The sequence below is a fragment of the Aythya marila genome, assembly GCF_965140915.1.
Source record: "Aythya marila genome assembly, chromosome: Z".
NCBI classification, from domain to species: Eukaryota; Metazoa; Chordata; class Aves; order Anseriformes; family Anatidae; genus Aythya; species Aythya marila.
Genome location: NC_139080.1, coordinates 51,545,498 through 51,689,676, shown reverse-complemented (window position 1 = coordinate 51,689,676; position 144,179 = coordinate 51,545,498). Strand labels below are relative to the sequence as shown.

Below are 144,179 nucleotides of genomic sequence, written 5' to 3'. Positions count from 1 at the left end.
AATACTTTTAGTTTCTTTTGCAGAATTGAAATTCTGTTGGTTTAGCATTTCTTTTCTAAAACCCTCTAAGCTCTGAATATTTCACTTATAATGAAGAATGAAGGCTGTGCAAGTATATGCCTTGAAAGACTCATAGAATCATAAATCACAGAATGGCTTTGTTTGGAAGGGACATTAAAGCGCATCTAGTTCCAACCCCCCTGCCATGGGCAGGGACACCTCCCACCTGACCAGGTTGCCCAAAGCCCCATCCAGCCTGGCCTTGAACACCTCCAGGGATGGGGCACCCACAGCTTCTCTGGGCAACCTGTTCCAGTGCTTCACCACACTCTCAGTGAAGAATTTTGTCCTAGCATCCAATCTAAATCTCCACCGTTAAAAAAAAAAAAAAAAAAAAAAAAAAAAAAAAAACATAAAAAATAAAAATAAAAATAAAAAATTCCCTTGCCTTGTCATTATCTGCACGTGTAGAAGGTCATTCTCTATCTTTTTTACAAGACTCCTTTAAGTACTGAAAGGCAGCAATGAGGTCTCCCCGGAGTCTTGTCTTTTCCAGGCTGAACATCCCCAGCTCCCTCAGCCTGTCTTCACAGGAGAGCTGCTCTAGCCCCCTGATCATCCTCATGGCCCTCCTCTGGACTCACTATAATACATCCATGCCCTTCTTGTGCTTTGGGCCCCAGAGCAGAACACAATGCTCCAGGTGGGGTCTCACAAGGGAGAATCACCTCCCTCAACCTGCTGTCCATGACTCTGTTGATGCAGCCCAAGCTGTGAGAGCAAGATGAAAAAGTGCAACTCAAACAGGCTAAGAGATAGGAGGCAGTGGCTATGGTTGTTCCCTATCTGTCATAGTTGAAATGCCTCTTAGAAAGTCCAGGTGAGGGATACAAATATAGGTTAAACAAGTACAATCCAGGACTGTGTCCTGAATTTTAGTTTGAAATATTGTTTCTATGCTAAACCACCAACCCCATGACTTGCTAGAATAAACTTACCAAAAAAAAAAAAAAAAAGACTGATTTGGCAGATCTTATATGTCTGGAAGGAATAAGTACAAATTATAATGTTCTAAGCACGCACTTCATTGCACTCTACTATGTCTGAGGGATCCAGGTCCTGGGAGGTGTCCAAACTTCTTCAACTGGTGAGCAGAAGCAGTACTGACAGCACGCTGCAAACAGGACTAAACTTGTGCTTTCCTGTAAGGAGCAGGCTGCAGAGAGGAGCCATCCGAACCACCAAATGGAAGTACAAAACGGAATAAAGCTGCCTTAAGTAGACACAGCTGGAGTGACAGGGTTTTGCAAGGTAAACAAGAAAACCTTAAACATCAGCTATACCTGTGAATTCATGAGAATGATCTTTCCCCAGAGAGACTCAGTACTATACACCTTTCAGGGTAATGGATACAAATAGTCTTACTTAGCAATTGACCCATGCAATATAATAAAATAAAAAGACTTATGTGATAGGAGTATAACCTTGAAAGTTCATGTGCTATAATAAGATGAAAGACCAAGAAAGAGAAACACAAATTCAGTTACAGTTTCAAGATGAATTTGAGCATCCACAGATAAGTCTCAGCAAATATTATTAAGATGAACACAAACTTTTGTGAAACCTTTTCGTATTATGCCATCAATATAAAGTGTTCTGACTTATATAATTACGTATGATCACATTGTTTTATTTTGCTATAAATGAAGGGATACATATGCTTACCTTGGCAATTCTACTCTTTCTTTACAACCTACAATGAGGAAAAGGCTTTCCTTTTCTCACCTCTTCCCTCTCCTCCCCTCCAGCTTACATGGGCATTGGCACTAGGCTGAATGAACACAGTGCGAGGCATCTTCCAGTTGTCTCTGAAGCCCTCAAAAATCCCTACAAAGAGAGAATAAGCTGAGGGTCCCCTAGAGAGCAAGGAAAGTTTTTCTTGGCATGTATTTTTTCCTTTACTTCATTTGTAAAAGTCTGATATTACTTGACACCTGTCATGCCTGATATGGTTTTGGACACCTATCTGAGCAGAGGCATTGCTGTGTTAGAGGTAGTCTTGACCTATCTTTTGCTTCTCTCTACGCAGCTGTTTTGTTCTGTTGCACATCTCTTGGATTTCAGCTACTTTCCACACCACTGCTCAGGGACACAATATTAAAAGATGACAGAAACAGCCATTCAAGTCTGAAAAGACATAAAAATTACAGAAAATCTAAGGACCTGATCAGATCTTTCAAAGCAGTAAGAACCAGAGCCTTAAATCATTGACTTTCACATCTGCCTGTGGCTTCAGGGCAGTCCCTGGAAATAACCATCTTGGATCCCAAATGAATATTCTCCTTCCTACTTCTGCTGCCTTACAAGTTCTCTCCTTGCATTATTTTACCTGTGAGTAGTCTGCTAAAGGGAGGATAAATATTTTGAATTTCCTATAACCCCTTAGCCCAGACTGGATTTCAAAATACCATCCTTTTATCATGCCTTTTGTACTGTATATCACACACTAAAGAACTGTCAAATTTACAGGTTTGTCATAAAGAACAAGCTATGTGGCCTCACCAGAAACCTTATCTCTCCCCTGTTATAAAGTCATGGGATTCCATTTGAGTCTCTCAACTCACTTATTCCATCACAATCATCATAATAATCTGCTAAAAGACTTAGGTAAGTTCAGTCAAGTACCTACAGGAATGTGCTAAAAGCTGAAACAGAGCATTCCAAATATTCACATAATTTGATGCCTACAGCTGCTGAAAAGATTAAGTCAAAGGAAAACTGAGTATTGGCAGGGTGAAGTACACTGGGTGTTGTTTTCAGCTAGTGAAAAACATCAGTGGTGCCTGAATAGTGGTTACCTCAAAAGAAAGCTGACCTGCAGCTCTGTAAAACCTGGAGGCAAGGAGTTATTTGCCCTCGTGGTCTTCTTCTGGGATCAGCGATGGGATCTCACAGATTCTTCTAAAAGTTAAGATTAAGCAGAAACATGCAGTGGAAAAAAAGATCTGATGTTTCGCAATACAACTGAAATGGGATGCTGTGAGTTTCACTCATTTCTTTTGCACATTTTAAGAGTGAAAAACTGTCTTCCATTTAAAAGAGTTTTACTTCATGTAGTCTTCTGTGTAGAAAGCAAATTCTCTAACTTTTTGTGATTATCTTTTTCTTTTCTTGTAAAAGCATCGGTTGTAATCCACAGTTTTAAACAACCACCCAAATATGTGAAAATACATAACAAAATCAGAATAGTAGCTTTGTTCAGATTTATTTATCTACTTTTTTATTCCATTTTTTTCCAAGTAAAACATCTGGAAAAGTCCAAGGAATCTAGTAATTGTATTTAATGATAAAAAGAAAAAAAATAAAAATAAAAATAAAAATGGAAACTTGGCTATAGCTATCAAATAGATCTAAAACTTCCACAGAAAAAAAAAAAAAATCTTCCAAATGTGCTACCCTTTTGGAACAGGTGGGAGGCAAGGCATGAAGATAATTTAATCAATGACTCACTGTTAAGTGAGTGACCACTGCCTTTAATGGCTGTTTCCTCACCTGGTGCTCTTTCTAGACACCTCGTTTCAAAATTTGGCTGCAGTAGATAACCTTGTGGGCATAGTTGCTGCATAATTGCTCTCCCAGTTAGTAAATACAAAAGGCTGTTATTTATTAGTTTGGAAATACCCCAATATGGGGAGCAACAGTTCTAAGGCAGTGAAAACATCATTGGCACTAATTGTCTTTGCTTGTATTTATATGATGACTGGTATGTTTATACAAAGTCTCTGCTCTTCTGACAGGCATCCAAGATCAGCTCCAAAGAAAGGATGAAAACTCAGTGGTTTTACTCCACCTACAGGGAAGCTTTCAGGGATCAGTTCAGACCAATATCTGGGTAACTCTCAGACTACACAGGCAGGCTCCTATAGACAGACAGTCATGCACAAGGTGTTTGTCTAAAAGAAAAGGTCAAAGCTAAACTATTTGTATCTAGGCATAAAGTCTTGGTCACATGGGGAAGCAAATGTCTCAAGCAGGAGTTGGCCACAGCTGGGTAGTGGAAGGAGTGCCTGTTGCAATAGTCCTTGCAATGGTCTCTTCAGCTGTAGTGAACGAGACTCCATGAAATGCTGTTCTGCTCAGTCCTAATCATCCAGATGAGCCATGGTCATATGTTAACTCTTCAGACCATGCGTCATCCATCATTTCTCATGGTCATAAAGCATATTAATTTACCTTAACTTACCAATGCATGAAAGACCATGCATATGAAAGACATTGCATCTGCAGGACCGGTTTCTACTGACCATTTACAAGTATCTTACCTATGTTCAGACTCAGCAAGAACTACCTAGGACTGGCCACATTAGACTATGTGAAATAACAATTTTTAAATTGTTCTCAGCACAGCAGGATCCACCTGGGAGGAATTCTTCAAGACAGTCCAAATTCTCACTGAAAGACCTCCTGCTCCACTTAGCCAAATATTCTGCTGTGAGGGTGGCTAGGAGCTCAGCCAGTCACCTACTTTCAAGTTGGTCTGTTTTTATAAATCAGTTCATTATCTCATCTATGAAAATAACTAGAAGTGGAGTCTCTGGACCACCCAGCGAATTAATGACTGAAGTGAACCAGGTGTGTACACAGGCGTTGCCCTGATACCTAAGAATACCATAATTATAAGTAAATGATTACTCATACCTCAGTTGTAACTTAAATCCCATAACTCTTGCAAAACTTTGGTCTAAATAAAACCAGAGGCTTGGCTTCTGCTGTGAGAGGCAGGTCTTCAGTCCTAGACACCAGCAGTCATTCCACTCACTGCTCAACAGATAACAGAGCCAGCAAAACCTGACTCTGAGTTTGTAAAAATTGTTCAGGCAGAACAGACCAACTTTCCTTAGGAAAGTGACCTTCAGAGAAGTCACAGTGGCCTTCTGCAACAGGCAGAGGAAAACAGAGAAAGCAGGAACCCCGCAGAAAGCTCTTGTCATGGGTACTGTTGGGCTGGATGAAACTTTGCTCATTTCTCTGTCTACCTAAGTCCTGCCATAGGGCTCAGGCACCCAAAAGGATGTCCAGTGCACAATGACATCAAATCCAGAGAAGATGTTTACTTTCTACCATACACAGCATCTCAGTGGTAACCTAGAAGGAGGAAGATGTTACTATATAGCGTGCTTGAAAATGGTAGTTCATAGAAAAAGTAACAAAGAACCTCATTGGATTAAACATGAATGTCTCAGTGAGCACCAAATTGTTTTTCACATCTCTTTTCCAGCTCTGAACTCTTCAATTCTCTTCCTTACCTTTTTCAGTTCTAACCAGAATTTAGAAAAAAATTATAAGGGTATTTTCCAAAGGTTTGCTAATCTTTTCCAACACCTATCAAATCTAGCTAATCAACAATAACATTATTTATAGTGGCAATGTGGTTTTCTGATTAGTCTGGTTTTAAACCACTCTCAGCTGTTGCTGTTGAGCAAAAGGGTGGCAAATACCTTTATGTGTTTCCTACTTAAAAAGGCTCTGGCCCAAACACTTAAAACACTTCCTGATGTTTTCCTTGACACTACTATGTCTTATCAAAAACAGACAGCTGTGATACAGTCATGAGCCCTTTCAGCTCTGTTCTGCCTTCACAGAAAGTGTCACTTGAAAACAGAGACAGAAAAGATGTCACGAACACTTCATCTGAAATATCTGTCAACTGGCATGGTTTATGTTCCCTGCACCAGCTTGTTCCTAGCTATAAGGGAGCAGCTGCTTTCAAGGAAATAAATTACCAGCAAAACAGATTGCCCCAAGAAAGCACAAGCCTGCTTACCAAGCAAGGTCAGGCTGAGGCCACAATGCTGGATGTTGAGAAGCTTTATTAGTGTACCCTGAGCCTCACAGAAGCCTCAGCTGCTACAACCACTTTGTTCTTCCATCGATGTGAAGGAAATGATGAGGAGGTGTTGCTCAATGAGGCAATATGAGTAGTACAATGTCTATCTGTGCTGAGTGGCCTGCAGATGCCCCATTCAGATCTGTTCTCCCAATGGGTGCAAATAATTTTTTTGTTATGGATTTTTCCAAAGACTGCTATTTTAGCCTTTTCCAGATTTCACTGTTTCTATTATGGTTTGATAGATTTTTAAGTAACACCATATTTTTACAGGACAGTAATTCTTTTGAAATAAGTAGTATTTTTCCTAAAAGCTTACAGCATACATTTTGCTTTGTGAAAACTTTGTGAGAAGTAATTCAACAAAATGAGAAGCAGGTGAACAGTTATGTTTCTCAACTTAAGCAGGGTCCCTCCTGGCATCTTAGAAATGCAGAAAGAGGTGCTCTCACCAGAAAATTTTCATTGTTGCCTTTGCTGACTGATGGCTCAGTCCCGGCAGCTGTATTCTAAATGAATGAGACTTGTCCTTGCTGCAGAAAGTAGCAAAGTAGATGTCATTTGAGTTTTTCTGCTGCAGACAACAAAAAGAGTATAAACTGTTCTGCATCAAAAAATAGTATTTTCACACTAATCAATTACATGGATGATGTTTTACAGCCAAACTACATTGTTATATTAATAACTCTCTCTAACTCTCTCTCTCTTTAAGCTATGATGGAGGATGATATATATATATTTGTCGTGAATCTGAATATTATATATATTTCCAATTGTAAAAAGAAGCTGTAGGTGACACTGTTTGAAAATTGTTTGTGAAGCTGTACTTGTGCATTTTTTTTCTCTTTTCTGTCAAAGAAAACTTAAGTACACAAACATTTTTCTGCCAGCAGTGCTTGCATGTTATTCAGTGATCACTGCAAAACATTTCTAACAACGCATACTTTTGTGCAGCAGAAATTCTCATAATAGAGAGCCTGTATTAAAGCCTGCATCATAAAACCATTTTGACTTTATAAATGTAGAGGTATCCATACCCAACTTTTTTTCTCAGTTATAGCATTGTCTCCCTCCTCTGTTATACAGGTCTGGTGTTTTACCTCACATTACAATAGCAAAACTAGCAAGTACAAAACAGCGGGTTTCTTCTGAACAGGAGATGAGCAGCAGTTCTACTTGCACAGTCTACTCTTTGACTCCTCTTACTATTCCTTGCAGTCATCCTGATCAATCTAAAACAATGTATATATGATGACTAATATCTTACTGCCTTGTATTTGTCATATTACCAGACTGGATATACAGCAGCTTGATTTCATTTCTATAGGCAAAGGTCTTCTTTTCCAATCATTGCATAAAATATTTAGGTCTGGGGTGGCTTGGCATCTGCACAAGCTCCTCCAATCTTGGCCTCCAGGGACTTTCTAAAAATATTCATCAAAACATGCTTTTGTGGGTTGTTCTTTCTGCATCTGACTGCATAGACTAAGTGTCTGCACAAACAGCCTTAACTGTTCTGTACTGGCTGCTCTGCACAAGCTTTTATTCTGTTGAGTAAGGTGTATTTATTGGACCTCTGCTTGCTTCTAAGAGCTGCTAAGCCTCTGGCTCATTCAAATCTTATGTTTTGTCACATATGACAGCTGTTGTACCCAAACCGGCCAGAACATCTGGTACTCTCAAAATGGTTGTTCTGAGCTCTGCCTTCACTACTAGATAAGCTACTAAATTAACCAGGCTGTTTCTGATAACAGATGTTTATGTTTCCTTTTGCTGACATAATGACAAATCATGTTCCTCTAAATTCCATATGCAGAAGATGGATGTGCATCTTGAACAAATCTTTTATTTGTTAAATTCCACATGATTCAGAAGATGCAATTAACTTTTCTGGGAGTTCAGTCATGGCTGTTGCCTCCAGACAAGCAAAAATGATTTCAAATGGCTACAAACTGGACCTTACATGCAGGTAACCAGACTTTCATTCTGCACTTTTCTTTTGTCTTCCTTATTGTAGCATATAACTTGATATCACATTTACTTAGTAATTGGATCTATTGAAATTGTGCACATAGTGTCTGTTTTATTACAGAGAATGACCCTGAGCTCCCTCACAGATTAACTCCATAGCTTTGGAAACTACTCCTGCAGGAATACAATGATATAGAGGTGTGCATATGCAAAATCAACCTCACATCTATATTTTCTATATTTTTTTCCTCAGTTATTCAATGGTGTCATCTTGCTGCCACTCATTGCAAGATGCCTGCTTTCATAGTCTGATATGACTCTGTAACAGATATAGGGATTTTGCAGTTGTTTTGATTTGTCTCAGGAACAGTCCTTCTGATCTCTGCTATTGTGAAATTATTAATGATATTGTAACAGATATTTCAGGAGTAACTGGGTGTATACACACAGGACTCATAAAACACAAAATCTCCAAAATTTCCCCTCTCAGGAGACATCATGTATTTATGTGTTTGAGATTTATGTAGGCCTGCTAGTAATCACAAATAAAATTGAAAGCTTCTTCAGTGGGTTTATGATTGCCTCATGATGTTAATGTTCTGTGATAAGCTCTTAGACCTGGAGGAAAACTTTAAAAATATCATTTGCAGTAACCAGTGAAATACAGTTTTTCCTAAATTAGACGGGAACTTCTGTGGGGAAAAAAATAAAAATAAAAATAAAATCACAGTGTCTTCTACAACTCCATATAAATATTCTCACTAGAATTGTAAAGCAAAATAGCCTGATGTCATTGCAGCTTACACAACACTAAATTCAAAATTTTATCTTAAAATTAAAAAAAAAAAAAAGTAATTTTAGAAAATGATTAAAACTTATTTGAGTTCTAAGATAAATATCAAAAAAAAAATCAATGTGGCAGAATACAAAGCAGCTTTTAAATGTTTCTTAGCTTTTAATACACAACTTTACTTTGCACTTGTATTTCAGTGCACAATAAAAGTCTGTCACTTCTTAACAAACTGGTCAGTTACTCTTTCCTATCTGTGACACATCTACAGACATAAATGCAAATGTAAATATAGTGTGCAAGCAGAGGGGTGAAGATAGTGAGTTTTGTTTTAATCTCTGATCATTTAATACTACTTCTAATTAAAGTTTCTCAAAGTACAAAGAAACTTCGGTCAGATCTACTCAAGTGCTTGCACAGAAATATTAATTTTCAAATCAGAAATTTACTGATTTCTTGAATGCCAAGCTTTCTGTGGGATCTGGTGAGGACAAGTACAACCCTCAAGCTGTGAAAGCTTCTCTAATAAATTAACTTTTGTCCCCATCAGCCACTCCCTGCGGCTACCTAGCACAGGCAGCGTGCAATTTTGCCTACATAGCTGAGTTAAAGCACTTGTAGCCTGGATACAGACAGTGTGGAGCCCCCAATCCTCTTGCTGCACAGCTGAGGTATATGCAGTCTCTGATGCTGGGGCAAGGAACAGCTTGTAAACATGGACTTCAGAGAGGACAGTCAGATTTACTCTTGCCAGCAACTGGGAACACGTCTGGAACTCACTTCTCCTGTAGCTTCACCACATTTTCATGGTTTGTAGTCCCTTCACAATCAGAAATGCATTTTCTGCACATATGTCTATTTCTGCATGTAAGGATACGTGTGAGTATTTGTATATGTATGTATGTTTATGCCTATGCATATATTTGCAAGTTTGGGTAAAAATGTTTTCAATATTTGCTGTAGGTATGCAACAGATATTCCTGATTAATTCCAGCTTTTGGAATTCAGATCCACTTGATAAGTGGTGAACTTATCTAATGAGCGGCCATGTTTTTGTGTTTGAAAATTAGTATATGCCCGCTGCTGGCATTTACTCAAGCATTTACTCATGCCATTTACTGGCATGACTCAAGCAGAGATGCAGTAGTTAGTATTCCAGCCTAAATGATTTTAGATATGATTATTATTATTATTATTTTGCCTATTTGCATGGAAACTCATTCAATTCAACCTTATTCCACTTAGTAAAAAGCATCTATATCCATATTCAGTCATATGCTGCAAATCAATAGTTGCCAAGATAGAGAGGAAAATTTTCTCAGTTTTAGCTGTGGAAGAACAGCCATGTAATGCTAGATCCTCAAGACTTTTAAAAAAGGTAGGGAGAGTTGGAAGCTTTGTCAGCATGTAATAAAATTGTCAAGAACCCTACTGACTGCACAAAGGAGGAAAGATCCAGAGGTTGCTGCAGTTCTTATGCTAGGCCTACAAAATTAATGTAGTTTACTTCTCATGCTCTATGCCCATGAAATCATGGTGATTTGTGTTGCTTTTTTTTCCCCCTTTTTATGTTCATAACTTTCCATTAATTTAAACCTCAAAACTCAAGTGCCTAATGTCAGGGAATATGCAGGTTTATATATGTTCTGTCAGCCACCTTAGGCCTTAATTTAGCAAGGTACTTAGATGTATACCCTAACCCAAGAACTCTACTAATTCTGGTACATGCCGACAGCTATTCTTTTATTTTTAAAAAAAGAAAAAAAAAAAAAAAAAAAAAGACTTTTCAACCTGCAGCTTATGGAGGTCTATGTTTGATAGGATGTTCAGGAACAAGGAAGAGTGTTGCTTTTTCTTCCTCTCTGGTGCAGAAACAGAGTGTCACAGCTCTGAGATGCCATGTGAAAGGATGGTTCTACCTGGCCCTTCACAAACAGTTACAAAATCTGACCCTTTAGAAAAAGGGTTTGCCATTGTAAGAATGAAACAACGTTGAATACCTGTATTGTTAATTTCTTACACTTTCAAAAATATTTTACGGAATTTCTTACCTTAAAAGTGCATGTGGTCCATATGTATAAACCTTCAGCTCTAAAGTTAAGTGCTGTAATACTCCAAAGACTCAAGTTTCTACTTTGTCTAAATGTTTTACACGTGGCATGGTGAGGTGATAAGCATCATTATTAACCATAAATGCTCAACCTGACAGCAAGAGGAGAGGAGAAGAGAGAAGAGGACAGGACAGGACAGGACAGGAGAAGGAAAAGCGGAGGGGAAGGAAAAGTCCTCCTGCTGTCTTGACTTTTGTCTTAATTATCTGGGAATGATAGAACTCATCCATAACATAAGATGCTAAAATGATTCTTTCTGGACCTGCAATATCTGTTAGGTCAGCCTCATAAACCCCAGCTCAGGCCTTTGTCTTGCTGTCTGACATATTATTAGCTTTCAGAAGAAATATGAGATGGTTCCTCAGGCAAGGAAAATGAAGATTAATAATTTAGACTTGCAGTTTTTAAAGGTATTGTCTTTCTGTATTTCATGTTTTCCTTTATCCATAAGACAAAGGCAATAGGAACATGACAAAACTTGAATTCAATTTTCCCATTAAAGATGAAAAACAAAGACAGAACCTGTGCAGTTTTCCATTATTTTTTTCTGCAGTCTCTGTGAAATGGCTGGACATTTCCCAGAAGGAAACTCCTCTGACTGCAAAAATATTCAATCCTCCATTTCCATCCTGAAAAATGTTCCACACCAATAAAAGAAATCAAGAGTTTCTATAGTGATTTTTATATAAGTATACCAATATATACCAACATCTAGGAGTTGGTTTAATAAATCAAAGCCTTTGGGTTACTAATTCTGGGTCAATGAACTTGTAGTTCTCATGCTCCCCTTGCAGCAATAAAGCAATACAAGTCTTCCACTATTCTCTAGATATTTAAATGTGCTAGTATGCCAAGGAATTCACAATCAGTGCAAGTAATATTGACATGACATTTTTAGATTACCACCTACTCTTTTAAAGTATTTGTTTAACTCTCCTCACATGCAAACTAATGTTTTTAGTATCTGAATTAGTATCTGAGTAACATCAAGTCTGAATTTTAAGTGCATTTTTAGAGTTAAAATACATGTCAGACTCCTGTTATAATTTGGAATAAATTTCTTTTAGATAAAATCCCATCTAAATCATGCAAGTCATAATTATTTTCACTAGGTTAAATTGTGCGTGATATAACTACCATAACGTAAGATAAGGAATAAATATATCACAAATGTGAGCAAACTGTTCTAGAGGTAGAATAGTAATATCAAGAAAAACAGTAGTATCACATAATAGTATATTATGCATGTAGTAAGAGTACGAAGGAATAATAAAATCTTTTCAAAAGTTTTTTTTTTTGTTTTGTTTTGTTTTTTTTCTTGAATTTGTACTTTTGTAATTTGTATCTTGCAAAATTGAATTGGGTACTTGTTCTAACTGTGTGGGAAAGGTTATGTCTAGGAAGCAGTAGCAACTCAAATACATGTAGACCTAAACAGAGCTAAGAACACAGTAGCATTAGGTATTACACAGGTGAAAGCCATTTCATGTGCGTATACATTGCAATTGGTCAGCTTTGGGGACCTGTTCAAATAAAGGGCTCAGTAAAGAAAAATACATTAAAAAATCAGTGTAACTAAGATCTTAAGGCAAATTATAAAGAACCTTCGCTCTACTCTCTGTCTCAAAATGATTCATAACTCTAAACTGTTTGAAGCAGTTGGAGAGATTTCTCAAACCACAATTCCTCAGTAGTTTAATTTAATGAGAAAATTGCTCTCAGTTAATTGTGTCACCTTTGTTATGTAGGGGACCTATTGTGAATGTAAAACCTTAAACCTTATCTTCTTTTTCCACTGAAATTTGAATTTGGGGGTGGGAGGTGTGAGGGCAGTGGTAGGGGGAGACACACAGAGATTTGTTTTCCATAGAACTGTAGAAAAGGCAATATCTTGCTATGGAATATGTTTAAACACTAATAATGGCAATGAATTGCATGGTGGAGCAAAGAAAGGGAAAGAGGAAAGAGATGAGAATTGTCGAAGCTAACTTTGAATTTCTAGAATTTCACCACTTGGTGACACTGTAGCATTTCGTGTCTGTAATTACTTGCCCGTTTCTAGCTGCTTTTTTACTTTTTCCGTTAATGCTGTTTTTTGTTTGTTTGTTTGTTTGTTTGTTTGTTTGTTTTTGTTTTGCTTTTATACTGTAATAATTGCTGCTGTCCTTTAAAAAGAATGGAAGGCATTAATGAGACTGGTAGATGCTAATAGCCCTCAGATCTAATAATGAAATTTGTTGAGCATTCAATCAACAATATAATGCCTTGGGCACCACACTGATTTGCAATAATCAGCAATGGACAGAACTTGTACAACTTGAGGTGTGGAAATCACTCAAATCTGTTCATGTAGTTATTGATTAACTTGATCAAGTTCACTGTACTTTTCCCTTTACAGCTATACCCTTCTTAAAATAGATGTCTTCAGACAATGACACTTTTGTGTATGTCTTTCTCTTGGTAACATGGGAAGTATTTCACACAAACCATTTACCTGAAAACTATTTGGGCTGTAAATTCATTTCAGTGACTGTCTATGTAACATGCATGGTGTGTCCGATAGGGCTCCTGCATTTCCTAGTGATCCTAGGCATTCTATGCCTAAACTTTCTATGAATTGAAGAAAGAAATAAAAGAAAAAATGTCACTCTGAACTGAGAATATTCTAAAACTGAGGCTAGCAGATGAGGACATGTTGTACCAGTGATGGAGCAAATGTGTCCCTTGGTGTCCATAGTTAATGAGCTGCAACCTTTCTTTTTGAAAGCGTACAAATGCATGTACATTTTTGAGTGATTTTAATCATCAGATCTGCCTCTGCTGCTTTTTCTATTATCTTTCCATGCCTGTTCTGTCTAAGTGGCTTGATCTGTTTGTTGTACATGTATATTTTTGTACTTTACCATCATTTGTTTCAAAGTAAAATGTAAAAATTAACATTCTAGTTGAATACTAGAATGAATAGTGTCAGTCCAAATTGAAGTTGAATACAATATAGTGTCAGTCCAAAATGCTAACACATTATTTCTTTGTGTTCAGTTTAGGCTTCAAACCTTTGCAATGCACTGGCAGATTGGCAAGTACATTTCTAACATCAGCCAGTGCAAGGGTGTGTTGGGTCTGTCTGAGCTGGAGTCACCTTTTCCCTGCAGCAGCCCACACAGTGCTGTACTCTGCACTCGTAGCTGGAACAGCACTGATATCACTCCAGTGTTGTGTCTATTGCTGCATAGTGCTGGCACAGCATCAGGACTCCTTCCAAGCCCCCAAGAGCCAGCAGACTGGGGGTGGGCAAGTGATGGGGAGGGGACATTGCTGGGGCAGCTGACCTAAACCAACCAAAGGGATATTCCATAACACCTGATGTCACACTCAGCAATAAAAGGGGGGGCTCTCGTGGGGGAGGGGGCTGTTCCTCCTGAACAACCACTACGCGTTTGGGGCCCTGCTTGGGGGGAGGAAAAATTATTCTCTACTTCCCATCAAGTGTACTTCTAAGTGTACTACATTGTAGTGGGTTTACGTGGCAAGGTTTTGGTAGCAGGGAGCCATAGGGGTGGTTTCTGTGAGAAAGATCTAGAAGCTGCCCCATGTTTGGGAAGGGCCCCATTGTTTTCCAGATCCGAGCCAATAAGCGATGTTGTTTTGCGCCTCTGTGAGAGCATATTTAAGACAGGGAAAAAACGCTGCGCCACACAGCAGCCGGGAGAGTCAAGGGAGTGAGAGAACAGCCTTGCACCAAGGTCAGTGTAGAAGGAGGGGGAGAGGTGCTCCAGGCGCCGGAGCAGAAGTCCCCTGCGGCCTGTGGTGAGGACCATGGTGAAGCAGGATGTCCCCCTGCAGCCCATGGAGTACCACGGTGGAGCAGGGTTCCACGCTGCAGCCCGTGGAGGAGACCACGGTGGAGCAGGTGGCCCTGCACCGACGGAGGCTGCCGCCTGTGGAAGACCCCTGCCGGAGCAGATTCCGGGCCGGACCTGTAGCCCGTGGAGAGGAGCCCACGCAGGAGCAGGTGATCTGGCAGGAGCTGCTGCCCATAGGGGAGCCAGGTTGGAGCAGTTTTCTCCTGAGGGATGGACCCCGTGGTGCGGACCCATATCTGGAGCAGTTCACAGAATCACAGAATCACAGAATCACAGAATTTTCTAGGTTGGAAGAGACCTCAAGGTCATCGAGTCCAACCTCCAACCTAACGCTAACAGCCCTCCACTAAACCATATCCCTAAGCTCTACATCTAAACGTCTTTTGAAGACTTCCAAGGATGGTGACTCCACCACTTCCCTGGGCAGCCTGTTCCAATGCCTCACAACCCTTTCAGTAAAGAAGTTCTTCCTAACATCTAGCCTAAAACTCCCCTGGCTCAACTTAAACCCATTCCCCCTCGTCCTGTCACCAGGCACGTGGGAGAACAGGCCAACCCCCACCTCGCTACAGCCTCCCTTGAGGTACCTAAAAAGAGCGATAAGGTCGCCCCTGAGCCTCCTCTTCTCCAGGCTGAACAAGCCCAGCTCCCTCAGCCGCTCCTCGTAGGACTTGTTCTCCAGGCCCCTCACCAGCTTCGTCGCCCTTCTCTGCACCCGCTCAAGCACCTCGATGTCCTTCTTGTAGCGAGGGGCCCAAAACTGAACACAGTACTCGAGGTGCGGCCTCACCAGAGCTGAGTACAGGGGGACAATCACCTCCCTAGCCCTGCTGGTCACGCTGTTCCTAATACAAGTCAGGATGCCGTTGGCCTTCTTGGCCACCTGAGCACACTGCTGGCTCATATTCAGCCGACTGTCCACCATCACTCCCAGGTCCTTCTCTGCCTGGCAGCTTTCCAACCATTCCTCTCCCAGCCTGTAGCTCTGCTTGGGGTTATTGCGCCCCAGGTGCAGGACCCGGCACTTGGCCTTGTTAAACTTCATGCAGTTGACCTCAGCCCATCGGTCCAGCCTATCCAGATCCTCCTGCAGAGCTTTCCTACCCTCAAGCAGATCGACACACGCACCTAACTTGGTGTCATCTGCGAACTTACTGAGGGTGCACTCGATGCCCTCGTCCAGATCATCGATGAAGATATTAAAGAGGACCGGCCCCAGCACCGAGCCCTGGGGGACGCCACTAGTGACTGGCCTGCAACTGGACTTGGCTCCATTCACGACGACTCTTTGGGCCCGGCTATCCAGCCAGTTTCTAACCCAACGAAGCGTGCGCCAGTCCAAGCCAAGAGCAGCCAGTTTCTTGAGGAGAATGCTGTGGGAGACGGTGTCAAAAGCCTTGCTGAAGTCAAGGTAGACCACATCCACAGCCTTTCCCTCATCCACCCAGCGCGTCACTCTGTCATAGAAGGAGTTCTGGAAGAGCTGCTGCCTGTGGGAAGCCCACGCCGGATCAGTTCATCAAGGACTGCATCCCGTGGGTGGGATCCCACAGCACAGGGGACGAGAGTGACCGAGAAGGAGCGGCAGAGAAGAAGTGCTGTAGACTGACCATAACCCCCATTCCCCGTTCCCCTGCGCCGCTCGGGGGGAGGAGGTGGAAGAGGGTGGATGGGGGGGGAAGGTGCTTTTGGTTTTTTTTTCCTTTGTTTTCTCACTTCTCTCGCTTGTTAGTTGTAGGCAATAAATCTTACTATCTCCTTATGCCGAGTCTGTTTTGCCCGTTACAATAATTATTGCGTGATTTTCTCGTCCTTATCTCAATCCTTGAGCCCTTTTCACATATTTTCTCCCCATTCCTCTTTGAGGAGGGGGAGTGAGAGAGCGGCTGTGGTGGAGCTCGGCTGCCCACTCGAGCGGAACCACGACAAAGGGATGCTGAAGAGTGAAGGCAGGCCACCAGTTTAAAACCCAATATGATGACAGGAGTTTAATATAATCTATTTTCAAAATGAGAGGAATGAGTCAAAAGAGTATTGGCAAAAATACTGTATCCATGAAACTGATAAACTGGATCACAAACAGAAGCAATTTCTGCTGATAATTAACATAATTAATGCACGAGTGAAAGGTAACGTGGCTTACGAGTGTATTAGTTATATGCAAGTATTTACCTATTTTGACTATTTGGAGAGAATAGATAAAACAATAAAGGAAGCAAGCTATCTTCATCAGACCTTTATCTTCTTCCTCAAGCTCTTCTAAAATCCCTCTCTTTAAGGGAGAAAAATAAAAAGCCGACAAGTCAATCTTCCCTCCTTGCATTAATTTTACACACACCTTTTACCCATGTTATCTTACACTGCTGTGGGGTGGCAAAGACACTCTGGAGAATAAATTTGCTAGTTGTGTCCAGCACACACATCCAGCCTCAGCATGTTATCTCACATAAGGACATCCATGGCTAAAGGTACTATAAATGCTCTGGCCTTGGTCTTCAACTGAGATGACAATGTAATTATTATTTCTGTACCGGTTAAACTGTCATCACTAAACATAGCCCACACTGGTTATTGTGCTTTACACTTCCATAGTCCACCCACTCATTAGGAATTCTGAACTGTCTTTTACAAAGCCTTTTTAAGTGGGAAGGTTAAAGAGTTGTTCCTAACTCATGCTAGTTGTTTCTGTTTACTTCTGCTCCTTTCAACAGAATAGCTCGCAATGTTTTTTTGTGTGCTGTGATTCCTTGCTGATTTACATTAATATCTAATGGGTTTTATGTCGCCTTAAAGCAAGACAAAGAAAAGTAAACAGCATGTAAATCAAACTACTAAAACAAATATAACTATTTGTTAACATATTACTAAAACAAATAAAGTGTGAGTTATGATGAGCACCTGCAGTCCTGTCCTTTCATGAAAGACAAGGTGGAAGCTTTTGGAAGGGAGGATCTGAAGATCCCCCGAAGAGGACAGTTACTGGGGAAGAAGTGTAGAACGAAAGACAAGAGCAATGGATTAAATTAGGGTATGGCTAATAATGTGATTGTATCAGATGGCACACCTGCTTTTAAGAGTTTCCTAGCTTTCTATCATGAACAAATTTCATTCAAAAAAAGTGTTGAAAATATAAGCTCACTTTGCCTGTTCAAGTTAATTTAGAAATACCCATAGACTTGATGCTGAGTCAAGTGTTCTTGTAATTTCCCATAAGCAAAATGAAAACAAAACTATGGTTTTAATGGTTCTTCTGCCAATTAGACAGTAATTTAATTGTTCTTGCACAAATGACTGAAGTTAACCTACTATCCTAGGAGATCTAGTGCACAAGGTGGATAATAAATACAGAGTAACCACAAATTATTGTGATTAAATTGCATGAAGACTAGAGGAGCTGTCATTCCATGCTGCTAAGATACTCAGTGGCAGCTTACTTTTTTTCAAATGTTATTTTCAATAAGTTTTAGTGAAAATTTTCTGTCTCAACATCAAAATATTGAAAAATGCTTTAACAAGCAAATTAAAGTCTAAGAATAGATGTGTCCTGATTAATAATTATAATGGTCAACAACTGGTGACCAGATTTGCAATTTGTAGGAGCAATGCAATTTCTATACTAGGGTTAAGCAACAGAAAAATAATCCTTAGCCTTTTCTTGAAGTATTTTTAATTTGACTCATGAAATGATTTACAGAAAAGATTCTTGATCCCTGTTGATTTGTATGGGTACCTTTTCAATGACTGTGAAATCTCTTTTTTCATCTTGAATATTTTATGGCATCCTACCACATGCCCTGGTCAATCCCATTCCATGCTGCACTTTCTCCATGACCATTGTTTCATTATTAATATAGATCCCTTATGTCATGACCCTGTCCCTTATTTTAGCAAAAAGCTGGAAAGTTAGCGATGCCAAAGACAGCCCAGCTCCCAAACCAAGAAGAACACAGATTTTACAGGCTAACAGATTCCTTCAACTAAGATAAGTGAAAGCAGTGTACATTGTTCTCCAAGGTAGTTGATTTAGAACAGTTTAACTTTGATTGATGAAGATGTACTGATACTCCATTCTCTCCAGCAGGCCTAGTGCATTTGTCATCTAATCATTCTAAGTGTCATGGCTTATAATTTAGTCTCTTTTCTGGCACAAGAAATCAGTGTTTTAGGGGTTTGAGTTTTATTCTAAATTGCATACTGTCTACACTCAAACATAATTGTGCATGAAGAGAGTCATGGTTGCCTGCTGGTTGTAAAAAATGAGATCTGAGAAGACGAAATAAGGACAAGCTTTATGTGAGGGCTGGTAAGCTATCTCAGCACTCAAGTGCAAGGAGGGGGAAATAAAGGGCAGAACATGGTCTGTTAGCAAGTTGTGAGTGCGGGATGGTGATGCTTCTTTTATCTGTAATAACTCGGCTTGTTTAACAGCTTCAAAGTTTTCTGGAATGGAATGGTACTTCCACACAAATTTCTAGTTCTGTATTTGGTTTAGGCTGTCACATAATGGGCTAGTTCAGAGGACCTATCTAGTGGGACTGACATCTTCTCACAAACAATATACATGTTCTATAAACAATGGCAGTATGCCTTTATGTTTTCTGTTCTTACACTACAATTTCAGACACACTTGAAATAAAGGGACATGTTATTGTTGAGTCTTATCTCACTGCAACTTGTTTCATTCTCTTCTGAATGGACCTACGGTGTTCAAATGAAGAGCTTATCTTGCATTTGGAAAGTTCATCTCTTGTTTCTGAGGATGAGAGCTGGTATGCAAGCTACAGTCACAACACCTAACAGTAATTACTCTCATCCAAAATCGATTTTGCATATTTCAGTACTCGCAGAGTATATGGCTAAGTGACATTATTTCAGTGAATTCCTCTGAAAGCATTTTGTGACATTTCTTTGTATCAGACTAGGCAGAGCAGAGGCAAATACAAGTGGTAGGGCAACTCTGTTATATAAAGATAATTCATCATCCTTATGCTCATAAAAGGATCCCAGATACATTTCTAAACCTCATATAGGACAGAGAGAGGAATTGTGACAACTGGAACAGTGTTTCATCCCCCAGTTTGCTTCTGGAATTAGGTACTGAGAGTCAATCCAGAAGTACACATACAACAAGAATTCTATTCTCAAGACTTTATTTGTTCAGACCTCGGCATGAAAACCAAAATAAACAATACCCACATACAACACACTTGAAATAAACATGCTGGTAAGGTCCAAACATAACCTCTTGGTGTTTTCAGGAAAGTACCATTACTTTCTTTTTTTTACTATGGATGAGAAGTTCAAGTCAAAATAAGTTCTGAGTTGCAGAAGTATTCCTCAGTTTGCTGATGGTTAATATTTTCTTCTTCAAACAGGCAGGTTACAGGAAGAAGAGAGGAGTAATTCCTCCCTGCTGCTCTTCTCTTCTGTAGCTATTTCTGTTTCCTTTTTTAAGATGGTGAGTTTCTTGTAGCTGCTTTTCAAAGGGAGAAACGTGTGATGTATGAATCAGTTGGAAGTAGACCATGGGTGTTACAAAAATATATCTTTGCTTTCACTTGCTACAGTGTCACACAAATATACCTCCCACTCATTTAGAGGCAGAATACCAGACATAATTATCTGGCTCCATCAAGTGCTAGAACCACTTCTTCTGAAAACATCGGCATCAAAGGAAACCTGTTAGCCACAAAAAATCTTTGAGTTCATATGCTCTAGGATTTTTATCACACATTCCTGGATCCTTCCTAGAAATGCCAGCTGCTGTACAAAGCACCTTAGCTGGAAAGAGAGAAACTTTTGCTCCTGTCTTGTTATGTTGAGCAGATGATGATGATTTAACAGATGTCTAACTAGCCTTTATCATCCATTCAGTTGAATGGGGAAAGAAAAATATGATTCTAAAAATGAATTTTATCAGGTGTATCTATATGCATGCTGTCCTCTGCCACAGTCCTGCACAGAGTAGCCTTCTCAAAATCAGATGGTCCCTGAAGTAAAGGAAAGATAAGAGGCTGAGCAAATTGACTTTTTCCTCTGTAGGAGCTCATATGCATAAGCATCAGTAGCAATAGGGAAGAAAAATTACTTCCATATCTTACTCTTGTAATTAAATTGCTCAGCAGTTTGGAAAGCTTATGCCAGCGTCATTACTCTGGGCAGCTCTCTGCTGCACTGATCCAGCCACCATCAGACAGACCTCGTGCAGCCTGCTACGGAAAAGACTGTAATCTTAGTCTCCACTGATTTCCTCTGCTGCACCAACAAAACCCTGCAAGTATAGTCACTCTAGTAGCTGTATGAGAGGAAGCTGAGCCTGTATGATAGTGCTAAGGAGTGGGTGCTATTTGCTGATTTTTTCCCAAGCCCAAATAGCTAGCATCTGCTGCTTCATCCAAAGGAACAAATCCTACTCCACTGGTTCAGGCAGTACCAAGCTAAGAGGAGAGCAAAAATACTGCTGACACCTCCAGAAACTACATCTCCAATATTTGCAAAGCCTGTTACAGGTTTGAGCACCACCACCTCAATTCCTCCCACTGCAAGGTTGCTGCATGCCACAAACCCAGGTGCAGTGAAAGGTGGGAGTGGGACAGAGGCACCCATCTCTCTACACCAAGGAAGGTGCACCACCACATAAGTCTGCCTGCAATAAAGAGCCTGGTGCTTTCCAGGACAGGCTGAAAGACAAGGCTCTAGACCCCCAGGTCCCAGGAACAACCACAGACACCATCCATGTCATTCCTGCTCCAGGCATCCTGTGAAGAGGACCAAGGATTTAGCAGCTCTCCAATGGTAGTTGTTAGCTACTGGAGATACTGCATCTAGCAAAGCATGTGCAAGTCTCTTTCTCACTTTCCTCATCTATTTATTTATTTATTTATTTGTTCATTCATTCATTCATTCAGCTGATAAAATCAATCTCTGTGTCAGGAAGATATATTCCAGCCCACAAAACATTGCCTTTATTGAGGGTTATCCTCTCTTTCATTTACTCTGTAAACCACTCTGTTTTAATGTTTGGGATGTCCTTCTTTTATTCTTAAACTTGTATATTACTTAAGACCATAATGATATCTTTCGTGAAGTAATCTCTGGGAATTAAAATGTCAACAGGGAGATGCATCGTTATTTTAACAACATCAGACAAAGAAATAGATTAGGTTCATAAATCATGTAGGGGATTCCTGATTCCACGGGCTGGGGACACAGTCTCTGGGAGTAATGTGTGCTGTGTGTGCAGCTGTGACTTCTGAAAGCAATGTCTGAGCCCTGCAGTTACGGTGGTAGGGAGGGTTCTCTTTAGGGAATGGCAAACTGGTTAAGCTCTTTCATTGTTTCTAACCCTCAGCTGTAAGCAGCTCGGCTGTAGCACTGGAAATGATGGACTTAGTCTGGGGACCTCCCTCTTTGCTAACCCCTTCTCAAAGACAGATTTTTAAGGGTCACCAAAAAAAAAAAAGAAAATGCCTCACTGAAAATAATGTACAGATCTGGGGCTTTTCCTTAAGGCAGGTGGTGCCCATTTGTTTACCAGCTGTGCTGTGTGACAAGTGTGTGTTTGTTCACATGCATGTAACAGTCCATCTCCCACAGCAGACAGGAGGCTTATGTTTCTGTCTCTCTAAACAAAGATTTTCTATAGGAGTGCTGTCAGGTCATCCCAAAGATCTCCAAGTGCTTCTGAGGTGAGAAATATGGCTCCATATCCAAAAGAGAACATCTTCATCTGCAGAATATGCTCAGAAAGCTTTCTAGCCTTGCTGCGCTCTCTCCTAGTAAACTTTTATAATGCTATTTATTCCAGAACCACTTAGGTGGTAACATATTACAGCATGGTTGCTAGTGGTGTGAATGAAATGTAAATGCTCTGACCCCTCATTGTATTCCATTTTTTCCCCCTATTATGTTGATGGATTTGGCAAAAGGTGCTTCTCTGTTTGTGCACATGAATTTGCAGCTTGCTGCCTTGAGGATCATCTTTTTTGACGAGGATTATTAGTCCAGCTTTGGCACATGTACACAAAAGCCAACCCTGTGGCTAGATGTGAGGAGAAAAGAGGGGTCAAAATGTTGAGGTTGCTGGTGCACCCTTAACTCCTATCAAAAATTTGCCCAGAATATTAGACATAGAATACATTTTGGGTGCTGTGAAGAAGGTGCTTATAGTTCTTGGAGAACCTCCAAACATGTCAGGATGCTTCTGGAACTAAGCAGCCAGCTCCCGTGTTCATTATTGAGACAAAGAGAAAAGGGGGAGAGGTTTAGGATTTTTCTGGAGGATTGAGAGTTTTTTCTGGGAGGAAGGAGGTGGATCCTTTTTGTTTCTTTGTTGTTGTTGTTGTTGTTGTTCTGTGTTGCAATTCCAATCACCATTCTCATAGATTGTTCCATTACTGTAAAATAATGTTTATGCTAACTATTACACTTTGTTAATTGTTTACATTTGCAGATGGTGAGAGCAGTGTACTTCACATCTCCCTGTTAGAGGAGACAGCAGCTTAGGGAGTATTATCAGTGTCTTCTTGTGACTTACAAGATTGCACTTCACGACTTGGACAGTCTGAAATGATCATAATGGTGCAGCACCAGAAGCTCAAGACAGTACTTATTTTATTAGGACCAATCTCTACAAACCATAGCAAAAGCCTCCAAACTTTTCAAGTTCATTTATTTTTATATCACTACTGAAATGTGCTGGGGAAAAAAATAATAAAAAAATATATTAAAAAAAAAAGGCAAATTTCAATCTGTTTCTTTTTTCAGACCTATTTCGTCTATCTGTGCTACATCTGTACTGTCACCATATGACCTAATCTTGGTGAGCATTGTTACAAGGCCTGTTTAACTGATTAATAATTGTCATTTATTTGCAAATGCAAACATTAAGCCCATAAGGTTTTAACATGTTAAAATAATCACAATATTTATTCCTCTGTAACTTCTAGATAAAAAGTAGTGTGAGTGGTCTCACTTTTACTTTCTGTTTGCTAAAGCACGCATTTTTATCAGCTGGCAAATAACCTTTAGTAACAGCTTTATTAAAACCAAACACTTATTTGTGATAGTTCATTTGAAATACAAATACTGTGAGTGCCAGAATATCTTTTGGTTTCACAATATTTCTAATTAAACTATTTCCCATGCAGCTTTCCAGGCCACAGTCACAAAGGTCTTCAATGCAATGAATAATGATAGCAGAAATACTAAAATGAAAATATTGCACTGAAATAGAAAATCCGTTGAATGCTAATTTACTGAGTTCTCTGTGAGATACAGAATGAGGGTTTTTTTTCTGTGCTCTTAATCTCTTCTTGTGAAAAAGATGTCTCCACATCTCTTTCTTTAAATGCTTGTTTCAGCCTTACTAAGTTCAAGAGCCATGCTCTTTATGTGCATGCTTGTATGCTCATCTCTTTCAGTTTATGCATTTAGGATTCAGTTTATGCTAACTGAATCGTTTTAAGACCAATGCTCATCTTCACTAACAGGCATCAAAAATTCTTCTCTTACTGAATCTATATATGTTACTAAAATTTGTTTGCTTTTGAAGTGTTTTGATTCATTTTATCAAACAAGAAGTACTTAAGTGAGCAAATTCTGTTGAAAAAGAAAACATTGCTGTACAAAGCTCATCAGAATTTGGTTTTACTGCTCTGTTTCTCAACCACAGTGTAACACTCTGGTACACTGACACTTCTCTTGATTCTACGGTGAACCCCACAGTATTTTCCTAACATCACAGCTTCTGGGATTGTTAGCGCTTGATTTAAAAAAAAATAAAATAAAAATAAATAAATAAATAGTGAAACTTTTAAGCTCTCAGGGGTAATTTCATGAGTGAAAAAGGAAAAAAGTAGGTAAGGGCATACCAGATATGCACCAAACAACTCACAACTCATCCCTCAAGCCAATTTTCCAATTTCCTTTAAGCAGTATTTTAGGAGTTGACTTTTTACACAGGAATTCGTGGTGTTGAATTAAGAGTTGGATGATTGGTATTTATTATGAATTACATGAAAAGTTTTCAAGCTTCCTCATCTAAATTAAACCAAGATTAGAAACATCAGATCATCTTCTAGCTAGTATAAGCACAGACAAAATGCATTGTTACTATAACCCCTCCTTTCTAAGAAGCAACAGAATCTCTGAATAATGCCTTTTCCAAATGACTTTCTTGATAGAGTGGAATATATTCCGCTAGTGAACAGATTGTTTAGTCTTATCCCCACAAATCAAATTATTTTAAAAGATCCTGAAAGAGTAAAGTCTCTTTTCTGTCATGAATTCAACTCCTGGTGAAGTAGAAAAACCATGACAATCACAGTCACTTTAACGAAATGTATGTCTCAAATCACATTTTCTCTGTTTGACTTGTTTAGTAGGGCAAGAAAACGCAGCACGGGTTTCACGAACACATTAGCTAATTAGGCAACATTTTCTGAAATTTGCACACACTTCGCAGCCAGTAAAGGACAAACAATGGTCTGTGAGAAGGTATTACCATTCCTTTGGATGAGGAATCCTAAACAAATTCACTTTTCACTGCAAGAAGTACAGAAGGAGCCTTTGGAGCATGGGAGGAGTGCTTTCCCACGGTTTATTCAATTTGTTTTGTACACTGCTGCACATTTTTATATCAAAAAGTGTTGACTACAAATTTAGTAGGATGCTGACTTCCTGCGGTAAACCTTCTGTAATCAGGGATTTACTTTACTTTTAAGCCTTATCTAGAGCTACAGTTTTCCTATATCTAGGAAATACAACTTTATATTTCCTCAGCACTATTGAAACTGTGGACTTTATTATAAAGATTTACCTGTTTTACTTTCAAACAGCCATCTTATTAATAAAAGAAAAAAATTGCATAAAGTTGTCCTGATAAAGTACATAGGGTGAACATTGTTGTTAAATGACCTAATGTTCTTGATCAACAATTATGCTTCCATTTTAAGAAAGGGCTTGGACATTACAAATCTATTTATATGCTATGCCTTAGGCTTGTGGAAATATTAAATAATCCTCTTAATACACAACAACAGCAGCAGTGAACTCCAGTCAAATATGAGTGACTGAATACAAGCATAACAATTTTAGGCCTACAGTCCTCAAACTCAGTGCAGTGACTTTTTTTTTTTTTTGGTCTGATGGAAGAAAATGAACAAATACCTCAACTCACTTTAACAGTATCAAAAAAGGTAAGTGATACCATTTAATCATGTGGCTGCACCTTCTGTTTCACTGCAAAGAAGTGCTCAGACTTCTAGGCAAAGAGACAGACTCTTTCATAAAGGACTTCAAGGTCAAATTCCCTTTGACTTCAGTGGGCTGTTACCATGCATATATGAACAAGGCAAAATTCTTGCTCTTGACCAGATGGTATTTTCATTGTTGTGAATGCACTGTTGAAATTCCAACAGAATTTTGCAATTAACCTTGAGGATTTCCCTCTTCTGTGGAAAAGATAGATTCTAGTTAAACATCAGTTCTGAACCTGTTGTTGGAAGGATCTGACTGAATCTTTGGTGTGTACCTTTCAGTCCTTCAGCCACACCTTAGGTGAAGTTTACGTAAGTACTTAAAAACTTTCTAATGTTTTTCTCAGCAGTTTCTGGACACACAACTTTGTGGGAGAGGACTCCTAGCTATTCCAGCCCAGGAAGGTAAATTGTGGTTTACAGCCCTTCAGGGGAGTAGGAAAGAAGAGGTGAGGGCTGTAGAAGTCAAGACTGAATTGACAGATTTTATGAAGAAACATATACATATTTTTTACCTCTACATGTGATCTTTGTTTCCCTGGGACTAAAGAAAGGCCTGTCCAAGAGGCTGTGGGTATGTTGGCCAAAACGTTTACCAACAACTAAGTTACCACTCTTCCTGCCTAATTACCTAAGTTACCTTACCTTTAGTTATCCCTCTTCCAGCCTAACTAATTCCAGCCTAATTTAGCTAATTACTAGCTTGGCAGATGGCATGGACTCCACAAGGCTGGTAAGTAACCTAGCCAGTCCTGAATGAGTAAGAGGGTACAGAAGAGATTATTTTAGTCCTGGTTTCATTAGCACAGATCACCGCTCACTCACTTTCACTTACAAAATCTGTTCTTGATAATTTTCAGTTACTTGATAACACAGAAACTAGAAATGCAGAGCCGGGAGAGTTTTTTAGTGGTGTTTTTATGTTGGTATCTGTTTGTTAGGGGGAAGGATTGATGGTGGTTTGTTTTTTCTTTCCTGAATAGATTTTTCTCACCCTATAGAGGGAAAGTGAATCAGAGTGAGGTGGAGGAGATAATGTCTTGCTGATGTTCCCAGCACAGAAATATGTAATGGTGAAGAGAGGGTGCATTGAAGACACCAGCCCAGTGCTTTGACTACATGGGCAGTATATAAATCTGAACTCCTGGCAAGAGTCTTGTTTCCTGTTTGACTTAGTAACTTACATGTACTTCTGCTGTTTCCATTTTCCTCATATCAGATAATCACTATACCATGTGCTGAGCTGGAAAAGAGAAATCATCAGACAGAAAATGAACTTCACCTTAAAAAGCAAATGAAAAACCTAAAACAGAGATGATCAATCTGGTTCTAACAGATCAGTATGACCAGTTATGCAAATGTCAGTGCAGCAAATAGAGAATTAAGGAAACAAGTAGGATAACTCTTTACAGTACCAGCTTGAATTGAGGTTGGTTTAAATTATGTAAGCTTGACCCAATTTAAACTATTATGGTCATGCTTGAGGTGAGTTCTGAGTGCAGATTTTAGACTTTTCGGTAGGATTCAGTAGGTGATTATGCACGAGGTTCAGATTGGAATGGGATAGCTTTAGGCACAAGCCCTATGTTTCTGATCAATGCTGGGTAAAAATGCCCTTAGCATCATCCTCAGAGAATGTTTCCCTTTTGGTTTTGCTGGCTTTTTAGCAAGTTCTCAGGCATTTTACTGAGGAAAACATAATTTTTCAAGATGAAAAGTACAGTCTGAACAGGGAATGGGGTGCCAGATACACTGTTCAGAATGATTCAGAGGGATTGTGTTAGGTTTATCTGGCAAGGTTTTGGTAGTGGGGGGCTGCAGGAGTAGTCTCTGTGAGCAGAGCCCCATGTCAGAGCAGAGCCAGCTCCAGTTGAAATGAGAGCTATATCCCTGCAGCCCCCCCACTACTCACTCACCTGTGGCTCTTTTCAGTGATACCCAGCACCAGGACAGGAGACAAGGAGCACAATCTGAAACACAAGAGGTTCTGTCTGAAAACAAATCACTTCTTGACTGAGCATGTAATTGACATACTTTTCCCAGAGACGCTATGTTTATCTCCATTACTGGAGATTCAAAAGCAATGCCATACTCCTCTCCCAGCACATCTACCCCATGGACCATTGGAATCATCAGGCACACAAGGAAGCAGTAGGAAAGTAGAAGAAAGCAGTAGTGGTAGGAATAGTGACATCAGGACATTGACAGCAGTTCGGAGACTTTGTGTTGTTTTTTTTTTTTGCTTTTATTTTTTCAGTGTCTGACAATTAGATTCATACTACTATTGAGAGCCTCTAGGTACCCCTAGAGGGGCTGGTGTTTGCCCCAGCAGCTGGCCTGGCCCTGGTTTGCCTGTTCCTGGGGCACCACCCTAGTGTCACCGGTGCAATGCCCTCTAGGGGGCCAGAGAGTTGGGGGAGGCCAATGCCCTCCTTCTGGGGGCTTGTCGTCCCTCCCTTCGTGAGCGGTCTCTGCCCTGTTGACCAGCAGAAGGACCAGCCACAGCCTCTGCTGGCTCCTCCTCAGACACTTCATCCCCACAAATGGGAAAACAGACAGAAGAGGGGTGGCTGAGGCCCCCATGAGGAGCAGCAGTGAAGGAGCTAGGAAGTCCCTCTACGTTGGCTCTGGCAGGGCTGCCGGAGGAGAACAGAGCAGGAGTGGAAGACTCTCCCAAGGACACAGAGGGCCCAGGGGAAGTTTCAGGGCTGTCTTCCAGCCCCATGGCAGCATGAAAGTTATCTAGGCTCAGCAGACGATGTGCCTCCCAAAAACATTGACGTACAGTGAACTTAATGAGCTGGTGAACAAACATTACTGTGTGATTTTTCAGGTAGAACTGCAGCCACAGGACTAAAGCATCTTCTTGCAGCCCAAAGGTGCGCAGGCTGGACATAATGAGGTCTTCCACCACTTCTGCTTGGCAGTTTTCAGCACGAAGAAGATGATGAAGTTCACGGTCCAGCCAGGGCAATAGGGGCTGGAGCAAAGCTGGGTATTCTCGAAAAAGTGATGCCCACAGAAAGGGATGGATGCCACCCAGAGGAGCACTGGAAACCAGCCCCACAGACAATAGCTGGGATGTTACAGGGCGGTGGGGGCTGCGTAACGATGAGAGTTGAGTAGGTCTTCTTTCACGGCTGATAAAGAAAGAGGCCCCCACAGGTGGTCTGATAGTCACTTCTTCAAAGTTGTCGTCTGCCTGCAGCGAGTGCACAATGGAGGTCACTCTCCCCTTGCAAAGGGGGCACTCGGGCTTCCTCTCTGCCCAGCGCTGGATGCATTTAAAACAAAACCGGTGCAGGCACGGCAGTACATAGCCAGCATTACTCCATGTGTCTAGGCAGATTGGGCAGCGCTTATCCAGTGCTGAGGCCATGTTCTCCACGTGATCTGAAAGGCTGGGCAGAAGTGGGACGACAAGCTGCTCCCTCCCACTGGTGCTGCAGCAGCTGCTGTCACACTACAAAAGTAGGAGAGGACAAGGTCATCGGCTGAGCCGGGGAGTGGTGGAAGAATTGTCCAGCACCCTCGAGGAAGAAACCCTTACAGATGACCAGGGGGATGTGTCCCCACAGCGCTCACCTCTGCTCTTCCAAGATCACCTCCCGGGTGCCCTGGCTGCCTGAACCAGGCAGGACTGTGGGAGAAGCTCTGCTGGCTCCGGGGAAAGGCCCTGAGAGCTGCTGCAGCAACTCCCAAAGCACAGCACTAGTACCAAGGCAACCCTTGCTCCTCACTCCAGACTTAACATAAAAGCTCAGCTGGGACACAGGCACAAGCTGACTGCGTGACACCTTGCCCGGATAAACAGCGATGACCACACAATCACAATCCATCACTTGCAGACATCACTGTCCACCAGTCAGGGACATCACAATTGGCTCTCACCCCCAGCACTTGCCCTAGCAGTGTTCTAGCCTGCATCAATGCTTGCACCATTACACGTGTCTATGCCATCCTACAAAATGCCCTTGTCCACTCTATCCCCCACATCGTTTGGCTTCTGATGAACTTCCAAGTTTCATGACAGTTGACAAGGCCTTGGCTGGCCATGGCTTCCCAGGGCCCAGTCAAGTCACTCAGGCAATGGTACACATCTCTTGCAAGGATTAGTCAGAACATTAACTTCAACAGGTCTCACAAACCCAAACCACCCCACAACAACAGATTTCCAAAAGTGATATATCCCTCAACATATGAGAAAATTCATTTTTTATCCAACACAACAAAACATGCAATGAAACTAAAAGAAACCAAGAAATGAATGAAAGTCTTGCTCCTAGTTGACACTTAATGTTCACAATTGATGACTTAAATGGAGAGCCAGTGGAAGGAAAGCTTTGGCACCGTCAACAAAAGGGCACTCATAGCATCAGTGTGCTCTCTTCACAGTCCTCGTTGGATGCTTACCTGTAACATAATGCTAGAGAAGTCACCACAGTTCCCTCAATGTACTCACCAGAACTCATCCTGATTCTGATGCTCCAGGCATCAAACCCACTCACAATGAAGGAAATACTCACTGTCTTGGAATTAAGTTTTTGAACAAATGTTTGAGGAACTTTTTTTTTTGCTGCCTCAGCTGTCTTCTGCACTTTGAATGTAGAAATTACATGCCTGTACTGAACAGGCGGTACAAACATTTCTCATGTGTCAGTGGCATTTGGCCCAAACTCACTGACAGACAGAATGTCAGTACAGAAGTACAGCATTTTCTGATTACTTCAGAAACTGGACAAAGGGCACCAAGAACAGGCAAGAACGCTCTAAGTAGTAAATACTAGCTTTAAAGAAAAAAAAATACATAGGAAATGCAATAAATTAATGGTTGCAGAAAAGATAAAATGAAAAGTTCTAGAAAAGTGAAATTCACTTCAGTTAATTTGTTTACTATAGATGACTACCCCTGAATTGTCTATTTTTCCTCTACAGTTAATGGAGAGGTGGTGATAATCCCCCCAAGGGGAAGAAAAAGCATACAATACTGAAGAAGTGCAGGATCAATACAGCCAGTAGGGAAAGCAGTATTTCTCTGCTCTTCTCTCTCTTCAAGGTTCTGGGACACTCACTGCTATAAGAAACAGAATTATAAAGAAAAAAAAAAAAAAAGAAAAACATAATCCCAACAAATGTAAAAGCTGGGATAAAAGTGGCTGGAGAGCAGCTCAGCAGGAAGGGATGTGGGAGTGCTGGTGACAGCAGGCTCAGTATGAGCCTGCAGTGTGCCCTGACAGCCAAGAAGGCAAACTGCATTGTGTGGTGCATTAACCACAGCACAACTAGGCAGCCATGAAGAGATGATTCTCTTACTGTATTTAGCATCGGCATAGCCTCACCTTGAATACAGCATGCAGTTCTGGGCTCCACAATATAAGAAAGGTGTCAAGGTACTTGAAAGCATCCAGAGGAGGAAAACAAAGCTGTTAAAAGGGCTGGAAGGCACATCCTATGAGAAGTTGAGAACACTCAGGTTGTCCAGTCTGGAGAAGGAGGCCAAGAAGCAATCTCAGGGCTATCTGCAAATCCCTGAGGAGAGGTGGGACAGAGAGAGGTGCTGGCCTCTGCTCCCTGGAAACTAACAACAGGGCTTGGAACAGGAGAAAGCTGCACCAGGGGAAGTTCAGACTGGACATTAGGAGAATTTTCTTTACCATGAAGGCAGGAAAACACTGGAACAGGATTTCTAGAGAGGTTGTTGATGATCCATGCCTGTCAGCATTTAAGATGCATTTGGGTAATGCCCTCACTAATAAGCTTCAGCTTTTGGATAGCCCTGAAGTGCTCAGGCAGTTGGACAAGATCTTCAAAGGTCCTATCAAACTATCCTGTAAATTCCACTGATAGCAATACAGTCTCACCCTAGCCACTTTCCACAGTAAGAAGTGTTGTTCTCCTCCTTTGCTTGCACAAACACAGCTTTTCAAGGTAATGATGAGCTACTGTGCAGAAAAAAACGTAACAAAAATATATTAATCTTGCTGATCCTGGTGCTGTGCCTTATAATCCAAGCATAATTTGTTGACTGACAATAGTATATAGGAGTGAGAAGGGCAGGTATAACTAATTTCTTAGGATATCCCTGGGAAAATTTTAGAATCCTTCTTAGCATTGTCAAGATACCTCCAGCAGTGACACAGGATCAGTACCTCAATGACTGCAGACAGGATGAACCCAACGGCATTCATTCTGCAAAAAAATCACAATCCACTTAAACACCAAGGGTGAAACATAATTCATAGCCAAGTGTGACTTTCACTCAAAGCTAACAAAAATGTTATTTCTGACTTTCCTGAACCTCCATTGCTAAATGCCAACACCATTGGACATTCTCAAATTTACTTATGTATCCTGGAAGACAGCCTCAATTCAGTCCCCAAGATAGGAAGGAACCTGTTAAAAAATTATGGTTCAAGAGTTTCTAACAAATTGTATGGACAGTGCTGGAAGAAAACCAGTTTTACAGTCCACAGACACTGAGATTCCCAAGACTACACGAATGCCACTGAATGCCTGTTTATCTTGAGTTCATTGTGTCCAAAACTGTTTTGGTAAGAAATAACATCTTTGGAGCTGAAAAAGATCTTCCCCCAGTACACTTCTTTTCATTTCCCACAAGTAGCATTCTTTCCTGAAACACAGGGACTGCAATGAATTTGCATTTTCACAGAGTCAGAGAACAAGGAATGGCTGAGGGTGGAAGCCATCCCTGGAAACCATCTGGCCCAAACCCCTGCTCGAGCAGGCCACCTATAGCAGGTTGTCCAGGACCACATCCAAACAGCTTTTGAGGGAGGCTCCACCACCTCTCTGACCTCTCCAGCACTGAGAAGAGGGGAAGGATCACCTCCCTCCACCTGCTGGCAATACCTTGCCTAACACAGTTCAGGTTACCATTATCCTTCTTTGTGGAAAGGCACGCTGCTACGCTGCTGGCTCATATTCCACTTACTGTGCACCAGGCCCCCTACAGCCTTCTCTTCTATGCAGCCGGGTCAACCTCAGCATGTACTAGTGCCTGGTGTTGTTCCTCTGAAGGTGCAGAACTCTGCACTTCTTGTAGAACTTCAAGGAGATCTGTGAGATCATTTCTGCAGCCTGCCCATGTCCCTCTCGATAGCAGCATGTTCCTTTCATGTATCTGCCACTCCTCCCATTGCTGGGTTGCCAGCAGATCTGCTGAGGGTACACACTGGCATATCATCCACATCATCAGTGAGGGTATTTAATAAGAGCAGACCCCTATTGACCCCTGGAATAGACCACTAGTTACTGGCCCCCAAAACAGACTTTGCACCACTTACCACTGCTCTCTCATTCTGGCTGTTCAATCAGTTTTTGTTCCATCTCACTATCTGCTCACTAAGCATCTCTATAAGGATCTTGTGCCTCAGCATCAAAGGCCTTACTGAAGTAAGGAAAGACAATATACACTGCTCTCCCGAGACCTACCTGCCCAGTCATTTCATTGCAGAATTTTATCAAGTTGGTAAAGCATGACTTCCCCTTGGTGAAGTCACATTGACTACTCCTGATAGTTTTCTTCTCTATCATTTGCCTAGAAATGCTTTCCAGGAGTAGCTATTCCACCACCTTCCAGGCATTGACATAAGGCTGACCAGCCGGATTCCCTGGACAGTCCCCCATGCCCTTCTTGAAGATAGGAGCGTCATCTGCCTTCCTCTAGTCATAGGGCACTTCTCCCAGGCACCATGATCAACCAAAGATTATCAAGAGTATCCTCACAATGACACCTGCCAGCTCCCTCAGCACTCATGAGTGCATCCCATCAGGGCCCATGGACATAGCATTGCTCAGATTGCCTGAGCTGACCCTCTGTCTTCTACCACACATACCTTGTCTTTGCTCAAGCCTTTCACTCTGACCTCTGGGATTCACGAAGGCTGGTCTTGCCAGTTAAGACAGCCTTGTTAGCCTGAAGCAACCTGTCCTCTCCAGTCAGCAGAGGAGCAAAGAGAGCCTGCAAGAGCACCTCAGGGTGCAGGTGAAGTCTCTTCCTCCTACAGATCCTTGTGCTACTGCAAGCTCCATACTGATCAGCCTCCCCTCCCTTAAATGCCCCTCCCTCTGTTAAATGCCCCACCCTGCCCTCCTGGGTGGGCCACAATTAACCCATGTGGAATGGGTGCAGGGGGGCATGTGGTGATCTTTGTGGTGCAACAGGACCAAATCTGAAGAGTTTTGTGTCTGGGTTCTCCCCGTGACAGAATAATGCGACGAAAATTGGGGTGTTTTGTGTTTGGTCAGAGGGAGGGCAGGCTGGAAACTCTGTGTCTCTGGTGCCGCCTCAGTAATTACCCAGCATGATCTCCAAGGACATAGAGGGGGAAGATAACACAGTCCTGGGGGACGTGCCTGTGACCAGGTGGTGAAGTACTCATGTCTGTGGGTGTGCAGGTGACCTGACTTGGTGTCCATGCCTGAGCAGGGACAGCAAGGTAAGGGAGAGCGGGATGCGCTCAGCACACACGAGAACAAGCAGCAAACGTTGTGAGGAAGACCATTGACAACCACCAGAGACCCTCAGAAGACCACCAGTGCATTCAGGGACATTGGCATGTTTTTAACAAGTTATAGGAAATTGACTATATTGATAATCTCTCAGGAATGTAACAGATATGTATGTGTTGGCTGTTTAAACCTCCTGTAGCGTGGACAATTTGGCACGCACTCTAGGTGAAGCAATTCCCTGTGCGTCTGGCACCGCAATTAAAGAATGCCTGCCTTCTAAAACTCCAAACTGAGTTTCTTCAACCAACTTTTACAATATCAAGGCTAGAAAAGCTTGCTCAGAGTGCTGTCCATGTGAGTTTTGAATGTCTTCAAGAATAGGCATTCTACATCTCCGGGTCACTCGTCTCAGCATTTTAGGAGACTCTTCTGTAGTTTTCATTAGTTTTCATGCCTTTATTTTAGTTTTCATGCCTTTATTTTTTTTCATGCCTTTATCTGATCATTAGGTCTGTAATACTGAAGAAAGTGCCCCCTCCTCCCCCTCTATCTCCTTGGTGACTGCAGAGTGACCCAGCTGCTGGCATGGTCCTGCTATTGCCAGATCCCGGGGCACCCTCCTAGTGTAATCTAAGAGCTTGCTTATGAGGGCACCTGCCAACACTCCTCTACTGGGGGCACCAAAGCCCACCATGTGAATGATGCGTGCCCTGGGCAGGAGCTGTTGGGCCTTCTGCAGCCTCGCCACCCTCCTCCTGCAGCTGCTCTTCCTCCCCTGGGATGGGAACAGGGGTGGGGGGAAAGTAGCTGGAACCCCTATGCAGGGCAGCTGTGGAGCTGCTGGGAAGCTCTTCTGCATTGGATGCAGCGGGGATGTGATGGCAGGACAGGTCAGGGGCAGGAGTTGTCCCTGCAGAGGCAGTGCTGGAGGCCGGGAGGCCCAGCAGATGTCGGGCCTCCCTGCTGCAGTGGTGCATAATGATGTCAACAAGCTTCTGCACAAATATCACCGTGTGCCATCTCAGAGACAGCCACAGCAGCTGGATCAGGGCATTCTCATCCAAGCCAACGAGGCGCAGACTGGACATGATGACACCTTCCGCTGCGGCTGCTTCCCAGCTTTCATGCCCAAAGAACTGCCTCAGCTCTCTGCGCAGCCAGGGCAGCAGGGACTGAAGCAAATCTGGGTATTCTCGGAAGAGCGATGCCCAAGTGCTGGCCTGAAGGGCACCCACAGAACAGCTGGGCGCAAATCCTGCGGTCAATGACTGAGATGCTGCAGGGCGGTGGGAGCTGCGTATGGCTGAGCTCTCCATGAGCTCTCCTTCTACGGTGGATGACGACGAAGACCTCCACAGGTGGTCTGATAGTCACTTCTTCAAAGTTGTCGTCTGCCTGCAGCGAGTGCACAATGGAGGTCACTCTCCCCTTGCAAAGGGGGCACTCGGGCTTCCTCTCTGCCCAGCGCTGGATGCATTTAAAACAAAACCGGTGCAGGCACGGCAGTACATAGCCAGCATTACTCCATGTGTCTAGGCAGATTGGGCAGCGCTTATCCAGTGCTGAGGCCATGTTCTCCACGTGATCTGAAAGGCTGGGCAGAAGCGGGACGACAAGCTGCTCCCTCCCACTGGTGCTGCAGCAGCTGCTGTCACACTACAAAAGTAGGAGAGGACAAGGTCATCGGCTGAGCTGGGGAGTGGTGGAAGAATTGTCCAGCACCCTCGAGGAAGAAACCCTTACAGATGACCAGGGGGATGTGTCCCCACAGCGCTCACCTCTGCTCTTCCAAGATCACCTCCCGGGTGCCCTGGCTGCCTGAACCAGGCAGGGCCGTGGGAGAAGCTCTGCTGGTTTGAGGGTTGCTCCAGCAACTCCCAAAGCACAGCGCCAGTACCCAGGCAACCCTTGCTCCTCACTGCAGACCTCCAAACCACGCTTAGCTGGAGTGCAGGCGCAAGCTGGTACAGTGAGACTATGCACCCACATATCAGCAGTGATGACCACGTGGTCACAATCCATCACTTGCAGACATCACTGTCTGCCAGTCAGGGACAGAATCACAGAATCACAGAATTTCTAGGTTGGAAGAGACCTCAAGATCATCGAGTCCAACCTCTGACCTAACGCTAGCAGTCCCCACTAAACCATATCCCTAAGCTCTACATCTAAATGTCTTTTGAAGACTTCCAGGGATGGTGACTCCACCACTTCCCTGGGCAGCCTGTTCCAATGCCTCACAACCCTTTCAGTAAAGAAGTTCTTCCTAACATCCAACCTAAAACTCCCCTGGCGCAACTTAAGCCCATTCCCCCTCGTCCTGTCACCAGGCATGTGGGAGACCAGACCAACCCCCACCTCGCTACAGCCTCCCTTGAGGTACCTATAGAGAGCGATAAGGTCGCCCCTGAGCCTCCTCTTCTCCAGGCTGAACAAGCCCAGCTCCCTCAGCCGCTCCTCGTAGGACTTGTTCTCCAGGCCCCTCACCAGCTTCGTCGCCCTTCTCTGCACCCGCTCAAGCACCTCCATGCCCTTCTTGTAGCGAGGGGCCCAAAACTGAACACAGTACTCGAGGTGCGGCCTCACCAGAGCTGAGTACAGGGGGACAATCACCTCCCTAGCCCTGCTGGTCACGCCGTTCCTGATACAAGCCAGGATGCTGTTGGCCTTCTTGGCCACCTGAGCACACTGCTGGCTCATATTCAGCCAACTATCCACCATCACTCCCAGGTCCTTCTCTGCCTGGCAGCTCTCCAACCACTCCTCTCCCAGCCTGTAGCTCTGCTTGGGGTTATTGCACCCCAGGTGCAGGACCCAGCACTTGGCCTTGTTGAACTTCATGCAGTTGACCTCAGCCCATCGGTGCAGCCTATCCAGATCCTCCTGCAGAGCTTTCCTACCCTCAAGCAGATCGACACACACACCTAACTTGGTGTCATCTGCGAACTTACTGAGGGTGCACTCAATGCCCTCGTCCAGATCATCGATGAAGATATTAAAGAGGACCGGCCCCAGCACCGAGCCCTGGGGGACGCCACTAGTGACTGGCCTGCAACTGGACTTGGCTCCATTCACGACGACTCTTTGGGCCCGGCTATCCAGCCAGTTTCTAACCCAACGAAGTGTGCGCCAGTCCAAGCCAAGAGCAGACAGTTTCTTGAGGAGAATGCTGTGGGAGACATTGTCAAAAGACTTGCTGAATTCAAGGTAGACCACATCCACAGCCTTTCCCTCATCCACCCAGCGCGTCACTTTGTCATAGAAGGAGATCAGGTTCGTCAAGCAGGATCTGCCTTTCATAAACCCATGCTGACTGGGCCTGGTCGCCTGCTTGCCCTGCAAGTGCTGCGTGATGACTCTCAGGAGGATCTGCTCCATGAGCTTCCCTGGCACTGAGGTCAAAGTGACAGGCCTGTAGTTTCCCGGGTCAGTCCTCCGGCCCTTCTTGTAGATGGGTGTCACATTTGCTAGCCGCCAGTCAACTGGGACCTCCCCCGATATCCAGGACTGCTGATAAATGATGGAAAGTGGCTTGGCCAGCTCCTCTGCCAGTTCCCTCAGTACCCTTGGGTGGATCCCATCAGGCCCCATCGACTTGTGCACATCTAAGTGCCATAGCAGGTCACCAACCAGTTCTTCGTGGATAGTGAGGGCCACATCCTGCTCCCCATCCCCTTCCACCAGCTCAGGGTACTGAGTATCCAGAGAACATCCGGTATTGCCGCTAAAGACTGAGGCAAAGAAGGCATTGAGCACCTCCGCCTTTTCCTCATCTCTTGTAACTAAGTTTCCCCCCGCATCCAGTAAAGGATGGAGATTCTCCTCAGTCCTCGTTTTTGTGTTGACGTATTTATAGAAACGTTTCATCACAAACGGACATCACAATGGCCATCCTCATACGCAACAATTGCCGTAGCCTGCACCAGCACTTGCACCACTGCACACAACCATGCACGGAGAACTCCTGGAAGCCCACCTGCACACAGTCCCCCTCACCCTTCAGCATCCCAGCCTTTGGCTGTGGGATCATTGCCTAGTGTTCCTCTGTGTGGCCTCCAACCCCATATCTGGGCATCACTTTTCCAAGACTACCCAGCTTTGCTCCAGTCCCTGCTGCCCTGGCTGCACCACAAACTGCAGCTACTTCTTGGGGCTGAGAATCCCCAAGCAGATGTGGTGGAGGACCTAATGACGTCCAGCCTAAGCTGCAAGAAAATGTCTTGATCAGGCTGCTGGGGTTCCTTCTGAAAAGTATTACAGCAATGTTTGTTCACCAGCTTATTGACTTTAGGCACCAATGCATTCAAGAGGACTGCCATTTGCTGAGCCTACAGGACTTCTGTGCTGCCACGAGGCAGGAAGGCAGCCCTGTAGCTTCCCCTGGATCTGCTGTGTCCTTGGGAGAGTCTCCCACTTTTGCCCTGTTCCTCACCACCAGCTCACCACCAGATCCTCTACTGCTCTTCATGGTGGTCTGACCCACCCCTCTTCTGTCCCTTTTCCTGTTCTTGAGGATGAAGTGCCCTGGAAAGAGACAGAGGAGGCTGTGGCCAGTCCTGTGGCCAGTCCCTACACTGCCGTACAGGGCAGAGATCACTCATACATATTCTAAACTATTTTAAATAGCTGCTTTTAAAACATAAAAAAATGTTCTTCTTCCCACTCATACATATGAAAAGAAACAAAAAGCCAAACTAGAGCAGGCTGACTTTTCATCAAAATAGTGAAGAATAGCTGGCTTTGAAAGTGGTTAAGCACAGGACAGATAAAGTAAATCTTCCGTTATCCCTGTCATAGTGTGTGATCTCTGCTCAGATTTAGTTCTCAAATACATGCCAAGCCAAAGGTATCTTTGAACTGATACAGCTTTTTGACTGATTTTGTATTTGTAATCCCTTTTGAGCTGATGTAAATCCTCTGACATTCGCAGCATGCTCTGACAAAGATTGTGTCACTATATATAGATACTAGACTCAGTGAGGTGAGACATGATATTAATGAGTGTTTTAGTAATTGTAAAGCATTTGCTCACATCTATACTGTAATAGAGTGATTTTGTTTTTACTTCATAAATTTAGAGAGGAAACTGCCTGCTGGTGAGATAAAGAAATTTTCATAGATGGTTGAGAAGGTAATAACAACAGGAATGCTGCTAGAATGAGCTAATATATTTCACACTGCAACATTCTTTGGAATAGCCTAGAGCACCCTAGATTCATGTGACAAAGAAGATATGCACACAACTTTACATACAAAGCAGTGGGTACTGAGATGATCATTATAACAGCCAGTCTCATGAAAACAGTCACATGTGAATGGTTGTGAATATAAAGCCACGCGCATTAGAGAAACACTTTAGTGCCGAGTGCAATATTGTTATGCAAAGAGATGTATGGAATAGCCCTAATTTTTCCAGAAGTTTTTTCCTATGGTTAAAATCTTTTGGATATATATATATGTATATATTTTAGTTTTGAAAGTCCTACTTGCTTAGCACTTTGAAAAGACAACATAGTTCCACTAGTGTGGATTCATTTGCTGTCTCAGTCTGAATTAGCAATCCCAATAATATCACTGATATGAAACATTTCCTTCTCAGTGATTGATTGCTGTCTTAGAGAAGAACAGTTAAAAAAAATTGTCTTCTGTTAAACACATGCACTGAGCCAATATTTATTTCTTTTCATTCCTGCACACAGTGTATTTTGTAAAGGGCAAAGAACAATAAAGATTCAGCAGCTCATTGTTGTTTCATTGAATCACAACTGCACAACTCTCTACCAGTTGGGGAATATTGACAAGAACAACAAGATACACTGGAGTTTATAAGTTTTCAGATCAGAGACATCTGTACTCTCTCAAGCTCAGCTAAAATCAATGATAGAAAGGAAAGAGCATGAGTGTGAGATTCTTTTTGGTCTTTGTGATATACTTGGTCTTGACCACACTCTTAAAGATAATGTTTATCCCTATGTTAGACAAACTAAACAGTTCACATGTGTTCTGCAAATTTGCTGTTTTTAGAGAAAGAAAAACAAACGCATGCAAAATGCATGCAAGAACGTTCAACATTGGGGTTATCTTTGTTATAAATGAAGTCTCAACTCAATCTGAATTGAGTAATATTTATAAAGAAATATTTATAAAAGGTATAAAAGGCAAGTAAACAGCGCTGGGTTTGCAGGGAGTCTACACTCCACCAACACGCACACATGAACATCAAACATTCTAAATACACAGAACATTGCTTTACATACTAAACCCGAGTATGCCCGATTGTACATATGTACAATCACAAAAGGTAACAAACAATCCTTTAAGTCTATTACTATCAATGTCCATGACAGGGGGCGCATGGTTGGCCTGGTTGAAGTGCTCCCCTATCTCCCATGACTTATAACAGTCTCCATTTTCCATTCCTTTTCTTGATTACAAACAAGTCTCCGTTTTCCATTCCTTTTGAACACTATGTCTTGCTTTAAGTTGTCAAGCAACTCGGTCTTCAAGCCTTATGTATCCCGTTCATCCCGGATCGAAGAAAAGCATATCCATCTCCTTTTCAAGCAATAGGTCTGGGTCAAAAGGCACGTCCAGGTCACCAGGGGGCGTAGCAGCAAAGGCCTGCGACGGCAGTGGGGGGGGGGGGGGTGAGCGATGGCGTAGCAGTTGGATCAGTAAAGGAGCCCGCAGCTCCCTCACTGTCTGGCAAACCACACGTTTCTGACTGTGGTCCCATATGGCTCTTAAGGCCTCTGAAGCTGCTCGCCAGGTGCCGAGCAATCCCACCGCAACCTTGTCGTTTTTAGTAGCAGAGTCCCACACCTTGACCTCAGTTTGGTCCCATATTTCAGGCTCATAAACTGTCTGATTGTTAATAAGGAGAATAAGCTGTAAGGTTACCAGGACAGTCTTTGTTTCCAAGGACGTATGATTCCCCATAATGTGCAGCTGCTTACCAGCGAGGGGCAGCTGTGTGCACAGGTCCGCTTCTCTCAGCTTGAGCTTCTTCCCAGCTCCGGTGCGCCCATTTCCAGAGACTTTCTGTACGAGCTTCTCTGAGCGGTTTGCTGAGTCTGGCCGAACCTATCTCAGTGAGGCGATCAATGTGCCTGTTCCCGTCCTGGTCTCTGTTCTGCTAGCCTGTTCCTTTTCATTCCTTCTTTCTGCTTCTTTATTGATGACATAACTTCATTATATCGTGTTGCCTTTTTTATCTTGAGGACAGGCTCCCCTTTTGTACCCTTTGCCCCACAGCAGTCCTTTTCAAACAACTTTTCATTGGTCAAACAACTTTGCATATAACAGCAACAGCAAACACCCAGCAACTTCCATGCCTTAACGGCTGGAGAACAAGCAACCTGAGACGGCATGGCGTCTCCGGAATCACCCTTCTTTGTTCCCTCTAAACTCTTTTACATTGCTGATGGCCTCATCGTTAAGAGTCTGATGTTATCATCAACCACGGGGCTTGCCGACCCCCATGGCCACACTCCCACATCTCCCCCTTCTTTATTAATATCTCAACACGAATTACCACTCCATATACAACATCTTGGATCCCTTTGAAGGAGATTGTCACTGGAACCAGAAGAGTTCTGAGAACTAAAAAGCTCTGTAGCAAAGAGCTACTTCGTGCTGAAGAATAAGGGAACAAGTGAAAACATTTTGAAGTCTCTGTGGCTGGAATCCAATGCAAGTTTTGTTTGCTTGTTTGTCTTCCTGCAGGAAATACCACGTGGAGGTACTCTATATTCATTATAGAGTATTTTCATTGTATATATTGTATACATACATATCTATAATATGTATTATAGATATATAGATACCTATACTTATTATAGAGTACCTGGAGGTACTCTATATGCATTGACACAGACACACACACACATTAGAGTATATTCGTTGTACATATTACATACATATATATAATGTATTCTATAGATACATAGTTTTATAGAGTACCTGGAGGTTGACACACAGACACACACAGACACACACAGACACACATTTCCTCCCTCTCTCTCTCTCTCCCCCACACACACGCTGCTAGATTGTTCTTTTATTTGTTTCTTTTTATTGACTCTGAGCATTTTGGTGGAGCGGGCCATCCTCCTGCCCCGCTCCCGGCGCCGAGGAGCAGCCGGTGCCTCGGGGCAGCCCCGGGCTGTACATTTTATTCCCTTCCGTGCTGTAGCCGTGCCTGCTGGCACCCCCCACACAGCGGCGCCGCGCCGCCATACTCCTCCCACCACCACCCCTCGCCGCCCACAAGATGGCGGCGCCGCCCTCCCCGCCGCCATTCCCGCCGTGCTCAGCGCCCCGCGTCCCCGCCCCGCCGGCCGGGGGTATCGCGGCGCTGCGGGCTGGCGGCGGGCATGGCGCTGGAGGCGCGGCGGATGGAGGGCGACGTGGAGGACGGCGAGCTGTCCGACTCGGACTCCGACATGCCCGGGGCCGGCTCCCCGGGGGGACAGCAGCAGGTGAGGGCGCGGCGGGTGCGGCCTTCCCGGCCCCGCCGCCTCCCGGTGTGGGTGTGGGTGCGGGCCGCGGCCGGGCTGTTGGGGGTGGGAGGGGGGGGTTGGGGAGCCCCCCTCAGGCTCCGGTGGCCCTCGGGGGTTGGGGGCTGTGAGGGGGCAGCCCCGCGGCTCTGGTGGGGAACAAAAGGCACAAACAGCCCCGGGCACGCGTGGGGGCGGCGGGCGGCCTGCCCCGGCTGGAGGCCCTGCAGCGCCCACGGCGTGTGCGGTAACATAAAATACAGGTGTTTTGTAATGAGAAATAAGTATAAGGTCTCTCTCCCTGCTTATAGGAAGAGAAGAGATGTTACCGTAATTGTGGTGAGCGCAGTGAGGGATTTTAACCTCGGTGTAAAAGAAGTCACAATCTAACTATCGCAGCACAGGGCAGAGCTTTGTGATAAGAAAAATCCCGGCCGGGGGAAGCCTGGGATGAGCAATAAGGAAAGTGCTCGTTGTAGAATGGCATGGGCAGCATGGCCAGAACTTATCTCCAGGTGCGAATAGGGATTCTGGGTTATGTTGCCAGTGGTGTTTCCGTGGATTAGGCAGGTTTGAATTGATGTTTTAAATTTACCTATCAGATAGGTGAGTTATTACTCTCTTATGAATATTGCAGCAATTGGACTTGTTTGTAGAAAATTCTAAACAAAACCTTTTTGTTTGTTTGTTTGTTTGTTTGTTTAGTCTAAATTAGTAAGTAACTACGATGAGTCAGTAGCATGTTCTTGCTTTAAAAGAAGAAAAAAACGAAGCATGGGAGGTTCTTGCTGAATATGAGGGGGAACTTCTTTACTGTGAGGGTAACAGAGCTCTGGAACAGGCTGCCCAGAGAGGTTGTGGAGTCTGCTTCTCTGGAAATACTCAAAATTCTCTGGATGCCATCCTGTGCAATGTGCTCTAGGTGATCCTGCTCAGCAGGGGGTTGGACTAGGTGATCTTCCAAGGTCCTTTCCAACCTTGGCCATTCTGTGATTCTGTGAAAACAGAGTTCTTATCTAAGGTATTACTATCACTAATTGTTCATGTCCTGTCCTGTGTGAATCAGAATCAGCACACCCAGTTTACTTCTCAAAGTCTGAGCAGCATCCGAATATTGTGGGTTTGTAGTTCTCTTTCTTCTTTTCCTCCTCGCTAACGACCTGAGGAGCACTATGGTCATTACAGGTCACGCTAGTTCAGATCTCATTCTGGCAGGTCAGACTACAGAGAAAACATTATTTTCTCTACTGTTACAAAACCTTTCACTAAGTTATCTGGTGGTTTGCTTCCTTAAAACCTCTGTGCATGTCTGTCTTGTCTGAATTGGGATTTGTATTAAGTAGGTTTGCCAGTCACTTAATAATCTTACTTAATGTGATTCAATAAAAGTTATGTTAAGCAGATCGGTGACTCTTGATTTGTTTTTGTTTGTGTTGCTTGTTTTTTTTTCCTGTAGCAACCATGCTGTAGAAGCATTCAAAATAGAGGAGTTTCATAAGATGCTCGTGTCAACTGTAGTCCATAACATGTTTATAGAAGACTGCCCAAACACCCACAAATCAAGATTAATAACTGCTAACTAATGAAATTTTTGGCGTGACTTGATAGCTCTTTTTCTTTACAGAAGTAATTGGATTAACAGACATTTATTTCTTCATTCCAGAAATCTCATGATGGCAGTAATTCAGGCAGACCTTTCCAGAGCAGCATTTCATCCTGTGCACCAAGCGTTCCTTATCGAACAACCAAAAGCGTGGATTCAAGTGATGAAAGCTTTTCCGAATCTGATGATGACAGCTGTCTGTGGAAACGAAAACGACAGAAATGTTTCAACCTTCCTCCTGCAAAGTCTGAGCCTTTTCCACTTAGCCAGAGCCACCAAAAACAAACTGCTGTAGGTGGTAAGAAGGTCAACAATATTTGGGGTGTTGTGCTTCAGGAGCAGAATCAGGATGCAGTGGCTACTGAACTTGGGATTCTAGGAATGGATGGCAGTATTGACAGAAGCAGGCAGTCTGAGACTTACAATTATTTATTGGCTAAAAAGCTGATGAAGGAAGCTCAGCAAAAGGAGGCAGAGACGTTAGATAAAGAACTGGATGAATACATGCATGATGACAAGAAAACAACTCCAGCAGAAGAAGAAAATGGACAAGGCTTTCTCAAACGGAAGCGGCCTGTAAAAGATAGACTGGGTGAAAGGCAAGAAATGAAATATAAAGGAAGGTATGAAATAACAGAAGAAGATTCAGAGGAAAAAGTGGCGGATGAAATAGCTTATCGGTAAGTTGGGTAATGATGCATCTGCCTCAAATATGGGTAAGATGTTGATAGAAACAAAGGCAAAAAAAATTAAAAGCTTTCTAGTTGCTAAACCTGCAATACCAATTTACAAAAAGCATGAGTGCCTTGTGGCAATTTCCAAAGTCCTGAAATGAAAATACAGCATTATAATTGTTGTCTTTTAGAGGCATCCAGGAATGGTGTCCAAATTTTTGTTTCTTTTTTGAAAGAGGTAGGTAGAGGTTGACTGGAATGATGTGTTGTTTGACAGCAGTGGCAAGGACAAATACTGTTTCTCACTATTTAGATTTAACAGTGGCTTTTTTAGGAAATACCCTGTATTTGAAAATGTGAATTTAAAGTTAGACACCAATGTACACATGCTGTTTTCACCACGAAAATCTGTCTGAGTTACAAATCTTTGAAACTGTAGTTGACTTAGGTAGTGTAGGGCTTTGGAGAGCACGGCTTCTGAAACAAGTTTGCTTCACGTGCATGGAACATCCCTGTCTGCAGAGACATTTCACTGCTGCTGTAACTGAGGGCTGTGCCAGGGCTAGACACCAGCACTGAAATCAAGCGTCTTGTCTCTTTCTGTGTTGTAAAACTGTGCTGCTGTTCTATGCTAATCTATGCCAGCCATTGTTAGGGTTTTCAAGTTCCAGCCACGCACATTATCAAATTCTTTTCACAGTCCTGCTCTTTACTGACTGTACACTGAGCTGAGAATCTGAGAACTTACCTGTTCAAAATCCTATTGTTTGTTTGTTTGTGTTTTTTTTTCTTTTTTTAAGGGTTAGTTTTCAGGTAAGTTGGTTTCCCCTATCAGTTTGCTTCACAGGTTCCTTTAAGCTTGCACTGGCAGGGCTGACTGATGCAGGGGGATATGGGGGCACATGACAGAAGCGATTTAAGATTGATTTAAGCTGCTGTAGTCTTTTCAGCAGTGCAAAGGAACAAAATTGGTAACTAGGCAACAGGAGCTAAAAGACTTACTGATTTGTCTATTGACATCTCAGCTGGCTTTGTTGATTGTTGTTGATTTCTGTCATATGATACTGGTATTGCCAGATGCTGAAATACAGCAATTAGGCAGTGATTAATGCTGTTATCAGGTCTCACTATCTTTTCATTTGTGAATCTGAAAACCTAGAGCACGTCTCTTGTAATAAACTTTTCTTTATTCTGTTTAGCTTCATGACAATAAGGGCAGAAGACCCCCCCTTTTTTTTTTTTTTTTCTAATTGCTTATAGGAATAGCTGCACTGAACTATGTCAGTAGAACTGTGCTTATAGAGATGACAGCACCATTATTTAAGCTGTGCTGTGCCATCTGTGCGTGGATTCATAACCTTGTGTTGTGCTGGCCCACACAATGCATGGAAATGAAAGAAGTTTTCTGTCAGTCTTGTATCATTTTTGCCTCCTATCTTGCTCAGTCCCTGTTGCTCTGCACAGCATTAAAGTGCCCAAAAGAGGGTTGTACTGGGGTAGAATGAGCACTAGGTGGAGATCTGACTTTGTCAGGCTGCTGCTGCTACTAACAGAAACCTCTGCAAGGAGTCCTGGTTATCTTAAAGTTGTCTGCATCTTTGAGAAACCTTTTCCTCTCTTCCAGTAATTCACAATTTAGAACTCAGTCCTGTAAAAATACAAGCAAGCATTCACTTTCTGATGCCTTATCATTCTTTGAATTCAGATTAAGCACAGTATAAAATGTAGCTGGCTTGGTGAACATTTGCATGGTTAGGACAATTATCATTATGTGGGGAGATTCAACATGTAATGTATGTAGCTGTGTAGCAGTCATGTCACTGAAGAGTGCTGAGGGCTGGAGATGGTTTTCAAGAAATTTTTGTAATTGCTGTGATCTGTTGGTCCTCAAAGGTTAAACCTACTGCTTGGGACTGTGCATAATTAGCTTTGTCATTTAAAAAAAGAAAGTTCAGAGCGCGAACTCTTACTCTGGACAGGTGGTTTTGGTTTGTGGGCTTAGGCTTTTTTCCAGTAGGAGTTCACAGTTTGGCACCGTGACTTGACTTGATGCTGTGTAAAAACTTCTCTTTCATGCAGATTCACAATAGAAAACTTCTTTACTTAGGACATCGTTGTTGGGGAAAAAAAAAAAAAAAGGCAATTTAACTCAGTAGTAATGTGATTTTTTTTTTTCTGATGGCATTTGATAAATTAGGTAGATAGTTTGATAGGTTTGATCACAGGTTGGTCAACATCCTGTTTTGTATTATGTGGGTTTGTTTGAGTTGCACATGTTAGATGGTAACTTTTACATTTGCTGTTGTCTCCCGTTACTTGTTGATTTAACTTTCTAACTAGCCTAAATGTTACATTTACTGTAACGTCCATCTTCCTTGCTGACTTTGTACTCATAACTCTTTTAAAGTTACAGTTTGGTGTAACACTTTTATACTGTAATTTCAGATGTTTAAAAAGGGCTTTACAGTTTCTCATATGACTTAACTTCTTACAATTCAATAGAGGGAAAACAGTGCATTTCTATTGAAATAATTATTTAAAATGCATACTTTAGAAGTTACTGGTACTTAGAAACTCAATATTATAAAATTAGATTTTAGAAGCCACTGAAACACATCTAAATTTGTAGACACAGGTTTTAGCACAGTTTCACGTCCTGCAGAATATGTTGGTGATTATGGAAGTTTTTTGGATGATTTTACTTGAAATTCTGCTGACTGTACACTTGTTTGTTTGTTTTCTCTCTTTAAAGACTTTGTGAGCCAAAGAAAGACTTAATTGCCCGAGTAGTGAAAATAATTGGAAAGCGAAAAGCCATTGAACTGCTCATGGAAACAGCCGAAGTGGAACAAAATGGTGGACTGTTCATAGTGGTAAGGAGGATGTGATATTGTGGGTTTGGGGGTGGGGAGGATGCTTTTTACTTGCAGAAAGTAAATTTAAGTAATTTACATTTAAGTAATACAGGTACTATCGCATAGCATTCACATTTAACAGGTTCTCCCAGATGCCATGCGTTAACCTATGGCCTTCTTTCAGGAAGGAGATCTTTCATTTGAGCCATGAAAGTGACTTAGCAGTAAATACTAACATAACCATCAGCAGGGTTAGTGAAAACAGTGAGATGAATGAAACTGGAAATTGCCTGACTTTGTGTCCTCAGATCAGTATATGTTTTGCAGCATTAACATGTGTTACCTGCCTTCTCTTGTGTTGTTTCCCTCACAAACTTAAGAGTAAGGAATTCTAAATCCTGAATAAAAGCTTCTATTTTTAGGCTGTTTCACAGCACTAACCTACTTAGGTTAATCAGCGTGCAGTCACAGGTCAACGTACTGTGCTGAGCATATCTAATACCACATTCGAAAAGTAACTTGCAAAAGCGAATCTGTTAGCTTTATTATAGGACTTTTAGTTTGTGTACCAGGAGAGCAGAAACAATCACTGATTTATATTACAAGTTATAGTAAAGATCCTATATGTAATGAATAGGCTGTAAGTTTCTGCACATGTTTTTGTTAAATAACAATCTATAAGGCAAGTTAAAAACAAAAATTGAAGGAGGAGCAGGAAGAACCTTGTGTATAGTTTATATTTTTTACATTCAATCATTGCAGATCAGGGAGAAAGCTTTCTAACTAGTGAATTCTCTTAAAAGCAGTCTATTGTCATGAAGGATTAAAGTGTTTAATAAGTATTTACAAAGGAGATGAAAGGACACAACTCCTAGTGGTACAGGTTCTTTGGCTTGCAGATCTGAGTATACCATTCGAAAGGCAGATTTCGTATACTGTTTGTCTTGGTTGGGATTTTGTGCAACTAGGTTGATAAAAGTATGGTGTCTGCTGTTTCAAGAACAGATATAAAAATTGAGGCTCCTTGTTAAAACTTTTGGATTGTGTTTGTTATTTAGTAGAAAAGTGTCATTTACTACGGTATTAGTGCATTAGAGCAGCAGCACAACTTTATATGATGTGAATTGTAGTTGAAAAATATTCTGATAATTAGTATTTATAATTCATAAAGATTTCAAAGTTGGGTTTGTTCATGCTTTGGTATTAGGCATCACGCCACTGTTGTTCCGCTGAAAACTACTGCATTGTGGGGAGAAACTTGCGCCTTAGGCAAAAATGCAAAATTCTGCAGATAAATAAATGAGATTCTACATAATTTTATGAAATTAATTTTTGACTTTGTACTATGCTTTTATGTTAGGAATATTTTGAATATCTAACCTAATACATGCATTATTGCAGATAACTGTGAGAGTAGTTAGAATACATTAGCATTTTATGTCTTCACTACCAAAATCAGAAGCAGAGTGTAGCTGAACAGTTTGGTGTGATGTTCTAAAATGGATTTATTTTTTTTTTGAAGCCTCATGCACTACCTGTCAAAATATAGCAACCTAGTAGTTGACCTTCTTATGATTAGAACAGCCACAGGTAGAAAAGAACCATGGTGATGGTTACATAACACATAGCACAGCAGAACTTAACCTTTGTCTCAGTAGAAAGCATCATCTTTTGTGCTGTTTTTATATTAAAAAGTTCTTGTTAGGTTTGCTGTTATCACTAACTCACTTTTTCCCTATTAAGAATGGTACCAGGAGGAGAACACCAGGGGGTGTTTATTTAAACCTGCTGAAGAATACACCCAGTGTCAAAGAAGAACAAATCAAGGTAAAATTGTCAAGAGTACAAGTGGTTGTCCAAAGTAAACTGGAGGGGGGGAAGGGTAGTCTGCCAGAAATATTACAGTTGAATCCTTCTCATAACTTTTAGCAAGTTTAATTCTATTATTCCAAAGGAAGTATATTCCAAAGAAGCCAACTTTTCATATTAAAAATACAAGCAAAGAACAATTGATGAAGTACATTCACACAATGCAAAAGGAACACCTTGTATGTATTGCTAGTCACAAAAACTTGTCAGGGATAATGAGATTGTCGAGTCTGAAGAGTTAAATGCTGTATTTTCTTTATTTTGTATATGCTTTGCAGTAACGTTACCTACAGTTATTTTAGTTATTACAATATTTTTCCGTTTGGACTAATAGTGTTCTCTTGTAAAATACTTCTGTCCTGCACAGCTCCAGCTGTAGCACCAGGCGGTATGGACTGTCACACTGTGATCTGAACCTAGCTTTAACTGCTCTCAGGCCTTATTTGTGGTGATCACCACTTTAGTTTTGAGAGCTTGTAAATATTACTGCCTTTCATTTTACAGTATGAAATGGTCTGAGATGGTATTTTTCATGCTATTAAAACAACTTTCTTCTTGAACAGTATTTGCTATTTATTTAAGTGTGTTTAAAGAATGACTCACTTATTTGTTTGTAGGTGGCTAGCGGCTAGAGCTCACTCTATGTATCATCCCAGTATTTTGTACTGGGAAAGAGATGAATTAACATAAATGTGATTGTTGTATGTTTAAAAAAAAAAAACCTTCCACAGCTTACAATAGTCACAAGAAGATGCAACTTTAATCACTTCACCTCATTTCCAAATTAAAAAAAAAAGTCGTAACAGAAACTTTCTGTCAGGATTTCTCTACAGGTCACCTTTAAAAAAAAATTCTTTCAACTTGGCAAACATATTTTTCTTAGAGTGGTGTACATTGGAAGAGACCTCTGGAGGTAGGTCCTCTGGCCTTCACAAAGCAGGGCTCCACTACTAGAGATTGCCCAGGACCACATCCAGGCAGCTTCTGATTGTTTCAGAAATTCAGCCAACTGAAAATTATGCCAATATACAGTCATCCTTACAGTCAAAAAATATCTGCCAGCGTTCAGGAGGAACCTTCGGTGTTTCAGTTTGTGCCTGTTGCCTCTTGTCCTGGCACTGGGCACCACTGAAAAGAACCTGTCTGATTTCTTCACGGTCTTCCTTCAGGTACTTGTATATATTAATGAGATACGGGCCCCCTGGAGCCTACTTTTCTCCAGGCCATCTTAGTGGCCCGTCGCTGGACTCTTTCCAATATGTTTGTATGGCTCCTGCACTGGGTAGCCCAAACCTGGACACAGCACTCCAGGTGTGTCTTCTCCATCGCTGAGGAAAGAGGAAGGATCACCTCTCAGAAATTATATAATAGAATTATTTATGGGGCATTTTTCTTAATTGCTATCTCTACTCATACTTTTACTCTGAAAAATGTATATATTACTTATTGCTCAGCTAATCATAAAAAGGATTTTACTTCACATTCTCTTTAGGAAGCACTAGTAAAATGAATATACCAAACTTTTTTTTTTTCTTTCAAGGAAATATTCTATCTGGAAAACCAAAAGGAGTATGAAAACAAGAAAGCTGCAAAGAAGAGGAGAATACAAGTTCTAGGAAAGAAGATGAAAAAAGCCATCAAAGGGCTTAACCTGCAAGAATACGATGATGCATCTCGTGAGACTTTTGCTAGTGATACAAATGAAGCTCTGGCTTCTCTGGATGATTTACAGGATGGACACCATGAAGCAAAGATGGAACCTGAGGATGTTATAGAAATTGATAATGCTCATGATTTGGAGATCTTTTAGTTCACAGTGATAACAAAGTCTCCACAAAACACATAAAATGAGTGTTTCTTATTATCCCATGACTTCATGTTTTCGTAAGTTGCAGAAACATGGGAAATACTCGATGGTGAAGAAAGTGACATAATTCCTAGCTAAATTTAACAGCATGAAACATGTTAGTTGTCCTGTTACTTGTTTGCTAAGTCTTCAAAAACTGATAAGATTTTTCTAGATGACAACTGCATCATTGTGTTTGTCCCTTAGGAACTTTTTTCTAGCCATATATTAAATTTAGGCATTAAGTCTGTTTTAACCAAATACATCCTACTTAATCTGCTGAAGCTAACAAAGTTGCCATCAAATGGGGGATATTCCTAGTTACAGCTGGACAGAAACACTATTATAAAGTCAGTCTTGATGTGAAAGATCCTGTGGTCTTAATAGGACAGTGAGTTGACAAGAATAGCAATGTTTATAGGATGAAGACATGTAAAAGCAGATTGGCTTGTGAAATTAACCAAATTTTCATAGCTACTGACTTTTTGATAACAACCTTGTAAATAAGTACTGTTGAACAATGGATGTTGTAAATTTCTGCAGCAGTTCACTCCATTTTATAATAGTGGTTTGAGCTTCCAACTTGTTCTGTCTAAGCTTTTTCTGTGAACCCACAGACAACTTATACAGGATTTTTTTGTTCTAAAACATAAGTGAATTCTTCCTGAGCAGAGATTTGTGTTTCCTTTGAGGGTCTGTAAGCTCTATGTGCAGGTATGAATATTGCAATTCTTGTCTCCATGCTTTTTCTGATGTGAAGTAGAATGAAGCAATGTGCAGCTTGCAAAAATTCAGAAGTTTTTCTTTGCCTGAATCTCAAGAAAATAATAGTATGCAAAAGATAATTTTTATTTGATGCAGAAGACTTATGTAGTTCATAAGTTTGAAGGTAACTTTTACATTGAACATTGTGTTTAATATAATTGAAGAACATTTGCAACACTGATATGTATGATATCTTGGTCACTAATAAGTTGTGTTTTCTGTGAATATACGCTATTTTTCAGTATAAAATCTTTCCGCGTTTTTAATTCACTTTCAAACCCAACAACAAAGTTCTGGGCATGAATTTTGCTTACCTGAAAGTCTTTGGATTTCAGAAGCAAAGCATATCACTGAAGCACATAAAGAAATTACTGTCAAGAGTAACATTTAAAGCACTAAAATCTAATGCACTAAATGTCTTGAAAGAGACATCTTAAACATGCAACACATTCCGTTATGTGCTTTAACAAATTTCATTAGAGCTGTTCTGTGTTTTTCTGTTCATGCACCTGTTATTCATCAGACGTGAAGCACACCTTTGCTGGTAACATTTGCTGTCACTGAAGTAGCAGAAGGTTTTAATTTATTCGTTGGCTTTCCTAACACATCTGTGGTGATCAGAGTACTAAACTGGTAACTCATGTAAGATACAGAATTTTGCACCAGTTGATTAGCTTGGAGCTGTAGCAGTTGATCCTATTTTTGGGAATATCTTCAAAATACTGTAGATGGAACAGCAAATTTTTAGTAGGTTAAGGTTTTGGGGTTTTTTGGTTTTTTTCCATTGTTAGGTGATTTGCTGCTAATTACTGTGTATTTTTTTTTAATGTTACTGGTTTTAGTGTTTATTTCCCAGGTAAGGACTACTGAAACAGTGTATAAAGTTGTCTCTTTAATGAAAGGAAGATCATGCCAACTATGTCTACTGTCTAACTGGCATTTACTTGTTTTCTGTGTGTGTTTTTTTTTTCTGTCTTGCCTATTGTCTATGGCTTTTACCGTGGTCCTTTCAAAAGGAAGTACATCTCCTGTGGGCTGCATCTGTTTGCACAGCATGGCGATGGCCACGTCCTAAGTCTGTGGGTGATGGAGTTTGGGGCTGGTAGAGGCAGGACTTGAGCTGAGCGTGGAGCTCAGTTCTGCAGCTGAGGAGCCCAGAGATTTGGAAGAGTGGGATGCTCAGTCCAACTTGGTTTTCACGTTGGCCTGATGCAAATGTGTAAGGGTGAGAGAGAACAGGTCATGATCTTCCTGTGTATTGCTAGAGGTCTGGCTTTTTTCTCTGTATTTAACTGAGTTTGCTGGAAAGTGTGAGGAACATTTTGGTGATTATTGGCAGCTTCCTCATCAATCAGTTTTGCATTCCTCCATGCTTTGTCTTTTCCCAAAACTGCAGAGCAAGAAGCACAGGCTAAGGCTTCAGTGTTTTTTTCAACTGACAGGTGTACTGGATTTATTTAGTCTGTGCTGCACTGGTATTTGCAGAGGTAGTGGCTCTACAGTGTTTGTCATAAGTTTTGACCGAACTGAATGGCGTTTTGTCTGGAAGTTGATGTTCCTGGCTGTTGGGGATTCTAGTAGATGGTGCTATACGGACAAAAATGTAAACATAAAGGTTGAGGGTTTTGTTCTTGAGAAGTTTCTCTGCTGGGCACATGCAACTGACACACTAGGTCTACTTGAGCTTTTACTGCCAGGACAGACATCCTCCATCCACCAGGAATATACAAAAACATCTCTATTGTGTCCGAGGCAGACAGTGGCAAATAAGGGAAGTACAGTCTTATTTGAAAACACAAAGTTTGTTTGTGGGCACTTTTCTCCCATATGTTACAAACCCAGATAACTACATTTTTCTGTATCACTGGAAAAATGGATTTATTAATGATCCAGGTTCATAGCAGATAATGAAAGCATCGCTTCATATATAAATATGATATTACAGATCCCTCTTCCCCTTCCAAGTACATCTGAGTCTCATGTGTCCTTGTTATCTTTTCAGACGTAGTGAGGTAACTTGAAATCTTTTTTTTTCTTCCAGGATTATTGCCTGTCATTTAGCAAAACACTCAAGCATGGAATGACTCAGTGCATATTGTGATGCCTTCAACAGAAGACACGAAAAATAAGTTCAATTTAAAGGTAGTGATAGTGAGATTTGAAAGCATTTTTCTGCTGCATGTAGCTAAACAGTTGCCCCACATTCTTTTAAAAAAAGTGCTCCTAGCATCATTTACTAATTGATAAGCAGTAATTTCTGGCAGAGGAGGGAAAGCTAAATTTGCTGTCTTTCTGCACTGCTACAGTAAATTCCTCCAGGTCTTATCAGACTGTCTCCTTTGTAATAGTCTGAGAAACAGCTAGATACAGAAATGTCTCTGAGAAAGAGACAGATATTCTGTCACATGCAGGGATTCTCATCATATGGATAGGTTTGCTAAAGACTGGGTGGTGTCTGAAAGACCTATTAGGAGCCAAAGAGGGAGAGGAGGGGGAAAACAGGAACAAAGAGGTATTATTGGTGTTGGAAAAGGTGAAGAAAAAGGAGAAGACTGCATTAATTATGACAATCACTGTTTTGGAGAAGAATTTCTCATACTGTTTCAGAACAAAACAAGATATGAAGATATTGACTGGGTGATTAGGAAACTAATGAGTTTTTCAGAAGTTTGTTTAAATCTGTTAGAAAGCTTGGCTATGACAGCCCTCCTTACTTATCTCCTTAATTTATGCCATACTGTGCTCCTGCTGTTTTGACACAGAGAAGTATGCCAGAGGCACTTCTTTAGAACTCAGATAATTTCAATGTATAGAGGAGAATTGTAGCCCAGAAAATAAGAGCTTACTTGTTGCCTCACTGCTATTTGTAGTTCCTAAGTCAGCAGTAGTTCAGAGATACAAATTTATTTCTACATTACTGTGGTATTTCACTGTTTGGGGGAATACTGAGCCTTAAATTTAATGCATCGGAGTTCTCAGCCGGCAGATGTATAATCCACTGGCAACCTCTGTGGAGACTATGGCCTCTTGGTATTTTGCATCCGCTGCATCCTGTTTCACATGTGGCTCACCAGGCCTTAGAAAACGTTTTCAGAACAAAGCTTCCCAATATTTAAAAAGGATATTTTGAAGCTTTCTCACTTCCTTATCTGCAATACTGGTGGATTACACTTTTTCAGAGCTGTACAAGGAGGAGGGAAGACTCAACTGTGATAGACTTAATATTGCCAAGCCAAAACCATTTCTAGAATCACACCTAGACGTAAATGCTGATAACCAATGAAAATGAGAAATACATACCTGAAGTCATAACACAAAAGCTAGGTATTCAAGATGCTACCTTTAACATCAAAATTTGTGTCTTAAATGGAAGATTATTCTTGTTTTGTTTTGCTTTAAAAAATACCAGTAAATGAACAGTAAAATACCTTGAAACATTTTCTCTTTAGATATATTCCTAATTTTGATGTTTTGTTTTTTTTTGTGATTCAGCATACCAGCATTCTTCTTTAAAACAGCTCTTCTTTAGCTTTGAAAGGCATTCTTAGTTTTTCAAGAAACTGAACTTTTTAATTTGCCTCCTAAGTTTTTCATTTGTTCTACAAGTTTGGTGGTTGTTTTTCTGTTGTTGTTGTTTGGTTTTGTCTTCTAAATAATAACATAGCTATTCACAGCTCCTGTTTTACAGATGTTATTAAGTTACCATTGACTGAGTTTTCCACTGACAACTTTTATCCACTTGAATTTCTATTCAGCATGCAGAAATTGGTGGAGTATACAAAGAGGCTCTGGAAGGTCTGTCTGGAGGGAGCACCAGGAAACACTTGGGCATGAAGAAAGAAAAAGCCTCCAAGGAAAAAAATAATGATCAGGAAATATTAGCAAGTATTAACTGCTGGTACCTCCATGTAGTCTCATTTCTCCAGATACTGGACAACTGTTACTTCTCTTGCATGCAGGAGAAAACCCTTTCTTCTTCCATTTATCTATGGAATAGTATAGCCTGTAAGGTTTAAATTATGTACAAAATTAATCAAATTGCTGCATGGGTTATACAGAGAAAAGTCAAAAATGTGCCTTAAAGTTGACTTGCTGTCCTTAGTAAAGGAGAAACCAAAGCATTTTGGACTCAAGATTTTGGTGGAAAATCAAATGTCCATGTAGATGGACAGGAGATAGATAGGTGGCAGCCTACTCCTGTGCTGTGTGCTGTTTCCTTCTTTTAAAGTCCTTGTGGCTTTCTCCTATTCCTCCCGCATCATCTGAAAGTGAGCCTATTCTTTTTTTTTTTCTTGTCCTCAAGATATTTTTCAGACCTGTCTTAAATTCTTTCTTGTTTTGGCAGTATTCTTATTTCTCTGCCTAACTCAAATATAGATAAAAATACTTTTTGGAAGATACACAGAAAAATACGGTTCTGCAGCATCACAGAATGGTTGAGATTGGAAGGGAGCTCTGGAGATCATGTAGACCAACCCTTCTGCTCAAGTAGGGTCACCTACAGCAGGTGTCACATCAGCCTCTGGAAATTGTCCAACTCGTATTGCTTTAGTTGCTGGGTTTGTTTCTAACTCATCAAGTGGGTTGACACATGTAGTGGGTACGAAATGCTCTCAAGCATAGTACAGTAGAATAAGATTGTCTGAAGGAAGAATTTCTGATCTACAGTCACTGGCAGCCTGCAAACAAATAGGAGATGAAAGTATCTCAAGAGCCACCAGGGAAGATAAGTGCTGCAGATCTAAGTGAAGAATAAGACAAAGTAAATGAAGGCATAAAATAAATGAACTCCACACATGATGGTAATAGGCTGCAGCCATCCAAATGCATTCCCTATGATACTATCAGTCCAAACAAGATACGTTTAAGAAGAAATACCATTTAATTTTGTATTTTGATTCACCAATTCCTCATGGTGGAAATGTACACCTTAAAAAGGCTTTTTAATGCTGTAGCATAGTAAGTGGGAAATCGTAAGAAAAAACATAATTCTGTGAGGTGTTGAGTATTTTTTAAATTTTCCAGAAAGTATTTTTAATATCTGGGATATGTTTAGCATTTGCTTTATGTGGTACAATTAAGTTTGTTTACTGTGATGGTTGTTTACATACTTAATTGTTGTCATTTAAAATATTATAAACTGAAACTTCATCTTCGCTTACTCACCACAAAAATATACATTATTCTAATTAAGTCTCTCTTCATATTCTGTTTTGTAACAGACTTCATTAAATCCAATGGACAGAAGCTGCCTTGAAGGCTGTTGGTACTTAGTAATAGAAATACAAAATTGCCATGGAAATGAACAGAAGGGCTTTGAAGATTTTCTACACTTACTGTCAATGTAGTTTTGTGTGCATTGAAATGGTAATCACAAAATAGTGTTTTTTGGTTTTTTGTTTTTTTCCTTAAATGGTCTCAAATCTAAAAAAGTTGCATTTGTATTTCTTTAGGAACATATATAGTGTATATTTTGTACTTTGTTATTTCTCCCTACAGTATTTGTTACAGTGGATAAAAATCTGTGATTGATACAAGCTTCTTTTCCACAGAATGTAATAAAAATGAGCTAATTTATCATCGCTGTTGATTGTAGGTGAGTCTGTTTCTCTGCTCTCAAAAAAAATGTAACATTCTCTTGTTCTCTTCTTACTTGATTTTACTTTTCAGTGCTATTCCTCTGAGCTTTCTATTTTTCTGAAAACTGATTCATTTCTTACATTATCCAGATTTTACCCAAAGAAAGGTATTAAAGATTAGTTTCTGTGTAAGAATATCTACAGTACCTTTCACAAGACTGATGCTTCAATAATTTATTGTTTTTAACATAAACCATGTGGGCAAATTGAACCTTCTACCTGATCAGTTTGTTCATTTTTGTTTGTTTTTGTAGTGGTGGTGTTTTGTTTGATTTTGTTTTTTAATGAATTATTGATTATCCAGTGCTCTGTTTTGGTGTTTTCAGAAATCAGAATGTGTGCACATGTTTTGGTGTTTTCAGAAATCAGAATGTGTGCACATGGAAGGAGAGTAGCAGTGTCATACTCCTTTTTCATTTTTTTTAAAGGATTAATTATTATAGCCCCTTGTCAAAACACATGTAACTGGGAATAAGAGAATACCAAGCGTGCTTATGAAATTTCCACAGGAATTGTTTGATAGTAACTATTACTCCAGTTTAATATCTCAGTCTCTTTCCTCTGTGGGTTACAAATTGAGGACATACTCAGCATCCTTCAATTTACACAGGGTTGTATTTTCCTGGTTTAGCCCAAATTGCACAGAGCAGATGAATACCTGAGCACCACCATGGCTGTAAAACTGTAATCTTCTTGGTGCTTTTCAGAATACGTGGAAAGAAGCAGGTGCCAAGCAAGCTAGAAGAGAAGGGCCTTAGGTTTCCCTACCCTTGATAGTGAAGTAGCTGAACAGAGGAATTTTTCTTGCACTGCTCTCCCTGCCATGGCAGTCTGCCCCAGCTCTAAATGATTTTCTGTGCTCAGCAGCTGTTTGGCAGTGTTAACACCCCAGTGGGTTTCCTGTAGATAGGTATAAAAGCATGTACTGGATAGGTGATACACCAGTTTGCCTGGCCTCTGCAAAATATTTTCCTTCCTCCCTGCCTCCCTCCCTCCCTCCCTGCTATGGTTTTGTCTATTTTTTTTTTTCCCACCAGTCTGCAAGCAAATCAATCTTCAGCAGAGTATTTCACAGGTTGGAGGGAGGCATGTCCCCACTGCAGTTTACTGTGGAAGGCAATCCCATAGAGAACAGAGGACCATGTATATGAAACAAGCTTTGGAGTAATGCTAAGTGTGAGTTCACGTTAGCAATTATGTGAGGAGTTACACAGATGAGATCATAGCAGATATGAAAGAGGATGTTCATGTAAGTGGTGTATGACACTGCTGATTTCTACAAGATCATTGTCCAAGATATTTCTGAGTGACATCAACAGGCTCCTCAAACTAGCCTTTGAAAAAGGGGGGAAAGAAAAATACTGCTTCCTTTCTGGAGTTTCCAAATCTCTCTGGGGAAACTTGAACCTCCTGGCTGTGAACTGAGTCTAGTAATACTGCCAAATGGTCTCTGCAGAATTACTTGAGGAATAAAAAGATTTTAAATAATTTATTTTTACAAGGAAATTAGTTTAAAGGGGCAATAGCAGAAGATTCTTCCCTAAAGACATAATTACATGCAATTTCAATGCTGCCAGGTACTCAGAAATGATAGCAGCTGCTTCAGAAACACTTAAAATAACTAAAAGTAGATTTGTGTGTCTTGACCTTTCAGTTCAAGAGAATGTGGTTGTATGTTGACAGTTCAACATGCAATATTATTAACCTTTTGAGAACAACATGCAGGCTGATATAATGAACCCCTTTCAAAAGCCTTTAACCTATCCAGAGTCTGCAAACCACAGTTTACAAGGGAGCAGGTACAGCGGGCCTGAGAAAAGATGTTCAGTGCTGTGTACATACCAGGGGTGAGAGGGATGTTCAAGAGCAACATGTAAGAAAATTTCACTTGTTTGTTACTGTTCCAGTTGCCCAGCTGTTCCTGCATTGCTTCACATTTATGTCTGTCTCCACAAGCGTGCTATTCATGCAGCTCTGCAACTGTCCATCATCCCTCTTTCCAACACAGGCCCAACTACATGTTCGCTCCAGTTGTCTCCCAAGGTGATCAGACTTCAGCTACAGAAAACAGACCCTGGGACATCTTTAAATGTGTCAAAGCAGTCATTTCTACACTGTTTACTGTAGAATGTTTCAAAAGAAGAGGTGGACCTTGACAGAGGTGATACTCAGCCTCACTGGGGAATGAGTTTACTCATGCTTAATGGTCAAAAAGAAAAATGTTAAGGGTCACAGGACGAGGAGCTGAGCTGCAGTGCTTGAAGGCTGAGAGAGGTCATTCAGGAAGCCTGGAAGAAACTTTTTTTTTTTTTTTTCCTATTTGATTTTTTTAAGTGGAAATACATACAGGAAGGAGTTTGTTTCAGCAACTCTGGAGCTTTCAGGCTGAAGAACTGGACGAGAGACCAAAGTGAGCAGTTGCTTCATGGAAGGAAATTCTCCCCAGGTGCCGGAAAACATACTGAATCAAGACTGTGAAGCATCTAGGAGGAAATCTGCATCTGGTCTGTGGCTAAGCTTCCCCAGAGGAAGAGAAATTGAGGAAACAACATTCTATTGTCTAAAACCTTCTAAGGAGGTGTTTACAGCAGGACCCAGAGCCAAACTCAGTAAGTCCTGTTTTAAAGTTGCACTGGGGGCTCACTGAAGACCAAACAAGAGCACTCACCATGCCTTGGACTCAGCACCAAGTGGAAAATGAAAAAAAAAAAAAAAAGCCAAATATATATATAAAAAAAAAAAAATTAACAAAATGTGTGTGATCTCTTTCCTCCTCTAAGTGTCGCACTTGCCCCAACATTTCCTAGCAAAGCCAAAGGCACGAAGAGCGTTTTCTCAAAAAGTGCTGGCCACGGGGATAAGTTCATGTGGGTTGTATGCATATGTCAGAGACCAACAGTAATTCTATTTATTTAAAAAATAATAATTAAAAAAAAAAATAACGTATCCATGTTAATTTGTTCTTCCAAGACAGTTCTTTAAAAGACGTTTTATCATCTTGTGGTTTCATACCGCTGGCCAGCTAACCACGACTCAAAGGAAGGGGGGAGGGAAATACAATAGAAAGGGCTCAAGGTTTGAGATAAGGGCAGGGAGATCACCAACAATTACCATCAAGGGAAAAACAGGCTCAACGAGGGGAGATTAATATTGTCTGCTACTAACAGGACAAAGTAGTCACAACAAAAACTAAAAACACCTCCCTATCCACCCTCTTCCACCTCCTCCTGAGTGGTGTGGGGGAATGGGGCTGCAGTCAGTCCCTAATGCTCCATCTCCCACAGGATGCCGTCCTGCCCGAGCTGAGCCTGTGGGGGCTGCCCACAGGCAGCAACTCTTCAAGCACTGCTCCCACACGGCTCCGTCCCACGGGGTCCATCCATCCATCCCCCAGGAGCAAACTGCTCCAGCACGGGTCCCCCACGGGTGGGCGGCAGCTCCCCCCAGACCCCCTGCTCCTGCGGGGGCTTCTCTCCACGGGCTGGGGCCTGCTCCTGCGGGGGCTCTCCATGGGCCGCAGCCTCCTCCAGGCCACATCCACCTGCTCCACCGGGGGCTCCTCCACCCATGGGGGGGCTGCAGCGTGGAGATCTGCTCCATGTGGGACCCATGGGCTGCAGGGGGACAGCCTGCTCCACCAGGGGCCTCTCCCTGCACAGCCCGCAGGGGGACTGCTGCTGCCTGCCTGCAGCACCTCCTGCCCTCCTGCGGCACTCACCTGGGGGCTGCAGGGCTGCTTCTCTCACACTTTCACAATCCTCTCTCCCAGCTGCTATTGCACAGCAGTTTTTTTTCCCCTTCCTTCAATCTGCTCCCCCAGAGGCCCACCCAGAGTCACTCCCTGCTCTGGCCAGCAGCAGGTCCCTTTTGGAGCAGCTGGAGCTGGCTCTGCTCTGATGTGGGGCAGCTGCTGGGCTCTGCTCACAGAGACCACCCCTGCAGCTCCCCAGCTACCAAACCCTTGCCAGGTAAACCCAATACACATGTATGGCTGTAGGGCTCTGTTTTGACAATGTAAGTTAAAAAAAATGTCTACGTACATGTATGTCTATGTATGTCTAGCATTTGATTGTTCTTGCTACACGCAGAAGTATTTTAGTTTCTTCCTTTCTAATTTAATTCTAAAACAATGATATTCACTAAAATTGTATCCTCTTCTATGTAATGAGGGCTTTTATTAGTGTTATTCAACCAAACCATGTGCTTCACAGTATGATAATGGAAAGGATTTAGGACCAACACTTTATTCGTATACATGTATACGAGCAGAAAAGGACACACAGGGGATATATTCGGACACTAGTTGGAATATCACTAGACAGAAAGTAAAGGCACTTATCTAGACCATGTTTTCCTTCTCTGACTCCTCTTCTTTACCTTGGCATTACAAACAACTACTTGTGTACGCTCTTTGTTACCTTTAATTACCCTGTTATTTACTAATAATCAGTCCAAGTTACTATACTATGTGATGCTGCATTAAAAAAAAAAGAACATGTAATGTAGAGAAGGAAGGCGTGTGCTGCTTTGGATTGACATGATCTAGCACTTTTTTCTTTCTTTTTTTTATTCGCTCCAGCATGTAACTCTGCAACAAAATTTTGTGTCTTAGAAAGCAGGCATAGTTTCTTAAACTGTGTGGTATACTATGGTGGCTTAAAAGTCAGAGAGTTTTGAAGACAGAAGAACAGTACAAAACATCACAACGCCGGATGGAATTCTTCTGACTAAAGATTAAAATGACAGTCTGTGTTCATTGCTTTTAAAGGTACAGTTGGATCGCAGGTCATGTTCCTACCTAATAATGGCTCAGGATTTTTCCTTTTTCTTTTTGTAAAGGACCTCAGTTAAGTCTATGTACCATGCTTATGAATGCTTCCTTTACATTGACAACCCCCCCCCCTTTTTTTTTTTACAGTAAATTTTTGATGGTTTGTGAATTTTTTCAACAATTGTGCTTAGCCAGTTAGTTACACAAGAGTTACCAGGGGAGGTGGAAGAATACCAAGTTTTCTGTCATAAGGAATGAAGGAGGTGCTTTCAAGACAAAAAATTAAAAGTAAATAAGTATTTTTTTTAAAGAGCTAAGAATTGATTCTATTTTTAAGTTATCTTGTATTTAGGGTATTCTGAGGCTTGACAGTTGATTCAAAGTGAAACATGAATTTTGTTCTACACCCAAAATTAAAAATAATTTTTAAAAAAGACTTCTTTATTTCCTCCTGGTTGTTTCTATGCACTATATTTCTCTTCCATAATATTATTAGATGTTATCATACAGAAGAAGAGGTCATGTTTTGCAACAGCATATTTAGTAGAAATGAAAGTCACAAAAAGAAAGCTAGATTCTGAAAAGAAGAACAGGGTAGAAAGCAATGTATTTTGTTTTTAGGACTCTAGCCCAGATCTGTGGAGAGGTTATCTTGTGGGTTAACCATTTTCTAGTTCTATGCATATTTTCAGAACTAGATAATCTCTTCAAGATGTTGAAGCAATTATTGGCTCAATGCCTGAAAGAATTACTCAGATGTCTTTGAACTTTTTGAACCAGATGAGCAACTATTTGAACCTTCAAGAAAGTTGGAAGAGAAAGGGGTTCTCAGAGTTTGCAAATGTAGTTCCAGAAATGCACCAGAGTTTTATTTTGCAGGAAGCATATCAGTATCTTAGCAACTACCTTACTGGCATTATACTACTTTATAAGAACCAATTGGAAGCAAAGTGTTTTTTGTTTGTTTGTTTTGTGTTTTTTTGTTTTGTTTTGTTTTGTTTTTTGTTTTTTTTTGTCATTGTTATAAAAAGCTGTTTACTTTCCCATTCACAGGCTATTACAACACATCACAACTTTTATTCATTCAAGATTTCTTTCTAACTCTAAAATATTTTTTATCAGTAAGAGAATCTTAACTCAATACTTATGAAGTATTTTGTAGTATTATTTGAAGTATTATGAAGTATTACTCTTCAGCTCTTTGCAATGTTTAATTCTCTTTTCTGTTTCAATAATGCTTCAAGAGAAGTATGCAGTGTTTACTTCTGCAAATGAGTGCAGAATCAGGTAAGAACCTTTTATCGAATCTTGTCCTCTGCTGAGCAGAGCAGATTCCATTAAAGTCGGTGTGGATGAGCAGCCATTTATCTCTGGATGGAATTTGGCCCTTTGGCCATTTGGAATTAATACAAAAATCTCTTAAACCGTGAGGAGCTAAGCTTTAGGATTCCAAAAATTCTTCATGTGCCAGGCAGCAGATGAATGTAAAAAAAATTTACACTGATTCAAATAAAACTATTGCCCAAGAAAATGAAGAGTACCTGAAACTTAGGATGCCATGACTTAAAAACACTTCTTACTTGTCTAACCTGCTTGGAGAAATTTCTAAATGTAATGTAATTCTAAATGCAATTTCTAATGGGTAAGCAGGGAGCTTTGTAGTGTTAGGTGAACAGCTTTTGAATATGACTCAGAGACGCCTGTACATGCAAAAATGAAACTAATTTGGGGAAATTAGTTCAAACGGTGCCTACACATTTGGGATCACTAAGACTGAAACTCTCCATGTACGTCTCACACATAGATCATGATATTCGTAAGTTCAGTCTCTCATTTGATAAGAAGTAAAGTAAAGGAACACGAATGTATAAGCATACTTTTTTTTTTTTTTTTTTTTTTTTGAAATAGCATTCCTTGAAAGCAGTTGGTAGTTATAAAATGAAAAAATAAATCCTATAAAGAACAAAAAGTGCTATACTTGGTCAGTCCTTTGTTAATTCAGCAACTAATGGGAGTGGTAGATGGCTTCTTCTGGGAACAAAATGGAGGCCCATAACCTTGGAAATCCCACTCAAAGCACGATGATCTTCAGGAGAAACCAGAACTTTCAAGAGGCAGCAGCTCTTCCTGGGACACGCTGGGTACTGGGAGGCCGTCCTAGCACACCTGGAAGCAGCACTGCATGGTGATGCATTCCCATCCCATCCCATCCCAGGTATTACCACCCCTGAGATGGTGATGTCAGGTTGATCCAGAAGAGGTAGAGAGTGATTGACAATCATGCTCATCTACTCCTCTTTATTGCTAACAACTCCTGGCCTACAGCCCTTAGGCACAGCTGCATAAACCTCAGTGCTTGCAGCTTTGGATCTGACCTTTGGCTTCAGCCAGCACAGCTGTGAGTTAGCGAGCTGCTGGGGCTGTCTGAGAGCTCGGCAGTGTGGTAGGATGTAGTCCCCAAGAGAGGGGCATATGTGCACATAGACAGGTCAGATTTGTGTTGTTAATTTGTGGTTTGCTTCATCTTAATTAGTCTTACCCCTCATTCATGCTGGGTTAATGAGCTAACTTTAATAGAACTTGCTTCCTGCACACTAGAGGCAAAAGCAATACATTATTTCAGTCACTGAAGCCAAATACTTAATTTTCTGCAGTTTACTTCAGACATTCTTGCATCATTTAGTGTAAATGTCAATGAACTGGTGGTCGGCCTCTTCTCACAGGTAACTAGTGACAGGACTGGAGGGAATGGCCTCGAGTTGCGCCAGGGGAAGTTCAGGTTGGAAATGAGGAAACATTTCAGAAGAGCAGTCAGGCGCTGGGACGGGTTGCCCAGGGAGGTGGTGGCATCACCATCCCTGGGGGTGTTTAAGGACAGGTTGGACGTGGTGCTTGGGGATATGGTTTAGTGGTTGACACTGGTGGTTGGACCAGATGATCTTGGAGGTCTTTTCCAGCCTTAATGATTCTGTGATTCTATGAAGGGAAAACATCAATAACTGTTATTTTATTTTATGAATGTCATTCATCTGTTGTTCCATGGAAGTCAGTTATTAATAAAAATGACAGGGTCAAGTCACTTTTCTTGAAGTACAGAGGATATGCACAATAAAACTCTGCATCCTAGTATGGGTCCTTCTTAATGAATAGTTTGCCCTGTACATATCAGTACAAAGAAAAAAGTGTTTGGTTTTCTAGGAAGTCTCATCAGGAAGAAAGGGCTGGTAAGAGACTCCTTGTACCTTCTTACTTTCTTCTAGCACACACAAAAAAAGAATGTCTGTAATGACATTGCTGAGAATTTAAAAGGTAAGAACATGCTTTTAATTTCTGCACCTAATTAAAAATATACTTTTACATCCTTCTAGTGCATGAAATATTAGTTAATTTCATAGTGAATTCTTGACCAGAAAGCTGTATCACCTATGTACACCTCAATATCAACTTTCTCATCCAATAAACATTGATATGCCCTCATATGTAACAGCGGCTATTTATTGCAAGACATTTTTTACAGTATGACTCTTTGTGTGCATGTAGTGGTGAACGTACACAGGGGAGCAATGACTGCTGAAATCTCTACCAAGAATGCACTGGGTCATGGTAATGATTTCAGAGTGGCAGGGCCTAAGTGGGCTCTGCTCCCATGCTTCTGGGAAGATTGCGTCTTACCTCTGCTTCCATACAGATAATAAAATCCACTGCGAATGGCTTAGTGCTCCAGTGAGGTACACAACTAACATGCCATGTAGAAACCACAGCTCTGTGAGAATTAAGGGGTTTTCTGAACTGCTGAGTTTGGCATTGGTGTTTCGGTAACAGAATTTCTGCATTCCGAGTCCTCTGCTCACGTACACACGTTGTCTTCACCATTCAAATTTCTACATGCAGCAAGATAAAGTCTTCTGCATCGCTCTTTCTGCTGGCCTTTATCCACAGGGTTAGAATCTGCATGCAGTTTGAGGTTTTTATCAGAATATAGCTCTACCTATTAATTACAACTATGAGTAGTGTGAAATTAAACAGTACTTCAAGTACCAACCGGTAGAACCTGCTTAGTAGAATCAGCATTTGACTTCTAAAGAATAATGAAAAATAAAATAGTAAAATATAGGAATGTTTGTGTCTGCATTGCTTTCAGGAAGTAGGAAGAAGAATGCCAGAATGAAATATGGCAACAGTGAAAGAAAATGTAGAGGTCATACACCATTGTGCCTTAAAGCATCTTTTCTATTTAATTTGGAGAGCTGAAAACATTCTATACTCACTTGTAATTACAGCATGCTATTCACAGAGCTCCAGAAATGAAAACTTAGTAGACAAAAACATGTTGCAACTTCCTACTGGTGTTTTGGTGAATCTTTTCTTTTGCTCTCTGTTGTGGTTTAGTCCAGCAGGCAGCTGGGAACTAAACAGTTGTTAGTTTACTCTCCAGCAGTGGGATAAGGGAGACAACTGAATTTAAATTTTTATTTTTATTTTTTAAAAAGAAGTGCAAGAACTTGCATCAAAAAAATGATGCACAATACCATGGTGCCACAGGGTATGGAATATTCCTCTGGTCACAGCTTGGGCCAGCTGTCCTGCTGGTGTCGCCTCTTGGCTCCTTGTGTACTCCCAGCCTCCTTGCTGGCGGGGCAGTGTGAGATGCTGAAAAATCCTTGGCTCTGAGTAAGTACTGCTCCGAAATAACTAAAACATCAGTGTGTCATCAACATTATTTTCATCCTAAATCCACTGTTTTCCTCATCCAAGAAAGTGGAAATGATTCCACAGACACAGGTAAAGCAACACTTAAAAATGGAACAGGTTATTATTATCAACTTGAGGAGTCTGGAGCAAGCCTCCCTTTTCTGAATTTTCTTTTCAGAAGCAAAAAGTCATAAAAAACATAGGAAGCATTTCCATCAGAGAGATTGTTCTATCAAAGAGTATTATACAGCTAAGAAATGAGGGTTACTCTGGATTCTGCCAACTGCAATTGTACCAGTGCAGGAAGTCATAATGGACAGAAGCGTACTGTTGCTGTTGTTGGATATTAGTTTATGTGTCTCAGTGTGCTGTATTTACCTCCCTCAATATGAGATCTGGAACATGTAGCACTTCCCTGTACTTCCATGTAGGCTAGAAATACAGGACTTAAGATGAAGTATTGAAAATTATGTTTTCTTGAGGATTTTAAACGTGATTATCCAAGTATCATACAGCTTTAGTATTATGATGTGCTGTCCTATAATTTAATTTTATTGGATTTACGATTAATGCAATGTCTTAATGGTTGTTCAAAACCACTGACTCATCAAACCTACATTCTTCAAGCCTTGTAAGACAAAAAAACACAGATGGTGATTTTTTCCATATTTTAACTATAACACTATTGTGGTCCAGCTAGGAGTAATTAAAGAGTAATTAAATTGAGATTGTATCAACACACTAACCATACAGACACTAATAAAGAAAATACTAAAAAAAATGGGGATAATGTTGTGATGTACCAGTGTGACCCCTTTGTTATCCCTTTGGCTGGCTGGATCCTGCTGCTATTGAATGTACTGACTTCAGCTGGAGCAGATTTGAGTCCTGGGGAAGAAGGAATTTACTGTTTGGTTTTACTTTGAGGGAATATCAGGGTGTTATGGGGTTGTTACTTGTTTGTTATTTTTTTCCCCTTTTTGAAAAATGCAAAATGCATAGGAAGCAGACTAATCTTAATTTGCTATGAAATTGTTCTACCATTTACAGTATCTTCCTTGTGCTAGTGCTACATATCAGAATCCCTTGACATCTGGAGGTAGAGTTCCTAACTCTGAAATATAGTACAGTTCCTGTAAGACTTCTTTATGAATAACATTATTAAAGAAGAACTCTACAACCTAGACAACTTTAAAATGATAAATATTGTCTTGTACTTTATTTTTAAAATGCATAATGCTTTCACATGCTTCTAAATCTTCAAATGTATAAAGTGAAAACTGGTATTTCCAATGCCTTTATGGAGGCTGCAACACCCTTAGAACAAACACTGACACTCCTTATCTTCCCAGCCACATAAAAGAAGCTGTTGGTATAAAACTAAATATAAAGACATGTCAGCACCTGAAATTTGCTGCAGGTTTATTATATGTTGTGCATTGTCACGCACAGCAACTACTTTAGGAGCAGTCCATATTGTGGGATTTCAGCATTTTCACTGAAGCTCTCTAAAAGCACTCTAACCCAGTAACTATCCTAACTACTGTTGTGGAGCCTGGAGCTGTTTCTGATGGAAGCAAAGAAATCTTAATGCTGTGCATCAGTCTGAGCTGCCCTTCTTGTTCCATCCCATCATCAATGTGCATGAGTTACGGTGTTTGGGTTTTATTGTGGTTTTTCCGTGACCTAGCACTGGTGGGTTTTTTTGTTTGTTTGTTTGTTTTGTTTTTTTTTTTTTTTTTTGATGCTCTGTCAGTACAGAGAGGAGCCAGTCTGGTGAGCACTGTGATTCATGGTATTAAATAGAGTTGGATATTTCTCCCATGGCTTTTCCAGGTGTTTATTCTCTTGAATAAATGAGCTCTGACTGGTGAGAGAGCAGCATATGTGAGTGAGCAACAGGCTACTAGAATACATGTACAGTTTTCTGAAATTCAGTACTAAACTTGCTTGGAGATGTGGAACAGATAAACCACATGAGAGCCCACATTAATGCACAGAAACCAGGAAGCTCACTATGCCTACTGTCACCTCTCAGGTACTAATTTAAAGTCAAAGCAAGTGTTTAATTTTGTTTAATTAAGATGTTTAATTTTGCACTAACTCACACTTTTTTTTTCTTGACCACTAAAAAGACAACAATATTTTAACTGAAACTTTGAGTTGTGATTATTCAGTGGAATTCATAATTAGTCTTTGAAACAAAAATAAATAGCTTTATAAAACTGATGACAAAGTCACAGAAGTTGGCAACAATTAATGTGTTCTCTTAGCCATTGTCCTTACTTAGTGAATTGGAGTTGTTCTGTCACCAGCTACAGCAAAGTGCTCTCATGTATCAGAATGGTTAATACCTCTGTAATTTTTCAGCAAAAAGTTCTTCCTGAAGACCATTAATTCAGTATAAGCGTAAGTCTCCTGTACTAACTGGCATATTATTAAGCAAGGAGATTCTCTGTAATCTGTTTTATAGCTGTTTGCCTGTGTGGAAATAGGATGTTTCTAGTTTTGCACAGAACTTTTTAAATTGTCCCTAATAAGCTCTCAGCTCATAGCTCACGTGGAGCTACATATCTTCAGTTCCTGCTTCTCTTTTACCACCTGTAGTTTCTTTCTCTCTGCTTTGGGGTTTTGCAATCACTGTGGGAAGTGACTTCAGCACAGACTAACAGTAATATCACTACATCTCTCCTACGGAGACTTCTATGCAGAGGGGGGCGGCAGGTATAGAATATTCCCTGGACATGATCTAAGTCAAAATCAATCACCACCGTGCATCCCTTCCTCTAAACATGCATCACAGGGTGATTTTCTCTGCCTCGAAAACTCTAGGATCTGCTTGAGTAAAGAAAAATGAACAGTGGTGGTGTCAGTAATGGATACTGAGGAGCGCTACAACTCTTGCAACATTCTTTCTGCTTCGGTCTTTCCTGCGCTGCTGCTTCAGGCTACATTCCCTTCTCCTCCCCTGCCTTCATCAATCTTAGTGTGCCACAAGCTTGCAGATGCAGCAAGGCCGCATCCCAAATACCTCTATTCATGCTATTTCAACTTCTCCTGGAGGATATATATCCCACAGAACACAAAATAGTCTTCAAAAAACTTTCAATGTGATGGCTTCAGCAGAAATGAAAAAATACATATTTTTACCTTAAACAGTAACTGAAAGATTCCCAGAATCTTTATTTTATTTTATTTTATTTTATTTTATTTTATTTTATTTTATTTTATTTTATTTTATTTTATTTTATTTTATTTTATTTTATTTTATTTTATTTTATTTATTTTTTGCGTTTTGTGTATATGCAGGAAATATTGATAGCTCTGTTTGATCTGTTTGAATCCTTATGAGGTACAATTTAAAATTAATAATTTAAAAGTACTTCTTAGGCTTTGAGTTATACATGAGGAAACTTATTAAAAGTAATGTAGTCATACATGAGTTATTACAATACAAAGTAGTAATTAGAAACACACGGACCATGTAGACCTTACAGTTATCTGACTGGCATCACTTTTGCATTATCAAAGCCAAAAAAAAACAGGGAAGAGTATTACTATTATCCTATCTGCTGATGTGACTAGTCTCCAGATTTTGCTGTCTTTCTAAACATCTGTAGACATACCTATTCCCTGCTTGTCACTTCCTCTTCCCTCCCACCCCCCCAACGCTGCAAAGTGAAAATAAAGCAAGATTCTGTTTCAGAGTGTCTGTGTCCCCAGTAGTGGTCTTTAGTCAGCACTATATAACCAAAGGAATTGACGTTTTCATTGACTTGCCAGAATTAAATACAGTAATATTTATGATGCATAAATGATAACACGGGGAAAAAAAAAAAAAAAAAAAGGAATCTGCTGAAAGACAGTCTTTTTAGCTCTTTACTGTAAAGTTAATTGCTCTTGGGATCAGGTCCTGATATGCTGTGCATACAAGCACATGTTTATTTTGTGTTCCAAGGTTGTGAAAATGCTTAGCAAAGTTTCACTTACTTGATACTGACTGTAGCTGACAGGAACAGCCCTTCTAGATCCCTGCTACATCTAGCAGGACTGTAACTATTTTTTCTGTAACTTGTTGTTGGTTTTTGTTGGTTTTGCTGGCTTCTTCAAAGCACAGACTGCAGCATTTACTCAGATGGACTCTTCTGTAGCAGACATTCCCTGAGTGGTATGGGAATAGAAACGTTGTTTTTGCAGAGTTATATTGTTTAGGGGAAAGGAATGTGGTATTGAGATATGCTTGCAGTGATAAGAAAGCTTAGCAGGCGACCTTGTAAAATACAGACAAACAGACTCCTTAGAGCAGTTAGGCGAAAATCACGGTGTTAAGTCAAGTCAGACAAGTGAAGAAACATTACCACTTCAAGCAGTAAAAACGTCAAAAGAAATCTGAAATTTAACAGGCTGGCAACTGAAGGCCATGCATTGTTTGTGAAGCATCAGATAGATTGTGAACCTGGATTACCCACTCGGTGGGGAAACAGGGGAGGGTCCTGTCATCAAAAGGTATATAAACTGTGTTTTGGAACTAGTAGGGGCACTCTCCTGCTTGTGGAGTGCCTGCCATTACAATCGTGAATAATTTACTACTTCACTGAGACCCTCGTCTGAGTCTAAGTTACTGGCTATGGCGTGTTTCTCACAATTTGGGGGCTCGTCCAAGATCCAGTCACCTGCTGGGGAGCCCCACCACTGCAGCAGCAGGAAGGCATGCCCCGCTGATTTCAGTGGTCCTGTGCATCGACGGTGGTGGTTCTGCGGAGAGCTGACACAGGGCCCGAGACTGATGACAGAGACAGGATCCGTGAAGTAGTGGGGAAAAGGAAGAAGGTAGGCACTCCGGGTTTTAAGAATTGATCCGGTCACTCTGTGCACAGACCAAAGTAAGAAATATTAAGTATTGCCTTGGGGGTCGGGTGAGACTGTGCAATGTGTGATTGAGACGTACTTTTGTGAGTGTGGAGTTTTACTGATCCGTGGTTCCGTAGCTCTGCAAGGGGCACGGCTGGAGACGGACGAAGCATGAGATAAGGGAAGAGTCTCAGGAAATTTGGTGTACAGTAAGCCCTTGCACGGTGAAGTGCTTGGCAGTACACCAGCAAGTCTGGTAAACTCATAGGTGAGTTACCCTTAAAAAGGGTTACTGAAGGTGTTAAAGGTGTGGTATGTAGTGTCTGACAGAGCTGTTCCAAGTTGAATGAGCAGGGAAAGAGGATGTAGGCATTATGTAAGTAACAGTCTAGAAGTTTTGGTATATTTGCTGTAGTGTTTGGTCAGTTGCCCAAGTATCGAGAAAGGCGGGGGTGGGGGGAGACAGCCTGCTCCACCAGGGGCCTCTCCACAGGCTGCAGGGGGGCTTCGGCTCTGGCACCTGGAGTGCCTCCTCCCCCTCCTGCACTGACCTTGGTGTCTGCGGGAAGGTTTCTCATTCCTCGCTCTCCCAGCTGCTGTTGAGCAGCAGGTTTATGTTTGTTTGGTTGTTTTCATGGATGTGCTCTCACAGAGGCACGGACTGTGTTGCTCATGGCTTGGCTCTGGGCAGGGGTGGGCCCCTTTGGGGCCAGATGAGATTGTCTCTTATCTGCCATGGGGAGGCTTCTGGATTTTTCTTGTGGGGGCTGCCACTGCAGCTTCTCTCTCTTCCCCCCCAAAAAACCTTGCCATCAAACCCAACACACTGGGGCAGCTAGGTCATTACTGGCCTGTAAAGTATCAGGGATTAAATTAACCAATGAAACCCTCAAAAGTGATGGGGGTAGAAGGGGCTGGGATAACAGTGCCACTTTTGGGGGATACCAAGCTGAGACTAGGGGATAAAACGATCACTGGGCTATTATTATATGTACCCAAGGCAGGGACTAACTTGTTGGGAAGGGATTTGATGATGAAATTGGGCATTCAAACAGTAAATTGTTAGACTGGAATAACAGTGTTATTAATGGAGTGCTCTCAGGCCCTGAGAGCAAACATATATTCACCTCTGACTGGAAAGACCCTGAAATGGGGGTGGAAGCAACAATACAGGTGGATAGTTTTACCTTGGGTTTACAGGTACACCAATTTATTTGGGCAAGTTCTAGAACAGATTTTGGAGCAATTGAAACCTCCCAAGGAGGTGTTACTGTTACAAATATGTGGATGATTTTTTATTGTCAGGACAGGAGAAAAGAGTTGTGAAGGAAGCTACCAACACGCTATTCAACTTTCTGGGAGAGCAGAGCTTGGGAGTATTGAAAAATAAACTACAATATGTAGAAAACGAAGTCAAGTATTTAAGGCATTTAATGTCTGAGGAAAACCAAAGAATAAATCCAGAGAGGATTCAGGGAATTGTTGAAAACTAAGAAAGAACCAAAAAGTTTTAAGAGAAAGATTTTTTTTTTTTTTAAGGAATCAGGAGCCACGAAGTCTGAAGGAAAATGGATACTCCCTGATGGGAGAGAAATGCTGAATAAAGCACCAGTGAGGCAAATATTAATTGTTTTACATCAAGAGTCATTGGGAGGTGCAAGCAATGTGTGACGTTGTGCTAAGAAAGTGTGTCTGTGTAGGAATATACACTTTAGTAAAGCAAATATGCAGGGGATGTACCATATGTCAAAAGGTAAATAAAAAGGTCATCCGTAACCCACCTAGAGGGGGACAGGAGCCAGGGATCCTACTTTTTCAAAGTATACAGGTAGACTTTACTGAATTACTTGTTTGTCCTAAGTGACCACGTGACTGTCTGGGTGTAAGCTTTACTGCAAGGGTTAAAGCAGGCCTTAGAGACTGAGTGGGATTTTCACACCCCCTGGCACCCCTCCTCTTTTGGGAAGATGGAGTGAATGAACCAGACATTAAAGAAGCAATTAACTAAATTAGTGTTAGGAACCCAACTTCCTTGGGTAAAATGCTTACTCCTACAGGTTCAAACAGCACTGAGAAAGGATATAGGAATTTCATCATATGAGATGCTGTTCAGATTGCCCTATCTGGGCAGAAGGGATGAGATACCACAATTCAAAACAAGAGAGTTTTCTTAAGGGTAAGAGGGGCTGTCCTCTTCTTTGTCATCTCTCAGCACCCATGGGCTGTTGGCTCAAACCCCACCTTTGGAATTCCCCATTCACCACCATCACCCAGGAAATTGGGTCCTGATTCAGACCTGGAAAGAATCAACTCCAGCCTGAATGGGAAGGACAATTACTGACCACTGAAACAGCCGTAAGAACTGCAGAAAAAGGTTGGACTCACTATACTCGAGTGAAGGCATCCATTGACCCTAGTACCTGGGAAGCTGTTCCTACAGAAGACTTGTTGGAAGTTGAAATCAAAGAGAAAAATCTCATAGTGGACTCTGAGCAGGATAAAAGCTTACAATTGTAAACTAACCTTTTATTTTCACAGATAACTAATGAGTGTGGCTTGCGAGTGAGAGAAAGGACTAGCCTATAGCAAATCAAAGTGCTCCCAAGGGGTTTTTGTTCTAGTAGTACATATATCTTATTATTTGTATTGATAATTATTTGGAAACCTAAAGTTTAAAAATAATGACAGGGAAAACTCAACCGTTACTTTTGTTTCTAGTAATTGTAGGCCTTGGAGAAGGCCTCGGTCGATTAGCAATTTGAAAAAGGCATGACCAGATAATAGTAATAAGGGATACCCCATCAAAATATGGGTCACCGTGACAGAGGGTTATGTACACAATCTGTCACAGAATCACAGAATTTCTAGGTTGGAAGAGACCTCAAGATCATCGAGTCCAACCTCTACCTAACGCTAGCAGTCCCCACTAAACCATATCCCTAAGCTCTACATCTAAACGTCTTTTGAAGACTTCCAGGGATGGTGACTCCACCACTTCCCTGGGCAGCCTGTTCCAATGCCTCACAACCCTTTCAGTAAAGAAGTTCTTCCTAACATCCAACCTAAAACTCCCCTGGCGCAACTTAAGCCCATTCCCCCTCGTCCTGTCACCAGGCATGTGGGAGAACAGACCAACCCCCACCTCGCTACAGCCTCCTTTAAGGTACCTGTAGAGAGCGATAAGGTCACCCCTGAGCCTCCTTTTCTCCAGGCTCCTTTTCTCCAAGATCTTACGGTCCACCCTACCATCTAACTGGGGAGGCACTTGTGCACTTGTTCAATTAGCTATACACTTCACCCTGGCATTTGAGAAACATCACAAATAGTTTAAGTAAATTACTTTTAATAGTTTTTTTTTTTTTTTTAAAATAGTTTAATAGCTTACGTAAATTACTTTTATGTAAAAAGTTTAGAAATTAAAACTTTGCTGTTAAATGGTGCGTGTTGGAAAGCTGAGACTTTTAAAATGAAAGGAACAAATGCTATATTATCTCAATGAAATATTTTCCTTGTTTAAGGGAGGGAAGTCTCAATGCTGTGTAGTCTGCTGTGTCTGTAAGATATACAGATGACTGATATATACGATTTATGCTGGCTGTAAATGTATCAGATTGTGACAGTGGTGGTATTTCAAAGCTGTGTCAAAGTTCTTGTTCAGAGATCAGTTCTAAGAGCTGCAAAGCATATCAGAGTTTTAATAAGCTGAAATCGTTTTGAGTCAAGTTGTAAGCCACAAGGGTAAACAACACGTTCCTTTGTTTTGCTTTGCTTTGAGGTAGAGAAGACACTCCCGATTCCCTTGGGCAGCAGTCTGTAGGGATGGCAGCGTCAATGCTCAGTCCTCTGTGGCTGTCTTGTGCCTCTGAGCAGTGACCCCTCTGGCTGATTTAACAATGGCACTTACCGGCTTCTCCACACAAAGGAAGCGTACCACATATGTGGTTTCTATCAGGCCCAAGCTGCCAAGAGCAAAGGAGCAAGAACAATATCGATATTCAGTTTCACAAGCAAAGTGTCTGACATCAGCCGAGGCATGATTTACACGCTTTTCTGTTTGTATTTTCTGTCTCAGCCTAGTGGAACAAGATGAATTCAATCACATAAATACCAGGAAGAAATCTCAGGTGTAAGCAAACGACAGGGAGCTTTAAATGTTTAAATATGTCTTTTTAATCTGGGAGATAAAATGAAAAACTTCCCATAACTCCTTTGGTAAAAGCAATATGCTTCACTTCAAGCACAATAACTGCAAATCAAATATGGGGAGAGTTGTAATATACATCTCTAAAACAGAATGAAAGCTCAGTGATTTAACACCCAGCGCTGTGTTAAATCTGTGAAGCAGACATAACCAAAACCAACGCTAAACACCTGCAGAGGGCTCAGCTTGTACACCAGTAAAGTATCCCAAATTTTACATGTCTCGTGTACTGCCTGTGAATACAGATCCTTTCACTCTAGTGCCAGCTGCAGTGTAAAACTACCTTGGGTTGTAATCCTACTTTACTGACAATTTTATGTTGCAGCAGGTGCTATAGAGACGAAATTCCTCTTTTTTTTTTTTTTTTTTTTTTTTTTTTTTTTTTTTCTTTTACCAGCTGTTTTCACTCTTCCTAACTGGCTTTGCTGTTTTCCAAAGGGCTGGGAAAGAAAAGGTTGCATTAAAAGGCAGAAGCAAAAAGGAAGAGAGAACAATCTGTGTCAACAACAAAGGCACCATGTAGGAAAAAACAGGGACTCCCTGCTGTGGCTAAATTACCTGTACTCATATAAGCCCCTCTGACTGGCATATATATATATATATATATTTATATATGTATATATTTTTTTTTCCTTGAGGGGATGCCTCTTAATAGCTGAAATTTGCAAAAATGATTTTGCTAAGGCAAACTGAGCTGGGAATGAATGTCTGTGAATGGACATGCAGTCCCCAGCTTCAGATGGGGTCAACCTCACGTCCTGTGGAAAACTACCAGGTTTTTAGCCTCTGCCTGTGCCTCCTTATAGGAAGAACCGTCATAAATGAGGTGAGGAGAAAATCTTAGTGTTTTCCTGCTGACAAACCCTTCCTACAGGAGTTTGTGTGAGAAGAGCCACTGGGTTTCGAAGCGCCCCTTTGAAGCATTCGCCGAGTGGCCCTGGTGTGGACTGATTTACGGAGGCACAGCCTAGTGAGCCGTGCTCGTGGAGGGATGCTGCTGCTTTGAGGCCATAAAGCGGACTTTCAGCAGTCCCCGCCGCCTGCACCCTGTGGCACCGAGGGAACGAGCCGGCAGCCGGGGACACGACGCGCGCCCGGGGGAGCCGGGCTGGCACCAGATCAGGCGCATCCACACGCCGCCACCGAAACCTGGCTGGAGCCGGCTGCGCATAATTACATTTTATTACATTGCGGCTGCCGCAACGCTTGGAGGAACCGGGGGGGAGGCAACAAAGGGCGGCGGGGCCGGGCCGGTCCCCTCAGGAGGGGTGGGGAGGGAGGGGGCGGGGCGGTGCCTGACAGTTGCAGCCGGCGGCGGGTTTTGAATCGCGGCGGGCGCGCGGCCCGCCTCGGCGCGCCATTGGCTGCGGGCCGGCCACGTGGGCGCCGGCGGAGGGTCGGGGGCGCGGGGCTGGGCGGGCGCCGGCCATTTTGGATCGCGGCGCCGAGCCCGGCGCTGCTCCTGGGGCGGGGGTGTGCTGCCGGGGGTGCCGCCGCCACCGCAGCCTGCGCCATGTCGTCCTCCGTGCCGCTGAGCCGCCGCTCGCGGGGCACCGCGGCCGCCGCGCCGCTGAGCCCCACGCGCATCTCGCGGCTGCAGGAGAAGGAGGAGCTGCGGCAGCTGAACGACCGGCTGGCCGCCTACATCGACAAGGTGCGCGGCCTGGAGACGGAGAACAGCACCCTGCAGCTGCAGGCCTCCGAGCGCGAGGAGGTGCGCGGCCGCGAGGTCACCGGCCTGAAGGCGCTGTACGAGACCGAGCTGGCTGACACCCGGCAGGTGCTGGACGACACGGCGAGGGAGCGGGCCAGGCTGCAGATCGAGCTCGGCAAGGTCCGCGCCGAGCACGAGCAGCTGCTGAGCAGGTGAGCGGGGCTGGGGGGGGACTTCCCATCCCTTCCCATCCCTTCCCATCCCTTCCCATCCCTTCCCATCCCTTCCCATCCCTTCCCATCCCTTCCCATCCCTTCCCATCCCTTCCCATCCCTTCCCATCCCGTTGCAGGGCTCCCCCTGGCGCCGTGCCGTGCCGTGCCGGGCAGGGAATGAATGAGCGTGCGGCAGGAGGAGGCAGCGCCGCCCCGGTCCGCCCCGGCGGGAAGCGGCGGCCCGGCCCCGAGGCGGGGCGAGGCATCGTAGCTACACATCCATCCCTCCCCCCCCTCTTCCCCCCGATCCCCATCCCTCCAAAAAACATCTCATGCCATCCCCCTGCCACGGGCAGGGTCTCCTGCCAGCCGGCCGGGTTGCCCGCAGCCCCGTGCAGCCTGCTGCTGGTTTTCCCGTGCCTCGAGGCGCAGTTCTGCGCCTGCTGCAGCTCCCCGTTAACAAAAGGGAATTTGCTGCTCGTTGTTTTTTTTTTTTTTCCCCCCCGCCGTTTGGGCGAGCAGGGCGCACCAGATGTCGCCCTGGGTATGCCGTACTTTACCCGTGGGTTAATCTTGAAAGAAAAGCAAAGAGCCGTGCTTTTAACCCTGCTCTGCTCTCGTATAATCTGTTAATTTTTATTTTCAGCTGAATGCAGTCTCTGTTCTAATTTTAATAATGAAAAAAGATACCGCGTGTGTACAGTACTTCCCTGACGTTTTCATCTGTCTGCAGACATCTCTTGCATCGTCTGGGCTCCTAATGTGCCTCGCTTTGCATGCTTTATTGTGTGCTGCTAACCAGCAGGTCGTTGTGGTTGCTCTTTGTCAACCCGTGAAAGACTTCTATCACAAACAATATTGGCAGTGGCAGGGAAAGCAAAGTGCAGCTGCAGATGGGCATCAAAATGACTTGAAAGGCTAACCAGGAATTTCCATCTCTTTGTGACTTGATGGGGAAAGATATAATCTTCTCAGAAGCTGACAGATGAATAGGTGGAGGCTTGGGATGAAGACACAATCTATAGGAAAAGGCATTACTGCCGCTTCCCTTTCTGTGGCTGTAATTGAGACATTTTAATGATGTGAGCAGGAGGCTCTTCATTTTCTCATTTGCATTTTTCTGTGCACTGATAACCAGTGTAAAAAGATGACTAAAAATTGTTCTTGTGCTGCTGTGGCCTCTTATGAAGATGAGTGTAATATTCCTTGATATGAGTACCTGTCTGAGATCATCTTATTGCACTACAAAGCACAACGAGATTTTAGTTCCAGGCTTGAACTACTCGGTAGTTTTGTGAGATGAACACTCGCTGCTGCATAACACTGCCAGATTCTGTGTGTGTCTGTGGTTATTTGTAGTTTGGCAGATCTTACTATGGCATGTAGTTTCTTAGGCCATCTTTGGGTATTTTTAAGATGCTTATCTGTAACTCTGTTTCCAAAGTCTTCCAAAGAAAAGGTGATTTTTTTTTTCCCATATGGAAAATTCCTGTATTTGGACAATACCCCCTGATGGCTTCTTCTTTACAGCTTTTAAAATGTCTAAAAACTGGCAAAAACACTCTGAAAATACTTTGCACAAATGTGCATGGGGGTACTTTAGGACTACAGATTTCCATTTGCAAAGTGTAGTGAGAATTCACATTCTCTTAACACAAATTCTTTGTTCTTTCAGAAAGCTAAGTGGAAGCATGGTGTACATGCTGGCTGTGGCTTAAATACTGGGTAATCAACTGTACTAGTTCTTGCAGAGTATCTAGACCTTTGCAAAATACTCATCCTGGTCATTGGAGTGGGATTTGTCTCACCCACTTTTGGTTGTGTAAGGTCGTAGATGGACACAAATGAGGTCATTGTGCTGTGTGTTGCTGTGGAAGGAAACAGTGCCTTATCTTCCTACCACCTTCCTATGATTCTGTCCTTTGTCTTGGTTATTCAGTTATTAATCTAGATCATTAAGAATGCAGAAAGTTACTCACTTCTGACATAGAAAAGTACCAGGGCTGGCATATAGGGTGTTACTGAGGGCGAGGGAGAAGGGCAGGCCATGTGGGACTGTCTCTGCTGCCAGGCTGCAAACCATTCTCTTGGCTTGGGTGTCCTGGCAGCCACGTCCTGAGAGTCAGACTGGGTAGTGGCTGGTGGTTTGGTTTCCTTCAGAGTCACTGGAGATGAATGGTAGAATGAATTCCTCTATTGAGTCATCTTGGGACTGCAGAAAGAGCACAGATGACTGGCTACTTAGTTGGCTGACTTTGGGCAAAATGATTTCATGGCCATCATGCTCCGTTTGAGTATTTCTGTAGGTGGTTACTGTTTCTCCAGATGGACGCACAGCTCTGCTTTCTTTAGTTAGTACAAAAGGCTTCTGCTGCACTTTTTATTATTCCAGTGCTCTTTCAGCCCCTTGACTTTCTGCCTAATGAGGGCATCAAACTGAATCTTCTGGTTACTTCCAAAGTTCTGCAGCACTTCTACATTTCAAGGCTCATTCACCTATTTGTTTTATTTCTTGTTAGTTGACTTCAGTCTCAGATATATGGTGTGATTTCATGAACTCCGTTCTGTTCTCATTTTTAATCCATCAAGAAAAGCTGCATTTTTTCTAAAGTTGATGCAGCTATATATACTGGACTCTTTGCATGCTCTGCTTGCAGAGCTCCTGCCATGCAGTGGGTACTGCTGTAACTAAATGAATATGAAGGCTTCTCTTAACAGTTGAAATATTGAAGAAACGGGGGAAAAATGAGGTGAAGAAAATCAACTTACTCTGTTCTGAGGAAACAATGGGGAAGATAAGTTGTTTTCTGAAAGCAAAGACAGACATAACAAGAAGGGAAATAAGCTGAAATAAATCTCCCATCTCAAGACTGTATTGTGGAAAAATCCACGTACTTTTGAGCTTAGATGTACAAAACTCTGGGATAGCTCTCATGAGGTGGAAAAAAGGGAAATCTGTTCCTCACTTGTGAAAGAATTGGGAGAAGTTAGTGATTTAACAGTATTTCCATTTTTTTTTCCTGATTAGGCAAGACTTTACTGTATGCTTTCCTGTGGTGATAGCTGTTGTAGAGAAATTCCTGCATTTCCTTCCTTCCTTTAAGTAGAATGCTCAACTGTGATTTTTACATCTCTGCATTCAAGGACTGTAGGAAATGTGATCTGTAGTTCAGCAACCTAAGTTCACTGGTAATTAAAACCAGGGTTTTGGGAACTGTGGGATCCTTGTTCTTGCTTCAGTAGCCACCCACTTTTTTGTTTCACCCCTGTTAAAACAAATATTAGGTTGGCTACACAGTAAACTGAATTGGGAAACTCAAAAATCAGCACCAAGCTTTAAGCTCAGAATGACCCTCCCACCACTGGGCAGCCTTGGCTGGGATTTTGGGTTACCACAGGTTTGGGGTGGGTGGAAAGACCTGAGCAGATGAGGCAGGCCAAGCAGGGAAAGAAGAGTTGATGTGAAATATCTAAAGATCATGCAAGTGACAGATAAATGTTGGGCTCCGTCATTCCAGCACCCTTCTGACTGGATGAAGTTTCTGCCTTTGGGTGGAAGCGTGTCAGGCTTTCATAGCTTGCAACAGCTGCAAACCAGGGAGTACTGCAGAGCAAAACTTGAGGAAGAAAAGTCCTCGTGTAACTTGAGCAATTAACCTGACAGCAGTTCGTGTTGTGAAGTTTGACACAGCTGTGTTACCTGATAATGTTAACAAAATACACGAGGACAGTTCAGTCCTGGGACTCGGTTTTGCTGTATCAAAGATACTGGTAAAGGGTACAATGGATTGTCAACTGTTATAGAGTGCAATAATCTGTAGTGAAGTAGTTGTGGCAAGGAACTAATTTTAAGCATTTTTAATATTAAAAGATGGTTACCTTTATCTCTTTTGAGCTGTGTCTCAAGACAGAGAGTATACCCTCTCCATCCTTATTCAGAAGTGAATATTCAAGATGGGATTAGGCTGTAATAGCCTAATAAATATGGGCAATAACTATATATCATCCTAACTGTTACTGCCATAACTGCTGTGCCAGCAGGCAGCACTGTGCAGCTGGTACCCCGAGCAACTGCTCGGAAGAACCATGTTAAGGCAGGCAAAGTTGTAACAGCTGTTCGAGGGTCTCCCATGGTGCGCATGTGGTATGCTGCCACAAGCTAGAGGTGTAGTTTGGGGCAGCTGATTTAACACTTCTCAGTTTTTGTTGTGGTGGGTGGTATTGGGAAGTCGGGTGAAGATGGGTGTCATGGCTTGGGAGCTGCTGAGCTTTAATCGGAACCCTGTCACTGTTGTGGTGTCTCCCATAGAGACAGCATCCTGGAGAGGTAAGGAGGGGAGTAATTAACTTGTTGCACAAGAACTTAAAGCCAAATGTAAGCATTTTTCTTGAATGATCCAAGTGTGTCTTCCTTGCAGAGTCGGATGTAACAACATCCTGTGACTTGCTGTGGGGTAGGACCTGAGAGCTGAAGGCTTGTTCTCAGATACCCAGACAGGTAATGATAAGTCAGAGAGGTAGATTTGGAAAGTAAGCTCTAGTGACAAATTTCAGCCATGTACAGAAATTGAGATCTACTGCTGTCTAAGACAGTGAAATTATGACAGAACGTTGTTTTATCAAATTCCTGCTGTATGTTGCTACCCTGCTTTAGAATTGTTTAGACAACTGTCTGCAGCTTGTTCTTCAGCTCTTCTGAAAAGTTTTGGTGCTTTTTTATTTTTTACCTTCTAGAGGGTTTTATTACAAACTCTTGACTAAGCATGTTCTGCAGAAATTTTATGGGTACTACTGTCAGTGAAGAAATAGATTACTTGTAGAGTGGGGGTTTTATTGAAAATTCAGGGTGTGGTTGCACCTTAGAGCTGTAATCTAATCAGCATTTTGAAGTACTTTGAATTGTTTACTCATGTTTTAAGATGTACTTGGATAGGATTATGATCGATTTTATATATATATATATATATATTTATATATAAAAATCTGGCAAAGGGTTCTGCACAACTGTGGGACCTCAGTTTAATTTTGCTGTAGATAATGAGTTCTGTGTTTTAAATCAGAGGCGATTATTTTCGTTCCCACCTTAATCAGTTTTCAAAGGTTAGTGCACCAGTTAGAAGGTGCAGGCTCTCACAGCAGAGCTATTGTTGATTTCTTCCTGCCTTTCTCACCTCAATTATTGAAAAAAGAAAAAATATATGGGAATTTCATATTAATCACATGTTTCACGTGTTCTTTTTAATAAACATGAAGTGCTATAGAAAAAAAACTGGATACTCTGCTCATCTGGAATGGTTAATCATTGGTAAAATGGCTTCATACCACCCTCGTGGATTCACAGAATTGTAGGGGTTGGAAGGGACCTCAAGAGATCATCGGGTCCAACCCCCCTGCCAAAGCAGGTTCCTTAGAGCAGGCTGCCCAGGTAGGCGTCCAGATGGGCCTTGAATATGTCCAGAGAAGGAGACTCCACAACCTCCCTGGGCAGCCTGTCCCAGTGCTCTGTCACCCTCACTGTGAAGAAGTTCTTTCTCATGTTGGTGCGGAACTTCCTGTGCTCCATCCTGTGGCCATTACCCCTTGTCCTGTCCCTGCAAACCACTGAAAAGAGGCTGTCAAAATCCCTCTGTCTCCCACACCTCAGGTATTTATAAACATTGGTAGGATCCCCTCCCAGTCTTCTCCAGGCTGAAGAAGCCCAGGTCTGTTCAGTGAACTGGTCATCGGTTGTTGAATTCTGAGTTACCTTATGATTGGGCATATACAGAAAGAAGCTCATCGGATTTTATGAAACAATGTGTGCATATGCTTCTACACTTCTTTTTCAGATCCTGTAAAAATAATGAATTTTGAGCAGTGGCTTGATGCATGCAATACTTGCGTGAAGGCTCTGCCAAGACTGGTGGTTAGAGTAGTTGGATTCACGTGGTCAGCTGAGCTCTTCAAGAAGAGACATGGTTAAGCAGTAAGTGACTGGGGATATGCATTCAGCAGCAGTCTTAAACACTGACAATTTCCAGTCAAATAAACTCGATAAAATGAGAAAGCTGAAGCCAAGTGACATATATTAGCTTACAGAAGTGGTAAGTGTGTCCTATCACTCTTATTGGCATGTTGATATGTTTACAAAATCATTAATGCTTTCAGACAGGTATCTCTTACGTTTTTGTAAATTGTATCCTTGCAAAACACAACTTTGTTTCCTCTCCTTTAGGGGAGAAGGAAAAAAAACACCACTACACACACACAAAAAACAAATTAAAAAACATGGAAAACAAATGCTTCATATTTTATTTACCTAGCCGTCAATGACTAGATTTGTGCTTTAGTTTTTCAAGGTTTTCCATAATTGGTGGAAAATGAATACAACATGCAATACCATCTAATTTTATAGAGAAGTAAGTATGGTCTGCGTTATCATTAGTTACAACACCTGTATAGCTGTTTCTTGAATTAGCTGAAAACCAAATTTTTTTTGAGGTTACTGCTGGTAATGCTTTCCTTTGTGATCTAGCTGTCTAAATACAGGCAGAAATGAGTTCAGGGTTGCTGGGAGACTGGAAGGGATCTTCCCTAGGGTGCTTGGTGTCTTGCACTTGGTCAGCTTCAAAGGAACTTCAAATCACACCCAGGTTCAGCTTAAGATCTAGCTGCTGACTGAAAGGAGCAGTCTTTCTGCTTCTCTTGTCATTGTGTGGTTTTATCTGACCCTAGGGGTCTATTCATCTTACTAAACTGGTATAAAATTATTTTTATCTGTTTGCAGGGTGGCTTTTCTGCTAGCTTAGTAAGAAATTCAAGGAGATTGCAAAAAGTTCTAGGGTGTTTCATGAACTTCAGAGATGAGGAAAGAGGAAGGGTTACTGCAAGAGCATGAAAAGGGAGCCTTCCTCTTTCATGGAGCTATTCAGTGTCTTGGCCATTCCACTGGTTTGCAAACCGAGTGATCTCGTTAACTCACCAGAGCGGCAGCATCACCATATAATGGCATTCATATTTCTGAGAGCTTTGAATTAGTCTTAAATGAGATGCCACAGGTAACCAGATACAGCTTAACCACAGTACCTTAGAGTTGTATGAGCTCATCTACATGTATTCTGTCTTACTGGCTACTTTGTGGGAACAGTGGGCAAATCAAACCATCTAGGACTCTGTGCATTGACTAGGCTGCATCTGGTGTGAGAAACTATCTTGTGTAAAGGTGTTGTGGGCAGATGAACCCCAGCATCAGAGTTGCTTGCACTCTAGAGAGTGGCACTGTGGCATGCTTGCTACTGTCAACTTGCTTGGGAGGTTGGAGTGTGCTGGGGAAAACACATCGAGTTCTCTTGTAGTATGTGCAGAGCCTTTTCTAAAGCATTCGCAGCTGCAGCTCTACTAGTGAGCAGTGCTGGCAGTATCAGCTGAGAGGCATGCTGCAGAGTCTCTGTGAATTGAGTGATACAGGTTACATTTTTGAAGTGCAAGTTCTCCCTGAAGTACAGAGAAAATAAAGGGGATCTGGCTTGTTTTTGGTCAGATATTAGTTCTGCATTATTTTGATATAAATCACATGATTCCTTGGATAAAAAGATCCGACTGCTACAAAGAGAGAAAAGCAGATTTCTTCTTTGAAAAAGAGGCAAGCCAACAATTAATTCTTCTCTTTTGTTTCTTTCAAGAGCAGAAGTACTTGAAGGAGCACAGTTCTGAACACTGCAACAAGAAGGTGTTTGGTTTTCTTTTTGTTTTCCATTTTCGTTTGTTTTGTTTTAAAATGCAGCTTCAGCATATCAACAACTAGCTTTTCTTCCTCTACAGAAAGCTCAAGTTCTTCCTGTTGAAATTACGAAGTGTAAGGGTGAAGTATGTATTGGATACATTTGATCTTTGTTTTGATGATTCATAGTTTTTTTTTTTTCTGATCTTTTTGCCCTTCTTTCCTGTATTTCTTTAGGACTGGGATGACACTGCTGAGTTGCTGAGATTTCATCTGACTTTCAACAAATGAAGTGTTGAGCTTGTTTTCTTCTTGAGAATGTGCTCAGATGAGTTGTCTCATAGTTAGACAACTCATAACACTAATAACTAAACTTTAATTCTTTTTTTTCTTAATATGACTTCAGTCATTAAATTATAGGATAGCTTCACAGCCAGTCTTGTTACAAACAAGCAAAGGGAGTACTTGATGTAACTGGCAGTGCTTAACTTATTAGTACAGGTAGAGTGTTAGGTTGTAATAATTGTTGTTGCTAGTCCACAGTACATACCTTCCTCTGTCTCAGTTGCAAGAACAGAATCACAGAATGCTAGGGATCCTAGGGATCGGAAGGGACCTTGAAGGATCATCTAGTCCAATCCCCTTGCTGGAGCAGGATGCTGTTCTCAGCTGCCTACCAGTTTGTAAGTGATAGAGGTATTTGCACTGGGGGAGAAAAATACTTTTTCTTAAAAAGTTATTTAAGGAGTATAGAGAACCTTCCCATTTTGAAGTCCAGAATAATTCAGAGAGTGCCACACTACTGCTCTCAAGGCTGTTCATGTAGCACTTCTAGTCTCAGGATCCATCTTGACAGGCTTGACTTCAGCATGAAGCCTAGTGAGATAGGCTGAGTGAGGGTTCCTACATTTTTTTGAATAAATGTTATCCATCCATGATCAAACAATGAGGACCTGGTGTGGGCCCTCATCCATCCCAATAGATGATGGAGGGATTTTTACTGTAGGTGTGGTGTACACCATAGTAAGACATCTTTTCCTGTTTTTCTCCTCTGCCACACAGCACCCTTGAATGCTGAAGTTCTTAGCAGGACTGGGGGAGAGGAATGACAGGGTAGCATTACTCCAATGAGTAATGGAGTTACAAGTAAGAGCCCACATGGCCAAAACCTAAATTCTGTGCTCTGGTCTGACCTATGGACTTAACTGTTAAGAACTGGTGGGTCTAATAAGTGATAGGTAAAGTGCCATTGAGGAACTAGATAGCATTGTTGTACTGGATGGTGCTGAGCAGCAGAAGTGACAATAAGTGCTTGAAAATATGTTGGAGTTTAGAATAGCCTGTGTATCTCAGGCTTTTGCTGTGTATGACCTCATTGAGCATTGTGTTACCCAACAGAGAAGGGATTAGTTGTACTAAGTCTGTTACATAAAGCCTGCCATCTTGTGGCTGTAATGCCTAAATCATCCCCAAATTACTTTCATTTGTAAAGATTTTTTTTGCAAGCCTTTGTGCACACTTTTCTCTTGAGCATGATATTAATTGCATGTACTTATATGTTATTTTGGAAAAGCCTCTTCTAAATTTAGAAGTCTCTCAGTTTTAAAATTGTAGGTTGACTTGACTGGTCTCATTTTGATGATAAGCTTTGCTTTTGTTTCTTGTGTGTTCTGTATCTTGATTTGAAAACTAGTAGATCTATTAGTACTTTAACCCTCTGAATCTAGTTCTTAAGAATCTTTACCTATTTTTAGTCTCCGCAGTTTAGTGTTGTGAATACTAGTGTGTTTTGTTTTTTTTTTTTTTCATAGAAGTGTGAAAACTGGACAGAAACCTGCTAGCTGTTGTCCTGATCTGTTCATTCTTGTAAAATGTTCATAGTTTGATTATAAGGATTTATATATGCTACTTCCTTCGCTAGAAAAATCTGGATGTTGCAGAGAGAAAGGAACAAACATTTTAGAATTATTTTACTACTTGGTTGCTTTATTTGCATACATCCTTCTACGGAGTAATTCCCTGAGACACTGTTTGACCAATTGCGTTGACCTGAAAACTAATTTGAATAGTAATTTGGAAACCCTGAGTGCTTGTTTTAAAGGAAAAGACATCTGTACCTCATCACCAGTGCAGTTTCACTGATGGCATGGACTATTGTATAGATGGGTCATGGGTATCTTTCCTCTGATCTGTGAACTTCGCCATTACGTGTTGCAAAACAGCTCACTATGCTGCAACTTCTGCTTACAGCTTTTACATAGTGAACATCAATTTTAATTGAGAAGTTGGTCTGTTGCTTGGAAGAGGGCTATTTGCAGCCCAAACAGTGGATTTTCACAAGTTCCTACATGGATAAAAGACAACAAAGATTATTTGTTTCCACCCTATGGAAAGGGCCACTTGATGTGGGAACTTATTTCTGGTAGGAACTTATTAAAACTGGTAAGGACAGGGCATTTTTGCAGAGGCTTCCTAAAGAGAAAGTGAAAGACCTTTAATAGACACAGTTTCTTCCCCTTTCCATATATACCTTACTTTTAAGATCCCTTGACATGCTGTGTTTCCCCTATAATTAATAATTTTCTACAGCTCAAGCAAAGTATTTAGCTTATGCTATGTAGAATCATAGAATCATTAAGGTTGGAAAAGACCTGCAAGATCATCTGGTCCAACTGCATCCCTACCACCAATATCGCCTACTGAACAACGTCCCTAAGTACCACATCCAGCCTTTCCTTAAACATCGCCAGGGATGGGATGACAAATCTAAGATCTAAGGAGTTTGTTTAAACTGAAGTAATGTAAGCCAAGACAGTGTTTGTATTAAATGTCTGAAGTTTGATATTCAGATTAGACCTTGTTTTATTAGTCACCAGCCTACTTTGGGGCATTTCTACATTTTCTTACAGCTTTCTCTCCTTTATTCCAGCTATGCAAAAAAGGAGTCTGATTTTAATGGAGTCCAAGTCAAACTTAGAGAGTTGGAAGCAGCACTCCATTCTAAAGAAGCTGCACTTGCTACAGCTCTTGGTGATAAGAGAAGTTTGGAAGGAGAACTTGACGATTTAAGAGATCAATTGGCACAGGTGAGCAGACATATTTAACTATTAAGCTTCTGTCAGTAGATGAGGTGATTTGTGTATAATATACATCTATAGGATAAGCAGCATGTCATCGTGGACATGCAACTCTGTAGCCAAAATATGAATAGAAAATTGTCATATGGTCAAAACTAGAAGGAAGTTATATATCAGAATTGGAGAGAGTATTGGATTAGGCGTCTGTGTCCAGTACAGTTTGGTTTATGAACAGCATGAATGGTGAAATAGTGCTTTTAAAACTGCAGACTCTGTGAAATAGCAAGGGATAACAGTTATATTGACAAACAGATCAAGAGCTCAAAACAGACTTGACAAACAGGAGAACACGTTGTGGGGAGAGACTGACTTCACAAAGGTAGGCAATGAATAACTAGTTCAGTACCAGTTTTCCAGAAGGAATCTGGAAGTTGCAATAGACAACAAACTCGTCATAGACAGCATGGTTGTAGTCTTAATCTTCAAGACTACTGCAGTCAGTCGTCTGTGTAAGTCAAAAGCAGACCAAAAAATGTCAGTTTTAAATTGCAGCAAAATTTCTAATAAAGATTAAGAACAGTAGTTTTTCAGTAGGAAAGTTGGTGAGGCAGTGAGAGAGTGCTGGAGAAAAGACACTTTAGTTGTTTCTCATAATGGGGAAAGACCAAGAACATGGAGTTGATTTTCCACGGAAGCAGAAGTATCAGTATGGTTTATACTTCATGGTGCCTCCTACCTTTGAGTTTGTGATTCTCTGTGCACTCCATGTGGTTCTGCGTGTGGCTGTCTAGGTCCTGGACATCTGATAAAACAAAGAAAAAAGTCTTCTGCTAGTTTCGTTGACCCTTTGAAGCATCTGATTTGCAATTCTAAGCAACACTACCTCACAAGAATGAGTTTAGCAGACATCTGAAACCAGGAAACTGGTATTTGCCAAGCAGAAAAAATGAAGAATTTTAAGGACATTTGATAACTAGCCTTAAAATACAATTTATCAATGTGCAATATCTGGAATTCACTTGTGCAAGCAATCACAAAGGGGGGGAAAATGCATGAGTGCTTTCAGATACTGGATTTGATTGTCATGTTCAGCCTTAAAATGTAGTTAATTAACTGTACATGTAGGTAGCTGAGGTTATTGTGTTGTGTGAGTTTTGCTCTGTATTTGTAGTGCTAAACATTTTTTCTTTCTTAAAGCTTGAAGCTTCTTTAGCTGCTGTCAAGAAACAGCTAGCAGATGAAACTTTACTGAAGGTGGATCTTGAAAATCGTTGTCAAAGTCTCATTGAGGATTTGGAATTCCGTAAAAATATGTACGAGGAGGTAAATTACCTTAGTGTGAAGTATTTGTATTTATAAAGGAAAGAAGAAATGGGGGGGGGGAGGGGTAATTCTGGAGTAGTAGAATAATTTGGGTTGTGATGAACCTCATCTGGTTTAAACTCCCACTCAGAGCAGGATTTATTTCTACTCTAGCTGGAAGATTTCCATCTTTTCAGTATAGAAAAATAATGTGAACTCATTGTGATTATAAATGATAAAATAGCTTCACGTGTTATGTTGTTCTGTGTTTAAATTCTGCCAACAGTATTGCAATGTGCAATCTTTTCATAGTGTAAGAAAGTAAATTAATAATTTCTCACGTTGTGCTTCTTTGAGAAATAAAGTGGTGAGTGACACTCAAACACATGCTATGAACTTTTTTTTTTAAATTTCAGAGCTTTCTGATAGGATATGTTTGAAGAGCATAAATAGTTGCTGGGTATTTCTTTTAGAACTCTTCTTGCCACACTTCCTTCCAGTTGTTAGCGCATCAAGGTTTTCAGGAGAAAAACTGAAGTAGTAACAAAAATAACCTAACCCTACTGTATTTCATTCTATGTGCACATTTCCTGCTAGTTCTGTTTTCAGCTTAGTTAGGGTTTAGAATCTTTTTTTTAGCCATCAAAATCAAGCATACAAATAAATGGGGAAAATGTTGATAGTAAAAGTGACTGTTTAAATTCATAGTACTTTGATTTTGAGCAAGCATGAAAGATAAATAAGAATTAGGGGTTAATTCTAAAGTCTGATCATATTGAGGTATATTTGTTGAAAATGTAGGCAGCTCAGAAGGAAATATGACTTCGCATGTTCACATCCTAAGTGTTTTCAATTGCAAAATAAGTTGCTTTGCTGGTCAGACATGGAAAGGTGTCCCTGTGAGAAACCTGCAGTAGAAACAGTGTTAAAGTACTCTAAGGAAGACCCACAAGAATAGCTTAAAAAATGTATTACTATCTACTCAGTGAATAGTCTTCTATAGTTTGTTTGGCCTCATTTATTGAATGGCTATTTTATTTTTCTGGTTTTAGGAAATCAATGAGACAAAACGGAAACATGAAACTCGCCTAGTTGAGGTTGATTCTGGTCGCCAAATTGAATATGAACATAAACTGAGCCAAGCACTTCAGGAAATAAGAGAGCAACATGATGCACAAGTGAAGCTGTACAAAGAAGAGCTTGAACAGACTTACCGTACCAAAGTGAGTCTGATGTTCTTTATTTTCGCTTTGATAAATGGAAGAATCCTAACATTATTACTTGCATTTCAAAGGGTTTAATTCTGAAGCTTGGTTTAAAATCAGTGTTTTTGAAGGTAAATTTCTTAGGTCTTATTTTAGAAGCAGAGTTAAAACTCAAGCAGCACAACAATGTAAGTGTAGAGCACACAGTGTGACTGAATTGTGTGGAAAAAGACTTGTACTGGGATTGCTATGAATTCAAGGAAATTAATGTGTTTATTATAACTATATTGTAACAATCCTGATCAGTAAGGTGTCCTGTGTTTTGTACAGAGCTTATTTTGTAAAACAGCTTTCAGAGAAGACAGCATCCTGAGTCCTCAGACCCTATATAAAAATTCTTGTGTGAAAACTTTACCACACCCAATGGTTTCCACTTCTATAGAAGAGTGAAAGCATACTCAAACTGAAATCAGTTATACTTCATAATTTCCTTCCTCTAAATGATTCAGAATTTCTGTAAGGATGGATCCTGATGTCTCAACTGAACCCGGTTTCTGTGGCTGCTTGTTGCAGTTAGTGTTTTTAAAAACAAGGTGGGGTGACAGCATGCCGTTGCCTATCCTCACAGCTTCAATCTGACTTGAAAAAAAAATAGAGAAAAGGTAATTTAAAATAAGATCTAGCAAAAAAATCTTTTCCTGTTTTCTAATCTGAAAAACCTTTTCATAATTGATTTTTTTAATTCCTTTTTCTCAGGTGTACTGCTTCTGTGCTTTTAGATTTATCTTAATTAGAAATTATACCATTTGATCTATAAGTTCAATGCAACTTAAGTCTGTGGTGCTGCTTAGGTAGATAAGGTGGTGATCAGCAGAATGTTGTAGCTAGCTTAAATACATAAAAATATTTGTGTGAAGTAGTGATCAAAATGAAGAAGTAGTGGCACTGTGCACTGAAATCTGAAGGCATGTTCCCAATGTGCTTAACATGGCTAATAATTAGCATCAGTTTGCTTGTTTTTTTTTTTTTTTTTTTTTGGTAGAGAACAAGCAATTTTAGTTTAGCTTCTATTTAAGCATACTTTCTTAAGTATTTAAATAGATAAATACTGATCAGCATGAAAACTGAACTTAGCAGTCCAACTTTCAAACTTTCATTGAAGATGTTACTAATGGGTATTTATTAATGGGTATTTATTTATCCTATTATAAACATTCAGAGGATTCTGATTTCAGATAGAGCAATATGAAATGGTAATTGAATTGCCACATTTAACCCTTAAAGAGAAATGTTTCATTGTGTTAAAGCTGCAGAGAGGAACTTTGCAGCTTAATGTAGCATGTGTTTTTGTTTGGTGAATAATTTTTCTTGTCTTAACTTGATCTTCTGCAGCTTGACAATGCTAAACTGTCCTCTGAGATGAGCAATTGTACAGCCAAGTCCGTAAGAGAAGAGCTGGATGAAAGTCGTGTGCGAATTGAAACGCTCTCTTCCCTCCTGAGCAGTCTTCAGAAAGAGGTAAAAAGCTATTTGTGATTCTTCAGTCCCGCTAATTAGTCTTGATTTTAATGCAAAAAGACTTATTTCCCTTAATTGTGTTCAACTTCACGACTTGGATTTGTCTGTAAGGGTACAAGCACTACCAATTTTCCTATTATGTAGGCAAGTTTGTTTCTGGAAAAGATCAGGTGATGTAATCAGTGTGTGTGAAGTTGCACAAGAAGTGGATTGAGACTTCTCTCTACTTAGCTCTTACTCCTGCCTTTACATACCATTGTGTTTCTTCTGGTGGCTCAGTCAATGTGTTTCTGAGGGGATTTTTTTTTTCCTTCTTTCTTAGTTAAATACCAATGTTCTGTTGCCTACATTAAGTGGCAGCTAGGTTCAGAAAAATTCCTTCTGAATTTACAGGGTTATTTCCTGTGAATTTCAAGACTATCAAAATTGCCCTCTGCAAGTTTGACTATAACTGTCCACCTAAAAAAGATTTTGTTGCTGTGCTTGTTCTAGTGCCAGCGGTGTCAACAACTACAAGTTTCTCTTCAGTTTGCTAGCACTGATTTCAGCTAGCTTTCTTCTCTTGGAAGAAAACTCTTACCACTGATTGTAGTTTGGATTACCAGCATTGAACACTGTAGCTGTTTCCACTAGGGTCTTCTGTGTGTCGCTGGACTCCTTTTCATAAACTCAATATCAAGTCTTAAGATGGGTAACTAATTACAATGGTACTCTGCATCAGCCTTGCAGGCTGCCTGTTTTCATTGTCTCTGGACTATGATGACTTCCTGAGCAGCATGCCTGCATAGCAGACGTGGTTACTTAACACCAGGCATGGCAATTCTGGGGTATTGGTTTTTGTCTGTCCTTCAATTAAAAGATTTTCAGAGACTAGTAAACAGAGAAAACATGCTTGGGGAAAGTAAATCTTAAAGATGTCATTATTTAGTTATTCTTTGGTAAGCATTCCATTCTGTGTGTACAATATTAAATTTTATTTGCTTGATGTGATTTTTTTTAAGTATGTAACAAATTTTCTTTCCTTGTGGACCAATAACCACTAATTTCAGCAAGTAGGCAGACAGGTTTTCTCATTCACTGAGAACAAACCCTATTACTTTAGAGAAACTTTCTCGTAGAATTTTGAATTGGCAGCAGTAGGCTGAAGCACAGAACGGACATCTGAAACAACACTTACTTATCACAGGATCTGAAGTTCACTGAACTGCATTTTCATTCTGTGTTGTCTTGCCCGGCATGTCTTAAACTGATCTAAAGAGTCAGACTGAGTAAGTTCAGCTGTGGCAACATTTTCAGATTTCAGAGAAATTAAGTAGGTAGCTCTCTTCTAGAGTAGGTTGCAAACTTCACTGGGATTTAAGGTGTTACCTTTTTAGAAGGAAATGTGGAGAACAGGAGGAAGAATATGGGTGAGTTTGAATTCTGCAAGGGGGCAAAAATGCTTAACCTATTTTTTTTGAGTTTGAGGCTACCTGTAAAGTAGAATGCTTGGAGACTTGGTCTTTAGACCACTGATGTTTTGATGTTTTTTCACTGCTTTCTAGTCTAGAGTATGGCAAGATAAAGTACAAGAGCTTGAGGACACCTTGGTCAGGGAACGGGAAAACTGCCGCAAAATGCTATCTGAGAGAGAGGGGGAAATGGCAGAGATAAGAAGTCAGATGCAGCAGCAGTTGAATGACTACGAACAGCTTCTGGATGTTAAACTGGCACTTGATATGGAAATCAATGCGTACCGGAAACTGCTGGAAGGTGAAGAGGAGAGGTATGAAAGAACATGACAACAGATGTTGGTGTCTCTATATGCTTCACTTGCCTAATTCTATTAAAAGGCACATCTGGGAATGCATTCATGAAGTGTCTAATATACACTTAAGTCTTTGTGAGAGCAACCTGCTTGAGTATCAGACCAACAGTTCTCCCAGGGAACAGATATCATTCCACCATCAAGAGTCATCCCTGAGGAAATAGTGAATTGTCATTTGTCGGTCTATTTCGCACCACTGCTAATACTGTTTTTCAGGGGTAATTACAGCATTATTTAATTGTGAGCCACTTGTGAGATATTGCTAAAATAGTTTTAGTACAGTAGTAGCTATTATGACTACTCAGCTTATCAAACAGATATGCTTTTCACATGTGATCCCAGGCTTCAGCAACACTGAGCAATATTTTTCTTGGCAAGCTACAGCTGTCATTTGAAATTTTTTGATATTTCAGTGTTTTTGACTGACATATTACTCATATGGGCTGATACCTCTCAAATGTAGGGATAAAATACAAAATACAAAGAGTTGTGCCATTGGCTTTTTGCATAAATTTCATACAAAAGAATAAGCCCCTGTAAGACTGTTTTTGTTTTTTTGTGGTGGTGGTAGTTCCTTTGTTTTCTTTTTTGACTTGTTCCAGATACCTAGGAATACAGCCACTAGCAAAGGCATACAGATACTTAGTAATGTTAACATAATCCTTCAGTATTCTGTGTTCCCACAGCGTTAATCACCCACTTGAACAACATTTTATTTTATTTAATTTGTTAAAGTACCTATAGCTTCAATTTTTGCTGTAATGTTGTTTGTTTATAGTATTCCTGTACCTTTATCTATATAAATCTTTGGGAAGAGGAGGGGATAGGAAAAAATTATATAATTCAAGGTTTAAAAAAAAAAATGTAAAAAGTGTGGTTTGTGTGTGTCTCGTGTCCTTTGATTTAGGCTCAAACTTACTCCAAGTCCGTCCTCGCGAGTGACAGTTTCACGAGCTTCATCAAGCCGTAGTGTACGTACAACCAAAAGAAAGAGGAGGAGGATTGATGTGGAGGAATCTGAAGCCAGTAGTAGTGTCAGCATCTCCCACTCAGCTTCTGCCACTGGAAATGTCTCCATTGAGGAAATAGATGTTGATGGAAAATTTATCCGCTTGAAGAACACCTCTGAACAGGTTAGAAAATGCACATGATGTGACTTTACAGTGGGCTGACAACTAGCGGTGGAAGGCATCCTCCGCAATGGTCAGATCCCAGGCTTCATGTTAATTCTGGAGCTAAATTGGGCTGTGTAAGAGTTGTCATGAAGAAATCAGTGTATCACAAAATGAGCTTTCATACAGTATTCTGGATTGATAATGGTTGGTTTTAATGATTTAGTTTTCTTGCTAACTATACCCTAGGTATCCCACCCCCCTGAGTGTTGTATTACACTTCAGAGTTTACCTTGCCAAGTGTGATCTGGCTTTACAGTTAACATTGTCACTGATAGCCTAATGTCTGCTTACACCATTTCCTGTCTTAAAAATCTCTTCTGAAGTTTGTCTCTGCTTTAAAACGCCCCAGAAGAAGTACATACTGATGGAAAATTAAGGTCTAAATGTAGTTGTCAGTGTCCCTTCTATTTCCATATAGCTTCTTTAAATCATAATTTTCCTTCCTCCTTGGTTGCATCCACAGTTTCTAGAAGTAGGAGCCCTCATTGCCTGTGCCAAAGCTTCCAGATTATTTTTCTCTGAGTAGTTTGAAGTTTGTATCAGTTGGAGAAGCAAGACTATATCTATTTATCAAAGGGTATTTCATTTAAGGAAGTGTGTTGTTACTCATGTTTAGATCCAAAGGATGTTAACTGTTACATTCAATAATTTGCTCCCTCCCAAGACACATAAAAACTCTACAAATGATCATTTGTAGATATGATAGGGCTGGACAATGGAGTACAGGGAAGAAAACCTTTGGTATCCTTTTGGGCAGAGGGAGGTTCTTTCCCTCCCTTAGTTTGGGAGAAGAAAAAATGAACATTGCTTCAGTAGGGTGCTGGAATTAAGAGACCTGATTTCTTGTAACCTCAGTTTCAGAGAAGTCTAATTCTTGTTTTCTTGTGTGCTGTCTGCACCTAAACTGTGTTCAGAATTGCTAACTGTTCTTTGTTTTCAGTGTTGCACAGGCTTTGTCTAATGTAGTCAGATCTTTTAGCTTTACCAAAAAGGGAGCTTATCTTGATGTTTTAAATGGCAAAGATTAATCTGGTTGCCAGCATCTAAGTTTTCCCTCTAATTAATGAAGATACTCCCCCTGGTGTTATAAATGAAGTCTCAACTCAATCTGAATTTAGTAATATTTATAAAAGGCAAGTAAACAGTGCTGGGTGCATGGGGAGTCTGTGCTCTACCAACACACACACACATGAACATCAGACTTTCTAAATATACAGAACATTGCTTTTACATACTAAACCCGAGTACGCCTATACATATGTACAATCAGAAAAGGTAACAAACAATCCTTTAAGTCTATCACTATTAATGTGCGTTACTGGGGGAGCATAGTTGGAGTTGGTAATCCTGGTTGAAGTGCTCCCCTATCTTCCATGACTTCAGTCTCCATTTTCCATTCCTTTTCTTGATTACAAACACCGGAGAATTCCAGGGCAGGAACAATATGTCTTGCTTTAAGTTGTCAAGCAACTCGGCCTTCAGGCCTTATGTATCCTATTCTTCCTGGATCAAAAAAAACACATATCCATCTCCTTTTCAAGGCCAATAGGGCCTAGGTCAAAAGGCATGTCCAGGTATCTAGGGGGTGTAACAGCAAAGGCCTTTGATGGCTGTAGCAACAGAGGGGCCCATGGTGTAGCAGTCAGGTCAGTAAACGAGCCCACAACTCCCTCACTGTCTGGCAAACCACACGTTTCTGACTGTGGTCCCACACGGCTATTTAAGGCCTCAGAGACTGCTAGCTAGGTGCTGAGCAATCCCACCGCAACCTTGTCATTTTTAGTTGCAGAGTCCCACACCTTGACCTCAATTTGGTTCCATGTTTCAGGATCATAAACTGTCCAATTGTTAAGAAGGAGAATGAGCTGTAAGGTTACCAGGACAGTCTTTGTTTCCAAGGACGTATGATTCCCCATAATGTGCAGCTGCTTACCAGCAAGGGGCAGCTGTGTGCGTGGCTCCGCTTCTCTCAGCTTGAGCTTCTTCCCAGCTCCGGTGCGCCCATTTCCAGAGACTTTCTGTATGAGCTTCTTTGAGTGGTTTGCTGAGTTTGGCTGAACCTTCATGAGGTGATCAATGTGCCTGTTCCCATCCTGGTCCCTGTTCTACTAGCCTGTCCCCATTCATTCCTTTTTTCTGCTTCTTTATTGATGACATAACTTCATTATATCGTATTGCCTTTTTTTCATCTTGAGGACAGGCTCCCCTTTTGTACCCTTCACCCCACAGCAGTCCTTTTCAAACAACTTTTCATTGGTCAAACAACTTTGCATATAACAGCAACAGCAAACACCCAGCAACTTCCATGCCTTAATGGCTGGAGAACAAGCAACCCTAGATGGCATGGCATCTCCTGAATCACCCTTCTTTGTTCCCTCCAAACTCTTTACATTCCTTATGGCCTCATTGTTAAGAGTCTGATGTTGTCATCAACTATGGGGCTTGTGGACCCCCATGGCCCCACTCCCACATTGCCCCCTTCTTTATTAACAATGACTATCTTCTTGACACGAGTTATTACTCCATATATCACAATTCTTTCTCTTCTTTTGAATGTCATTAATTTGTGTTTTGGTTTTGAATTTGGCCAAGGCCAATTGAACCATAAGAGTGACTCTGTCTTCTTGAGGACTTTCCGCTGGGTTTGTGGTAAACTGCATTCCTTGGATTATTATTTTCCATACAAGGAGTGTAGTACAGGGAATTAAGAATGGGAATGTTAATAGTCCTCCACAGACAAAACAGTTCATTACATTTAATGCCTTCGCAATATTCTCTGATACTATCTTATCTCTACTGGAAGTGGCACTCCCCCTGTGGGGTTTTGAGGTCCCCAAATACAAGTTTTAATATACATACGGTTAACATCCAAAGGGTAGCTATGCCCCGATATACTTCAAGTTCTTTTAAGCTTTACTTTCAAATCTCCAGGAGTAGAATCAACCTCCCAAGTTCCTGTTATGGGTCACTTTTCTCCTGACCCATCCTGGAACCTTCAAATAAGTTCCGAATCCCCGGAACCCTCCAAGAGGCTCCGAATCCCCGGCTGTGTCTGTGTCTGGAGGTGTCTTGCAAGTGGTTAACCCACCCACGAATTCCTAGACCAATTGCTTCGGTCCTTCACCAGCCAAGTCCCTCACGGGATATTGGAACCGCAGTTAGAAGACCTCTGCACTCGCTTCGGAATGAAGTTCCGTCTCAGCCACACCCTCACACACAGTCACACAGCCGAATCCCACCCAACCGAATGGTACACTCACAAATCCTCTTCATTCGGGTCTTTGCACGCAGAATTACGGGTCACAGAGTTGAGAGCTTTTGGTTCTTTACTTGCCTCTTGCCTCACAGTGTCAATACATGAATTAATCTTAATTACCTGTCTGGGATAAGACTTACAGGCTGGGTGTGCTCAAAGGACAAAGCCTTAACATTTAGCTGTCTAGACCAAGATAGTTGTCTAGATGTCTTTAATTTACCAGAATTTAGCTTGCTTCTAATGAATCAGGACCAGTTGTTTTTTACCTTTCTGAGTTGTTCTAGTAATCCCCCGTGTCTGTGTGTAATGCAGATTTCCCTCCTATTGTGGGTCACAGCTAACCACACATTCATTGCTCCATGAGTGGGCCATTGGTTCAGTTATACATATAAGTAGCCACAGATATGATTCATGGTTATTGTACTTTGGCAGCAGTATAGCAATAGTCTGTAGCGCAGTGTTATAAGCTGTACTTAGAGATGCTCAGAAGTGTTGGACAGAGCAATGTGCGTATCTAAGTAGATAGAAAATATACTATACTCATTTAAAGAGGATTTTATATATTTGTATTGCAATGACCAACTGAATGTCAGAAACCATTAAGGTAAATCAGATTATTTATTTTTAAATAGTGGAATCTGGAAAGTTAATCATTTAATGTTTGGAAGGTGTCTGTTGGTTGGGAGAGGGGAGAATTTAAGATATCTACACCCATTTTGAAATTGTCATTCTGCAGTGATGACCTGTATATGTTTTCCTATTTGATTTGCCAATGCTTATTATTCCTTTCTATTATTTTTTTATCCAACAAAAAGAAGTACTTAGTGAGAGGTGTGTGTATTTAGACACATCTTTTTAAGAAGACTAAAAGGAATTGTTTTTCAGAAAATAATTTTCTTATTATTGTTGTGTCTTAAATTGTAGTATTTATTTAGACCAAGCTGTAAAAAAAAAAAAAAAAAGTAAACAATAAACATTAATTTGAAAAAATGTAACATGAGAATTAAAAAGCAGGCTGTATTGAGCTTTCTCTTGAAATAAGATGTAATATCAATTTGACTAAAACTAACTATTTACATGCTGAAGGTAAATTGATAGTAAATGTTTTCACTGAAAATTCTATGTATGCATTTGTGGCATAATGACCACATGGACACCAGGGCTCTTTTAGGGTCAGTAACTGCTAACATAACTTCATCTCTCTCTCTCTCTCTCTCTCTCTCTCTCTCTCTCTCTCTCTCTCTCTTATTGAGGGAATAACTTCATCTACCTTATTGAGGACAGGTTCCCTTCTTACACCATCTGCCCCACAGCAGTACTTTCCCATTAACTATTCATTGTTCAACCACTTTGCCTGGGAACCAGCCACCACCCAGCAACTTCAGTGCCTTAGCAGCTGGAGAACAAGCTGGAGAACAAGCAACCTGAGATGGCATGGTGTCTCCTGAATCACCCTTCTTTGTTCCCTCTAAACTCTTTACATTCCTGATGGCCTCACCCTTAAGAGTACGATGTTACCACCAGCCATGGGGCTTGTCAACCCCTATGGCCACACTCCCACATCTCCCTCTTCTTTATTAACATAAAAAGCGTGATTAACACAAATTAGAACACGGAAAAACTACCAGAAAAACTACTTTTTTTCCGGTATCAAGCCCACTCGAGGCAGCTGCCAGGGCCTAGCAGCCCTCATGAGGGAGGTTGACAAGGTATAGGCAGAGCCAGCAACAACCCCTCCCTGGCCGTTCAGAAGCTGCCCTTAGGGAGCGCGGTGACCAGGACGGGCAAACAGGGCTGAGGGAATAGTGTCTGGACCAAGGATTTGGGTATTCCGATCTTGGGCAGCCCTTTGAGAAGCTGGCTGTGTGGGCTGCTGACCGACTTCAACTCAGCATCACCAGCTGGATAGATGAGGGGGGAGCAGTGGATGTCATCTACCTTGACTTTAGCAAGGCTTTTGGTACTGTCTTCCTTGACATCCTGATAGCAAAGCTGAGAAAGTGTTAGATAGAGGAGTGGACAGTAAGGTGGGTTGAGAACTCACTGACTGGCCGAGCTCAGAGGGTGGTGATCGGAGGAGCAGAGTCTGGCTGGAGGCCTGTGACTAGTGCTGTTCCCCAGGGATTGGTGCTGGGTCCGGTCTTGTTCAACATATTCATCGACAACCTTCATAAGGGAATAGTGTCTGCCCTCAGCAAGTACGCTGATGAGACAAAGCTGGGAGGAGTGGCTGACATGCCAGAAGGCTGTGCTGCCATTCAGCGAGACCTGGACAGGCTGGAGAGATGGGTGGGAAGTAACCAAATGAGGTTTAAGAAGAGCAAGTGTAGAGTCCTGCACCTGGGAAGGAACAACCACATGTATCAGTACAGGCTGGGGGATGACCTGCTGGAGAGGAGCTCTGAGGAGAAGGACCTGGGGGTCCTGGTGAACGACAGGCTGACCATGAGCCAGCGTTGTGCCCTCATGGCCAAGAGGGCCAATGGGATCCTGGTGTGCATAAAAAGGAGCGTGGCCAGCAGCTCAAGGGAGGTGATCCTCCCCCTCTACTCTGCCCTGGTCAGGCCTCATCTGGAGTACTGTGCCCAGTTCTGGGCTCCCTGGTACAAAAAAGACAGGGATCTCCTGGAAGGAGTCGAGCAGAGGGCCACAAAGATGATACGGGGCCTGGAGCATCTTCCCTATGAGGAAAGGCTGAGACACCTGGGTCTGTTCAGCCTGGAGAAGAGAAGACTGAGAGGGGATCTCATCAATGTGAATAAATACCTGAGGTGTGGGAGACAGAGGGATTTGGCCAGCCTCTTTTCAGTGGTTTGCAGGGACAGGACAAGGGGTAATGGCCACAAAATGGAGCACAGGAAGTTCCGCACCAACATGAGAAAGAACTTCTTCACAGTGAGGGTGACAGAGCACTGGGACAGGCTGCCCAGGGAGGTTGTGGAGTCTCCTTCTCTGGAGATACTCAAGGAGACTCTGGATGCCTACCTGGGCAGCCTGCTCTAAGGAACCTACTTTGGCAGGGGGGATGGACCCGATGATCTTTCGAGGTCCCTTCCAACCCCTTCAATTCTATGATTCAATTCTATTTCCAGCGACTTTCAGTATGAGCTTCTTTTAGCGGTTTGCTCAAAACTCATCTTAAGAGTCTGATGTTATCAGCAGCCATGGGGCTTATCGACCCCCATGGCCACACTCCCACATCTCCCCCTTCTTTATTAACATAAAAAAGGGTGATGAACACAAATTAAGAAAGCAGAATTAACACAAATTAAAACAGAGGGGAAAAGTACCAGGCATACTAATTCTATCTTTAATAAACTTGGTAACCACATCTTTTGGAGAGGCAGGCACTGACTGCTGCCCAGCTGGAGGGCGCTGGCTGCACCTCCAGCTCCTGGAGTCCTTGTCTGTGTGTCCTGCATATGCCAGCGGGACCCTCCCTACATTGTTTTTTGTTTGAGCTGGAATCCAAACCATGGAGGAGAGCGCTGTGATCACGTTAAGGCAGATGATGAGACGTCCGGAGGGACCCATCATGCTGACACCCATCTAGGACGGGTTCCTGTTGAAGCACAAGCACAACCTCGGCCCCAGGTTATTAGCGAGTAGGGCCCTTCCCAATGATTGGTGCTTTACTTTTTACCATGACTTGTGCCACATTCATTGTGTCTTTATATGTAGAATACCCAACGTGTAATAGAATGACTGCTGATGGAAACATTTTTTCTTCTTTTTGTTAGGATCAACCTATGGGAGGTTGGGAGATGATCAGAAAAATTGGAGACACATCTGCTCGTTACAGATATACCTCAAGATATGTACTGAAGGCAGGACAAACTGTTACAGTAAGTTGTTGAGCTTCAGCTGTTCGTCTGAAACAGGCTTGAGGCCAATTTGTGTATATCGGTCGGTATATATATCAGTATATCAGTATGGAGGTTTTAATTTTGCTCGTACCATACACATGTTCAGAAAACAATCATTTCCATTTATATTTGGCATTCTTTGTATCAATTGCTGGGAAAAATAACTCCTTGGTGAAGAGAACTGTATTTTTCAGAAACATGTGTTCTTTATGGAACAATAATTCTGACCATAAATAAAGGCATTTATGTATTCAGAAGTCTGTATTAAAAATAAAAGAATACTTTACATTAAAAAACAAAACAAAACAAAACAAAAAACACAAAACAACAACTTGGAAGTGGCTAGGCAGAGACTTGTATTTTTTTAACTGGAGGATATTCATTGGCGTCACCTAAATGGAATTCATTAACTCAGTAATATGGAAATGTAGTACATAAGACTAGCAAGTAATATTGTAATGTTCATTTATGACCTTTAACAGATTTGGGCTGCAAATGCTGGAGTAACTGCTAGCCCACCTACTCACCTCATCTGGAGGAACCAGAATTCTTGGGGCACTGGTGAAGATGTGAAAGTTGTATTGAAAAATTCTCAGGGAGAGGTAAAGTACCTCAGATATGTTTAAGCTTTTTTGACTGTTTAGCCATCCCAGTATTTACCCCTATAAAGATGAAGGTAGAACCACTGTAAGAACTTTGCACAGTGCACGAGTGTCTAGTAAGATTTTCTGCTGCTGCTTTTCAACCCAGCATACTGTACCTGTCTTAAAATTAATTGCAGTATAGGAATGTGATGTTTGGAAGATTGTGGATTCTTTTATTTCCTCTCTGCCCCCTCCCTGTATGGAGTAGTAGAATGACTTGTTCAGATGTTGCCCAGATGCCAAGAATTAGGCAATGCCTTAAAGTGTATTTTGAGTTAAAAGATACTAGTAAGCTTTTCTCCTCTTTTAAATTTGTTTTTCATTAAAACTGTGTTCATGGGGAGTTGGTAAGATTAATTTTGGGTAGATAAGTCACTATGAGCTGTAGCAGTTGAAGTAAATTACAATATATTTTTTTTTGTAACAAATTTTGGAAGAACTTGACAAGTGTCTTGTTAGAAAGACTTCTTAATCGTTCAGAGAGTTAAAATTGAAGTGCTAGGAATGCTGTTTATATACTCTTTGTGTACTGCTCTGCATAGACAAACTGTACAAGTAGCTTTCCAAACAGATGGCTCTCCAGTTTCTCAAAATACAAGTAGATTGGCATCAGATCTTTAGGAGAGTCAAGTCTTTAAAATGTAACTCTGTTGCAGGAGGTTGCTCAGAGAAGCACTGTCTTTAAAACAACTATACATGAAGGGGAAGAGGAGAATGAAGATGAAGAAGAAATAATTGTTGAGGAAGAAGACCAGCAGGTATGTGTTAGCAGTCGTCCTACAGAGGTTATTTAGATAGTAAAAATCAGATACATGAGGAATGGATTTTTGCAGTTATGTCTGTGTGGTGGGTGTTCTTTTGTTTCGTTAAATTTTTAAATTTAAATTTTGTTAAGTTTTTTAAATTTTGTTAATTGTAACATATGAAAGAGGTTGTATTACAGCTTTATGGCATTCTGACTCTTGGCTAGACGATACCAGGCTAATATATTTTTAATATATTAAAAATATGCAGTATATTATGTTGGGTTGCTAATCCTTTTACTAATGGATTTTTTTCCCAAACCTGTCTTCTTCTGTTCACAACAGGGAGGCCCAACAGCATCTAACAAAAATTGTATGGTCATGTAAACTCCTCCGGCCAGCCAGGTTCTTCAAATAATGGTAATTCTTGTCTACAGAACAGAGCCTTCTCAGAAGCACAACATATTTTTGTATTTCCTTTATGTGAATTTTTAATCTGAGAGTGATGGCCTTAATTTCCTTTGTCACTGAAAAGGAAGTTATGTAATAGAAACTATCTGTAACTTTCTTGCAGGATGTGAATTGTTGATTCTGAACAATGTACTGTTTGAAAAATGAAACTCCTACCCAGTTTTATATGCCAGGTTTTTTTGTAATAGAAACCTTGCTGGAAGGGTAATACACCACTGCTTATTGGGGATTGATATTCTTAGACTGTACACCTCTAGCCATGTACTGTTGACCTCTTTATATTTAGGTGCTGTTGGGGAAGGGAAAGGTGTTTTCAATACTATGAACTCTTTTTTTACTGAAGACTTGGTCTTTTTCTACAGCACAATCAAGGTTATGAAAGTTTCTTATAGAAAATAACAGCTTTTTGTTGTTGTTGCTTGTTTTTTTAAAAAAAAAAGTTTAAAGAAAGCATAGATCATGTGAGCACTCAGCTGATGAAGGATGCAGTACAACTTTCCATTGGTACTCTTTTCTTTGCTTAGATTTCTTATTCTGAAAGGGGATACATGTTACATGCATTAGTTGTGTTGTTAAGATAGTGTAACCAGCTTAAATTTGCTTACGTGATTTTTTTTTAACAAAAGTAGGTTTTAATATGGAATGCCTTGCTTGTTTATAGTTTTTAGAAACAAAACCAAATCTTTTAGAGATGTAGTCTACATTTGTATGGAAAACAACTGTAATTTTGTCATTGTTGAAAGTTTTTGTCCTTTTTGCCTTTACTTGATGTCGAAAGCTTTGAATAAAAAGTATCTCTGTATAGACACTTCTGATAAAGCTTTTGGGATTTGTTTTGTGATAGAACTGAGCTAAAGTTGAATGATTGCTGAATATTTAGAATTGATAAGCTTTGAAGCTGGAAAAACTTCTCTGTGAATGGAATAGTGGCACTTGACTTGTAAAGATTTCTTTTAAAATAATGGGTAATATAGCTTGACACGTGGAAAATGAATCATTTAGAGCTTTATTCAGACTGCATTTTATGCAGTTACCTTCTTAATCTGGAAGTATTTTTGAAAGCATGGATAGAATCATTGTAGTCATTGGAGCTTTTTTTCTATCATTAGTTCTGTGGCAAACTTGACTTTTTTTTTAACATATCTTCCATGTTAGATCCATTTCCTATTCTGGTGAACTACATAATGGCATTTCAAATCTGTGGCAGTACAAGGTGATGAAGGCGGACAAGGGTTATATGGATGGAGATTGTAGTGCAGTGTGGAGTGATACTGCTTATTTTGACAGTAAAGGTGGCTTAAACAATTTCATTAAGCCTCAAAGTAAAAGTTGATTTAATTCCCTATTCACATGTAAGTGTTCTTACATAGTATAAACATCTTCATAGATTTTCAGTATCATTTTTCATATCCTGTAATATTCTGAATACTTCAAAATTTGATTTGTAGGAACAGTGGCTTTCTCTTCATTAGTCTTGGGTATCTCCAGGCATTGCCCCTATAAACACTTAAGTTGTGGGAAACTTTATTCTAATCCTTGGATGTTATTTTCAAAACTAATAGTAAAGTCTAGCAGCAGTCGATGCCAATAAAGACTTAGCTGGGTCAGTTAAATAGGTTTGTTACTGCTCTTCACCACAGATTATTTTGCATGTAGCCATTGGTTGCTATCTTATTTCATGCTAGGAACCTGCCAGTATAAGTGTTTTTGGCTCTAGCTTTTTATAGTCTGTCTTTTATCACCACAGAATATTGAACAGTGCTGTAACTCTTACCTGGGCATGCTACTTGACGCTTTTATATAAAGAGCTTTTAGACGAGTCTTTACAATATTCAGGTAAATCAGCACTCTTGTGATAGATGGCAGTGGGAGAAATGCTGGTTTTTTAGAAAGATGGTTTTACTTTCAGAAGTACTTTACTTAGTACATTACCTGGCATAAAGAATGTTAGGAAATGTAAATTTCTTTCTGCTGTGTATTGTTAACTTTTAGAATGAAACATTCTGCCACCAGATGGAGATGTTGTTATTGAAATACATACTTTTTTTTTTTTTTTTTTTTTTTTTGGGGGGGGGGGGAGTGGGTGGGGCACAACAAAATTTCCTGCACTATTCTGCAAAGTACCATGTTAACTTTAGAAGGTTTCTGCTTTACTGGACAGAGCAAGTTCTCCCACCTCCTCCCTACCTTTCCCACTCTGAAGTTGGGTGGACCTTTAATTAGTGTATTGAAAAAACAACCACAAGCTTGAAAGAGGTATTGCACATGTCATAAATGTAAATATGATTTTATGTCAATACTAATTCCCATCCGCCCCACTAACATGAAACAAGAGTTTTCATGTTAGTCTGGAACTGGGTTAAAATACACTACCTGGACTATTGTCGTTACTGCCATAATTACACCAGCCCAGGTGAGAGAAGGCAGACTGACAGATTTGGTAAATGTAGCATAACGCAGAAAAATGAGCTTATTAGCTCTATTATTTTATCACATATTTATTTGTGATAGCTTTATTAGCTGTTGTCTAAACTGTATTTGTGTTCTTTGTGCTTCCTGCTCTACTCTGCGCTGGTGCAGCCTCACCTCAAGCACTGTGTGCAGTTTTGGGCACCTCAGTACAAAACGGATGTAAAACTGTTGGAGAGTGTCCAGAGGAGAGCTACTAAGATGGTGAAGGGCCTAGAGTGGAAGATGCATGAGGAGCGGCTGAGGTCACTGGGCCTGTTCAGCCTGGAGAAGAGGAGGCTGAGGGGGGACCTCATCACGGTCTACAGCTTCCTTGCGAGGGGGAGTGGAGGGGAAGGCGCTGACCTTTTAGTGACCAGTGATAGGACCCGAGGGAGTGGTGTCAAGCTGTGACAGGGGAGGTTCAGGCTGCACATCAGGAAGAGGTTCTTCACCGAGGGGGTGGTCATACACTGGAACAGGCTCCCCAGGGACACAGTCACTGCACCAAGCCTGTTGGAGTTTAAGAAGTGTTTGGACTGTGCATTTCGTCATATGGTCTGAATTTTTGGGTAGACCTGTGTGGTGCCAGGAGTTGGACTTGATGATCCTTGTTGAGTCCCTTGCAACTTGAGATATTCTATGATTCTCTGGCTCATAAGCTAGTTTATGACCTTTAGAAAGTAAGCAAACAATGTCCTAGTTAGCTCTACAGACATTTTCGTTACTACTTTTATAGCAGTACTTAAAGAATATTTTTATGCACATTGTTTCTTCTAGAGTTGACAGCAGATACAAATTACCAAGATGTGATACGGATCAGTTATAGTTTACCGAGATGCATATTGTGTCCTCCTGGCACATAAAAGCTGCTAGGGATTTGCTGCATGCAACTAGAAAAACTTTGCTAGAAATCTGTCTGCTAAAATGGATTAATTCCTGTAAAAAACAGAAAAAGAAGATTTTAAGAAACAAGTAGTTTAATTTTTACAGCACTAGTGTTGTATGATTGTGGTTTTACCCATCTGGGCAGCTGAGCTCCACCACAACTGCTCTTTCACTCCCACTTCTCGAAGGGGAAAGGGGAGGAAATATGATTGAAAGGTCTCAAGGGTTGAGATAAGGACAGGGAGATCACTCAATTGTTATGGTCATGGGCAGAACAGTCTCAGTGTAGGGAGATTAATGAAATTTATTATCTATTACTGGTAAGCTAGAGAACAGAGAAACTCAAAGCAAACTACAAACATCTCCCCTCCATCCACCCTTTCCCACTTCTTTCCACCAAACAGCAAAAGAGAACAGGGAATGGGAGTTGTGGTCAATCCCTGATGCTTCGTCTCTGCCGCTCCCCCTGCTCCCCGTGGGGTCCCTCCCATGGATGCCGTCCTGCGCGAGCTGAGCCTGCGGGGGCTGCCCACAGGCAGCAGCTCTCCAAGCACTGCTCCCACACGGCTCCGTCCCACGGGGTCCATCCATCCATCCCCCAGGAGCAAACTGCTCCAGCACGCGTCCCCCACGGGTGGGCGGCAGCTCCCCCCAGACCCCCTGCTCCTGCGTGGGCTCCTCTCCATGGGGAAGATTCCTTAAATCTCTTCTCCCAGAGGCCCAACTGATCTCGCTTATTGGCCCATCTCTGGCCAGCAGCAGGTCCCTTTTGGAGCTGTCCGGAGCTGGCTCTGCTCTGCACATGAGGCAGCTGCTGGGCTCTGCTCATAGAGGCCATCCCTGCAGCTCCCTGGCTACCAAAACCTTGCCAGGTAAACCCAACACAGCGATGAACATTTCTGAGGCAAGATGTTCATTCCTGTCATTTGTTTCTATTTCTATAGACGTCTGATTTTCACACTTCTCTTAGCAAAAGCAGTAAAATTTTAGATTGCTTTGTTTGTTTATAGTAGACAAGTTCATTGCTAAACCCCAGTGTAATGAACTGTAGCTGTATGCTACAACTTGTCTTGTGTTTTATCTGACTTCTTTATCCCTGCTCTATGTGATAGGATGAGGAAATGGTCTCAAGTTGCACCAGGGGCGCTTTAGGTTGGGTACTAGAAACATCTTCATGGAGAGTAAGGTTGATCAAGCATTGGAAAGGTCTACCCAGGGAAGTGGTGAAGCCCCCATCCCTGGAAGGATTTAAGAGACGTAGTAGTGGCACTAAAGGACATGGTTTGGTGATGAGATTCACTACATCAGGAGCGTGGCTAGACTCGACAATCTCTAAGGTCTTTTCCAACCTAGATCATAGAATCATAGAATGGCTTGGGTTGGAAGAGACTTCAAAGACCATCCAGTTCCAACCCCTCCCTGCCATGGGCAGGGATGCCACCCACTAGATCAGGTTGCCCAGAGCCTCATCTAACCTCCTCTTGAACACCTCCAGTGATGGGGCATCCGCAACCTCTCTAGGCAACCTGTGTTAGTGCCTCACCACCCTCTGAGTGAAGAATTTCCTCCTAACCTCTAACCTAAATCTCCCTTTTTTAGTTTAAAACCATACCCTCTTGACCTATTGAGGTTTAGTTTAAAACCATTCCCCCTCATCCTTGATAGTTCTATGGTTCTATAGTCCAACAAAATGTTTGTGCAAACAGGGAGTAAAATACACAAAAATACAGTAAAATACATTTGTCTACCTTTGTAAAAGAGGAAGTTTTAATGCTGTTCTTAACATCTCACAGATAAATTTAACTGTCTTTAACTAGTGTATTGTTTTGATGCTAATTTGAGTGTTTCCAGAGTGAAAAGGGGGTTCTTATGGAAAATCTCCAAGTCTGGAAACAGTGTCTTTAAAATCTATGCAGCACTGTAAGTAGTGTAGGTTCTTCTGCTTGATAAAAATGACTTTGTCTTGAAGAAAAGGCTACAACAACCAACTATAAATAGTTTTTGCCAAAAAGTACTTTTCGTCAAAAAAGGTATGTTGTTGATGGGAAAACTCTTGTCTGAAGTATCACAAAATGGTCTAGGTTGGAAGAGACCTCCAAGATCATCGAGTCCAACCTCTGACCTAACACTAACCAGTCTTCCACTAAACCATATCCCTAAGCTCTACATCTAAACGTCTTTTAAAGACCTCCAGGGATGGTGACTCCACCACTTCCCTGGGCAGCCCATTCCAATGCCTAACAACCCTCCCAGTAAAGAAGTTCTTCCTAATATCCCCTGGTGCAACTTTAGCCCGTTCCCCCTCGTCCTGTCACCAGGCGCGTGGGAGAAGAGACCAACCCCCACCTCGCTACAGCCTCCCTTGAGGTACCTATAGAGAGTGATAAGGTCGCCCCTGAGCCTCCTCTCCTCCAGGCTGAACAAACCCAGCTCCCTCAGCCGCTCCTCAGAGGACTTGTTCTCCAGGCCCCTCACCAGCTTCGTCGCCCTTCTCTGCACCCGCTCAAGCACCTCCATGTCCTTCTTGTAGCGAGGGGCCCAAAACTGAACACAGCACTCGAGGAGCGGCCTCACCAGAGCCGAGTACAGGGGGACGATCACCTCCCTAGCCCTGCTGGCCACACTGCTTCTTATGCAGGCCAGGATGCTGTTGGCCTTCTTGGCCACCTGGGCACACTGCTGGCTCATATTCAGCCAACTATCCACCATCACTCCCAGGTCCTTCTCTGCCTGGCAGCTCTCCAACCATTCCTCTCCCAGCCTGTAGCTCTGCTTGGGGTTATTGCGCCCCAGGTGCAGGACCCGGCACTTGGCCTTGTTGAACTTCATGCAGTTGACCTCAGCCCATCGGTGCAGCCTATCCAGATCCTCCTGCAGAGCCTTCCTACCTTCAAGTAGATCGACACACGCACCTAGCTTGGTGTCATCTGCGAACTTACTGAGGGTGCACTCGATGCCCTCGTTCAGATCATCGATGAAGATATTAAAGAGGACCGGCCCCAGCACCGAGCCCTGGGGGACGCCACTAGTGACTGGCCTCCAACTGGACTTGGCTCCATTCACCACGACTCTTTGGGCCCGGCTAGTACTAACTGATGATTTTATAAAGGGAACAGGCTGTATACAATGGATTTCAATGCTTATTTAGGCTTTCCCTTTTTATGACAGATAATATCACTGAAACATTGGGACATTTAATTTGTAATACTCAAGTAGATACATCCCAGGATTACAGCAAAAGTTAGCTACTACTTACCTGTGGTTTCGCTTAGTGTATAGTTACTGTTCTGAGTTCTTTGCTGCTTCTCTCCAGTTTCCTATCATGTGTTTGCATATTGTTCCCTGTAAGATTAACTCTGGAGAAAGAAAACTTAAATTTAGTGGTATCAATAAGGGTACACTCCAGCTTAGACTGATTGTATGGTAGGTTATTTTCATTTAGTTACCAATTAAATATTGGATGTGAGTTTTCAAAGCTAATGTCACTTGCATTTTATGAACAGGAAAGATTATTGGCAATAAAGTCCTGACTTTCTCTTTAAGCCTGAAAACAAACAAAAAAAAATTACATCAGTTTTCTGTGCAACTGCAGCATCTTTTTTTTTCTCCCAGAAGGTGGTGTGTTTTGCTCTTTGTAATGGGGTTTTGTAGGGAGTGTATCAACACTGACTACGTATACTTAAATTCTGCTGTGAAACTATTTTGTACACGTAGGATACAGTTGAGGGAAAAGTTGTAATCAGTTCTATAACCTTGTGACATCAAAGGGAGGGAAAAAAGGTCTGTAGCATTGCCACTGTCAGGTGTAAGAGGCAGTCAGTAAAAATTTGATAAGAACCAAAAGCAGTCACAAGTGCTAACAGACTTGGCAGCTGTTGGGATGTAGCCCTTGATCTTGAAAAAGCTAATTCTCCTACTGCTACATGTGGGAAAGAAGTAGTATATATACATAGTGAGAGAATAACAATAATGAATTGGCATGCAGTGTAGCGTCATCATCAATTATGGTGCACACTACACTACATATCTATAATGTAGACTTTGTTTTACAGGTCTACTAGGTATTTATGAAAGTGGGGGTCTCTGTTGTGTATATTGGTTTGTCTAAGAGCTTTAGAATTACTTTGAATGCCCCAAATCACCATTAGGCAGTAAATAGGCATGACTTAATTCTTATGTTTGTCATAGAATGGCTTGGGTTGGAGGGGACCTTAAAGATAAAGATCAGCTCATTCCATATCCCCTGCCATGGGCAGGGATGCCACTCTGGCTGGCAGGGCCTTGTCCAGCACCTCCAGGGATGGGGCATCCACAGCTTCTATGGGCAACCTGTTCCACAGCCTCACTACCCTTACAGTGAAGAATTTCCTCCTAACATCTAATCTGCACCTTCCCTCTTTTAGTTTAAAACCATTCCCCCTTGTCCTGTCATTGTCTACCTGGGCAAAAAGTAATTCTGCTTCTTTTTTATGCCCCCTTTAAGGGCTGAAAAGCTGCAGTGAGGTCTCCCATGAGACTTCTCTTCTTTAGTATGAACATCCCCAGCTCTTTCAGCCTCTCTTCACGGGAGAGGTGCTCCAGTCCTCTAATCAACTTTGTGGCCCTCCTCTGGACCCAGTCTAACAGCTCTTATAATGTTATTATTATTTCTTTTAATGGTCTTTTATTAATTTTTCCTCAATAAAATGTCTGGGAGGCCATTGCTAGTTGCTTCGCCAGTTAGTTCTGCTGTACTTGCTGGTGTGGCACAGAAACTAGAGCAGCAATTTAAATACATTGCTAAACTGGACTTAACTTTCTGTTTGTCTGCTTCAGGTTGCCACCTTCTGCCTAAATGACATGTCTTGAAACCAGAAATGGAACTTGAACTAACACAGACCAGCTGGCTGAAGTCATTATGTTGTTCTGTGTGCAGATGATCTGCAGCTTGACTTGAACGATCATTTTCCTTGTTACTTTGGGAATTCGGTATCATCTCAATTTTTTGTTTTATAAAATAAGAATACCTCTGACTTCACATTTCTTTCATGGGGCATCTTTTTGGGGTATTGCCCAAAGAAGCAGAAGCAGCAACTTAATTTTAAAGAAATCTTACATACAGAAAATGTGTACGCATTAAAATCTTGGTTGTCCTAGTGTGGCAGTGTTGTGATCCAGCTAGGCTTCCTTTATTTCTCTGCCTGTGGCCAGCAGGTTTCTTTTTAACCTGAAACACTCTGCTTATGTGAGTTTTCAGTCTTCTGTCCAGAGTTACTCTGAAAAGATGGTAACAGAGCAGTAAACACATTAGGCAATCACAGTTTGATACATGTTTCCTCAGAATTTTGTGAATTTTTCCCTGTTTTATACTGGAAGAGAAGCAGGTGTTTGATACCAAACATATGAACGACTCTAGACCTTACCATCACACTAATGATTACAGACCTGTAGGTTCATGACTTCTTTAGACATAAGTTGATTTTTTCTTGCTGTGAAACTGCAGTTTTATCTCTGAATAAAACTGTCATTACAGTATTACGTAGATGGTTGATTCCTTTACCCCTATGAAAGTTGCAAATATTGCTAAATAGCTTCTTTATACTATTATTTGGACAATTCTAGGTTCAGTCATGTTAACAGATTTGTACTGGTGTACAAAGCCTTCCCTCCTCTAGAAGAGAGCATTAAATAAATTCTGTGGGTGAATACCCATATTCCCTTGATCTGTCCAGATTATGTAAATCATTATCCTTTTTGATGTCTGTTCCTTTTATTATTAGTTGCTGCAGAGTTTGGAAAATAATGCACATGGTGGCATTACCATCTACAGATACTTCTAAACCAAACACACAAAAACACATTCAAATAAGTTATGTATCACTTGCTAATTCTAGTAGAATTTGTTAATGACATAGTTTTGTAAAAATAAATAAATAATATATATATATATATCTCCACATAAATGTTATGTCTCATTTAAGAGTAAAGAATTCTTGAATGATTTGGGAAAAAGCCAATGGGGAAATAGATAATGCCATCCAGGAATCAAGTCTAGTATTTAGATTGCAAATTCAGTTCAGTCACCACTGTACATTGTGTTCTACATTTTTTAAAAAAAGCCCTAGTCTCAATGCTACAAAGAGAGGTCAGGGTTTACATACACTGCTAAATCTACCTGTCAAGCTGAAAATTCTGCAGCTTTAAAGGAATGTTAATAATTATGCAAGACAACTTCCTGCTCCCTAAAATATGTCTAATGATCTCATTCATTATGTATGCAGGGTTTGCCTTACAAAATAAATTTATACAATTAGGGTTAAATTCAACTTGGTGTAAACGCAAAGTAAATTCACACCAGCAGAACTTCAGTGCAGGATGTGATGCCTAATTTGTTGCTTCTGAGTGGAAACAGTGCAATTTTTTTGTTCCCTGAGTGTTACTTAATAGAATACTTTCAAGAAGATTATTGCAATTTATGTCACTTCTTTCTTTCACATATTCCAAATTTATTCATGAAGAATTTTCCTTTCAGAACTTCTCTGTCAAACAAGAAACAGAAGATCATCTTCCAATCACTTCATAGTGTTTAAATAATATGCCAATTTGTAGAAGTCATCACACACAAAAAAAGTATTTTAACAATCCAAAGTGCTAGTATAAAATCCTTCAAATAAAATCTGTTGGGGAAAAAAAACCATCTGCAATATTGCTAATGTGACTCAGAAAAACAAAATACAGCACTGGTTACTATACATCTACCTGAAGACATAGAACTATGGGAACAGAAACAAAAAAACAAAACAAAACAAACAAACAAACAAAAAAGCACTCTTTACACCTGTTTTGCATTGTTAATTATCACAGTTTAATATTTTTAAACAATAGAAAAGTTTGCATCACTTGTTGATGCAAGTATTAACATGAGCTTCCATATAGTATCTGCTAAATAAACACATTTGGCAGCTTAGCAAATATCATATGATTGCAGCATCCATGATTTGAATTCAGACAGTGATTTCTTCCTCTGTGAAGAGTTTGTAAATCAGAACAGCACACTAGTGGGTTCTGGACGGTGTCTGAGCCCGAAGAGTTTGAGGAAAATATTTTTAGTGCATGGACCCAGTGCAGAAATCCCCAGATCAGACGATTGTCTCCTTTGAGTTCCTTTTGACTGATGGCAGGCCCAGCAGGGACTGCTGGTTGGAAGGAACATTGGCAGACTTCGGGATTAGGAGTATCACCCGCTGATTGGTCCGACGCCATTCGTTGTATAATCTGCAATGATATCTAAATGATACCTGCAGGGAGAAAAGAGGTGTAGTGCACTTAGAATCACTTCATTCCTCTAAGGAATCAATTAGAGTTGCAGGGGGAAAACCTTCAAGTGGAACAAAACACCTATAAGGAGCTTTGTTGGATGGAATAAAATTGAACAAAAAAGTGGTTGGCAAAGATCAGACCTAACATACAGATGGCAGGTTCCACACATATCCATGGCAAAAGAGAAAAGCAGCTTATGTCCTACCTTCTGCTGTTGCCCACCACTCGTTCCCTTTTTACAAAATTAAAAGTTGGACATCCTGCCAGTATTTCCCAAGAACTGGAATTACTGGTAGCCATTTACAACCAGATGAATTTGGGTTTGAGTTGTTAAACTGACAAAACATGGAGCTGGCTGGATGGTGAAGACGTGCAGGTAGCTAAGGTGTGCATACACTGACAAGGCTATACGTTCTACCTTGTAATGGCTTTACTGCTGTATGCATCGAGCTCAGGGTTGCTCAGAGACATGTGAGCCGTCTTCTCCCTGTCTTAGAATTAATGTCCCAGCTGAGGTTGTCTTTTGAGTTTAATCAGATAAGCCTCGATGTGGTTCTGCTAGCAGTGGAAGAGAAATGACTGCTATGCAAGATATACAAGATAGCTTGGTCCTGTACATTTTTTTTTTTTAATAGTTTACTGCTTATTTTAGTGACAGTCAAGTGCAGTGAGTTAAGTCTGTGTAAGATGCTGTACATTCACAGCTTTGTTAAAAGCTGTTAGCAGTCTTGGTACCTTTTGGGTGAAACATGCCAAATGACAATTACAACGTTACTGAGCTGTGGGCAGAAGAGACCCAAGCAGTGAGCGCAGAAGGAACCTTGTCTTGTTAGCTATTCTGTTTCCATGCGCAGCCTGTTATTTGTCATTAATTTTTATGCACCTGTGCCACTTCTGTGGGTCATTGCTATTCAGAAGGTAGAAGGTGCCATGCAGATGCTGTATCTGGAGGTAACACGTTTGGTTTACACAGGCAGATGGAAGATGCTGCTGTTTGCAGTGAAGCATTTGCTTCCAACCAGTGCCTTTGTCAAAGGGGCTGTGCTGCTCGGTTCCCTACCCTCTGCAGCAGTGCTGGTGAGGTGTGGAGTGACTGCAAAGCCTGGTGCTTTTGTGTTAGGTACCAACATGCCTATGAATATATCCTCCAAAACCCTTTCTTAGTGCAAAGGGGTGCTTTTAGCTAAATAAATGATTTACCATTCTATAAAATCCTACTAGTGACAGGAAAAAAAAAAAAAAAAAAAAAAAGCTTTTTTTTTTTTTTTTTTTTTAGATCTTTATCCAGTTGTCTGCTGTTAACGAGGGAAACCCACAGAGCTTTTGTTCAATAAGCAGTTGCCCAAAGACAGCTCTTCCAGCAGATGAATACATTCCCCACCTTTCGATCTCCTCTGCTTCCCCCGAAGGTAAAGCAGCCTGCATCTTCATTTCTGTGGAACATCCTATATGTAAGGACATGAGAAATCCCTTTTAAGAAAGAGCTGCAGCATCAGCAGAATTCATGTGGTAGTTAAAAAAAAAAAAAAAAAAAAAAAAAGAGAGAGAAAACTGCACAGATGAATGCCATGCAAAATGCTGTGACTGGTTCAGAGAAGCAAGCTGGAGTTTAGGATGGGTTTTCCAGTAGCATCACACCAGAGTCTTTGAGAAACAGCTACATTGTTAATCCAGGCTTTATTGTTTGTTTGTTTAAGGCATTTTCACAGGATATCCCAGTTAAGTTTGACAGCTTGTTTACAATGGGTTCTTGCCTGAAGGCAGTTTCCAAGTTATGTCAGCTACCCAATTTCATCGAGAGCCAGCATTTCTCACCCTAAACACTTGCACTGGATGGGAAACTCGAGATGCTGAACAAACGCCTGTTTTTACACTGGTCCTTGCCACACTGAAGTTCTTTGTTCACCTATTCAATAGGATAGCAAGGGGAGATGTCTGTCTTTCTAATTTGGATTCATTTAGGCTAGCCTTTTTTTGTTTAACATAACCAGCAGTTATGTTATATTGGAAGCTACATGGCCAAATTCTATTGCACCCCAATCCCTGCTGATCTTGTAGAAGTCAAGATTACCTAGGTCTGAGAAAGCAGAATGTGGCCCTGAATTCTTAAATAGAATTTTGTCTGAAGCTTGTATCTTGGGCATAGCAGGATATAAATATATATATATATATGGTGGTATATCAGTTACAGTTATCAAATACATTGGAAAAGTAACAGTATTTTTATGGAGAACTTGGCTGTTTTAGGGGAAGGGATAAAATAGCTTCTTGGATGCTAAAAACAGCATCACTCCCATTTTCACTGGGCTACTGTGGTGTGCAAATAATCTATACGCCAGCTTTTGCCTCCAGAGAAAATAAGCTGATTTATTGTAAGTAAAATGAAGCTTTAGTTTTCTTAATTTTCCCAGGTCCTAGAGGGGCATTATATCACATGTTGTGTGTAATTTACCCAACAGCACTCAGTATATTCCCTGTACAGCCTTAACTAAACAAGTACAGGATTCACCCATCTGCTAAGGGAAAAAAAAAAAAAAAAAAAAAAAAGTAGGGAATAAAAAAAAAAAATAGGCTGAATCCTATTACTTCAACTTGCCAGACGTTAACTGGGAGTGCCACATGGCTGACACGAGCAAGTCCAGGAGGTTCATGAAGCACCTAGATGATAACTTCTTGGTGCAGGTGCTAACGGAGCCAACTAGGAAAGGTGCCCTCCTAGACCTGTTGCTAGAAAACAGAGAGGGTCTGGTGGGAGACGTGGTGATTGGTGGCCGCCTCGGTCATAGCGACCATGAAGAGGTTGAGTTCAAAATTTACGGTGACAGAAGGAAAAGTGCCACCAAAACCTCATCCCTAGATATGGGGAAAGCGGACTTCAGGCTGCTCAGGGAACTAGTCAGCAAGGTCCCCTGGGAAACTGCTCTTGAAGGCCTCGATGTCCACCAGTGCTGGTCACTCTTTAAGCGATGCCTCCTAGAAGCACAAGATCAGGCAATTCCTAAATATCGCTAGTCAGGCAGGCGGGGCAGGAGGCCGGCGTGGCTGACCAGGAATGTTCTAATGGAGATTAGGCGGAAACAGAGAGTGTTTCGCTACTGGAAGGAGGGCCAGGTGTCGTGGAAAGAATACAGGGATGCTGCTCGTGTTTGTAGGGAGAAAGTTCGTGTGGCCAAAGCACACCTAGAGTTGAAGCTGGCTGTGTCTGTGAGAGAAAATAAAAAGGGTTTTTTTAGATATGTGAATGGAAAAAGGAGAACTAAAGAATACATAGGGCCGCTCCTTGATAGGGAAGGTCTCCTCACAGACAATGACATAGGCAAAGCAGAGACGCTTAACGCCTTCTTTGCCTCTGTCTTCAATGCCGATGATGGGCTTTGGGACCCAGGGTGCCCTGAGCTGGAGGACCGGGACGGTGGGGATGACAGACTCCCAACCGACCCTGAACGTGTGTGGGATTTGCTACTCCACCTGGATCCCTACAAGTTCATGGGTCCGGATGGGATTCATCCCCGGGTGCTGAAAGAGCTGGCGGACGTCATCGCGGAACCTCTCTCAATTATTTTTCAACGATCCTGGGAATTTGGAGAGGTCCCGGTAGACTGGAAGCTGGCAAATGTGCCGATTTTCAAGAAGGGTCAGAAAGAAGACCCTAGCAATTACAGGCCTGTCAGTCTCACGTCAGTGCCTGGTAAAATCATGGAGAAGATGGTTCTCGAACTTATTGAGGCGCACCTGGGGGACAAAGCAGTCATTGGTCCCAGCCAGCATGGGTTTGTGAAGGGTAGGTCCTGCCTAACTAACCTGATTTCCTTTTATGATAAGATCACCCGTATGGTGGACCAAGGGAAACCAGCTGATGTGATTTTTTTGGACTTCAGCAAGGCTTTTGACACGGTTTCCCATAGGATCCTACTGGACAAACTGTCCACCATACAGCTAAATAAAAACATCATATGATGGGTGAGCAATTGGCTAACGGGCAGGGCCCAAAGGGTTGTGGTAAATGGGGCTGCGTCAGGCTGGCGGGCGGTCACCAGTGGGGTCCCTCAAGGCTCCATTTTAGGGCCGGTACTTTTCAATATTTTTATAAAGGATCTGGATGTAGGAATAGAAGGTATTTTGAGCAAGTTTGCTGATGACACCAAACTTGGAGGAGTTGTGGACTCAAATGAGGGCGTAAAGGCCTTACAGAGGGATCTGGACAGGTTGGAGAGTTGGGCGATCACCAACCGCATGAGGTTCAATAAGAGCAAGTGCCGGGTCCTGCACCTGGGACGGGGAAACCCTGGCTGCATGTACAGACTGGGCGATGAGATGCTGGAGAGCAGCCTAGAAGAGAGGGATCTGGGGGTCGTGGTAGACAGCAAGTTGAATATGAGCCAGCAGTGTGCCCTGGCAGCCAGGAGGGCCAACCGTGTCCTGGGGTGCATCAAGCACGGCATCGCTAGTAGGTCAAGGGAGGTGATTGTCCCGCTCTACTCTGCGCTGGTGCGGCCTCACCTCGAGTACTGTGTGCAGTTCTGGGCACCACAGTATAAAAAGGACATGAAACTGTTGGAAAGTGTCCAGAGGAGGGCTACGAAGATGGTGAAAGGCCTGGAGGGGAAGACGTACGAAGAACGGCTGAGGTCACTGGGCCTGTTCAGCCTGGAGAAGAGGAGGCTGAGGGGAGACCTCATCACAGTCTACAACTTCCTCGTAAGGGGGTGTCGAGAGGCAGGAGACCTTTTCTCCATTAACACCAGTGACAGGACCCACGGGAACGGGGTTAAGCTGAGGCAGGGGAAATTTAGGCTTGACATCAGGAGGGGGTTCTTCACAGAGAGGGTGGTTGCACACTGGAACAGGCTCCCCAGGGAAGTGGTCACTGCACCGAGCCTGTCTGAATTTAAGAAGAGATTGGACTGTGCACTTAGTCACATGGTCTGAACTTTTGGGTCGACCTGTGCGGTGTCAAGAGTTGGACTTGATGATCCTTAAGGGTCCCTTCCAACTCAGGATATTCTATGATTCTATGATTCTATGATCCCTCGATGGGGTTAGCCCTTGTGCTGGCAGGTCACCCCTCGCTGCAGAGTGAGGGCAGTGTGGTGCTTCCCAGAGGTAAATGCAGGCTGGGGCTTTCCTGTGTGACTGGTGCATCCCAGGCTGCTGAGCGGACTGTAGAGTGCTCAGTGCTGTTTGTAAAGTTGTATTAAACCTCTTCCTTGCCTTTATAGCCCTGCCTTCTTATGAAGCAGGTGAGAATACGCTGGCACCTGAGCCTGTTGTCTTATTTTACAGATGTACATAAGCCTCTGCTAAACTCTTTCATCCAGCACTAATGCTGGGAGAGAAATGAGGGCACCTTCTGTACTGAGCAGAGCCTGAGCATCCTTCCCACCACATCTCCCTCTGCTCTACCCACTGAATTAACTCACGCTGAACAGGGCGGTTACTGTGTCCTGAAAGGCCTCCTGCCTTGCTCTTGCCTGATGGACAGAGGGCTTCATTAGCCCATTCGCCTCCTGTTGGGCTGAATGGCAGGTTACAACAGAGCGTCTTACACAACTCGCTGGGCATTGAGGATACTGTATTTCAATTAAACCAGCCGAGGTATGCGTTTACATCAAGCTTACTATCAACACGTTCTCCGAGTGCCAAATAACCTTAAGGTTAATAAAGGGCATACAGATTTCTCGCTAAACTTCTGAAGGCGTGAAAGTTATCAAGTAAACAGAGGTCATTTTTACCTTTACCAGTGCAATAGCAATAAATGCTGATGGTGATTACGGCTGAAATGCTGCAGAAGTCTTAATGAGCAAGGTTGGATGTGTCCACATGTCACAAGTAATTTAACCAAGCAAATCAGCCAAACTGCCATTTCCAACTTAAAACCATTCTGATGTTGGTGATTTATATACATATGTATATATATATATATATACATATATATATAAAACAAAAACAACACACACACACACAAAGCAAAACAAACAACAACAAAAAAAAATAACACCAAAACTGGGCAGCATTTGGATTTCTAAGGCAGTCGTGCTAAGGCAATTTCAGCAACCTCAGCTTGCTGAAATTTGCTGAAAAGATGTTTCCCAAAGGAAATGTCTACACACAGTGTGGCAGGAAACCCAAGTGCCCTGTTACTGCTGGAGTCACTGCTTTCCTGTCAAAGGGCAGAGCTGCTGCTTTATGGGGAAAGGAAGCAGAAGCAAAGAAAAGTGAAACTGCAGGACGCTGAGGCAAAACTCTGAGATTTCTCTACTATTGTGTTAAAATTAGCCTGAACTCCTCTGTGGATGAGCTGAGGTTTTACTGTTCTGAATGAAGTAAAAGAGCTGTTACCTTTCATAGCATTCTTGGAGCTCCTCATTAGTTATTGTGGGAGGGAGGGGGGGTATTTATTTGCTTGTTTCTTCCTTCTCTTTTTTGAGCTTACTATTGATACTAATGCATAGTTAACTCTCTTATGTGTGAAAGAGATAAAAAAATGTACTTTGAGGAAAGGGCAAGATAACCCAGGCCTTGGAGATGTCTAAAGGATGATTAACGGAGGAACTGCTCATCAGGAAGACCATTACATTGACATTCTTGGGGGAAACATCCTGATGTATGCTCTTGAATCAAGGTAACATGAATAGTTCTACCACAGCATCATAGTTGGCAGAAAAACAAAAGATTAGGGGTATTCTGATGTCAACTATCAGTGAACTATTCTCATCATAAAGTAAAACTCATGCCTCTAGGCTGGGAGACCTCGACCCAGCAAGGGTCCCTTCCTCTCTGAGGATGTGCAGAATGACTCTGTGGTGTCAGCAGTGTGTTAATGATGTAACCACTCGGGGGCTATGGGCTCCTACAAACGGGTAAGTGTAGTGATAAGGGACTGTACAAAGAGCAGTGTGGAAAATTCTTAGGTGTGCCAGATTTGTGGGAAACCAGCTGGTACCTAGACTTGCACAATTCTTCCTCTCTCCCTCTTGCTATCCTCTCCAGTGTCTGGGATTTGGGAATTACTGATCTGAAATGTACAGCATCTTTCTAGCTTTCCACAGAACTTAACACCTATGTAACCACGAGATTTCTTGTAGTTGTATATTTATACCAGCGCTAAGCGTAAGTGACACTTCATACAATAGTCCACCCACTCTGCAGCACTCTGTGGCAGAGGTGCAATTAATTTTCTGATTTACTCTTTCCCTCAGTCCTGTGAGTTGAATAGGAAACCAATACTTACTAGGGTCCAAAAGAGGTAAATAGTGAAGAGTGCGACAGTGAGTGCAATGAGGCCAACAGCTTCTAGCCTACTACTAAAGTGCAGGTGGTCCACAGCTCCTCGTAGACACAGCCAGCCAGAGATGGTCGCCAGTGGCGTTATGAACAAGAAGCACACCATGTCTCCAAAGAGAGTCCGTTTCTCATGCTGGGGGCCTGGGTTCCTCAGCCACTGCAGGCAAAACGCAGACAGAGCAAGTGTCAGCAAGGGGAGCACGCGTGGCCCGAGACGAGCTGCTTGCTTGTGAAACATGGGCCTGCCCCTCTGAGAAGGGCAAACAGAGATCACACTCAGGACAGGGCCTTGGCTGTCCCTAGAGAGCTCCCACCTGAAGTTGTCCCTCTTGCTGAGGCACACCTCCAGCCATACCTACCCACAGCATCATTTGTTCACCTGTAGAAAAGCTGACCTGAGAAGGGGACATGTTTCACCAAAATGTACTGGCAAAGTGCTGCCCATGGCATTTGGCTGCTGGAATGTCTCAGAAACTCCCTTCTCAATGCAGAAAGAATCACACGCTCTTCTGACAACTCCAGAGCACAGACACTGTTTGTTAGTGCTTTGTATCCTACTTTAAGATTATTTATTTTAATTCCACCAGTAATATCGCCAAAGCCATTTTTAACTTGCTTTCAGGTACCTGCATGCAAACAGAGTTGGATTCACACAAGGTTACTTTTACTAAGAGGACATTAATCTTGCAGAACAGAGTGCCTGAAAGTCAACTGCTGGAGTGAACACTGATTGAACAGCTATCAATCCTGCCTGCCCCTGTTTCTATAAACAGGATTTCAGGTCACAGAGGTGAAGGAAGTTCAGCCTACAACAGCACACTGAGCTCTTTTAATATAAAAAACCTCATCACTTAAGTCAATCTTTAAACAGGATGACTACCAAGCCATGCAACTTTTTGCTGTGGAAAGGTGAAGGATTTGGACAGATCATCACACTCCTGCCAGAAGTGCTCCTGTTCTTTGCTGTCAGTGCAACAAAAAAGCCATGTCGGCTGCAGCAAGTATGCTCACCTAGGCATCCCACCTGTTCTTTTCAAACCCTGCTTCATCTTTTCCTGCTTTGCCTGCTCCAGGAAAACAAATGCAGCACTTCTCTCTCCATCTTAATACAGGGTAAAACCACAGTCAGGAAATCGATTACAACCAGGAGCAGGAAGCCATTGGCACTAGACCAGCACTATCAGGACAGGTCCAAATCAGCAGACAAGTTTGCCTCGACCTCACCGTCTCTCAGATGGAAATACACAGTAACTATTTCACAAAATTTTTGTGAAGTTTCACTGCAACACAGTAACACAGTAGCCTGCATTCATTTTCAATTATGACTCAGGAATTCAGGAGAACATAAAAATACATTTTAAAAAATAGGAATTTTTTTTTTTTTCTTGAGTTGCCTTTTACAATCCTAACAAAGTGGGAAGTGCTTCATAACTACTATGTACGACTATAAACCACTTCTGCAAGCAGGTGCAAAAGAGGGAGGCTGAACGATGATCCTTCCTTTCCAAGCGGGGTCTAAACCTGAAGATAAATGAGAACACCCAAACACCAGGATCAGGGGACTGATGCCAACCAGCAGCAGAACACCCACCCATCCACTCACACATTCCCCCGCAGCAGGATGGAGCAGAGGGCAGGGGTCTTGCATGCAGAGCTTGCCTCAGCAGGGCTTGCACAAAGTGAGGAGACTTAGCTTTACACTCAAACAGGTTGTCATTTTACTGTAAATTTACAGAGAAAACCATAAAGTCACGTGTGAAAGGCTTGCAGCCACTTTCCTCAGTGTCTTCATTCCATTTACTGAAAAACACTCCCCGGGGCATATGCTTCACTGTTCCAGGTTATATTTGGATGCTTCTAGACATGACTGATTGCAACCTTCACCTTGTTCAATTTCCATGAATCCCCGTAATGAGAAACCACCAGGAAAATGAGAGGAACTGAAAGCGCCTGGCAGTGGGGATTCTGCTTTTAAAGGCGACTGCCAAAAGGGTTTGCGAGACATATTTGTTTAAAAGGTGACCTGCTAGAGAACTGCTGAGCACCTGCACTTCTCCTTCACCTCAGTGGGAACAGCAGGTGTTCGCTGCTTTCCCAGGGCAGGCCTTAAAAAGCCAGCAGCTCCACAGCTCAGCACCGTGTGTCCCAGCAGCTGGGTGGTGAAGAAGGCAGGGCCACATCCCTGAGCCCTTTTAGTGCAGGTGACACCCTTGGACAAACATAGTCTCTGCCCTGAGGTACACAGGTGGCTCAGCTAGAGAAGAAATGCTGCACATTGACCTGAGAGACACCAAAGAACACCCAAGAAAAAGCACACTCAAGGAATAATGCACAAGGGTGTTGTTGTCATCTCCCACTCCATGACTTTCACAAGATGCAGTAGAAGGCATTGGAAGTATTTTATGGTGTTCCTATTACTGTGATCAAAAGCTTAAGCAGATAAAAAACAGCCTGTGCACGCTTCACAGGCTGATGTCTCCAGGCGCTGTTTCTGTCTTGTCTGACCCACATGAACAAAGAATTAAACCTAAGCGATTCAGATATTAGATGAGGCCAGGACAGACAAAAGTAGTATTAAATAATAAATTAAAAAATAAAATAAAATTTTTACAGTCTAACCTTAAAAGCTGGCGTAATTTCAATAGCTATTTCTGAAATGGAAGTCAAAAGCAATGAATAACTAATTTCAATGGCTATATGGATTTCAGTCACAGCATGTATTTTTCTCCTGAAGTAGCATACACGTGTTTCTAAATATGCTCCTGTTTAGATTCTAGGTTTCAGTCTTCCGTTTTGGAAATGTGCACTGTCAAGTTACTTTATAGCTAAGAAGCCAAGTCAGCAAATCCTTTTGTGAAACTGAAACTCAGACAATGATTCCAGCAAAGTGCTGAGCTGATTAATTAGTGTGGCTGTGCAGGAGGGACTACCATGCTGGCAAAGAATAAGATGTAAGGCCAGATGCCACTGTCAGACCTGCACTATGATACTCTGAAATGTATTATATTAAGATGTGTCAAGGTACTCAATTACTTCTGCAATAAATTGAGACCACGAGCAATAATTTCCATTTTTGAAAAAAAAAAGGCAGCTCATAAAAAGGGTCACATTTGAAAAAAAAATTGGCCGAGCTGGCAAGGCATTTTTTCATTAAATGCCATCTTAAAGTGAACATTGATTACTGTTCCAGATACACAGGCAGAGAAACATGCGGAGGTTTTGCTGAAATGACCCAAGATCATTTGTCCCAACTCTGGGGAAAGGGCCCTTCCTGCAGGGGAGCAGCAGCAAATAGCCTGGGAAAGGCCATGACTTCAGCCATGCAGCTCCTTGCTACGGGGAAGTAGCAAGGAAGCTCCCCCAAGATGCACTGGTGATGGTCTCCTGTGCTCAAGAAAGAATCACTTCAGCTGGTACAGAGAAGGGACACCAAGAAAACTGAGAGCCCATTTTACAAGGGCAGACTTTAAAAGTTTGACTCATTTACCCCAGCAAGATCATGCTCTCTAAGTGCACCTTGGGGACGGCCAGAAAATGGGAGAACAGATGGGGGACATCAGTGAAGGAGAAGTGCTACTTAAGCTAATAGACAATGCTGGCTTAAGAACAAATGGCTAATAACTGGCCATAAATAAATTTAGGGTAAGAGTCAGAATAAAATTCCCAGCCTTCGTAGGATCCAGCTCTGGAAGAGCTTCTCTAAGAGTGGTATAGGCTAAAACTCCACAGTTAATGAAAGAACTTTTGAAAAGGATGCTCAATGTACTGCGTTTGGAATAGGAAACACCACTAGCACATCCAAGGCACCTTCATCTCACACTCTGACATGTGTAGTACACTTAGAAGGATCTGTTGCAGTTACATCGCAAAGCAGTGTTGAATTTAAATGATTACCTACTCCAGAAAGATAAAACAGAGCTCCCGACCTTCATCAGAGGGTCTCTGTGCTTCTTCCAACTGAATGGCAGCTACAGCTCTGGGGAACTTTATATGGATTTTCAGCAGTCCCTGGCAGACTTTTGGTCTGTGTGCCAATTACTGGCTTCCAAAATTTCACCTGATATTTAAAACTGCACACAAAGCCAGATCTGTCCCCAAACCCTTTTCAACAAGAATATACTGAGATGTTTACTTGACATTGTCAAACAATTTGAAACTTCACGCCCCTGAGATGAGCAAATGGGCTCAGTTTCTTTTTAACCGGTTTATTTCATCATGTCTAAGCAAACATAACAAACCGGAGAAATGCTTATCTGAGATGTGAGACAGGCTGATGCATGTGTGCAATGTGACAGAAAAGTGAAGTCTTTCATTTGAAGATGGAAATAACCAGAACAAGCAGCAACTGAGGACCAGACACTTTCGAGAGGCTCTGGCTCATGAAAATGAGTTGCCAGCAGGAAGCTGCTCCAAAACACCTCCAGAAGTCTGAGCTATTTCACCACTGCCATAGGCCAAATTCTAGAAGCGCTCAACTCATAGATATAACTTCAATTAAATGACTCACAGAAACCAAGTGAATTACGTGCACAGTGTTTTCTGGATCAGATCCTAAGGCTACAATCAGTTTCTACTGAGAAGCCCTTTTTAGTTCAATATGTTCTGTTTGGAAAATTGATTTTACATAAATACTGCTTGAATTATACCAGCAACAAAGGAGACTCTGCAGAATATGAAGAAAATCCATCACGCTGCTTTTTAGTTAAAGGTATTTAAATTGTTATCACAGATGAAGCGGGGGGGGGGGGGGGGGAGGAGACAGGAAGGAATTGTCTTCCCTAAATGTTTTTCCCTTTGAACTAAAAATAACTTATTACACATCAAACATGTCACTTCATTTCATTCTTTTCATGCTGATAGCCCTGCAGTGAATCTCAACAAAAGCAGCCTGTGAACAAGCAAAACTGCCAGTAATTATTGTCATTTCTGGTTTCATTCCTGCAATGACCAATAGGAGCATTTTCCTTTAGGCTTTAGGCCAAGAAAGACTGATACTGCCTGTTTTTTTGAGAGCATTTCTCTTGGATGAAGGACATTTTTAAAGACCAAGAGGACCACTTATTGACCAAAATATATATATATAATAATAACATCTGAACAGGTAGTTTTGTTCAAATATTTACTTGAAAAAATCTGTTTTAAGATTATTATTTTTTTTTTTTAATTTTTTGAAACTAAACTTACTGGAATGTAACTCAAAATAAAGTCTCTCAGAACAGAATGGTACGTATGTTCAATTCCAGTGCAATGAAATACTTTGGTTAACTCAAAACTTTTCTAGGTTAATGTTTTGCCAAGGAAAACAAATATAAGACTGCTACTTTTTCATTGGAAAACAAAACAAAACAAAACAAAACAAAAACACTTAAATTTCAGTTTTGAGTTTTCCTGCTTAGATCAGATAAGCTGCTTTTGTCAGTGAGCTGCTTTTGGAAAGGTCATAGTGATAACTGATGGAAATGCTCCTTTAGTCCCAGAGTCTAGACTTTCTAGATTTCTTACAGGTAGAAACTAAAGATCTGAGCTCTGTTATCTTTGCTATGTTAGTGCTATGGCCTCTTCAGAACTGAGTCTGCACTTAACCCTCATTTTAAATGAGGGATAAAGTTCCAGGGAATATTTTCATTGTTGATGTCCAAATGAGCCAAAGCTACTATGTGAAATACCAAAATAATTTCACTTTCATGTTTTTTTAAGTGGAGAGAGTAGAGTGTTTATTATAAAGATGGTATAGGATACATTGTTGTTGTTGCTGTTGTTTTGAAAGAATTAATATGCCACAGTGCAGACAAGAACCAACCCTAGGCTGAAAGTAAGTGAGCAGAGTACTGCAGGTTGTTGCTCTCACACTACAACAATTTGCCATCTAGACCTTGGGTAGCCTGCAAACTGAAAAGCAGGTGTTTGATACACAGTGCTCCACCAAGCTGTGGAGGTGGCAGTGGCTGGTAAACGTGGTGTTCGGTTTCTGGATTATACAACATTAATACCTAAAAACATGATTAGTAACTATATGATAGTGAAAACAAAGAACAGAGCTTGCTATGTTGCAAAAAATCTGTGAAACTTTTTGCAGGTCCAATTAAATGATATTGAATCCTTTAACATTAGTCTGGCTTCCTGATGGTCAGTTTTCCTATTACCCACTTCTAGTTCATATTTCAGGTGATACTTCTAACAGGTAAAAGTTTTCAAGATACGTCAAGAAAAAAGATTTTGTGGAACTCTGGGAGAAGCAGTTATTTCCTTTTATCTGTATGTTTTGCAAAGCCACCATTCTATTTTTGGATGAATGTCTTCCCAATTAACCAAACAAATGTATGCAGTCAAGAAAAAATCAATCAACAAAAATCACCTTTTTGAATTTTAAATACAAAGCAAGGCAAGCAAGGCAGATTTGCTATCTGCAACACAAAGTTCAATACACTACAAATACCTTGATCTACAAGGTCAAATATATGGAAACTAATGATCCAATAAAAGCTTGTTATCCCTCCCAAAATTCAGACACACTGAAATTTTTCATCTTAGCAATTTTTTCACTAGAATAAGCAGCTTCTTGTCTGGCTCCTGTTGGTGGTAGGATATGCTACCTGCAGGACAGAGATGATAACCCCACAACCTAGAACTGCATTAGAGAATCACAATGTCCACACAGAAATCACCAGTACCATAATGTGAAACACAAAGAGCTCTACCTTTAAAAAATCACTGTATCTTCCCTCATTTTAACTAGTCCTGAAAGACGTGTTTGGCCTTTTCCATGGCAGCTATTTCCTCTCTGAGTGTCCATTTACTTTCTCCTGGGAACTTTCCTCAACCCTTGATCACTGTTCCTTTAAATTTAGCAAAGAGCAGTTACAGATGTGACCCATGATCTGCTTGCTGGTAAATAATTTTTACTTTTCTTCCTCAAGGTTTGGGTTTTGTTTTCTTTTGTGTTTGGCAGGGGAGTTGCTTTTGTCTGCATTCTTGTTCCCAGAACTATGAGAAAGATTTGTGCTTGAGAAAAGTGAAGCATTGTTGCCAAACTTTTCTGTAACGAACATAAAATAACTACTTTGTTTCTCTTTATTAGACTTATGAAGCTTTATGCAGCTTGTCTTGGTCTCTGGATTTTTCCCCACTAGGAATGAATACAGAAGGGTATTCTAGGTGCAAAAAGTCATTCTTGAACAGCTCAGGTTTTAAAAACTGCATGTGTCATTGGGTTTACTGTTACTTCTTTTTGTAATACTTTAACTCAAACACATTTCTGCTAGAAATCTACAAGGCTGCTTCAAATTCCTCCCATGTGAATTGGATCTCAAGGGGTCCATTTTTGCAGTTGAGGACTATGAGGTACAAAAGCATCTCCACCACCTAGCTCTTTTTGGGTTAAGACAAGAGGCGAGATGTATATACATATGTATGCTAGTCAGTTAGTCCCCTGCAACACCCTCTGGATCTTCCGTGACTCTCTTTTCCAAAGTGCTAGTGCTGTCCCAGTGCCCTTTTGTTTAAGGTTAGTTGGTGTAATTTGCCTTTTTTTTTTCTTCTGGCTAGCCTCTCTTTCCAATTTTTATTTATTTATTTTTTTTTTAGTTGCTCATGGACACTTTCCCTGTTGCCAGTGCTTCTGTGTTCCTTCCCCATCTTTGCAATGTGCTCCAGCGATCCCGAGTGCATCCTCTATTCCCTTCAGAAGCACCTACCTGCTCCTGGCATGAACATGCTGCACAGACTGCCACAGCTCCTCTGTGCTCTGAGATTTATGGAAGACATCCCTGCTGGTGACTATGCCAAGTCACCATTTTTCTTCTGGCTTTGAGAGCAACCCTTCTACAAACTACGTGCAGCAAATCTGGTGTGTCTTCATCATTATTTAATGTAATCGATTGTTAATGACGTGCTTCACTGAGTAGTGGAGGGAAAAGTAAGTGAAAAGAAACCCAACAGATAAAAAGAGCATGACTCAGAGCCTTGCACGAAAAGTAAATTCAGATTTCAGCGTACAGCTTCTGGAAGTTTTAAATTATAATGCAAGCTCTTCTTAACCACTTCCCCTCTTTCGTTTTCTTTTCTAGTACGAGTTCCAGAGGCAGAAATAGATTAGGGAAAAACCTGTAGTTAATTTCTTCTCTTTATTGTGATGTTTATCCTGATTATTCATTCTTTCATGCTGTTTTGCTGAAGAGTTTTACGTTGTTAATGAAATGCTTGTTTGCTTGGAAAAAAAAAAAAAAAAGGAAAAAAGAAATAACGAACCACTAGATACCAAATGGATTGGCCTTATTGAAAGAATAATGTAAAAGTGAAAGGTCTATAAAATCACTAACTGAAACTGCTGTAATTTGATTTCAATGTGTTTGTTTTGACATCCTTCTAAGTGTGTCATAAGGAACATCAGGTCTACCCATATCAATCCCAGTATTAGACCTTCCTCCAGCGTCTGGAGTTTCTGCTACTTTATCCTAGGTGCTCTGTGCCAAATGTGCTAGGCTCCCACTGTCACTGAGGAGACAAGGACACTGGGGAAAAGTAGGGCTACTCATCAGTAGCTGCTTTTTGTTCTGAAATTCATCATCCCCAGGCACATGCCAAACATGAGACTTTCATGTGCGCAAGCTGACATGCTGTAGACCTCTTGTTTCCAGCAGACTGCACAGGCAGGGGTGCAGCACATCTAGTATGTGGTAGAATAGGTGGGATCAGATCTTTCCTGTAACAAGCTGTACGTTTTGAATTGAATTTTGCAGTATCACAAGGGACTGAGGGGAATGTGCATGTACTGGAAACGTGTAAATTGACAACGTATGTTGGATTACCGGCAAATAGACTGTAGTGCAGTGGATGACTCCAAACAATCTAAAAGGAGTTCTGAAATCAAGAGAAATGCCTAGACTTGCTATATTGATGCTTGTCAAGTGCCTGAACAGCAGCAAGTGGTCTAGCAAAAACATGACTAAATGGCAACTCCAAAGATGCTACAGAAAGTTTGTGCTCCAGCAGATTACCCCTGCTTGATGTCGGCATTTTCTCAGTGCCGGAGCTTTCTGGGTGCCCTCTCCAGAAGGGAGATGAACAAAGTAACTCAGTGACTTTCAGCCTGGAAAAGTGCTTTTTCTATCACACTCCATTTCCTACTCCATTTTAACAATATACCAGGTTCTCCAATGTACTAAGAACTTAACATTTTAACAATGTGCCAAGAACTGAAGGAGTTATGCTTCTGTGACTTGGTGAAGATCAATACACAGAGAGCTTCCACCCAATGCAGCAGGGGGTAAAAGATGAAAACAAGAGGGTGGCAAAGAGGTATCAAAAACAATTCATTTGATTTCCTCCTGTTTTAGTCCATTCCATTTGTCCCAGCGTCAGAGAAAGAGAAAGGACCATAGCATGCACATGCTACTACCCAGTATCATGACATGATGACTCATGACACAAAAGATGGGTGGCAAAGAACAAATTGCTCTCCTTGGATACTGTAAGTGCAGCCAATCCTTACCATAAATCTAGATTAATTGTTCAGAAACACATTTCTTCTGGGAAAAAGAATATGGGTTAAAATAAGAAGAGATCCAGGAATGCCTGAAACTTCACAAAGAGAAGGTTGGATGGATCAGTCTGACACTGTGCTACTGGTTTCTGCCTCTCTGTTGAGGCTGTGGGCTTTGGCAGATAGTACACCTACATTTTGGCAGATACTTCTCCCCCAGACAACAGAAGCACGCTGTATGTCACGGATAAAGGAATGTCTCCCATAAGAAGTGCATAGTTTGAAACTCAGCTGACCAAAAAGAAGCTCATGATGAAGAAAAGATACAACAGATAAAATAGAAAATGGAGGTCAAAATCAAAGCTATTTTACCTATGCTTTTCTTTGCAACAAAAAGCCAGGGAAAAACAACAGCTACAAAAACAACAAAACAACAAAACAGGCTGCTGCCCATAATGTAACTTGAGGAGAGAAAGCAAAGCTGGATCGCTGCATTTTTGCATCCTGTGCATGAAGTATGCAGGAGGCAGGATACAGCTGTAGAGATCTCTCCCTTCTATCTGAGCTAAAGATCTCCAGTTTGAGCACATGGGCCCACATCCTTAGAGTGAACATGGGCAATTGCTTAAAAGAAGGCAAAAAGCCATCTTGCAATAAATTTTCATGGAGTACTTGCTCTTGTTTCATAATGAACTGACAGCATGGGTGAGGGAGAAATGGAATGGGTTCACTAACCTGCTCTGACCAAGTCATTAAGCGCAGCAAGAAATTCTCTGCTGCTTCCGTAATAATGTACACAGGGGAGGGAGGAATATGGCTGAACAAGCAGCCCTGCCACTTACTGCTCACTTCATTTCAAGCCCACTACTGATGCAGCATCTCTTGGGTGCTAACAGCATGAATGCCTGTCAGATATGACATTTCTGGATAAAGCCAGTAAAGTAACTCAATTTGGTCCCACCGAGATTTCCTTCACACTCATGGCTAAGCCCCATAGGAGGTAGTGATCAAGCCAATTAAAGGGGTAAGGAGAAATAATAGCATGTTTTTGTTGTTGTTGTTTTTGTTTTGTTTTGTTTCCCCCCTTTAAGAAAGTGAGTAGTATTTATTTGAACAGGCAGAAGTATCTTTTTTTTTTTTTTTCTTTTCCTGATGGAAAAAATTCTAAATCTCCAGCAGAAAACACAAATATGATGATTGATTGCTTCGAGCATTTTTATACTACTTGTCACTGACCAATGGGTGGGATACAGTCTCTGCATGAGATATGACCTGCTGAGGAACTACTGGATAAGCTTGTATTGGCTACGCTCTACAAATGGCTTTATGAGTATAATAGCCCCTCTTGACCTCCCAAAATGCATTGGTAAACTCATCTTTCACCTCCACTGAAAGGACCATTTACCATTTCCATTATCTAGTTGAGAGGAACATTTGGAGAACTAATTATCTTACTAAATGAAGAGAACTTTGACTTTGGTATTGCCTCACACAGTCAGCTGTGCCAGCACCTCACGGGAGGGGAACAGCTCTAGGGAGCTGATGATACTTGCCTGATTTGTCATCCCCTCAGACAAACACAACCCTTTAACTGCACTTGATGGAGTTAACTGCACTTGATGGAGACCACTAGAAGCAGGTGGTCACTCTGGCTTCTCCCTAGTCCAAACATTACAGCAGGTTTTTGTGAAAATTGGTCCTGCTGCATCTGGTAATCCTCTCTCCATGTCCCGCTACCCTAGGTGATACAGGAAGATAGACAGGACAGTGCTCTTAGGGCACAGGCAGTGACATAATCTGGCAACTTGCATCTCATTTAGTTGCACTTTGGGAACTTCTAGATTCACTGTAAATATCTGCATGGGGAGATATTTGGGGATTTCAAAGCACTGTGCATTAAATTAGTACAAACTTTAAGTACAAGCCTAAATTACAGCAATAGAATCAAAAAGTTTGGCTGATGTCTTTCTGCTTAGATTTGTCCCATTACTCTTTATCTCTGCTGCTCTCAGCATTAAAAGTATAAATTCAATTCCCTTCTAAATCAAAAATGTACTCCTACAAGGCAGCAAAGGACTTTAAAAGAGTGAGCTGCTGTCATATTACAAGCTTTTCTGCAACAGCACATAATTTTTATCGACTGTGTTAAAATACTGTGGATGTGGTAGCTGAAAAGCAAGAAAAGGTTAGGTAGTAAAGAGAAAAACAATTAACAATGAGTACCACGTTTCAGAAATGTTTCTGCACCTGCTCCTCATTTGTCCTCAACTGAGAAACAACAGGCAGTTTTTAGTTATTGTTTTTATAGATATACACATAATATATAAATCATATAATGTATATAATATACAGTATAGAAAGTACATTGTATCACATTATAATAATATTATTGCTCTTTTGGCAAAAGAGAGTCTTGCTTCAGCAGGGAGCGATCAAGCAACCGGACTCCCTCAGTCTGGACAGGGTTGGCTTTGCCTTCAACATCTTCAGTCCCCATTAGCCCAGGGAAATGTCACACCCCATCTGTGCAGAGGAAGCCTCATGAGCAGCCCTTGTGAGGGTACAGCCTGAAGAAGGCAGAATCCAAAATCAAACGGCTCTGCACTGTTTCAGCATTGCTCGTTTTGCAGTCAGTATTATCCCGTATCCTCCGACCTGTGAGAGAAGGCAAAACATGACACCCTCTCTCCCTTAGTTTTAATAGCGTGTCTCCTTCAACAGCTCTGCTACAGGTTACAGGAATGATGAAGGAGGCTTAGCATGAGAGCACCTGTGTCACCAACTGCTACAGCAAGATGCTTCTCATTACTTCTGAAAAATGTTACTCTTTTTAATTCACTTTTAATTCCAACACAAACCATAAATTTTACTTTTTTTTTTTTTTTTTTTTTTTTTTCCCCAAAGGAAAATAAAGAAGAGAAAGATCATTAACAGTGCAAAGATCATGATCTTGGCTTCTATTTCTTTTTTTTTTTTTTTTTCCTGGGGGTACAAAAAAAAAGCTGGCAAATTTCATGCAGCCACTAAAGCTTCTACAATTGGCCCATAACTGAATTTTAATTGATAAGGGAGAAACAATTGCCCAATTCACTGTCTGGTCTGGTACACAGGCAAGAGGAGGCCAAAAGGTCGTTCAAGAATGGCTGGAGATGCCAGACACTGAGCAAAACCAATTCCTTCTTGTGGGCTTGACACAGAAGCTAGGTTTATAAGGCTCTTTGGCTTGTTTTCTCTCTCTCAAAAGCAAACAAAGTAAAACAAAAAATAGTTCCTGGCCTATATTAAATATTCTAAATAAAGATGCTGTTGAGCAGTAACTACTGCTTTGTAGTGACACACCTCTCCTCCATCCTCTATCAAGCTCCTGGTGTACTATGTATCCCCAGCACACTGCTCCCCAGACCTCTGCTTCTGTTTACAATGAAGCAAAAACATCATTCCTGTTCTTTTTGCTTGTTTCGATTTTGTTTGAAACACGGCTTTTGCTGTTCCTGACCTTTCCTTGAGCTCCCACCGCTGCCTTGCAAAGCCCCAAGCTGACAGCTTGCCCTTGTTTGGCGGAGGCTTCGTGATGTCTATGTAAAAGCAGATGGGGCTCACTCACTGAGCTCTGGGGGACGTGCCCCGAGTACTGACCTCTACCAGCGGCCTGGGTTTGCGCTCCACTGCAAACCTGAAGTGGCAGAGCTCACAGTAGCTGGTGTTGGAGGATGACAGCCAGTGCTCCAGGCAGCTGCGGTGGATAGTCCCCAGGGTCCCCGTGCACTCGCAGGGGGAGAGCAGGTCTTCCTGGCTGCTGCCCTCGTGGCAGATCCTGCACATTGGCCGGTCATTGAAGGGGCTGCTGGAGGAGAAGGGAGAAGCCACTGGTCAGCACGCAGGGCCACGATCTGGAGTGTCCCTCTTCCTGCGTGCGTCACCGACTCACAACACAGGAAACTTCTGTGGCATGTGTGCTGTGCTCTCTAGTCAGCACAGCAGGCTGCTAGGCTAGAGACCGAAGGCACTCTGATACGCTTGTTTAAAGCACCCCCTCGGTGGGGCTCAAAACGTGGAAGAAGAAAAGAGGAAAAAAAAAGGAAAAAACAAAAAACAAAAAAACACTCAGGAGCGGGCAGGTGAGTGCGGGATGCCCCTGTACCGCCGTATTTCTCACCTCCTTGCAACAGCAGAGGAGCTTCAGGAAACCCCCAAACCCACCAGGTAAGTTCCACACCTGCCTCCAGCGGGCCGGCGATGATCCGCACCACCTCCTCGGGGCCAGCCGACCCCAGGCTCCACAAGCAGCCAGCACCAAGGGCCTGGGGGGCCGGGGCGGGCGGCACGGCGCCCTGCGCCCCCCGAGCAGCGCGGGGGCAGCCTCGCACCCCTCTGCGGGACAGCCCCCGACGGCTGCCGGGGGGATAAGGGAGGGGGCGGCGCGGAGCCGCGCCCCGGGGGCGCGCACGGAGGCTGGGAGGGGGCTCGAAAAGTTGCTGCCGGCTCCGCCAGCGACCCCGCTCGCCGCCCGTGGGGCCGGGGCCGCGCACCCCGCGACCCATCCCCGCACGCCCCCCGCTTTGCCCCCCACCCTTACCTGTGCGCGGCCAGGCTCCGCACGGCGGAGGAGAGCAGCAGCTGCCCGTCCTTGGCCGACACCTGCATGACATGCCGCGGGGGGCCGCCGCCGCCGCGGGGCTCGGCGGGGCTCGGCGGGGGGGCGGCGGGCGGGCGGCTGCCGCTGATGCTCGTCATGGCGGCCCCCGCCCGCGGAGGGGGGCGGCGGGCGGGGGCGACGGGCGGGGGCTCGGCTCCGCTTCGCCCCGAGGGCCCCCGGCGCCGGGAGGCAGCGGGGAGGCCGGGCTGCCCCCGCCCGCCGACCCCTCGCCGAGTGCCGCCGGGGGGCTGCGGGACCCCCCATGCGCTGCCCGCACACGGACGGAGCCGGGCGGCGGGGGCTCGGCGCGGCTCGGCTCGGGAGGGAGCCCGGAGCAGGCTCGAGTCACGCAGAGCCGCCTCCTCCCAGCCTGCGTGCGGACACAACTTGTGCCGGGAGGGAGCTGAGCTGGAGATCTCCGCTCGCCTGCGGTGCAATTCGGGGGCACCAGCTGCGGCAGCGGGAGCAACAGGCGGCGTGCCCCCGGGACCCCTTCCCAGCCCGAAAACCCCCGCACAGCACGGATAAACCCTTGCCCGAGGGGCACGCGTGGCCGCGGTCACGCGTGAGTGCCGTGCACTGCCTCCGCGATGCTCACGGACCCACGGCAGGCGTGTTTCTGTCCGCACCGCGCTTAAACCCCCCTCCCGGAAAGCCTGGGACACCACAGCACCAGGAGGACCACCACAGGAAGAAACGTCTCCAAACACTACGCAGAGCCCCCTCTCTGAGCAGAGGTGTTTACTTCAAAAGAAATCTCGCAATGCGAGCAAGTGGCGCTGCCCTGGAGGATGCTGAGTGGGTGTTGGTGAGACTTTGGAGCCCTGCGAGGCTGTGATGGGGACGCTGGACTGCTTGTACGACTTCACGTGGGGACTTGAATTCTTAAAAGGTGTCTAAAATAGGAAAAGGCCTGGGAATGTGTTCATTTTGTGGCGTTGCTCTGGCTATTTTCGGACTATGAATACCCCAGAGAGCAAACTGGAGGCTGATGAGCCGTCTTACAGTGCATGTAACACTGAGAGAACAGGGAAGGAAGGAAGCCAGACTCTGGCCCTCATTTAAAATGAAAATGAGGCAAATGGCTGATTTCAAAACCATTAAACCATAAAAGATGCAGACTTCATAAGAGCCATGGACTCTCCAAGGAGCAGGGAGGGACATGAATATCAGCAATGTCTTCATTTTAAAATCCATGCTGAGACTGTTCAACAAGAATATTCAGCAGCTGAGTAGCTGCTTCATTAAGCCTAAAAAGCCCAGGCATCACCATGCTTACAGACCCATGCTACAGCTTTCTGTGTCTTTTTTGGATGCTTCACTGACCTCATTAAGTGTAACAGCGGGTTTACCATTGCGTATAAAGTGACCATCCGAGCCTTTACAAACACATCCATCAGCCCCTTGATGAGTTCAAGGGCATTTGCTGAAGCATCAGATGATGCAACTAAATGCAGAGCTTTGGAGCACATGTAATGTTGCCATGTGGCAGTAATAAAGTTAATTCAAATTTCTGGGTACAGAACTGCATTGATATCCCACTTTGGTAGAGCAAATACATATGACCCCCTTCCAGATAACATTCTTTACAAGAAAGTTGGAGTCTATACATTTTTTTCCTCATTTCAGAAGAATGCAATGTTAAATGGTGTTCGCCAGAATATCAGGCGTTATTTCAGATGCCAGAAAATTCAGAGAAAAGTGGTTGGATATGGTTTGATGGATGCATGTTTGAAGAAATGTGTTGCTGCACCCACTCCTCTTGCACATCTCTCGTCTATCCAAAATCTATTTTAAGGCTACCTTACGACTGCAATATTTAGCCCAGATCTTTTCCCTGTTCTAGTTTTTCTGCTTTGCCTTCACTGCCAGTTTCTAATTTTCCCTTCTCACCTCCAGGACATGAGATCTTGTGACGGGAGGTGGCAAAGTCTAGTCTTTTAGAGTGGCCCTCCCACTCCAGTACTCTCTTCCAGCCATCACTGACAAACGTACATACCGTTCACTATGTGCTTCTTCCCTTCATCTTCTTGTGCTATCACTTTGATCAGCTATACAAAAATCTCATTTTCAGTGTTTCTTAATGATCGCAAATTGAGAAGTGCTGAGTTAAGACTGAATTATTTTTTTAATGTGTTATATATATACACGAAAATTTATATATATGTGTGTGTAAAGATGTTGCATGCATTTTGTTTGTACCATAAGTGTGAAGTTTAGCAAGAAAAAAAAATGCTGTTAATTCTTGGAGCTGTTCTATGTCCTCAGAAATTTCAAATTTCTGGTCTGAAAAAAATCAGTGGATGTTTTCCTGATGGAAGGGCATAATGGAAAAGCACTTTACTAGTCACTGACTAAAATATCCTAGCTGTGATTTATTCGATCCACTTTGTTCCATAACTCCACAGCTTATGGACTAAATATCAGCAAACACTGAAAGTTTCACATATGTTCCTGCTACTTTTGCATTCAGTCCTCTGGTTTGCAGATGTGAAAAGTGCAAGTCTCAGAATAACAAGTCCACTCCCTTATTTAATTTACATGGTTACAGATGCAAATGGTTGCAGTAGTTTGCAGTTGTTTATGTTATTTCCTAAAAAAAAAAAAAAAAAAGCCAACACAACGATAACAACAAAAAAAAAACACCTGCTCCCTCCTCCCCCAAACCCTGCAGGCAGTACACATACAGTCAGTAAATTAAACCTAACCATCACTGCAAAGTGAGAAACTACAGCAGGGAACTGAGATGCAGTATGCCCAAGCAAATTACCTGAGGTCGTGGTGGAGCTGGGTAGAAGACACAAGTACAAGCTACATCTTTCTCCATGGAATAATTTATAGGATGTGATTCCAGCATTTGTTCGTGATTCCTTAGAGTCTCTCCTCTTTCCTGATCTGCTGGGAGGCACCCCCAGTGCTAAAAGACAGGTCAACATCTTTCTCTCTTTTGCCCCGTTCTGCCTTTCCCACCCTTCCACCCGCACCCCACTGCTTTTATAAAAATCATTCCAAACTCCTGTTCTCAAGGGTTGCAGTACCTATTACAAGATACCAGGGAGTATTTTTCTTCTTGACATTGTGTGAAGAAATGCAAAAGTGCTGGAGAAGAGGCTCAGCCCCACAAACAAATGCCAGCAAACACTTGCAGTCTTTGTTTCCCAGGCAAGCTACTTCTGGGCTTTGTCACCTGCTGATTATTGCAACCAGTACGCCCCCACTGAGCTCAGCAACTGTTTCTTTATATGCTGTAATGTATTTCCAGCATATCTTCTTTCACATCCTTTTAAAGAGATTTATGACTTCTGTATCATGAGAAACTGTGAGACTCAACAAATGTCAGTGAGCGAGGCACTGCTACTGTTTTTGAATTACGCTCAAATACAAAATGTTGAAAATGAGCATTGCTACCCTGGAAAGGAATTTAAAGAAGAAAACATCTGCACTTACAATAAACACCTACAACTGTAATCCTTGCTGCACTTTAGCCTACTGTGAGCGAACTGACCTCATTTCTTAAAGCATTATCATGCTGATGAGTTAAATTATCATAATAGATTTCTTTAAGTGGTGGAGATTTTCTGCTGAAACCATAAGTGGTTTTGATTTTCATGAGGCAAAAAGGTACTGCACTTCAAGCAATAGGATGCAAAAGTTAAACAAATATTCACACAGAGCTCTTGAGTGAATTGCCTGCTTTTCCCTTCTGCAGCACCTTTACTAAGAATAACACATAATACATCTCTCCTAGTCATACAGCTCCAAACTCGGAAATCCATTCACCTTTCTTGTTCTATGTTCCCATGAGTCACCCTTTTAGTTTAAAGACATGCAACCCAAGCATGCATCAATCAGCTTCAAAACTTAAAAACACGTGTGAAAAAACACTGCCTTCTTATCTGGAGAAAATTGTCCCAAGAAATACTGCATTATTAAAACAATCACAGCCCTTTTATTTTATTTTTAATGGTTTTTGGAGACGTATTTCTATTTCCTATTTATGCACTTTCACACGCCAGAGGAACATTTCCCTTTCCAGTCTATCCAAAGCCCAGTGTTCACTATTAAAATCACTATCCAGTATCAAGGAGAAATGGCAAACTAATTGTGCTAAAGGCCAGGAGTGAAACCAAGGCACATGTTGACTTTGTGTGACTTGGTGGGGCCATATCTCCTACACAGGCCCATGATCATGCCTCTATTTACCTAACCAATTCTGCAGTTACAAATCTATGCACTTTGCACAGATCACTGATCTGAGCACCAGAGGAGGCTGGTGCTGAGAGAACAGTGACCTATGCTCACAGGAAGATCCTGGTTTCAGGACACATGAGCAGACTTTGATGACAGATGCAATTCTGCATTACACTGCAATCTGGAAGAAAGGTGCAGTTTTTGGAGAAACATCTCCCTTTATTTCACCTAACAGTCCTATTAATTACCTAGGAGTGAAAATTGTTGCATTCTTATAAAAAGCATTGTTTCAATTGTGATGCAGTGTGTTAGACAGTGTGTGACAATGTTGTTCTCCACTGGCTTCAAACTTATCAATCAAGTATTACAATGTACATGTATACATCACTTTGCTTTTGAAACGGAGAGTAAGGGTTCATCTTTCCCTCATTGAACTTTAGGCAAAATTTTTATGCCATCCTGCTTCTTAAAATAGTTTCCTCACCCTCCCCCCTGTCCCCCCCCTCTTTGTGTGTGTATAGTTTCTCAGAACAGGACACATACCTCTCCAAGTTATCCTTATTTTGCACGATTCCTGTAGAGATGAATCAGTACTGTACAAAAAAACCCCTCTGCTTTAATTAAACTACTGTTACGGTTTTAGATACAGCAAGATAGGAGTCAAGACTAGCTGACAATTCTCTGAGAAGCTAAATACTTCAACAAGTTAATCTAGTTGTGATTAAGCTCCATCCCATTGCAGCTACATTAAGATGCTCCAGAGACTAAACTAAGCTTTGCAGTGACTAGTTGACTTGCTCTTGAGCCTGGATGTGTTGATTTGTTTCTCAGATTCACCTTCCTACTGGAAAACAAAACAAAACAAAACAAAACAAAAACAACAACAACAAAAACACAAAAGAAACAGAATTCTCATCCTCAGAGTACTGTAAAACGTATTTATTTATTTTATTATTTTATACTTATTAATTTTTACCTGTTAAGAAATAATACCGGGGTTCCATGAAGGTGGCATGGCCAGAAAGTCTCTAAAATTGCAGGACATGCTGAGGTGCCTTAGACTTTAATAACTCTGACAGTCTTATTAGGGAGTTTTCTGCACGTCATTTCCAAGGTATTCATAGTTAGAATTGTTTCACATGTACCTTGGCTCTTCCCTCCAAACTCCACCATACAGAGTTGCATGGATACCCTGCTGGTTTCAACCCTACTGAGGTTTAGTGAGAAAAGAAACAAACTAAGTACCACTCATAACCCAAGATGCTGTCATCCAACATGTGGGTATATCTGTACTTCTTTCAGCTGGCAGTCATCAGTTTAGGAACAAAAGACTTGGGAACCTCATGTCATGGGAGATACCAGAAGGGCTCACACAGACCAGGCTCCCAACCAGCCCCTCCTGTCCTTTGTGGTGTGCCATTGGCCATGCCTCCTCTCTCTTCACCCCTCCAAGACCCCAGCCCATCAGCTACTACTGCTTTTTGCTTCTGGACTCCATTTCAGCCCTGTTGAGTGATCCTGTGTGTACCAGGGTTGTTTTTCCAAGTAACTAAGCCTACACCAGTACCAAGACCAGGTTGTGTAATGGGAAAGGCCTGCTGCCCTATGGCCTCAGTAGATGCAGGTATCATTACAACTGGTACACTTTACCATGTCTGTTATGAAACAATAATAATAATTATAATAAAAAGTACAGGAATTTTCATCAAAAACATATGAATCCCACAGAAGTTGCACCAAAGACTCAACTAAGAGTTGAAAGTTAATTTCTACAGCTTGAGACAATGAAGCAACTCCTACAACTGACAGTCATGTTGCTTAGAGGAGGGGAGGACGCTCCTCTAAACTTTTCACTGCACTGGTGCAAAACACTCACTGGACTCCAGCTATCACTGTGGATGGCTGGGAGTGCATTACTGTACACAGCAGTTCTGGGACACAATGACAGTGAAATGATGTTGAAGAACAATAATTACAGCCTTCCAACAGCATTCATTTTGTAACAATTGCAATAACAACAACAACAACAAAAATAATCCAATGAGCTCTGAGAGACAACTGAGAGCATTGCAAGAGGAAGGTGCAATACTTGTTTACCAGTTGAAGAGGATGGTAAACTTTACACTCCTTGCAAGATTTTACTTTAAAGTATGTCAACAAATAGTAAGCAGTGCAATACTGAATTTCACTGATACTAGAAAATTTCAGGTTGACTGTTTCAGCACACAGTTTGCTAATTCTTCATGCTGTAGATAACATTTTCTGCTCAGTTGGTCTGATGGCACAGGGCTCCAGGGCCTCTTAAAAACAGCCATGCAGTAGGCTGCATGTAAAGTGTAATTCTATAAACAGGCACATCAAAGAAGTGTGTGGTAGTCTCAGGCAGTGGCACAAAGCAATTCAGCATGAATAGTCCTTAAGAGCCTTCTTTAAAAATCTTTGCCTGCCCATAAATCAATTATTCTTTTTGTTATGTACTGAACCTTGAACCACTTTTCATGAGAGAAACGGACTATGTTTTGGGCACTGTGGAACTTAATGAATTGTTTTATATGTCTGTACAGATGCTAACTGAAGTCTTTTGTTTCAGTTTGTCTTTTCTTGCTAGCTGTCAAAATGGAGGATGTTGCAAGCGCAGAAAATCTCATAAAATTTGCTAGCTGAAGCATTTAAGAAAGCATGATAATATATGACAGAAGTAATCA

The 144,179-nt window shown here is 41.8% G+C and overlaps 3 protein-coding genes across 4 annotated transcripts; 2 read left to right on the top strand and 1 right to left on the bottom strand.

Annotated features, from left to right (window-relative positions):
- Positions 1-42,654: 42,654 nt before the first annotated feature.
- PHAX (phosphorylated adaptor for RNA export) lies at positions 42,655-56,355 on the top strand. Its single transcript, XM_082783162.1, has 6 exons — positions 42,655-42,832; positions 44,514-45,133; positions 47,880-48,000; positions 49,726-49,809; positions 51,392-54,604; positions 56,218-56,355. Exons 1-5 carry the CDS (start codon positions 42,728-42,730, stop codon positions 51,659-51,661), a joined length of 1,200 nt encoding a protein of 399 aa, XP_082639288.1. The 5' UTR covers positions 42,655-42,727; the 3' UTR covers positions 51,662-54,604; positions 56,218-56,355.
- Positions 56,356-78,073: 21,718 nt separating this feature from the next.
- Positions 78,074-113,536, top strand: LMNB1 (lamin B1). 2 transcript variants are annotated; one of them, XM_082784408.1, is made up of 12 exons: positions 78,074-78,482; positions 89,113-89,269; positions 90,458-90,583; positions 91,615-91,785; positions 93,160-93,285; positions 94,830-95,050; positions 96,000-96,225; positions 103,264-103,368; positions 103,872-103,991; positions 104,690-104,791; positions 105,122-105,196; positions 113,399-113,536. In XM_082784408.1, exons 1-11 carry the CDS (start codon positions 78,130-78,132, stop codon positions 105,161-105,163), a joined length of 1,749 nt encoding a protein of 582 aa, XP_082640534.1. In that variant the 5' UTR covers positions 78,074-78,129; the 3' UTR covers positions 105,164-105,196; positions 113,399-113,536. The 2 variants fall into 2 exon arrangements, with proteins under 2 accessions (XP_082640534.1, XP_082640533.1); XM_082784407.1 differs by lacking the exon at positions 113,399-113,536 and having other exon boundaries at positions 105,122-106,049.
- A 1,648-nt stretch (positions 113,537-115,184) lies between these two features.
- Positions 115,185-140,140, bottom strand: MARCHF3 (membrane associated ring-CH-type finger 3; the record flags this gene model as incomplete). The annotated part of the gene is made up of 6 exons (XM_082783912.1): positions 115,185-115,860; positions 123,114-123,323; positions 136,284-136,488; positions 137,224-138,010; positions 139,283-139,334; positions 140,054-140,140. The coding sequence occupies 6 exons, from the start codon at positions 140,138-140,140 to the stop codon at positions 115,702-115,704; spliced, it is 1,500 nt and encodes a 499-aa protein (XP_082640038.1). The 3' UTR covers positions 115,185-115,701.
- Between the last annotated feature and the right edge of the window lie 4,039 nt (positions 140,141-144,179).

What these genes read in the sequence shown, in the direction of transcription:
- PHAX (XM_082783162.1), top strand. Translation starts at nt 42,728, where the DNA reads ATGGCGCTGGAGGCGCGGCGGATGGAGGGCGACGTGGAGGACGGCGAG. An exon ending in GCGGATGAAATAGCTTATCG is followed by an intron (nt 45,134 to 47,879) that starts GTAAGTTGGGTA and finishes CTCTCTTTAAAG; the next exon opens with ACTTTGTGAGCCAAAGAAAG. An exon ending in TCAAAGAAGAACAAATCAAG is followed by an intron (nt 49,810 to 51,391) that starts GTAAAATTGTCA and finishes TTTTCTTTCAAG; the next exon opens with GAAATATTCTATCTGGAAAA.
- LMNB1 (XM_082784408.1), top strand. Translation starts at nt 78,130, where the DNA reads ATGTCGTCCTCCGTGCCGCTGAGCCGCCGCTCGCGGGGCACCGCGGCC. An exon ending in TGAGCAGTCTTCAGAAAGAG is followed by an intron (nt 93,286 to 94,829) that starts GTAAAAAGCTAT and finishes ACTGCTTTCTAG; the next exon opens with TCTAGAGTATGGCAAGATAA. An exon ending in AGGCAGGACAAACTGTTACA is followed by an intron (nt 103,369 to 103,871) that starts GTAAGTTGTTGA and finishes GACCTTTAACAG; the next exon opens with ATTTGGGCTGCAAATGCTGG.